Source organism: Eucyclogobius newberryi, unplaced genomic scaffold, assembly GCF_026437365.1.
Source record: "Eucyclogobius newberryi isolate DKJ021-1_F unplaced genomic scaffold, fEucNew1.0.hap1 SCAF_21, whole genome shotgun sequence".
Taxonomy (NCBI): domain Eukaryota; kingdom Metazoa; phylum Chordata; class Actinopteri; order Gobiiformes; family Gobiidae; genus Eucyclogobius; species Eucyclogobius newberryi.
The window spans coordinates 22546239-22682809 of record NW_027315846.1 but is presented as its reverse complement, the minus strand read 5'-3'; the positions used below and the strand labels follow the sequence as shown (position 1 = coordinate 22682809).

Here is a 136571-nt window from a genome sequence, read left to right as displayed (position 1 = left end):
AGTATCTCTTTAATTGATCTAATTTGGTCCAGAGAATATCCATTTAGACGTGCATAAATAACAAATATTAATTAATCAATGTAGTATGTTGTCGTTATGAAGCACTAATAATAGAAATGAGTGTCTACTTTTCTATTTATCTGTGTTATATTGATTGTTTTTCTCTTTTTAGTATGTTGATCCCAGGAAATGTAGCGGGCGTGGCTAAGCAGTTTCTACGCTGCATGTTCCACCAGCTGGCCCCAAATGGCATCTTACCTCAACTTTTCCAAAGCAACATTAAAGGTGGTGTTACAAAAAAAAACAAAAAAACACCACACATATTGTACTTTTCATTCGTTGTCTTTACTTATCATTTCATGCGTTTGTTTTTCCCAGATGGAAGTTTCCTTAGAACCCTTGCCTCCTCACTTATAGATTTCAACGACTTGAGCTCTGTGGCTGCTCTCAACATGCTGCTCGAGGTGGGTTTTCACATCTCTCACCAGCAGGTGGAGCTGTGGTCAAAGCCGGCTCTGCAGCGCTTGCTTCAAGTAGCACCCGCAACAAACCAGTTCCAGGCAAAATGAAAACCTGCCCATCTCCGACTACCACTGAGCCAAATGACTGCTAATGTTAACTCAAATCAAACGACACAGTTAACAACCCACTGATCCGTGAGTCTTAGCGATCGCTAACGCCGCGGCCTACTGCTCTCCTCACGAGCTAAGTGATTGATCCGTGTTGAGCGATCAGTTAAATGGAAATGTCTCGTATAGAATCTCCTTATATAACTTTGTGATGGTGTTGTCTCTGTGCCCTCCAGGGTTTAAACAACAAGAAGAGTCTACCAGCAGGGGGCACCATGCTGCACTGTCTCGAAAACATCGCCACCTTCATGGAGGCGCTCCCCATGGACTCCCCTAGCAACCTGTGGACCACCATCTGCAACCAGTTTCAGACTTTCCTCACCAAACTGCCCTCTGTTCTTCCTCTCAAGGTAGACGCAGACCCAGTGTGACTCGGTCATGCTTCGATTTGCTTTAATGTGATTATTATAGCGCCAGGAAAAGGCGTCCAGCAGTGTCCTTTTTGAGCTGGAGACAAAACCCACTTCATTGATTTGACTCTATTGGGATTGACCTCGGTGGTTATGTTGGCGTTCTCATCAATTCGCGGCTCATATCGTTGCGCTTTTCTGTGTTTTCTGTTTTCCCAGTGCCCCATGGACTCCAGTTTGCGGATTATCATTTGTCTTCTGAAAATTCCAACCACAAATGCGACCAGGGTACGTGGAGAGTTCATTTTCAATATTGATCCATCCGACTCCCAGCTGCTAGCATCTAATGGTTGTTTTCTGTCTGCACACAGAGCCTCCTGGAGCCCTTCTCCAAGCTGGTGAGCTTTGTGATCCAGTATGGCATGTTCAGTCTGTCCTACCTGGTCGAGCTGTGCGGCCTGTGCTACAAAACCTTTAATAAGGTAAATCAAAACCCTGTATTCCGCTAGACTTGACGTTTTAGCTTTTCAATGTGATAAAATGTTGTTTTATATTCAAAAACATATCAGTTGTAGTGTTTTGTTTCACTCTTGAGTACTCTTGTATATTTTGGCCATTTCCCCAAGAGCTAAAAAACCTCAACCCTGCTCCTCTGTGGTTTTAAAGTCCTTTCACCTTCACCAAACTCATACTGATCATTACAATACAATTTTAAATCCTACTTTGACGCTTGAAGCAATTGTTTCAGTCTTTTTTCAACCACATCCCTCCTCAGTGAACCAGCACAGGGACAGTGCTTTTCTATTGGAGTTTTGAATGTATGAAAATCATAGTTGAATTAATTACTTTTATTTGCTCTTCATACATTATATTTTAAAGAAGATATGTCATGCAAAACTGACTTTTAGAGAACATTTAACCATGTTGTTTTAACCATTTTGAACCATCATTAGTGAGCTGTTAGTTGTATTTGTATTGATTCAAACATGTTTGAGTATTCCTGCATCTTTCTGCATTTGAGTGTTCGGAAAATACAAATGTAACGTATCCAAACTGTAAATGAAACTGACAGCAGACAGAAATCTGTTTAGAACAAGAAGTCAATCGATCTGTTCTGGATCAATATTGTGGTTTACACAAAATGTGATCCGGTGAACAAAAATATAAATGTAACACTTTTGTTTTTGTTTTTGCTAAGTATCACACCAGATACTGCCATCCAATAAAGTAAAATTGCTCATTTCAGAGTGGCATTTTATTGTGGCCAGCCTAAGGCACACCTGTGCAATATTCATGCCTCTCATCAACATCTTGAGTTGCCTCACCTGTCAGAATAATTGCTTTGTGAAACAGATTTTACAGATTTGCAAATTTATAGAAAATGTTTCATATCTTTGAGTTCAGCTCATGAAAAGTGGGAGCAAGAAGAAAAGTATTGTGTTTATATTTTGTTCAGTTCATAAGTGAGTGATGGTTCTCCATTAAAGACAAATTATAATACATGAAGGGGCAAAATATACTTCAGTAAGTTTGTTCGACAGTGTTTTCGAGTGCTCAGAAAATTCCTGTTTTCACCTACCCCCTATCCTCACCCACTTCCATGTACTTAGTTTTGATTATTTTATCACATAGTTAAAAAAACTAACTAAAAAAAACAAACACTGCTTGTTATGGTGAAATGAAGAGGTGAGGCAATTTTAATCAATCAGTTTTATAGGTTAGAATGAACAAAATGTAAACTAAAGATCTACATATGTTTAATACTTAGAATAGTAGAAATAGAAATACATCAAAGCTGTACGTCTCCTTTATGTTATAACATAAAATACCAACACAAAAATCTTTAACAATATTTTATGAACCCTTAATTATCCGCAAAACAAGTCTTTTAACAGCTTCATTGTGTCGTTACGTAGCCTTTTAATGTGATAAAGAGAGGGTCAAATGCTCAGGTCCCACTCCAGCCGTTATGTCATCTCTCTAAGTGTCTCACCTGGTGCCACGGCCCGAGCGCAGACCAGATATGTGGCCGTGTGTCGCTGATGATTCAGGAGGCAATCAGGCCCTATTGATTAACATGACTATCTAGTGAGCTCGGGGCCAGAATGTATGGTGTATTTTGGGACAAAGATGGAGCCAGTCCTGTCCCCGCCGCCGGGCCAGATGGATACTAAGTCCTCCACCACTGTCAACGCGCCATGCTTTATGTCTCCTGCAATATTGATTTTCTACACTTAATTTCGCGTAGTTTGATATCTGTTATTTTTTTTTTTTTTTTAAAGCAAGGGACACTTTGAGCAATTGCTTTTGGGGACTGGTTTAGTTGGTTTGTTGTGGGTAGAATAGGTTAGGTTCACGTGACATAACAACATTCTGGACTGTCAATGAATTGCTGTTTTAACTGTCAGATTGAAGATTTTTTACAACTGGTTTATGATTTTATAACTTTGTAATTACTGGGCCTGTCCACACGAAACAAAAACAGACACAACGTTCAGCGCAAGATTAAAATGTTTCAATCAGAATATTAAAGTCGGACCGTCCAACTTTCTAAAGAAGTGGCATTATTTGATAGTTACAAATTTGGTGACCTGTTTATGAGCAATTCACATGAAACGAAAACAGGCACAAAGTTCAGTGCAAGTTTATTATTAGTTCAAAAAGTGGAATTATTCAATCAGATTATTAAAGCCACGCCATCCAACTTTTAGACACAAATAAAAGCATTTATTTCATGTAATTGCCCCAAAAAGTGTGAAAAGTCTGACTGTTTGCGCCTCCACAGACCTGACTCGTAACTTTGCTTGCCAGTGGGTATATTTTCCTGTTGTGCAAAGTAGTTCGTTTTTTTTGTTCTATCCGATAGACCATTTATCACAAACGCTAAACACTAGCCAAGGGCGCCAGTGGCCTTCAGCTTAAGAATAGGTCAGGATTTTCTATTTACTAAAGCTCCATGCTCCATTAAGTTTTCATTATAAAGTGACACACACATGTGCACGTGAAACGCACAGCCAGGAATGTCCGTGTGTTCTGCAGTCCTTTTGTGCAGGACCCCTAAACACAACTGAAGCACAGTGAGTTTTCTAAGAATAGTGAGAAACAATGGAATGGAAAACAAGTTTAGTCTTTTATGTTGGTGTGTGCAAAATGCCAGCAGAGGGCGCATGGACTGGAGTGAAGCGGCTAAAACGTTGTGTTGTGAAGGAAAGTAGAACGATCAGAATGAGTCTAATGAAGGTGTTTGAACAGAGGGGCACTTTAGGTGAGGTACAACATAACGTTAAAAGTGACTAGACAGTTTTGTTAAGTAGTCTCAAGTGTTGTTGTAAACCAAGTGTGTTTATGTATATTGCAGCTAATCACAAAATTGTTAAGTTAACATGAAAAAAATGCATTTTCTCTTTATTTAAATATTTTAAACAATAAGACAAATGTGTAGCAAAATATTCAACATTTTAAATTACTGCTTTTTCTCATATTTGGTATATTTAGTACCATTTTAAGACAAAAAAACATAATGAGCATGGGTTGATGATGCATTGTACAGTGTTAATAGGATTTTAATGTGCACTACGTAACTTTTCTGGTGGAAGGTTGGCATTCTGCTTGTCTCCATGGAGAGGTTATTGCTTTATTTAGAATGTTCCCCAGTTTACAGCTCATTCACTGTAAGAATACATGTTTTTCAAGGTATTTGTCAAGGTACATTGTAATTGAAAATACAAGATGGATATATTTTTGTGTCATACTGTGGAAACTTCCAGGGAAATCAATAATATCTCCATGGAGACAAGTACCTCCCACCCAGAAAGTTACACAGCACACCTTTAACTGAATAATTTGTAATGATTCTACATTACGCTATTCAATACATTACGCTATTCTCTAAAGAGTATCACGTGGATGACTGGTGTAAACAGGCAGCTCGCGTTTATGTGGACGGCATGAACAAAGAGTTCAGCGTGTCCTGAGGGAGGCAGGAGGCAGTCAGACAGCCTGGAACTCGCCCTGGACTCGCCTGAGACGTGGACTGGCCTAAATCTACTCCCCCGTCCGCCTGCCTCTTCTGCCTCTCTCCCGTCTCCCCCCTTCTATTCAGACAATTGACTTTGAGCGTTTGAGCATCAGTAACTTTTGCTCTGTCTCGTCCCGTCCAGGAGAGGGACAAGTTCTACATGTCCCGAATTGTGGTGATGGAGCTTCTGCAGGCACTCAAGTTCAAGTCCCCCCTGCCTGACACTAACCTGCTACTGCTGGTCCAGGTACATGGTCTTTTCATGCTTGGTTAAATCGACCCACATGTATATTCACATACAGCATATAATATTCATATTTGTGTCTAATGATTTGAACAATACAGTTATAGAGATGTTTGACACAAATGTGTATAACCAGACGCCAACAGCTAAATAAAATCTCTAGTTGGCCCATTTCTTTTGGATGGTAATTATAAGAGTTACATATACATGAGTCACATGAGTGGCACATGAGTCTAGGGCTGAAAAAAAAAAAAAAACATGCAGTAGTCCTGACCAAGCGGAGCTCAAGATCTGGAGATGGTCCCTGAGCTGCTCACTGCTCTTGACAGCTTGCCCCAGCGGCACTGAAGGATGGGTCAAATGCAGAGCTTGATGTTCCCTCATGAGGGACTAATAAAGTATATCTAAACTTTACAGTTCAGATAGACTTAGTACTTCCTGTGTATCATGCTGGTGCTTCACAAAGTTGTGGGAAAGCTTTAAACTGGATGCCATTCCTGAACAGATTTCTATGTTCAATATTTTAAGCTGATTGGGTGAAGCGTTGTTGCCATGTTTGTTTCGGTTTGTTTGGGCGCTGCACCTTTGGCTTTTGCCCAAATCACAATGCTGCTCTGTGATTGGTCCAGTCTCCGCACCACTGGGGGCCCGGTCCCAATTGCAACAGCAGGAGCCGGGCCAGATTTGTGAGCTCACAAATATCACAAGAATGTATCTGGCTGGTTCATCTTGCTGGCCAGGCTTCTTAGGGTTACTAAACCTGGTGGATTTACTCATTTAACATGGCAAATAGTATATACATTTGGTATTCTAAAACTACTAAAATATTCAGGATAACACTAAATAACAACTATACTTTTAATAGCCTTAACTATACTTTTGATAGCCTTAAAGGTGGTATGGACGATTTTTTTCAGCAAATGTTGTATCATATTTCCTCGTGGCGTGGATAAATCATTTGTCCTGCCACGTATCAATCATAAAACGCACCTATCGCTCACCTACAGCCGCGTCAGGCTCGTCCCCACGTTTCGGCGTGCCTAAAGCGCATGGATCTATCATAATATAGTTCCCTCAGTGTACGGGGCAAAATGAAGACGGAGAAAGACAGTTCGAGCTGACGCAGAAATGGACAGAAATCTACGGGAGACGAGAGATGCGATGCGCTCCGTTGCGCTAATAAACAAACGCACGTGTGTGTTGTATCAGTCCGCACGGGGGAGTGCGCATGTGCACTTCCGCCTGCGTTCTTAAATCGCCGAAAAATCGTCCATACCGCCTTTAATAAAGCTTGAACAAAGATTAACTCCTAAATGCTAACCCTAAACCCTTAATTAAGTTCATGTTCATGTTTTACTAAGGCTAATTATGTAAAGTAGATAAAATGTAGTTGTAAAATTGTACCATATTGTGTTTTTAAAATATTTGTCTCCTAATGTGGCATCACATTTGTCCCTGTTACGATTTGAGCACGACGCACAGTAACCAGTGTGTCAGCTCTGGTGTCTCGCGTAGACAGTCACCTCACTTACCCTCTGCTCGTGGCTGTTGTCAGTTTGTCTGCGCAGATATCGGTACAAGACTAGCTGAATCCACCATCATCCAGAAGCACATGATCCTCACACTGCCGGGGGTAAGACTTTACTGTTTGCATCTTATTATCATCCGCCTCATAAAACAGCGGGAAACAAAGATGGCCCCCACTGTGTCCTGCCTGAGGAACTGTTTTTGTCTTCTCCAGTGCACCACAGCAGCCATGGAGTGCATGAGGCAGTACATCAGTGAGCTGCTGGACTTCATCGCAGATATGCACACGCTCACCAAGCTCAAGGTGCGGCCGCTTCTTTACACTGCAAAAGAGGACATTCATTTATTTATTTATTTTTACTTATATAGTCTAGAATTACTCAACTTAACTTGAGTTTATTTGACTGATATTTTAAAACATCAGATAAATAATAATAATATGTTTTTTAAATATATTTTTTTTATATTTTATATATTAAGGCTGTCAAAGTTAACGTGATAACTGATGCGATTAATCAAAGCATCAGTAATCACAGATTCATTTGCGTTAAGCAAACCTGTTCTTTTAGATTGTGCAGGGCTTTACCTGCAGGAGGAAGGTACAGGAGCAGCGCTGATATCACACGGTTACATTTACACATAAAATCCATTCATCTTCATACGGACGAGCACAAATCACTCAGCGTCAGTGGCTAACATTTACGAGCGCGAAGCGGTGGAGAGCGGTTCAGCTTTGCTCCGCGCCACAGAACAAACCAAAGATGCTGCGGAGATGTCGAGTTAAACACTGTGACCAAAATAAGGGTTGTGTGTGAGCACGAAAACAAGTAATATGGGCCAAGTATTCCCCCAAACTACTAAAGGACACTTAAAGACGCCCAGCTGCTCATATCTGCCACCAAACGTGGTTACAGAAGCATGTGGAGGACCGAAAATGAAAACGCACTTGCGTTGCGCAATGCGTTATCAGTCCTTTTGGGATGAAATGTAGGTTTACCAGCATGATAAAAATATTCGACACGGCGGATTAGGAAAGACCGGTCGGTGAGTCGGCGAAATAATAGAAAAATAAAAGATTTTGACGTTTTTCTACAAAATGCAGACACATTTTTTTCAGTCGGCTAGTTTCATACCGGGTCAGCCGGGTTACGGCAAACAGACATATTATTTAGCTCAGCCTTATTATTTTATGTATGTTTTAGTGACTTTCTTTCTCCACAAGCAGATAAATCTATATATATATTTTTTTTTCATTAGACTGCTAAATTTTTCATCACATTGCATGGTAATTATTTAAGATGCCAGATCCTCTACCTGTCGTAACCAGCCACATTAATCAACCTGCTATTGCTTGGAATACAGTCTCGAAACCAAAACAAGTAAAGAAATCTGTTTGACAACAATTAGTAAACTAATTGCCGGTCTATTTCTCAAACAAAGATTAATATTAAAATGTGACTTATTTGGACCATTTGAATGAATAAAATGGCTCTAGAGGTAATAATGTAATCATTTCTGTCTAGCCTCCTCATGGTCTCTCTCCTCCATTATTCAGAGCCACATGAAAGCCTGCTGTCAGCCGCTGCACGAGGACACCTTTGGGGGAAACCTGAAGGTGGGATTGGCTCAAGTGGCTGCTATGGAGATCAGCAAGGGCAATCACCGCGACAACAAGGCCGTGCTGCGCTACCTGCCCTGGCTCTACCACCCTCCCTCCACCATGCAGCAGGGGTAAGCTAATGGCACTCTGATGGATGTTTAGAGCATTTAAAGTTCTATTATGGTTACGCTGGGAGTCTGTCTGTCAGTGACTGTGGTGTGGCTGGGATCATAGGTACAGAAAGTCATAGCTATTCTCAGAGTGGATGTGGATTAATTTTAGGCAGAACTAATTCATTTATCTAAAACAGCAGGGTTCTTTTGTGCAATGCAATTTTCATATTGTTGAATTATTAAGTTGTTTTGTAATTGAAGATGAGTGCTGCAGCAGATGTCCTTGCACCCACTGCTGGGAATCATTCTAATGCCCAGAAATTAGAGCTCATTAACCCATTTTGCATATATTTATAGTACAGTTTTTAAATTGAAAGGTGTAATAAAATGCCGTTCAAAACTAGTCCAAAACGCGTGAACATGCGGGAAAACAACACCTTTAACTTTGAGATGGCCCGTTAATATTCATGTCCACATCTTTGTTTGTCCAGGTCTGCACCAGAGGCCAATCACATGGAGCTCGTTTGACTTTGAGATGCAGATCGTCCGAGGATAACTGAAGTGTTTTGTGTTTGCAGGCCGAAAGAATTCATCGAGTGCGTGTCCCACATCCGTCAGCTGTCCTGGCTGCTCCTGGGCGCGCTGACCCACTGTGCCCTGCATCAGGGCTCCACCTCCTGCATGCCCATCCCCCTGGACGCCGGCTCCCACATCGCAGACCATCTTATCGTCATCCTCATCGGCTTTCCAGAACAGTCCAAGGTCCGGCCACTGCCCCGCACATCGCTTTTATGGGCTCTGGAGTAGGGCTACCCCACATGAGAACTAATATATTCAGCAGTAACTATATTGAACGCTAAATGAAACCACGAGAGATTGGGCTTATTGACTTCCTGTTTATTGAAATTAAAGTTGATTTCGCGTGATACATCCCCTTGAACAATATTTTAATACATTTTAAAACACAATTTTGACACAGTACAAATAAAAATGTATACTAATCGTCAATCCTTTCACATACTAGTCAAAGTGTGGACTAACCAACACCGTCAGGTCATTGTTTGAGCCAGACTTTTCGAATATGAAATTAAACAAACCTATGTCTTTCCTGTGTCCGTAGACGTCGGTGCTGCACATGTGCTCGCTCTTCCACGCCTTCATGTTCGCCCAGCTCTGGACCATCTACTGTGAACAGGCGGCCGCTTCCCCGTCGCTGCAGAACCAGAACCAGACCGAGTTCTCGTCCACGGCCATCCTCACCGGCCTGGAGTTCTGGAGCCGCGTCACCCCCAGCATCCTGCAGCTCATGGCCCATAACAAAGTGGTGAGTGCCGCCTGCCTCGTCTCCATTCGGCTGTGGGGCAGGGATAAGGCAAAGGAGTTCAGCATTTCGTTTATTGAATGTGAAATACGAGGAGGAGTCAGATGTATTTCGCGGGGGAGATGATGCAACCTATCGCCTCCGTAATGTTGTCTGTTTTTTATTCAGATGGTGGAGATGGTGTGTCTTCATGTTATTAGTTTGATGGAGGCCTTACAGGAGTGCAACTCAACTATATTTGTCAAGGTATTTTTTGAAACGTGTTTAGTCAATACTTATGCAATACTTTAACTTCCTTACCAATATGTTTTTGACTAACCAGCCTTCATCGTTATGCATTTCTCCTCACAGCTCATCCCGATGTGGTTGCCAATGATTCAGTCCAACCTTAAGGTGAGTTTTGTAAGAACCACTTCAATTGTGATTACCATTATTATTTAAACCAATTACAAATCGTCAAAGATGCACAGATCCAGAGACAGAAAAGCAACATTTATTTACTTTAATGAGCTTTTAACCTTGTAACAACAGTTTTTCCTTCATTTGTTTATTAAAAGTTGTATTTTGATAATTTTCACCTGCCCCCTATCCACCCACACAATATTTTTTAAAAATCAGATCAAGTTATGCAGGTAGAGTTCTAAAATAAAAACATGTAAATGATGTTACGGTGAAATGTTATTATGAAGCCATGTTGGATCAATATTGCAGTTTACAATGAACAAAATGTAAAACTATGGTACACTTATGTTATAGTTCAATACTATTTGTCTAAAAAAAAGCATATGATGTCGCCTTTAACACACTATAACATGAATTATCTCCTGTTTATAAGCTAAAGCAAATACACAATTAAAACATTTAGAGATTTTATGAACATAACCCACATTTGTCTCTGGATTGTGTCAAAAAATAGTGTAAAACAAACAAATAAAAAGTGAATGAAAATCTGTTCTTAAGTATGTTGCACTCGCTCTGCCAAACTAAACCTGGATAATCTACAAAAGGCTTTAATAAGAAAAGAGAAAACATTATTGATAAAGGATCATTTTCGACACTAGATGAATAATAGTTTTGTATACTCAAGGATACAGTTGTGATCCATAAAATTGAAGTGTGATCCTCATTTCTCTGTCTGCAGCATCTGTCTGCGGGGCTGCGTCTGCGACTCCAGGCCATCCAGAACCGGGTGAACCACCAGTGTCTCCAGGGCCAGGCGGCAGGTACTCCCCCGGCCGCGCTCCGCAAATGGCTGCAGTGCACACAGTTCAAAATGGCGCAGATAGAGATCCAGTCCTCGGAGGCGGCCTCGCAGTTCTACCCCATGTGACCTGCTGCTTTGTCCAGGGTGGGTCAGGGCACTTCTCCGCTCTGCCTCAACTCAAACCAAAAAGGACTTCTGCAAATGAATAGACTGCTTTTGGAAGCGATTGCAGCTTTTCAGTATTGTGTTCTTTTTGTACAGTGAGCAACTGCTATTTTCAAATATGGAAGTGGTAATACCATGTTTATAAAGTATGAAATAATAAGAGAGATAAAATACTCATTGATATGACATGACTTTATAAGTTGTTTGTTCGCAGCTGAATAATAAAAGAACGATTTTTGATAAATGTTCAGTCACGCTGTCATTCCATAAAAATAGATTCCTCGTTCAGAATTGTAATGTGACATTTGGGGCACTTTGAAAAGCTGGCTGATAAGGGAAATGGCCAATTTACCATAATGTAGATGGCAGAGTGATACAATTGCCCGCCTTGTTTACTGTTATTGACTAGAACCTGAAGCTCAGGTGTCTCCGGGAAAATGACAGGACATGCATTAGCCCGCTCCCGTCTGTGATCTTTGTCAGGCTGTCAGTTAAGCTGCCTCTCGCCATCACAGCACACATCGATCACAAGCCAATCCCAGTAGCAGCAGCAGCTTTGTAACTCGATAAGGTGGAGCCAGACATTGGAGGTAAACAAGACTATTTCGGCGGATCCCCCTCCCTCCTCGCCCCTCTCTCAAAGTGGCAAAACCCCCGCTCTCTCCGCCGCTCCATCACGCTCCCCATTGGCAGTGAGAGGAACAGATTGGCCCGTGCATATACCACGCAAAAACAATTACCTATGGCCTAATGCGGTTTGTTGTGATTAAGCATTGTTGTAAGGTCTAACCGCATTACCACTGGGCCCTCGTCTCAGAATAACAGATGACATGACAGCAGGACTCCAAAGGCACACTGCACATTAATCTTTGTTCTGATCTGCAAAAATCATATTATCAAACTATAATATACAACGATGCTTAGGGGAGAATTGGCTTAATGCCTGAGAAAATCCAATGAGGACTTTTGCTTGTTTGCGTTTTGTCACTGCATGTAAATGAGGGCACATGTTGCGACTCGGGTGACTCACTAGTTTGGTGATATCGCACAATGTGACTAATAATTCCGCACAGACAAAAGCCACGCACTCCTGACTGACCCCCAGCGCTGATTCATGATGTAGTGGACCTTCTCCTGCCTCTCCATCCCTGTCATCAAAGAGGCCCCCGTCCACCCCTGCTGTGCTCCTCTCCTGCAGGTGTCTACGTGCTTAGGCCAGCGCGCACCTAATCAAGTCCCCCTTGGCCCCGGGGCTGCATCTGTCAGCCTGCGCCCGTCACTGTTGCTGTCGTTTGAACTTGCACTTTTTCTTTTTTCCTCGCCAAAGAAGCCCTCTCTCATTAGCAGCAGCTTATGTAATCAGAGTCCCACAGGTACCCAGGCCTGGCCCCACCCCGCTCGGCTTTGGAGGAGCATCTGCGCGCTGACCTGATGAGGAGGCAGCTGGAGGTATGAGGGTAATTAGCGCTGACCAGAGGGCTCTCAGGCGAGGGGAGAGAGAGTGCCAGAGTTGCTCCTCAAACATGGTGAAGGTCAGCTTTGAAATGGACTGTGGATATATTAACTAGAATCATCCGTGGATTATAGACAAGCCTGCAAACTGAAAGTTTTACAACATGCAAGCTTAAGAAGTGTAGTTAACCAGGTGCCAGCTTTGAGCCTGTACTTGAGTTTAATGTGGTAGTCTGAAATATTTCAGAAACAATACTCATTAGATTGAACATAAATAAAATGATGATTTTACTGACCACAATTCAAATGTTAATTCATTCACAATTACAAATACATAATGGAAACGTTGTTTTGAATTTGCTTTTTGTGCCTTAGTTGAATGAGCAGAATTGAGTCCTTACTGTCAGATAATGGCAACCCGGGTTCAGCCGCCTTGTTATTGCTGTTTTTAGATCAGTTTGAGCAATTATGTATTATTATATAATACATATTAATGCCTTAATAAGCATTGGCAAAGACTTAGGTCATAATGAACAAAAAGTTTATTAAGAATGATTCAGGCTAAGTAACTCCTTAAGGAGTTAAATTGGTGTAATCTCTCATTTGTCCAGGAGTGTCCATTGTAGAAAAACATGAACTTAAAACAGTGCAATTTACGAGATGAACAGGAGATAAACAGGACTGGCTATTTACAGGAGGCTTACTCAGAGTAGGATAAATATCTGAGATCTCAGACTGTATCCACAGATTGAGAACGACTCTTTGATCAAAACGTCTTGTTAAAAAACAAAAAACAAGTGTCCAAAGGGTCCAATTGACTACAACTGAATCGGATTCTACAATAATAGGAGTTTTGGTCTCAATGAAGTTAAAAAGCCTAAATCATTCTTTGTTTATGCTTTATAAAGGCTATAACTGTCGTTATTATGACATGGTCCTGTGGCATCACCTGGTTGTCTCCATAGAAAAATATCACTTTAATGCCAGACTGGAAAACAATCAAATCACTTTGTTTATTTCCAAGTACAATTTTAAGTACATTGAGCAGTCAAAGTCCAAGAAAAAATAGAAAAAACTTCAAAATGTGCGGGTCAACCGGAGGACTGGTCCGGTCAGAAGATCCTGTGTGAGGGCAGTTTGAGGGGAGTCAAAGACGTCAGGACAAAGGTGTGTCCTGCAGCCTGAGCATGACAGTCAGCCACTTAAAGGAGACATATTATGCCTTTTTCAGTTATTTAAATATGAAATATGATATAAGTAGGATATAATTTTGCATTTTGTAAGTAAACTGCAATATAGATTGAACAACTTAATAATAGAAACAGGTCCATTGAATTGAGTCTTCGTTTTTCAAATAATCACAACTAAGTACAAGGATGTGGGCGGGGATAGGGGGTAGGTGAAAACAGGAGTTTTTTGAGCACTCGAGCCTCAGTTGCAGGACAATACAGGATTACTCAAACATGCAGGAATCAAAAAAGTACAACTTTGAGTAAAATAATGATGATGATACTCCCTCAAGAAAGTAACTTAGTTAAAATACTTTGGGAATACTTTATATGGAATATTGTAAACATTTATAAATTACATGCTTTTATGTTTTATTATTGATATTTAAACAGAGGTAGAAAAGTGAGTTGTATAAACTGGCTCAAATAGTAGAAATGGGCAACAACTCTGCTACAAGCTGCTGGTGTTTATCCAAGTAGTGTAAGTCATGTCTGAGAACAGTCACTGTGCTCCTTGTTTAGGCGATGTCCCGCATAGGAAGGTTGCTAACTTTCCAAACTAACAGAATTACAGAATTATTAATTACAGAAACTAAGTATTAGTAACTTAGTTGTAGCCAATACTGGCTGTAATAAAATAAAAGTTGATTGTGCATAATATGTCCCCTTTAAGGTTAAACATTGTGGACCCTTTACCAGAAAAGTGACATAGTGCACCTTTGAGTAGAAGATAGTAACAGTTCTAGCAGTGCAGAAGAACAGTGCAGCAGAGTTTGCTCACCTTGACATGAGACTTGTTTGAGTGTGATTCTGGAGGACAGGAGTCTATACAGTTATAGAGTCTGTATCAGTGTTGGTCGCGCTATGGAAATCCCTTCTAAGAGGCACATAAAGCTTGTTGAAACATTGACAATCCCTGGTCCCCTCGTCTAGTGCTGTCACATTGCTTTTACAACAGCGAGATCCACAGCGCTCTGGCTGGACAATGCATGAATGTTTAAATTGCTCAAAGTGTCCATTGGCATTAACATCAAGTGGCACATCTAAAGCGGGCCAGCCCGAGTGCTGTGTAATTCATTCACATTACTCTTCAGTGCGCCTCAGCTCCACCGGCTATAGAGGCTCGTCTCTGCATTTGTTTCACACCATTAGGTAAATGTACACTGTGGGAATTAAAAAGTGTCTGTGACGTTTAGTAGTAAAAGCTTTGATTTTACTAGCTTATTTGTTTTGATGGGATCGTTTTGACTTTGAAAACTTATCGCATTATGCCACCTCGTATAACTTTTTACTTGAATTACACTTGATAATGATCATGATAATCCCACCAGACAAGAATGGCCTTTGCCTGGTTCAGGCAAATTACGCAGAGCCGTGGTTGAGTTGGCAAAGTTGGACTTTGACCAAGAAATCAGTCCATTTTATGTACAGCTTTATTTACAACTGAAATCTCAGCAACAAAATCAATTTATGCACATTGCTTTCCACAGCTGTTTGGTATAATGCATAAATTGAGTGTGTACTATTGATTGCCATATATACATTAATGGCTTTCTCCAACAACATGACAACATTGACTTATTCTAAACGGTTGCACATTGTTTCAGCTTTAATATGTATAAACATACTGTATGTTGTGTTACACTGTACATGAGCTAACAGTCCAGAAGGCAGATATTTAAATAGCAATATTTACATTCATGCATCCATTATCTCTCATAGGTACATGGCGGGTATACTGTTTGCTAATACCTGTGCAAGTTTAGAGGCAAGCATGAGTTTCCAAATGTTCATTTATTTAGCCAAAATCTATGCTTTTACAGACAGCCATAGTTAGCCCACTCCCACAGCGGACGCTCCTCAGCATGCACCCCACACACGGACAGACACAGACAGAGAGACACAGAGAGACGCAGAGAGACACACAGAGACACAGAGAGACAGTAAGAAAAATAGAGAGAGACACAGAGACAGTGAGAAACAGAGAGACAGAGAGAGAAAGAGAGACAGAGAGAGAGGCAGAGAGAGACACAGAGAGAGACAGGGAGAGAGACAGCGTACACAGCAGACTCGTTTGGCTCTGTGGAACAGGCCTGTCACAGCCTGCTGGGGCCTCGCTCACAGTAACCTGAGCTCTGCCTATTGGCTCAACCTCACAAGGTCAAGCCCTGGCTCGTGCCCTCTGTTTCTATAGCGATGGGCTAAGCCCTTGTGACAGAGAAAAAACTTCTATAAAGATTGCCACATCCAAACAATAGATAGCTGAAGGCATCTAGCTGACTTCAAGACACTGAAGCAACGAGATGGAGCCCATGACAGGAGAGGGCCTCACTTTCACACACAGACAGAGCTAGACCCAGGGACAAGAGACTGGCTCAGCAGCCTTAAAGCATTGGAACATCACAGATGGATTATACGCTCTAGAAATGATTCACTTAAAAAACATACTGTAGCTATCAAGAGATAAAATAACCTCATCAAGTTCTTTTCAAGTGTGGATAATGTACAAGACAGTACAAAAATAAAGGTAGATACATGAATAAAAGCATGACTGACTGAAGTATGTTACAGAGAGTTCTCAGTGGTGTCCCAGGCCATGCACAGAAGCATGTCCCTTGTGCTGCCACGGCTCATCTTCATTAAACTTTAGATTGCATAGTCAGATGAATCCATGTGTGGCAGCAGTTGGAGAGCATGCCTCCCCCAGAGAACTGTCAGATGGAGAACAGAAGGAGGGGGACTATAAAAGGTTGCATTGTGTGTAAAAAGTGCATGCATGTTTTGTTGATGGCTGTCCATGAAGCCCATGGAATAGCAGTGTTGTCTATTGCTCAGCTGCAGATGTCAACAGGCCTGGATCTGCAGCAGACTGGCAGACAGTCCTCTCCAGTCAGCAGCCAACCAGCCTGTCAGCTACACGCGCTGTTACCAGGAGCATAATGTGGAGCCTGCTGCGCCGCTCTCCACGCACACCACCATCGCTCTTTCATTCACTTGATTTCTCCTGCCGTCTGCCGCAGCTTCCCTTAATGCTGAATGCTGTTGTTTTCTGGGCAACATGCCAAGCAGAGAGGATGGGGTCGAGCCCTGGCGAACGGGGCAGAGGCAGGGCTGTTCAGGGGTGAGGTGGGATGGAGTGTCAGCGGGCCCGGGACAGTCTATACCACAGTGTTGTTGGTGCCCATGGCCTTCTTGTTGCGAATGCTCATGGCATACTCCCCACGACTTGTACCATTCTCTTCTTTTCGAAGTGGTTTTCTGCAGACAGACAGTTTGACACAGTGAGAATCAATCCCTTGGTGACAGAGTTTTGACATCATATTTGCCCTCAGCTAAAGGCCAGGCCATTAACTAGACTTTGTGACTGGTAACCTTTAGGCTGATTGGATTTCTCTCCTCGCAGCAATCCTTTCTAATAAGGTCTGTTTGCAAAGGTTGTTTTGCATAGAAAATGTGAAGGGCGATACAGGGAGACGTATGGGACAGGAAAATGAGTTAATGCTAGTGTTCATATAAGAAATGGATGTGTAACTGCTGTGTAGCTGAGACTCTCACCGCCGCTCTGCAGCGTAAAAGCCAGCTGCCACACAATTCTCTTGTGGCTGGATGCCGGTGAAGAGCAGTATAATTGAAAGGAGTTCTTTATGCACTCTTTATATTTGTCCAGTGTACTGTGGCTGTGCAGCGACCCCCTCATTGGCGGACCCTTATGTAACGCACAGACAGACCTGAATACAGTTCATACAGTCATTGTCCACTGGGCCAGTACAGTGCTTCAGTGATGCAGGAGCCTTAAGCAACATCTTAGCTCTGTGTCTCTGAAAGCTCCACTGGCCGGCACTGACCACTCCGTGTCCAGGCTTTTCGAGCTCACGGAAGGAGCGGAGAGAGAAGCACAAAAACTTAAGTAAAGTCGCTCTGGGAAAGGCTCGGGTGATATGACAATCCAAGTCTCTGAGACAATGCTGATTTGGTGATCCACAAGGCAAGCCTGGAAAGCCCCTCCTACTTTCTGCTCAAATACAGGGGAGATGGAGAAAGCACAGAGCAAATCATTTCTTATTTTTTTTTCAAATACAATCATAGAGGTTTAGAGTATGCAGCACATTTCTTTTGTGAAGCACTTTGCATGTTTCTCAGTCCCTGCTTTAACAAGAACAGTTCAAGCTTTTCTCTAATTGGTTTAGATAAGATAATCCTTTATTGTCCACACATGGGGAAATTTCATTGATACAACGCAGTAGATACAGAGGAAAAGGACAGATCACAGATATTAGGAAGTTTAAAAAACACTCTCAATAGAAGAACTCTTATAAACAAAAACTCCTATAGACAAAACCTCCCATTTCCCAACAAGGGATGGAGGGGAAAAAGGTTACCAGTCACATGATGCACTTGAATGTTAACCAAGTGCATCATCGGAACTAGGGGAGAAAATACTATACTATAATATTGTATTAGAAAAGTGTGTGGCCTTGGCCTTGAGATGTGGATAAAGCAATTAACTGCACTCTCAGAGGCAGCAGATGGCTCTTGAGGGCCTACATAAAAATACAGTGCAATTGTGGTCAAAATCCTGAACTTTATTCAATTTCAGTTGGACCGGTCTAACAGATAAATAAAAGTAAAGATTCATCCTTCACATATAGACTCCTTTATGACAGCTCTCAACTCAGAGACTATCTTAGCTGCTTTAGACAAGCTCCTGCTGAGCTTTTCTTCTGCGTTTTCCTTGGTGCAGTTTTATGACAGCTCAAGTGCTCAGATGTGCACTGCTGTTTGCGCCGCCTACAGTGTGTTTGTGCCTCAACACCTGTAAAACAATCGGCGCCCTGCTGTCAGACTTCAAAAAGGCTGCTTTGGAGCTGTCACTGGAACGCCACCACTCCCACTCACCCCCCCACTCCCTGTCTTCAGCTCTCAAATCATGCCCAATGGATCAGCAACTTTTATCTGCCACCTTACTAGTTCTTGCTCATTTTTTTAAGACTTCATAGCTTTCATGGCTCAATAGTTTTACCTATGTTAACTCTATAATTGGAATTATCATGTTTCTCTTTGTCTGCTATAATTTTCATTCAAAATATTATTAACATTTGGGATGTCTTTTTTGTTTCTCATTCTTTGGTAGAGGTCAAAGGGTTTGTGGATTTAGTGACGTGATATCACTCTGACACTGTGCACACTACAGTAACACTACTGAGTTTGATTAACTGAGGTTGCTAAAGGTGATGTGAGCTAATGGCCTGAGTCCATGAGTAAGACGGCCCAGAGGAGCTGAAGCCCATGCCAACTGAGAGCTGCTGGGAGACCTTCAGAGGAGCCCTGCACTGGACCACGGGGTCCATCTGCTGCCTGGCATTTTAGGATATACTGCATATTTCTCTAGGGGCTCAGTAGTAAACGTTTTAAAACTAAGAGGAGTTGATGTGTGGTTGCATAAGTGGATGTGAAAGGGTCAGTACATTGTCATTCTGAGCAGGCGTCTCCCTGACACTTGTCAGCGGCTGCTTGAAGGTGCTGTTTGTTTCCCTGTCTGTGGGTGAGACCGGCTCAGACAGAGCGGCCGCTCTGGGCCAGCACACAGGGCAGTGGCACTGGGCCGCCAGGCCGACCTCTACCCAGGCCCTTCAATAATAGATGGCATGCTGTTGACACATGGCAGGTGGCAACACAACACTTCACAGGTCGGATGAATATTTCATAAGAAAGCTGTGCAATCACAGCACACATTCCTGTTTGAAGTTTGGGAATGGATCACGCTGAAATTGGGACATGTGTTGAGCTGTTTACAATTACTCCAGCCATCTGGAAATCTGTGTAGCATGATATGGTTCAAAGAGGAGGAATTTAAAACACTGACTCTACTCTAAAAACAGCACCAGATTAGAAGGCTGGATTGGCTTTCAAAATAAAATGAGCAAAAATTAACATCACATTTGCAGTAAATGGTAATCATTTATTCAAACAAAGTTCCTTTTATGTGCACTGTTTTGGGTATTGCTGGCAGCTCTTGGACAGCACCAGCTGAGAGACATTCTCTGTCTTTGGACAGTGTACAATGCCCTTGTAAAGAGCATGGAGCTTCATTAGTGACTTGGTTGGAGTTGTGTTTGTTTTGGCTTCTTGGAAGGCTGACAGGCTGGACTGCATCATGTCTTTTGCTTTAGATGGCACAGCAACACAGAAAGGCAGCGTGTGTGCGAATGCTCCGCTCTGTTTACTCACACGTCTGCCTGGTGCTCTGCACTTTGAATACAATTGAATGGAAGTGTTTTTTTCTCCTGACACATGAGTGGCAGACACAGATTATAAAAAATAGCAAAAGGCCAGGAGGGCTGGAGCCTGCAGCGCGAGGTCCTCAGCTGTCTGTGGCTCAGGCTTTGGCACGCTGCCAGCTCATTTTCATTGGGAAAGCCCAGAGCATGAGGGGCTAGAGCCTATATATAACTCACTGACAAAGCTGCTCTTTCATTGTTATTGACGCCGCTGCTCAATTACCGCCTGTGCTTGCTTTACAGGACAATATTTATGTTTTTTTCTGCTGCGCTGTTGATCCTGGTCTTACGCTATGCAGCCATGAATCCATGACAAATTTAAAAGAGTGACATTTCTCCTGGCCCACTCCCATTGGCAGGTGCCTAATGGAGGCCTAATGACCTGGCTGGACCTTCTCATTCACAGAGAAGAGCAGTGTGGCCGAGCAGGCACAGTCTGCTGTCTCCAGCCTCCCAGCTTCAGGACACGACCCACTCGCATGTATAAAAGATGTGGCCTACCACTGAATGACTGTGCAAATTAATTCATAAATAATGACTTGGGTTTGGGGCAAGAGCCCGGATTGCAACAGCACTTCCTTATCACAGCTGCATTAAAAAGGTGCCTCTTGGCTACACAGGAGGCAGGAGAATTGTCATAATGAATTCCTGAGTCAACCAGCCATTACTTCCGCAGCCTGAATTTAAACTACAAATAGGCAAATTCAGGCTGTGGAAGTAATGGCTGGTTGGAGGAATGGAGTCCCTCTGAGGAAAGCCATATCTGGCAGACTCAACAGAGTCATAACTGTAATATGGTATCATACTAAAGCTATTGAATGGCCCATAAATAAAGCATGGAAGTAGCCCGGTTTAACAGTGCCCGGCTCTGCACTGGTTCCACACGGCTGAATGAGTGCTTATGTTTATGCCATATTTCATCAAGTGCGTAAATATGCCAGCGTGATGTATGTATGTGAATGGCTGAGTGCACCACTCTGCCTCAGTGCAGTCCTCCACACAACTGTGTGTTTGCTACATGACACATGTGTCACTGTGCATGTGTGTTAGGACTGGGTCTAGGTTGTGCAGTTGGTAACATTCCTCTGTAAAAGAAGACTCCGACTCGTTTTATTTCAATAAGATGAACACTAAAGTAGATCAGACATCATGATTCAAGCACAGCTCCAAATCAAGTTCATCTGAAGCATATTGTGCCGTTGTGGATCTTCTTGTATGACATTTACTGCCTATTGCATTAGCCAACCTCTGACCTCATGGTGACCTCATTGGGTGAGGACAGGGTCACAGTAGCCTTCCAGACACCAGTCCCCAGTGCAGTGTCCCACAGGCCAAGTTACACATGACATGGTAGACAAGCTGTCCCTCAGGGCTCCTGTTTCAAATCCTGTTCACTTGGTCATATTTCAGGCCCACAGCGGCTCAGTCCAGGGCAGTGCAAACACTATGGACACGTGCAGATGATAAAACCGTTGTGACACCCACCTCTTGATGGCCTTGTAGCAGATGATGATGGCTGACAGCAGGAAGAGCAGGGAGGCACAGCCCACAGTTCCCAGCACTATAAAGTCCATCTCCGACCACCAGGGCCTGACTAAGGGCACCATGGGCTCCACCACTACAACACACAACACACAAGCATCAACACATGTACTTGGGCACAAATATTACATTTATCCACAATATGGAAAGAGAATGGAAAAGAAAGGTTAGTCACATTATTACAGAGAATGAGTGTGAACAATGAAGAGGATACCGTTTGATACAAAAGGAGCGTGACGAATAGAGACAGATTAAACTTCTAATTGGATTGTCAATCCAATTGCACTGAATGCATACAAAGCAGTCTGCGCTGCCCAAACACTGAGAAGCTCCATCATGGACAAAATGGAATGTAGTTATATGTGAAAGGAAAGACAGACATGCTTGACACAGAACAAGTACTTGATGACAGAAAATAATACTGATCCATTATGATTACAAAGAATAATTATAAGAAAATAGTATTATCGACAGTTATTATCCACTTGTGTCTACCATTCTGAAATGCTTTGTCAGCCACAGCCAGTTTTCTATAAAAAATCGAGTGTGGTTGTTATCCTCTCACTTCAATTGATCAATCAATCAATGACTTGGATTGTAAAGGTGTGGTGTGTAAAGGATTTATGCTTTACACTTCAACAGGGAGTGTGTACTTTACTTCTCGTATATCAGCACAAGACCTTGCAAGATCCAAATGCCATAAAAATGATGGTCCCTCTGGAGAATAGATTTTATATTTTATTTTTATTTTGTCACCAACCAAAATAGGACTGTTACATTAAACAGCTGAAGAATGCAATACTACATACAGTGTGTCCTTACAGGTGGACAATCATAATATTACGATATAAAAAGGCAGTAAATAAAGTGAGTGAATTTAATTATGTCTTGTTCCCACGGACTAAATATTGTGTCTTGTATCATGTAAAATAGATATATGTCTCCTCCCACCCCTAATTACTCATCACCCACGCATTTTTGTTAAGCTCAAGGTAGTGTGATGTAGTGCAAGGCAACATGAGAGGGATTTGTGGGCACATTAAAGGAATGAAGTGTGCTGCTCAGGCTACAAAAAAATATTGGTGCCATTTTAGACCTAATTTCAAAGCATAGCCTGCAATTTCTGCCTCCCTATGAGACCTGTGTGTCATGCGCTGGCACTATGGCGCATCAATTTGTCCCTTAAATCAGCAGAGAAAGTGTGGCAGGTAAAAATAAACTGCCTGTGCTCCCTGAAGTGGGAAGTGTCCTTGCCTGTTCAGTAGGTCCTAGGTTCAAAGATATCCAAGCCGACTACATGAATCATTTAAGGTCCTGTCAGCATTCCTTACACCAGCACTTTTGTCCACAACAATTACTCCGGGAGGTGAAAAACCTGCTGCTCTTTCCACATTAGATCTGTAGAGTAAGACCACTCACTGGGAATCTTTTATAACATTAAGTGTATCTGCAACCTCGTGGCTGTAATGCACAACAACCACTTCTCTCCTCCTAGCACCGCTTGACTTATACTGATCCATGTATCTGTCTATTGTGTGCTACATTTGCTGTGCAAGCCTTGCTATGAATGACTCAGGGGGATTACACACTGGCAACAAACCAGTCTCCAAATGCTCATTTTACAACCCAGACAAAATCTTGGCGTGGTTCTTATTGGTACAGAAATACACATCACAAGATAGTAAAGACACTCGTGAAATCTGAAAAAGTTCCATTTAATTCCAACATCCTCCGACTGTTGGAGGGGTTTAATTTAGTTGGTGGTAAGGAAGGACTTGGCAGTGATAAAGCCTGCTCCTTTGAAGGCACTGGGGAGCGTTTTCAGCCGCTTTACTGACAGTATTTCAGACCTTTAGCTCATAGATATGGTCTGTGTCATTGTCCTACTTTCCTTTTCACATTTGCATATTCATTGCATTTAAAAGACTGTTTAAGGAAGTGAAAAAGAAAGTGGTGATTAGAATAAATGGCAATAATGTTCCTTTACGAGGGAATTATGCATGACGTCTGCGCCCTGTACAAACACACTTTGGTGAGTTAAAAGGGCTCAGTACAGTCAGCTTTTATAGCAGTTCAAACTTATATGTTTAAATAAGAACATAAACCTTAATGAAATATAGTCCTCATCAAGAGCACATTTCTATACCTTGGGAGCAGTTGGCTAAAGTCAGTGAAACACTGGGACAGATCAGCTGATCCCTTGCTCTAAACAGCAGCTAACTACAGCACACTTAGCGGGTGCATGCTTGGTTTGATGTGCCAGTGGTCCACAAACAGATCATGTGACAATGTGAAGTACATGGCTCTGCATTACGTGGGAATACACTGCACTGACGCTGTGAGGCTCGGAGGCTGAGCTCCAAGATGCATGCAATGTTGTGTGTACTTTTAGAAGATGGAAGGTTTTTCTACCCTTAAAGCAAATCTATCACTTGAATGTGAGTATAATGATCAGATTTCCTTTTGATTATTTTGATTATAGATTTCTTTACACCTGATGCCCTTCCTGATACACCTGTCTGCCAGTGAGGTTTGATTTTTCTCACAGTAGACGGACAGTGATTCGCCATTATAGTGTGTCCAATCCCTCTCTACAGTGCGGCGCACACAGGTGGCCGCTGACGTGCCCTCATTCATGTGCGAGCCTTAATTAGCCGGTTAAACCCCCACCTCGCCTCAGTCAGATGGCCCTGGCAGCTCCATCCACTGACCTTGACAACAAACACGGGAAGGTAGCTGCACGGTGAGTCAGGGGAAAAAAGGTCCATCAAAATTGACCAGACAGAAAAAAATCATTGGAACTGATTGATTAAAAAACTTTCCACTGCTGTCTGTGAGATGGTGATGATGAAGTGCTGGTCCCTCCTCATGATATTAAGGGCTTGGGGTGAGCCGTCCTTAACAGTAATAGCTCAAAATGGCTGCATCATCAGCAACCCCTGTCCCATATATCAGGCCCAGTTCATTAAGGTGCTTGGGACTACATACAAATCATATCAACTTTCAGCAAGCGCCAAGTGAAATATCTTTGCCTTGGAGGGATGATGCAACAAGCGTTTTATTTGAGAGAATTATATTTAATTTCTTTTACGAGTACTAAACCCCAAAATAGATTGACAGAGATACCCCCAAACATTTTTAATATTAGTTAAAAGCCATAAAAGCCTAAATCAAACAATGTCTCCGGTGGCAGGGGTAATAATATACACACTCAGAGTTCACTCATACAGGTAAGTGAACTATGTAGCCACCACAGCTCTGGTGCAGGCTGATGAAAGAGCACAAGAGCAGGCATCATCACACCGCCAAACTTATGTCGCAACAATGCATGTAAATTGGCCACCTTTAACAATATGGAGATTAGATAAATGTTTGAAACTTAGAGGTATTGGAAGGTAAGAGCAGGTTGATGTAGGTGTAACAGTGGTTAGAGAATGTGATCTATTTTGAACAAGCTTGAAGTGAGAGAAACATTAACCCTAGTACTTTAACAGAATATGCTGTAAGCCGAACAACAACATAGTATTTCTGCCTCCATTTCAACTTCAAAACCAAGTGCTGGGTTTGGTCATTAGCCTCTTATTGTGATCAAATTAAAGCTAATTTAATCAAGTCATCTGTGTTTTAATCAGGGGTCCTCCGGGGGAAACCCTAGCACACTGATCCACCGAGCCTGGCAGCCCAGCAGGCGAGAGTTTCACAGGCAGCTGTGTGCTCCCCAAGGGCAGAGCTGGCATAAATTAGGCCTACGTTGAACTGTCACCATCCTGCTGGCTCTATCAACACACGGCACAAAGACTGCCAAGAGAAGGAAGTGTGGTGGAGGTCTCCCAGGACAGACTTGTGTGTCTCTCTAAGAATAAGAGTGGTGTACATGCACACGCACGGCTCGCTCAGAGCGGGCTAATAGCTCCATTCTGACTCACAGTTGGGTCTCTCACTGTCTGAGTTAACATGGGAAGAAAAAACAGCATCAAAACCCTTTTATTTCTGGTGAAAACTTGAAACTGAAATCATATGCATCCATTAGTGACAGAAATGACATTCCACCACAAGTGCTCCCTGTGAAGATATAATAAGCCATAAGCTATGTGAAACTAGATTGTAGTATTTGTACTTGCAAAGTGTTGATAATGTGACAAGGGCACTTTCTCTGTCCGCAGAGTCAGTGCTACAGGGGCCAGACGGGTCCTGGTGCGGAGCAGACAGGTGTGAGCACTGGGTGTGAGTTACCTGGGGGGGCCAGTAGCCGCGGCGGGGGTGGAGGAGGTGGAGGCGGAGGCAGAGGAGGGTATCTTCTACATTGGCATGCCAGCTGGCACTGGTCACTAACTTTCTCCGCCACAGTCTGTGAGCATGACCTCTGGAGTTCTCCCTGATGAAACACACCACAGGACATGGTAAAGCACAGCAAACAGAGAAGATCTCCCCTGCATCACTTCAGAGCCTCTCTTCAACACCGAGGCGCTGCCAGGACTGCTGCCGATGTTGTTTTTATAATACATGCAGAATAGTAGCACGTCTGTGGCTCCCTGCAAGAAACCACCCACCAACAGAGTGGGCAGCAGGCCGCCCCGAGGAGTGTGCGTGGGCGGACTTGGAAACTCAGGCAGATCACATTACACATGAACCCTGGCAACACAGTGTGCGTGTGAACAACAGCTCACCACTATCTGTAGGCAGGCAGCAGCGCGGGGCAAAGGTTAGAATACTCATCAGTGGCATATGCTGCAAACAGGGTTCCGGATGGGAATGCTGTTCTGATGAAAACACTCCAGGTTCCCACTACAAAAGACACGAGTGCTTGTCTGCCTGGCTCATGCATACATATCAGACTGGCTTTTCTTTCAAACAGGTGCCAGTGCTGCCTCTGACTCAATCTGCACACAAACAAAGCATCTCCCTGCATGACCAATTTAGTTTAAACTTTTTCCATGCTTCAGTTCAAGCCTATGATCAAAATGTCATATTACAGGCACGATTGTAATATGTTTTGCTTCTTTCTTTTTTCTTTTTTTTTAACAACATCAGCAAGCATTCTCTACTGGTTCCTGGGGCAGACGTGAGTGATCAAAGTACTGTGAAGACAGCACTGAAGCTATTACAATGCATTCTACCTACTCCAGCTCTAATTGAAGATGCTGGAGGGGCACGATGCTTACCTGGCATGAGAGTAAAAGCAGTGAGAGGAGGCAATGACCGAAGAAAAAAGGCCAAAAACTTAAAGTAAATGGCATTAGATCTTGGACCAGCATTCCTCTTGCGCTGTTCTTGAAGACACTACTAGGCAGCGTTTCCAGCAAATGAATGCAGTAGACATAGGCTTGAAGTGTTCCTGAAATCACCATCCACCCTGTCCACTCCAGCGGCGGTCTTCTCTGTGACAGGCGTCTCCACAAGCACTTTATGCCACAACCATTTTCCTCTTGCAATCCTCGCATAGGACAGGTAAGAGAGAAAGAGAGAGAGTGTGCCAGCGAATCTCACATCTCGAAAAAGTATAGTTTGGACTTTGGGGGGGGAGTCTTGCTGGCACTCAGAAGAGAAACGGCGGGCGACCCGGAATCACGCCGCTAAACGCGCTCCTCCGACGGGCAAAGTGAGGGCGGTAGATGGCCCGTACCTTCCGTGCTCCCGCGCTGCGAGCATGAGTGCAAACGGGCCGTCCAAGTTGAAGAGAACCCGCGGAGAGAGGGAGATCCGCGGGAGTGCAGCCCCTTCTACAACTTATCTTTGAGGCTGAGAGCACCGTATGGGCGAGTCCGGAGGGTGGAACTGGCGCATCCTCTGAGTGCCAAAATACAGCGCGCTGTTCTGTGCCGGAGCATCACCCTCAGCTCATCCTGACACTCAGCATCCGACCTTCCGCTCAGAGGAAGAAAAGAAAAGTCCCAAAACACACGGGAGTGGTGCTGATGCTGCTGCCGCTGCTGTGGAGCTGCTTGCTCTTATCTTTCTGTCTCACACTGTGTGGGTCCGACGCGGTGTAAAGTGGAGCCCACGATGCGTGGAGGAGAGTGCGTAAGGATGACGCGCACTAGAGCGAATTTAAGTCAAGTGCGGCGGGCGCGGGGAGAAGAGGGAGAAGAGGGGGAGAGAGTCCAGGCAAAAGACGCCCACCGAGTGCAAACGCGGACTGCCACGGCCGTGCACCCGTGCGTCAGGATTGGATGTGTGCGTGATGGAAGAAGAACACTCGCTGCGGTCCAGCGTCCCGGAGAAGACTCCACTGACAACGCTGATGCAGGCTGGCATTTAGCGCTCCTGTTCAACAACAAAGACACTTATAAGATATTTATGAGGCCGTTTATTTTTAACACCAGCCTTATTCAGCAAACTTTGTCACCTTTTAAACGAGACATTTTATGCAAATCAACTTTACAGAGCTTTTAACCTTGATACAACAGTGTTTTCTCATTAGTTTGCTCAAAGTTGTATTTTTGATTCATTCGTGCATGTTTGCATGTAGTGTCCAGCAACTGAGGCTGAGTGTTCAGAAAATACCTGTTTTCCCCTACTTCCCATCTCCGCCCACATTCCTCAACTTAGTCATGATTATTTATAAAAACACATGGGTTCTAAAATGTCACATAGGCAAATTTCAAAATAAAAACATGTCAATGAAAATCCACTGCTTGTAACGAAGAGGCTTATCCGTTATACAGTTTTGAACAAAAAGTAAATTGTCCGGTTTCTATTTATAAGCCATTTTAGATTAATATTGCTGTTTAAAATGAACACAATATAAAATAAGGATCTACTTATGTTATACTGAATACTAAGTACCTGAAAATAATATCATATGTCTCCTTTAAATAATAGAGATAGACCCAATTGACCAATGGCCCAATACAACCATGAGTAGAGCATTGCATAAGACCGTTTTGGAGTTCTTCTTTACACAAGGCTGGGCACAGTTATGAAATTACTTGTATGCCAACGTGACATAGCCAGGGTATTGTAAAACACATCTTAACTGGGGTTAGAGCTTATGCATAAGAGGATCTGAAATATAATCTGAGTGGGATAAACATGTTTAACATCCCCAATCTTGTAGGTGTGTGTCTGCGTGTCCAACAAAGTGACGGCTCCCTATAGAAAAACACTTCAAATCCCACCTAAGCCAGCTCTTAACTCTGGATATAGATCAATGATTAGGATTTGTTCCAGCCTTCTCCATCACATGTCACCACAAAGTGTAATTGGGTGCACAAGCTACGAAATAGTGCAATCACAAACACAATTCAGACTTTCCAAGCTACTTTTTTGGCTTACATTAAGTTTACAATTTCAGCTTATCCATCCACTCCTTACACAGCCCAGTCCCTCTATTGATTATCTGACAAGAGGAGAGGCACTACATCCTTCCTAGTTCCTTCCTGCTGCCTCAACTCATTCCATCAACCAGCAATCTCCCACTACATACATCACGGCCCTTTTAAGGCAGATAAGGCAACCTCTTAATAAGATTGCTGTGGTCTTTCATCAATATTAATCTTTCCAACATACCTAATCAGCGCTGGCGTCGCTAACAACAAACAGAAGCATGCAAGAACAGCTCAAAGCACTGCCAAGTTAATCAGGGAGTATTCAAGAGTCATGAATGTAGCTGTACTATGCATTTCTGGATAGATGGATGGATGTATGGATGTGTGGGAGCAGTGGGGGAAAGACGTGGTGGAGGTTGATTGCCATCTAGTGGAGCAATTAGACAGCACAGAAGTCTCAATTAGGCAAATAACACAAGTGCATGCATCAGCTTATGGATTTGTTCATTAGGTTAAAGGCACACGGAGTAAAATCAGGAGAGCTGGACACAGTGGAACCACTTGGATGGACAGTTTCCAACAGTGTGTTATCATTACACATCATGGTTTAGCTAGTTTGTTTTTTGGTTGGTTGTTTTTTTGGTTGGTTGAATTTTTAGGCTTTATTAGACAGTATGAGGGGAGGTTATATGCAAGACATTGTATTACAAAATCCAATGTTTTGAGCTAAATCATGTAATAGATGAGTCCTGAAAATATCCTTTACATTTGTGTTTTCAGCAGTGTTCTGTTTGTATTCCCTTCTTTATTTGAATATCCAACCTTTCTGTGCCAGATGGCCTGTAAATAAAGCACTATTGGGAACCATCATACCTTGGAAGTCTCAGAGAGAAGAAAATGTGACTAAAAGGTCCCGAGAGATAGGTAGAGAATCCAATGTGTACTGCCTTAATTGACAGTCAAGAGTGGGCTATAAATAGGAACAGGCTTCGAGTTGAGCAAATATTTAGACTCACTCAAATGAAACGTTGCTTCATTTGCTGACACAGCAAACCTGTTTTGTTGAATGACAAATAAACATAACTGAATGGTATAAAGCCAACACACCCACTCGAGAGCCAAAAGCTGTCAATCGCTGTAAAGAATTATCTCACTTCCATTTGTTATGTATTGGCTCCAGAGCTGGAGCATATGGAGAAATGCTTACCAATCTCCCTCGCGCTGCAACATGATTTAAAGAGTGCCCAGAGCAGCACTTTTGATTCTTTTGTTGATATTGACATTCCTGCATAGTAACCGTATGTTGAGCCATCCATCAAGTTCTTTGAATATCATTTGCTTTCATAAATAGATATTTTGATGTCATGCATTTTGAAGTCTATATATATCCTTGATGTAGAGCGCTTTGAGTGCCTTGACGGTAGAAAAGCGCTATATAAATGTAACCATTTCTATATGTTTTTGTGTGTATTACATGTTGTCTCCAGACTGTCCAAAAGTGTGCAGGTCCTTGTCCTAAAGAAAATGAGTATGAGAACAAATGACACACTATGTCACCCAACAATATAACACTTCATATGCTAAATAACCGTCACAAACTACAGAGCAAAGTCAGTGTAAACACCTTTATGCATGCAGCACTGCCTGGTCAAAAAGACACCACTTGGATGTTAGAAGGCAAGTGGACAAGACTCTCCTTTTATTCAGCAATGTTATGTGCCTGAGGAAATGGGTCAACTGGACTTCACATGACTTTTTTCTTCTGTGAAGGCACAAGCCTATTCACTGTTTCACAAATGGATCCAGCTATATCCAGACATCGGAATATACGCATTGAAAAAAGTGGATTGGGTGGATCTTGGGTGAAAATAACAATAAAGAATAATAATAACTTTAAGATGAGGCGACTGTGATAATGTTGCTCAGATGGTGCCCGGTTCTGCTGCTGTGTCTGCAAATAACAAAAAATGCAAATGTATTGAAATGTATTTTATTATAATGTGTGTGCTTGTTCTGTGATGTACTGTTTGTGACTGAGCAAGCCAAAGATACATATCTGCCACCACAATAAATGCTATTCTCTATTCATGGGCTTCAGGCATAAGGATTCCTTCCTGATTTGAAAAACTGGACATGGCAACGGTCCAATGTTGTTACAGCAACAGCCCAATTCAAATTCAAATATTGTTTTTTTAACATATACTTTTGAATGGGGGAAAGTCTTCACAAAATTATTAAATCCAGAAGCAATAATTTTCCTGAAACTCATGAATGTTCTTCTTTTCTATTCTTACTTTTTTATAAATTACACACGGGGTCATACATAGGGCTAAAAAATGTCAAATAGTAAAAACTTATCTAAATTTTACTGTTTTTAACCCTTTTAAGCCATTTTAGATCAATTTTGCTGCTTACACAATACATAATCAGTATATGTTATTTAGTATGTTGTACTTTCACACAAAAAACGCTTAATATGACTCCTTTAAATCGGACCTGTAATCACAAAATAAGATGAACAGTGTGTTTGATGCATCAGAACGTTATCCATGAGTTTCAGCGTGATAAAAAATGAGCACTGTTGCCATAGCTATTAACAATATTCAAAACAACACATTCCAACTTTTGAATGGCGAAAAGTCCTCAAAATTGTCTCTTTAAACTCAAATATAGGGATGTGATTTGCTTCTGCCTTGATCCTGTTTCCAGATATATAAACCCAAAAATGCTAACATATATTTTGTGAATAACTGGCCTCATCTGCTCTCAAGAGAAGCAGTGCTGTGTCCCAAAAGGCCAGCAGAATCCCATCCCACCTGTCTAGGCTCAAGAGTTGGACCTTATTGTTGCGAGTTGAATGAAGTGTTCCTTCTCATTCCCGCTCACTTCAAAGGAGTGGGCTGACAGACCAGGGGATGGGACCCTTTGTTAATTGATCCTTTGAGCCGAACACAGAGAGGTTAAGAGAAAAAGAGAGCAGGACAATGGTATCTGGCTGGCTACGCGCACCGAAAAGGATGCACTGCGCATATAGACTTGCGGGGGCCTATCCTCACACAACCTCAAAATGACTGAACGAGGCCATCAATCACGGAGCCCGCAGTTCCATCTTGATAAATGGTCTTGTGCCTTAGTCTGCAATTTTTGGGAGGAATCCATACAGCCTTTTTTTTTTATTTATTCTGTTTGTGGGAAGGTGCCCTGACAGCAGCTTGAAGTGCAAGTGAGGTGTTTTACGCACAAGACAAATGGTACCTCACGTCTCAGTCCACCGCCTCAATGAAACGATAGGTGCTCCTCTTTCTCTGCCCCCACTTCAATGAGGGGATGAAGCACAATTAGCATTTCACAAGACCCTCTTTTCCTGCTCTATTGCAACCTTCCCGCAGAGCCCGTGCTTTCTCTCCGGGGATTGTCCTGTTTTGGGCCCTTGTTGCCGTTGGCAGGGTGACAGTATTCAAGTGTGCAAACTTGTGCTATTGTCCCCGGGCCAGAGGGAGCCATGGAGACCCTATAATATGACACAGGAAAATGTTTGCTGATGGCAATTCTATGGGCTTTGTGCGACTCTTTCTCCTTCATGACGACTCGATTTAAGTCTCTAAATGTTTGACAACAAATGCAGGAGTGCTATCCAGCTTCTTTGCTTTTGTCCCGCGAGGTTTGAATGAGTAATTCAGCCTTTGTGTCGCTCGATTGAGGGGGCAAACAGAAAGACAAGATTCTTGAGCGTTCAAGCCCCTTTCCATGGTTATGCACTCTTAAGAGCCCCCTCTCTCGCACCGGACTCTCGCTGACATCACTCATTGAGAGAATCTCGCTGTGTACTAATGAACTTCAACTACACCATTCCAAAGAAGGAAAGGGAAAAAAAGAATTCCCGATTATTAATCTTGGATGTTTGAGTACACAACATTTCGGCCCGAATAGACATATGGCATCTATGGTGTCCTTTTTACGCATCTCCATGACAACAATATGCGGTGGTGAAGAATTCGATAGCAGGGGGCGTAGAGGCTGATCGGGGGCATTGTGAGGGACCTGGGGTCGCTGATTGGCTCAAGGGAAGCACCATCACTACAAGGACTTTATATTCATTCAACTTGTTGAGATGCTCCATTGCTGTGTAAAGTTTGGATGCGGTGGCAGCGGTGAGTTATTTTGTGCATTTTTATCTCAGTCAAGCGAGAATTTGGTAACTGCTTTGTTCATTAATATCTCGTGTTTTCTTCAGATTTGAATGGCGTGTTATGGACTGAATTGATCAAGTTAAAGATGGCAGACAGTGAAGTGAAAACGTTGCTGAATTTCGTGAACTTGGCGTCTAGTGACATCAAAGCGGCCTTGGATAAGTCGGCCCCGTGCAGGCGCTCCGTGGATCACAGGAAGTATCTTCAGAAACAGCTCAAGCGTTTCTCCCAGAAGTACTCCCGAGTGCCCAAGTGTCACGCGCACAGGCCCTCTGAGCAGGGTAAAGCTGGGGGCCCTGCTCAGGACAGTGTGAAGGGCAGCGCTCAGGGCGCGGGGGCCGCGGGGAGTGCGGTGGAGCAGGTGCCAATGAGAAAACGACAACTACCGGCGTCTTTTTGGGAGGAACCCAAGTTATCCCAGGAGAGGAAGGATACTTCCATCACAGGATTCAAAAAGTCAGATTGGGCAGAGAAGAGGACAAGGGCTTGTGAAGATATGGCCAAGGCCAGTGCGTCTTCATCCACGCGTCGCGATAAAGACACGCTTCTTTTGGACCTGACCTCTCATCACTGCGTGAGCGTTTGCGGCTGCTGTCCGCTCCAGTACCACGGCCAACAGGTCCTACACAGTCACATCGTGGTCCCCCATCCTCCCCTGGGACTGTGGGGCAAAGCCGCGCGCACGGACGCAGAGATGTCCGAGCATCCATATGGACACAAGATCCACACGCACGTTGTGGTCAAACCTATTCCCACCAAGCCCACGATCCAGTCTCCAATATTCAGCGTGTTTGGCTTCATTTGACAGACCCATGGGTGGATTGTAAATAAGACTTATCGGACGGTTTCAGTTGACTATAAAAGCACTTATTTGTAACACTCATGTTTGTTCTTCATGTGACAAGGATTAAGTTGCACTTGCAGAGTCCTTCCATCAGTTTAATGTTCCTAGGGACGATGCCACTGAATATTTGATCACTGACAGTAAGTTTAAGAGTTTATACTTCATTTTTCAATTTTTTACTGTTCCCTTTTAAGTCGTGCAAATGACAGTGTCCTTTTTAAATGTCCTCTTTGAACTGCAAAAATAGAATATGTGACAGACTTTCTTTTGTTAAAGGTTTGATAGATCATTTTATTTTTAAATAAATGACATAAATTCCCATAAGAGGTGATTTTAGCTCAACATTATTTTGTCAGGTTCCTCTGTAATATATTCTTACATATCCTTTCATAAACCTTACAATTGCACCACTAATAAATAACATATAGATTAAAAAGTAACACTTTTTTTGGAGAAGTATTACATTTAGTCCTGCTGCTTTATGAGAAACAAAAATGGGTGCACAAAGTTCAGTCAGTTCCACTGAGATATGAGAGCATCCTGTTTGGCAGGGGGAGGCTTGCTACTGAACGCATGTTCTGTCTTCCTGTGTGAGTCCGGATCTTCACTCTACAAAGGTGCATCAGTGGCCGAGGTGACACTGTAAAGACACAAGCTGCACATTACTTGAATGTTCATTTCATTTATGAGAAACGTAAACTTGGCCTTACATGACTTCCTCTTGACAGCTCTCCATTCCACTGTGCTGTCCAGGATCTCTGTGAGCTTGCTGCACAGCTGAATCTGACCCACATGCTCAAGCAGCAGGTCTACTATGGGTCCTGCCGATTTACACATAACAGATAAAGACAGCCACTCACAGAACTGAGAAGAAGCACAAAAACACTCTTCACTCACAGAGAACTTTCTTAATATCAATCATTTTCCACACTTTCTTTTTACCTGCAGTGGCCTTCCATGTGGTTCATTGCAGGAGACACTGAGTTCGCTGCAATTCTGAAAGATGCATCTAGACATATTTGTACTGCTCGGGTGTGTTTTAGCACCATATATACAAGTAAAACACGAAAGGGCATCGCAACCATTGTCCAGAAGGCACTTGAGTAGAGGCAGATTATTCACACAGAGGGCTATAGCAGTGGGGAACGTTGTAGCGTAACAGGGGATTTTGGCATTAACATCTGCCCCTTGATGCAGCAGTAAGTTCACAGTGCGCATACAGCCCCGCTTCACAGCCACCAGAAGGGGACTAACAGGGTCCAGGTTCACACTCGCACCCGCTTTCAGCAGCACTTCTGCCGTCTCTGCGCTTCCATGGGCCACAGCGAAGTAAAGAGCTGTGACTCGGTGGTCCACAAACCGAGCCGAGTACGCGTGGGGGAGCGGCGCGTTGACTTCTGCACCTGTCTGTAGCAGGACAGCTGCCACTGAGGGTCTGTCGTGTTGAGCCGCCAGGTGCAGGGGGCTGACCCAACTGTGCCGCAGCCTGGCTCTACTCGTCACCGGCACGAGCAGGGACACAACCCTAAATGCATAACAAAGGCAAAGAGGCCGGTGAGATACTGCTCCACCAACTGCCAACCCAGACAGTATCTCACATCTAAAAATGTATGAATGGATCTTTTCTGTTGTTCAAAACTGATACATGAGAATTTCTTCACATTTTACTTACTCGTGGTGTCCATTTTGAGCAGCAACGTGTAGAGGAAGCAGACCTGAGTTACAACACTTATTTGCGTCTGCATTTTTACTCAACAGTGTCACCGCAATTTCCCTAAAGCCATGTTTACTGGCCTCATGCAACGCAGTAAGCCCGTCACAAGTCTGCATGTTGACGTCAGCACCTACACACAAACAAAACAGCATTTACCCTTTTTGTGAATCGTTTTTTATATGTCATCAACATCACAAGTGATTTATACCTTTTGTAATGAGGAAGCACAGTGCCCTCAGGTGTCCCTTCTGGGCCGCTACATTGAGTGGGGATATGCTGTAAGTGTTAGGAGGATTGATGAAGGCACCAGCGGTCAGCAACATGTCACAGATTTCTATGTGGTTCCTGGCCACAGCCTCCAGGAGAGCGGTCCATGCCTGGCTACAGCGCTGGTTCACCGTGGCCCCGTAGGACAGAAGGAGACTCACCATGTCCACATTCTGCAGCTCACATGCTTTAGTACACAACACAGTCAAGTTATTTAAGTTCATATATCTCATGTACCCGCCCACAAATGTTCAGAGTGATTTAACAGTTGTACCTTTGAACAATGGGGTCTCTTTGTATTTGTTGCCAATGTCGGGGTCAGCTCCAGACTGCAGAAGGCACTGTGCACATGACAAATGTTCACGGGACACAGCGAGGAGCAGGGCTGTCTGTTCCTGCAATGTCCGTTTGTCCACGGAATCTGGGTGGACTGAAACAAAGTGAAATACAAGAAGTTACACACCTACACAGATTTATAATTTGGCAAAGTGAAGCTGACAGAACGGCCATATTGTCATACCCTTTAATAGTGTGTTCAAACATTCTGTCTCTCCACAAAATGCAGCATAGTGCAAAGGTATCCATCCATCTTTGTTCTCATTCAGCAGACTGAGAGGACAGGAAGTGGCCAATTCATTAAACATGTGCACATCTCCTCTGTTTATGGTGGCCACCAATGGGTCCACATCCCTTAAGAAAAAAACAAAACCCCAGACAAACATTATAATAAAATATGTATAATATAGTAGAGTTAGTCTAGCCTATTGTACTAGAAGTGGAATACAGTTATCATCAAATAACTATACAACTATTAGGCCTATATATATGGTATACACAGTTTTGTTTCCATAGCAGATGCCAGCAATATTTCACGAGCATGCAGCATATTACAGCCTATTATTAATATTTGCTCACGCACCCCAACAATAGCCTCCACCCCCACCACAACAAAACCCTTACGTCTCCTGCTCTGACGTCGCGGCGCTGTCACTGCCCGGTCCGCTCTTCTCCTTTTGCGCCGCGCGAGCCCTACAGCCGCCGCTCGCGTTACGGAATTGCGACAAATATTCATGATAGCGGAATCTGGTCATCATCACTGGCGTCGTTTCTGTCGCGTTTGTTTGCCCCACGCAGACAAAACCCAAACACCCGGCTGTGGAGGAGGCGGCGCGGCGCGGGCCGGGGCTCAGCTGTGCACGCTCATTATTCTGAGACTGTAATTGTCAGTCATTGGGTCCGAGCGGAGTGACGGCCGCATCCATATATGTCAGGAGGCCCGCGCAGTGAGGGAGATAAGGGGAAGTGCAGCGAGATAATGCAACGGTCTGCTCACGTGGAGGCAGATTAGGAAGAGGACAGAGATAAACACTCCAGGAAAGAGCATTCGGACTAATATTAGCGCAGACTCACAGCCAGAGGGGACTAATAGTTAATTGGTCACGTGACAGGACAGGGCACGCATGCATAGTCTAGGAAAATGTAAACAGAAAACTAATATTGACAATAAAGAGCAGATAAATAAATAATCTATGAGACACATGAGTGAAACATAGATATGTTATGTATATGGTCCATGTGGGTAAGATCTTTATTGCCTCTATTGATCTTGGACATCAGGATGAATAATTGAGCACACCTTTTTGTTTCCCACTTCCAATACAAACTGATTACCCTGACCATTTTACCAACAGAGGATTCTCAGATCTATGTAACCTGGAGCCAAGAGTAAGTGATTGTAAAGGTCCTTATGAAAACATTTACTATTATTAAGGCAGGTATAGTCTTCCCTGTGCATCTTGTTCATAAATGACAAAGGTAAAGCTGCGGTTTATATAGTAATCCTAAATAGTAAACTAACTATGCACTACAGTCAACAGTCTTATCTTACCTTAGCAGTTCTGATGTAGGCCTAATGGCTGCAGTCCTTGATAGGCAGCTAGCCGAATTGTCTTTGAAATCACTCTTTAGTCTCTGGTAGAGTGGAGCCTACTGGATCTGAAGACTGCCACCTCCGATGCAGTATCCGAGTCTTTAGAAAGGGAAGGCAATTACAACCAACCTAAAATCACACTCAAAGTCAGTGAAATCTGTTCTAACTCAGACAATAGCTTATGTGATGTATAGAACATCCTCATAAAGTAGGGAGTTTGTAGGAGCTGAAACATGCTCTGGCAGACATCAGACATCAGCTCAGACCCCATAAAGCTGCCTTTTAAGGGCATGTTCACGGTGGTGAGTTCCACTTGTTTCTGCTTCTCCTGATCTGAGGTGATGGCTAATGTTACAGTGAGGTACACAATAGCAGTCAAAAACACACTCAGTGGTAACTATGGATAATATTTATTTCAAAGATACAACTACAAATAGTATAAACAGAATACACACAGTTCTGCAGTAATACATTTGGTATGATAATTCTTATAATATTCTAACTTAACTATGAAAGAAAACATGAATGTGAAACTTACCAGTTGTGTTAGAATCCATCCCTCTCTTCAGAGCAGAATAATGTGCTTTATAACCAAGACTGTCAAGTGTTGCACTGTCAGTTGTGAAAAAAGAAGACGTATCACAGTTTCTTCTTTTTCTCAAGCGTTTCTCTCATGCACTTCCAGCCTCTAAATAGAAGCCCTTTAAAAACAAGTTTGGCACAAACACGTCTTTCAACATATCAGGGCAAAGATGCTGTTTAACTTTAAAATTTAGAAGAACAAACACTCAACAAGCCTAATTTAGGTCTGACTTGGAAAATGTAGGCATAGGTTTTAAAAATAAAAATAAAATAAGTAAAGAAATTCTATATTCAAAGTAATGTGTTTATAACAATAATAATGATGATAATAATAATAATAATAATCATAAATATAGCTGCAAGCGGCAATGATCGGCCCTCGCCACGCCGCCGCCACGCCGCAAGAGGAGGGGGCGCTAACGCGCCCCAATTGTCCTTTTATTACGCCTACTGCTGAATCTGTGACGCTGTCACATCTTCTCCCCTTTGTTTTACCATCAAAAAGCTATTTTATTTTGAATTCTTGGCAAAATGTGCGGCTTTGCCGCACAGACACGTGACTCTTTGAATAAAAATGTGAATAACTTTTGACGGTTCACCCCTGAAGATGAGTCTCACCAAATTTCAGGTTAATAGGGCTAACGCCCTGGGAGGAGTTTGTGAAAGTCTAAAGTGTAAACATGTTCTGGCAATTTCCCCATTGGAATAACATGGAAGGTTTCGGTCATCGTTACGGCAAAACCATAACAATTATGACATGGGTCTCATTGACTTTTTTGATGGGGATTCTAAAATTGAGTTGTGTGTCAAATTTCATATAATTTCGCAAAACTAAGCATTTAACCTCCATATAAAATCTGTAGGGGGCGCTGTGGCGCCAACTTAATTTATTTCACTTCAAGTACGTTTAGGTCAAAGAGTTTAACAACTGATTGTAATTTGACGCAATTCAGACTTTATCTGCGCAAACGGCAGAAATTTTAAATATGGGAGATTTCTGAAATTCTAGCTACAGTTTGCGGCTTCGCCGCACAGAGACCGTGAGAGGTATCAATGTAATTTGGATAACTTTTGATGTCCCACTCCTCAGTAGCATTTTCACCAAATTTCAGCTTTTTAGGGCCAACGCCCTGGGAGGAGTTTGTAAAAGTACGACGTTTGGAAAAACTCCGAAGTCATGTTTAGCCATTTTTGAAGCAATATGGCCGACATTTGGTTGGGCGGACGGCGTTGCCGTAATAATATTTTTTACTTCTCTTGTCACCATCTACCTCTGCGCCAAATTTCATGATTCTACGATCTGATTTTTTTTGGGTCATTTCCCATCTCTCAATGCATTTTTGGTACATTTGGGGGCGCTGACGCGCCAATTTTTTTTATTTTAGAAAAGAGAAATAGCCAGAATGTAGAGAGGCACGATTTTTAGAGGTGTGCAAATTTTTGTGACTTTTCGTCAATGTTCACTGGGTGAAAAATAGGGGGGTTGGTCCCGAGAAGAAGAAGAAGAATATTCCGATGCGAAAACAATGTTTTCCATTTATCAAATATCATAAACTATGCATTTTCGGAAAGCGCTCGCGCTTTCCTACCTCATGGTGTGGGTCCCTGGTCACTGACGGGTACTTTCGTTAATTTTGAGTGGGCTCCGCCCACTTTGTGTTTTTGGCCCTCTTTACAGTAATAATGTTCAATTTTTGCATTACATGCTTATATGCACGGAACATGCAAGAGATGGGGAACGTATTCGTGAGGTACTTAGCGCAAATGAGTGCTTTATATGGGGATGACGACCGCTTCGCGGTCTTCATCTCAATGTAAAGTGCTCGTTTAGTGCGCACTTTTGCACGGGCTTCGCCCGTTTACAACGGTAATGTTCCATTTTCCTACTACTAATTAGTATGCACGGGGCGTGCATGAGTGAAGGAGTGCGTTAGTGAGTGTTTGGAAGTGGGCGAGCGCTTCGCGCTCGATTTCGTGCGCACTGCGTGCGCACTTTCGCAGCCGTGCTTTGCACGGCCTTACGAGATTAATAGGCCTCTCGCCAGCTTGTGGCGCTCGGGCCTAATAATAATAATGATGATGATGATGATGATGATGAAAAAAGATTTTAAAAAAGATAGATATGTTCAAACTTTAGTGCTAAGACTGTATATATTATAATACTGTGGAACATCCCAGACAAGGCCATACCATATCCATGGAGACAAGCAGGTGGCAAACCAACCACCATAAAAGTTACACAGTGCTCTTTAAAAAACGTAGCCGTGGACTCGGCAATGACTTCCTCCAGAGTGAGCGCTCCAGAGATTGTGATAGTTCTACAAACCATGACAGAGTGGGCGCTCTGTGCTCTTCTCCATCTCTGGCTTTCTTTAAGCAGCTCATTTGCATGCCTCATTCAGTCGATTACACAGAACCGCCCCCAGGCTGGTTGCCGTGACAACGACGAAGCGATCCCGTCGCATTCCCTGAGGTTGCGCTTGTTGTTTCCCCGGCAACAGCCACACAACTTCGGGACAACATCCGGAAAGACCTTGTTGTTCTTGTCCTAAGGTGGATTGAAATACGGGCTGCAAGTGTTGGGATATTTAGGAAACTCGCAGCATTGCACTATGACGACCAGCCAGCCTTTCCTGGACAGAAGTGACCCACGTCTGAAACTCACCGTGGAAAACAGAACCAAAAACGTGTTTGTGACACAGCCGGAGGACAGGTAAGAGAGCGCCCCCTGCTGTTGGCCTGTGACTGTGTGTTTCATGTGCTCAAGACTGACACTGTTATTCCAGGCCCAAAGAAGAACATGTCAACCTCATCCCTGTAGTGACAGAGGTAAAGTTACCACATCATTGGATTTGTTCCGACTTTGTATTTGAACAGCTTACAAAAAAGGGAATGTGAAAATGAACCCAGTATTTAAAGGTGCACTATGCCACTTTTCTGCCTGCCCCATGGGGACATTAAAGAGCTCGGGATGGAATTTTACTATGGAAATCTCCCATTTTTGTTGCTGGTGTGCAAAATGTCTTAGCGATACCTTAGCTAAAACAACATAAAAACTCTACAAAAGAGTCGTGGAACAATGCAAAACACTGCAGGGTCATTACTGGTAAACTTATTTAGTTATTAAAATCTTTAAAATCTTTTTTTTTTAAGGTTTATTAAGTGAAAATTCTATGATGTGAGATAAAGGAGTTGAGGGCCCTTCACCAGAAAAATGACACAGTGTACATTTAACATAAATATTTCAACACAAGGAAATGGAACAAGTTTTGCTCATCATTATAACACAACCTGTATTTTGATTAATTGATAACTATGTCACAATATCAAATTTCAGTGTTACAATTATTGTGGAGGAAAAAACACCAAGATTTAATCATTCAGGATTATTTAGACTGTGCCCAAACAAAATTTAAATCTTTAAATTTCTTTCATTCCCGTGGTCTAAAACGTTACTGTTCTTCAAGTATGTGACCAGCTTTACAAAGATTCACTTTCTGAAAGACAAAATAAAATTTAAACAACATTTTGCAGAAAAAAAAAACAGCCATATAAAATAAAGTTCTTTACATCTAGGTCTATATTTTGGGCTGTATATTGAACAAATGAATTAAGTAATTTCAATGTAACAAATTTAGCTTTTAAAATTGTCACAATTATACATCTTTTGGTTCTTATGATTATATTGTGACCTTATCGATAAACCTAATAATGTTGACATCTCTATTGATCACAAATACACCTGTGTGGTTTCCCCTTCAGCACAGACATAGTTCCATCTTCTTTCCCGTAGACACCTTGCCGTCTCCTTGAAGCCGGGCTGAACACGTTGCAGAAGACGTTGGTTCTGCAGAAAGAAGCGGAGCTGGAAGAAGTGAGCCGACAACTGTCTCTGAAGCAGCAGGAGTTCCAGAGCCGCGTGGAGGGTTTAGCTCAGCGCCGCTCAGAACTGGAGCTCAAACAACAGCAGGTACGGAACAAAAGCAGCCGCTCGCCACTCAAACAGGCATGAATGATTTACACCTGACAAATGAGTCAAATTCTACCTAACACGGGCGTTTTGTTTTGCTTTTGTTCATTTATTTATTCCCCCAGAATGCAGAAAGAGTGAGCAAGTTTGAGAAGTTTGTGGCTGAAAGTGAATTGAAGCAGCACCAAGCCCTAAAGAAGTATAAGGACGCACGGGAGCAGAATAATATCAAGCAGAAAGATATAGAGAGGTTGACGAACAAGCTCATACAGCGTCGAGACAGGTGAGTTTATGTTAAATACACCTGGCCAGCCATGTTTGATTTATGTTTTAATATGTGTCTTAATATTAAAGGAGATGTGGTCAGTTACTTTTCAGGGATTTAGTATTGAACTGTAGCATAAGTAGATTATCATTATACATTTTGTTAATTGTAAGCAGCACTCTTGCTCTAAAACGGCTTATTAATACAAACAGGTTCATTGACTTCCTGTTCACAACTGATAAGCCCCGCCTCTTCACAGTGACGTTTCACCGTAGCAAGCGGCGGATTGTTATTTTCTTTTATCATATTAACTTATTTTTAGCTTGCTTACTTTCACAGTGTACGTTTTCTCACGGTACTTTTGTTATGTCCATTGTTTTTTATGTTTTTTGTGCATTTTTTGTGTCTTTCCAATGTGATTTTTAACTGCAAATAGCAAATAAATAAACTAAACTAACTTTAATTAAACTAATGCTGAGGAAATACTGTTGTATCAAGGTTAAAAGCTCATTAAAGTGTATGTGTTGTTGTGGTGTTACTTTTAACGGCAGTGAAAAGGTGCATTTACTGCCACCTACTGTAGTTGTACGTCTTCAAAGTATGTGTTTTATGCTATACTGTAAAAAAAAACAAAAAGAAAGCGAGATACGTCCATAATATGTCCCCTTTAAGGTTGATGTGTGTCATAAAAGAACATGATCTAATACTGATAATAATACCTTTATCTACAGACAGCATGTTTTAAAAGACAGAATGACCAAATACAAAATCTATGAAGACTATTTGGTGAAAACAATCAACTTCCTACCAAGCAGTAAGTCTCACATTTCCATAAAAGTCTGAGTTTTAACCACGTTGATCTCATTGATGCATTAAATGACTGCTTTTATAGGTTATCTTGAGAATGACTCCGAATCCTTAGTTTTGCCCATCATTCGGCGGCACGAGACGCTCTCCATCACTCACCAGGAACTTCTGCAGCGTCTGGAAAAGATGGAGGACGAAGTGGAGCAGAAACAGCAACAACTACAGACCATGAAGCAGGAACACAGCATTAAAACGCTGGTGAGATGAAGAAGTGTTTATTTCAAAAGGCACAGATGATTCTAACCGCGCTGCATGGTGATTACAGATGGGGAATAAGGAGTTATCAGAACTGCAGAATGAGTTAGAGGGTCTCAAAGATATGAACAAACAGGCAGAGGTTTCACTGCAGATGGAACAGGGCCAGTCTAGAGAAAAGGTATGAATGTCAGGTGGAGGGTGGTGTTTAAAATGAAATCTAATCATATTTAATACATTTTAAAGGTGGAAGAAGTGGGAAGTATCCTCATGGCGATTAACAACTTGGCCGAGCACTGTTATCTTCCGTCATATGGAGCGCTTGAAGACATAAATGTTTTAACGATGATGGACATGGTGAAGGTGAAATCTATGAGGCTTTTCGTATAAATGTTTGACTTACATATTAACTGAATACTTGTGTATTTCCAGGAGTACTTTCTGGACAAGGCAGACACAGAGCGGAGAGCCAGGAGCCTGATGGAGTCTGGCTCAGCAGTAGCCCCTCTGACAGACAAGAAAGGCAGAGGCTCGATGAGAAATATGGGTTCCAAAGCACAAATTAAAAGTCCAAGTAAAGTTAGTAAAAAGAGTGACTCACTTAGTTAAATTAAATGGATTGTTTGTGCCTGAACCGTTTCCCATCAGGGTCTTTTGAACAGTGTTCTTGAGTGGAATGTGTGTATATTTTGAATTACATGATTACAGTATTATTCATAAGAGGCTGTGTGATCTGTTTGAACTGGGACCTTCAGATGGGAGGGTATGTAGCTTATAAACTCTAATAAATGAATGAAGAAAAATGAAATGACCAGAATAACAGAATATGCTTGTATAACACCGTACAAGTGTATACAAACTACAAGAGTTCTTAGCTTATGAGTTAGCTGGGTGATCCTGCCTCTGTGCCCCTCACTCGTGTTTGCCTCTTTCTCTCCTCTGTCTCTCCTTTATTTTGATAACTTCCTGTGTGACCGGAAGTAACATTGGAACAAAAGCTTGAGAGTCAAAGAAAAGACGCAAAGTAAAGTAAGCTACAGTGAACGGTGAAAACATGGTGAAAGTTATAAAAACCCAGAGATCAAGTTACAGTGGACAGGGGAACAAGGATGTAATATTAATTAATGTATGTATGTTTACTTTGACTACATAAGAAATAAGTGCAACACTGACTGATGTGACACCAATCAACCAATCACATTGCAGAAGGTCAGAGTCCAGTGTGTGATGTTCTGATCAGAACATAAAGAATACTGCACCACATCTCAGGTCAGCTTAAAATTCAAATCAACTTTAATAGAGCACCATATAGCACCGTTAGACTATTTGTTATAAAATGTTTAAAAAATGAAAAATAACAAGGCCTATTATAATGACGTATGTTACAGTACAATAATATTTATACATATTAAAATATAAAAAGGGTCAAAGTGGCAGAAACTGTCTTCATGATAGCTAAGTGTGGATCTTCATTTCTAGTTCCGTTCATTCTCTGTGGGAATTAACATTTTTGCACCGTGTAGTTTTATCAGTGTTAATTGTTAATGTTTATGCCATTTGTTTTATCTATTTAACTTGTTTTGATACTTTGGCCAGAAGGAACAGTCGGGAGCAGTAAAAGATACATTTGTAAAGATATCTATAACTTTTACATTTTCAGTTAAAGAGAGAATGTACATTTTAAATTATTTGCTTACAATTATAGCAATGTCTTATTTGTAGTATTACCTACTGACTCTTCTCTGGTCAGTTTGTACTTTACCTTCGTTCTGTTATGATGTGTGCATCCATCCATGTTAAGATAAGATAAGCCTTTATTTGTCCACACAATGGGGAAATTTCGGTGTTTGTTGTAGAGTCTTAAGTGGTTGCTTTAATTATCTCATAACAAGACTTAGTTATTAGTATTAACAAATACACTGTTACCCTCAAGTGGTACATAGTTCATTATGGTATATAACTGGTATTCAACAAATAGCACGATGTTTTAGGTACATTTATTTTATTATGAACACAATTTGACCCTAACCATTTTTAGGCCAATATTGTATTGAGTAGTATATTAATGTATTAATAACTGGCTGGCTTTAGTCACTTTCTCCTGGCGCACTTTAATCATGTGATCATTTTATAGCATTATAACCTCAACATTCTGTCTCACTTTAGCCGGCTGGACCACATTATAATGCACCAGAAGGGTCTGAACATGTCTGGGGGAGTGGCTGTAGATCCTTAACGCCCACAAATACATATGTAACAACATCTATGTGTAGTATTTATACAGATAGTAGAGATGACGTCAGTAGGTGCGTTATTGGATTTAGGTCGTCAATATTTGAGCTTGTGCCTTGGCATTATGGTGTGCTTTGTTTGTGTCGAAGCAAGTTCCAAGTTTGTGAATTGTCCGCTGAAAATGGCAATAAAACTGATTCTGATGATGTGGTGAGGGCCTCCAAGGAAAATTTAGCTCTGGGCCCCCTGAAGGCTTGGGCCGGCCCTGCTGTCCCAGAAGCTGTGGGGGCCCATCTCCCAAGGAGGGGCAGAAAAAGTAAGAGAAGCTCTGAGTTACATTATGCTAATTTTGTTAGATAAATTAAGTAGAAATATTAACATTACCATGAGCATATGAGGGTGAATTAACAATATTTGAGTTGAAAGCTATAATAGACACGATATAAGTGAAATATAAGATCCATTTAGGATCAGAGTAAACGAGGCACTGTCTCTTTAAGAGAAGCACGTGGTGCATGCAAACATCCGGGAGATTCTAGTACAAACAAAATACCTTTATGTCGAATTGCCGCTTTGACGTCTTTATGTCTTGCTGGTGTTAATTCCCACATTGGACCGGCCTGAGTCCCCGTGATGTCCGTGACGTGTGGAGCCCGTGAGTCCGCGGCCGCGCGCTCACGCTGAGCTCGTCTCCGCAGATGGAGGGCGTATGGCTGGTCTCCGAGCGACAGGACATTTCTTCGTACTTCGCTGACCAAACGACTAATTTCAAAATAACTGTAGGCCAATTAGTACTTTTGTGTGTTGCCCCCGGACGCCATGAATAACGCTGTAATAACTGTTGTGTTGTCAGGACGTGTGCCGAGAGTTTTCTACCGTGAGAAAAGTGCGTGGCGATGGCAACTGTTTCTACAGAGCCTTTTCCTTCGCATACTTAGAATCTGCCATACTCGACTCCAGAGGATTACACGGGTCAGTCTGCTGTACAAGCTTAACTCTGTGCTCTGGGCTTTTCCCACATCTAACTAAACCATTTCAAATATCTAACTATACCATTTCAAATATCTAACTATACCATTTCAAATACCTCAGTTCACCCACTGCACGACACTATAATGTGGTTGTGTTTCCAGGTTCATTGAGATGATCAAGGAGAGCAGCATTGCCTTGTCTTGTGCTGGTTTTGATGAAAGAAGCTACAAAAAGCACCTTTCAAAAGTAATGTACCGCCAGTGCATAATGACTGTACGATGTAGTGAAATAAACTCCCATCTCTCTCTCAGGTCATTGCAGTGTTGGAGCAGTGCCAGTCTGATGGAAGTGTGGGGACCCTGTACAGACTGTTTAACCAGCCGTGCACCTCAGACAGTGTGGTCCAGTACCTGCGCCTCATCACCTCCGCCTACCTGCAGAGCCATGCAGATTTCTTCAGCAACTTTGTGGAGACGTCCAATTTCCAAGCCTATTGCCATCAGGTGAGTGTCACGATGCTGCCCCCTGGTGAGCGCCGGACAGGCCCGGGTCAAATGTCCTGGCTGATCCGAACACTTTGTGTTCAGGAGGTAGAAGTCATGGCAATGGAGTGCGACCATGTGGACATCCAGGCTTTGTCGCAAGCTCTGAACGTGGCCATTCACATCGTGTCAATGGAGGGCGATGAACAAAAGCTGGTGGACCACATCATTCCAGAAGGTGCTGAGCCATCTGTGCACCTCCTTTATCAAACATCACATTATAATATCATCTACCCACGAACTCAAGCCTGACCGGCCAGTGCCTTTGTTCAACTCAGGAATAGAGACTACGAAAAAACATATATTTATGCATCGAAAGTAGTTACAAACATAATTTGGGTTTTATAGTTAACGGTATTAAAATAAGGACATCATTTTAACAAACTTTGTATTTATTAACAAATCAAAAACTGTTATTTTTGCTTTGCTTTTTTTGATTTCCGGATTCTCTTTTGAGAAAGACCTTTCTTAACATTCTGTTTGCTCTTTTGTGTTAAAACACTGCTCAGTGCACTTTGGGTCCCGGCCAGAGCGCTCTGTTTCAGAGTGAGCTTCCCCATCTGAGTGGGATACTTGGTCTTCCTCACAGTCTTAAATACAGACTGAGAGACCAACTGCTTCATGTGCTTCTTCATGCCCTTCACCATTCTCTGCTGCTGGACATCGGCATGCTCGTCATTTGATTTACCTGTAATGCATACATACATTTATATTTGAATTATGAAGTGAGTGTTAATAATCAAATCCTGCTCGCCTTACCAAGTAAAAGGTCTTCGTCCAGATCTACCTCCAGAGCTTCTGCAGCTTGTCTGAACCAGGAGTCGTGCTTCTTTTCCTTGCAGTTGTGATATTCAATATTTTCAATTCTTCGGGCCAAATCGATCCGCTCCTACATACAAAACGCACTGTTGCATTACATATACATAACTTATGCATATTGGACCCATTGTTCACATCTTACCTTGATAGCTTCCATACACTGTGTCTCTATGGGGAACATCGGGAGGTCTTCGTCTTTGCCAAGAGTTTTGAAAATCTTTTTGAAGTTCAACATGTCATCAGGGCCCGTCAGCAACAAACACAAGCCTTCTTTGGAAGCTCTTGCTGTTCTGCCACTGCGATGGACATAGGTTTCAGATGTTCTAGGCACCTGAAAGGAGAGTGGCATTGTATATTGTACTTTTTAATTTATGTATTTGACAAGCAGTATTTGTATCTTAATCCATCAATCTGTAAATAGTGTGTATTTATGTAATAATACAATAAATTACTACCAAAATATTACCTGGTAGTGGATAACATGCTGTACATCGGGAATGTCTAGTCCTCTAGCTGCCACATCAGTCGTCAGGAGTACACAACTGGGGGATATCATAAATTGGATATCAATGAACAAAATATAGACAACTAGTGTGTCTGTAATGCAAGTTGAAATATACAAAATATAGTACAATGCTATGACACTTAGTTCTTTAAATTGTATAATGTCCTTCCACAATGTAGGAGGTTTTTCTGTTTGCTAAATAGATGGTAATAATGGTAAATGGATGGGTTTAACTGCACTCCTGCCTTCTGTACAAATTGCTTACCTCTCCCTGTCAGCAAATCTCTCCAGGTTTTTCAGACGCTGTTTCTGCTGCATGTTGGCGTGCAGGGAGAACGATGTACAGTCCAAGATGGTCAGAATGGATTTAAGCCTTTTGATGGTGTCTATACTGTTTGCAAACACCATGGTACGCCCTGGGTGCTGCAGCAGAAAGTAATACAGGTAGTAGTCCTTGTCCTCTTTCTGACAGTTGATCTGAGTCTCGGTCAGCGTCTCCACGGTCGCCTCTTTTCTGGACAGATCGATGACTTTTGGTTTGGTTTTCATGCCTACTTTGTCCATGAGGATTTCCAGTTTGCTGCGCTTATCCACCCTCTTTTTCTTTTGCAAGATGCGCGTGGGCAGAGTGTAAGCCAGTGTGAGCGTGGCAGAGAATATGAACATTTGTCTTTTGGGGTTGAAGTGTGTGGTTTGCAACATCTCCAGGAGGCTCTCCAGCTCAGCAAAGTGACCCCGTTCTACCATGCGGTCAGCTTCATCAATCACCAGACATCTGCAAGAAATACACAAATAAAAACCTTGTTTAGGTCAGGCAAAGGAAATGTGACTTTTCTGTCACATATGTAGGTCTTGCATTATTTAGCAAATGGTGTTTTTCCTTGAAAATTTTGGTCTCTTCTCCAAAGCTCTGACCTGTAATCTGGCCTAGTGGCATCACCCGCTTGTCTCAATGCCATACAGTGGAACATTCTGGACACTTAACATCTCCAAGGAGATAAGGCCAGGAAGAAAAAATGGTGTGTTTCCGGTAACCCGACCGAGCTGGATTTCAAAATAATGAAAACCCGACCTTATACATTTTATCGCATATTTACTGGCCATACGTTTCGAGAATGTCAAATTCTGAGAGCAAATCCAAAACCTGCGAGAAAAAAAATCATCTGTGGGGATCGTAAGATATGAAAATCGCAGCACTTTTGATAGGTTTCGTTTTACCTATGGGCGCATCTTTTTGACGGCAGTCATGCCATGATAATATAATAGATCCATGAGCGATATGTACGCCCGGTGTTTCAGCTGTGAAGTTATTTGGCGTGACGGTCAAAGTGGTCACATCATCAAGTGACAATAAGAAAGATAGTGAGAGCTCAGCGAACACACGCACAGGGCAACAGCGCCGCGGATCACGGCGCGGACGCACCGACTACCGCGCGCGGACCACAACCGAGCGGTAATTACTAAAAAGTTGTCTGCTAATGGCTCTTTTCCTGTGGTTGGACTAGTATAGATGTAGAGAACTATTTTATTCTATATCTGCATAACAATACAGCCACACCAATGCGAAGCGCTCACTTCTGAAAAAAAAAAAAAAAAAAAAAATTTAAAGAAAAAATCCGACCGACCTGGATTTATTTTTCAATGTTACCGGAAACACAATTTTTTTGTTGTTGGCCTAAGTAGGTCCTCCACAAAAGTTACATAACACACCTTTAAGAGTACACAGTGTAAAAATACAACTTGACTGAATGTGTTGTATATTAAGGATTGCTATTTTTCATCATAATTGGTTAATTCTGTTTCCTCCCCAGAAAGTGTATTAAATTATGTTAAAGCAGACCTCTATAAGCTGTTTCCATCTAATTATTATACATCATCTTTTCTAACTTGTAGGAAAGAGCCATGTGAGTCACTATGACACATGGAATGAGAGCTGATTGGTTGTTTAGGGGCATCACTAAGTCACCACATCACCATTTCACTTTTGTGTCTGAAAGGGCTTGTGTTAAGATGCGCTGGTGAAAAGACAGCAGCTGTACCTGAGCTGCCTGAGGTTTTGCAGGTGTGGTTCCCTCTCTTTGATCAGGTCCCACAGTCGCCCTGGAGTTCCCACGACGATCTCCGGCCTGCGCTTCAGCAGCCTCCTCTGCTTGTGCTGGGACATCCCGCCCACGACTATGGCCGTTTGGATATCTGCGCAAAGAGGAGAAATGCAACACGGTATTTAAACCCGACTGAGGCGGCGAGCGGCTTCACATTTCTGAAACGACCGCGTGGAAAGACAAATCCCGTGGTCATGGAAAGATGTCAGTGTGTTTGAGAAGGGTCAAATCATAAGGAGAAGCAGAATCTACTACAGATCTGGACCTCAGTGAGAGTCTTTGAGATTAAGCAGTCCAACATTGTCATTCCATAAGGCCAGGTATTCATAACTTACTTGTAAACTTGGCCACAGCATCTATATGGTGTTTGACTTGAACCGCTAACTCTCTGGTGGGGGTGAGGACTAGCCCGAGCAGAGGCTGATTTTGACCCGCATCGTCCCGGCTTTCTTCTCGTGGGACAGGGTCAAACGCGGCCGTCTCACCCACTTGAACGCATCCGAGCTTGATATCCTTTGCTCCGTCCTCATCACTACCGCCATCGTTCAAATCTCCACCAACTTCGTCCACATCGCTGTCCTCCACGTCTGCACCCTCCTCCTCTTCCATCTCCTCCTCCTCCTCTTCCATCTCCTCCACCTCTTCCTCTTCCACCTCCTCCTCTTCCATCTCCTCCTCCTCTTCCATCTCCTCCACCTCTTCCTCTTCCACCTCCTCCTCTACCTCTTCCTCATCATGTCCTTCTTCTGCATCTTCGGGCTCGTCTGGTAGATATAAGCTCTCCACCTTTTTAACCGTGTCCTCTTTAGTGTTTGGACTGTCGCGGTTTTCTCTCCACTCCAGAATGGCGTGGATCATGGGGATAGCAAAGGCCAGGGTCTTGCCACTACCTGAAACAACAGTGTTTAAGTGATTTAGAAAACGACACTAAATAAATAAATAAAATTGAAGGGCATTTATCGATTTACAGTTAAAGATATTTTAGATAATTTAAAGCAACAACACATACAACAGAAAGTCAAAATAGAATGGGAAGTACTTGACCTACTTATACATTCATGCAATTTGTATTGGGAAGTATTCAATGAGTGTGTGCAAATGAAAAGAAAGTACTGTAAGAACTGGGACTCCAGAGACAGGCTGACGCAGTACGGTGCAGATGCTGATGTGTGAGGGGCTGCTACCCTTTCCACCCCCTTTTCCCATTGTATCAAAACAATAAGTTCCATGAATTTGTATTTCTTTGGTGAAAGTCATTTTCTTTCTTTTTTAACAATAATTGTTATATCCACTTAACATTCAATAAATGATGTTTAGAACTTTATTAACTATTGTGTGTAGTTTCTTTTCAGTAGTGAAGAAAAAAAAAAAATTGTAATAAGATTTGAGTGTTGAATAAGGAACTTCCACAGCTCATCATAGAGACTACCAACTAATTCAGTTTTCATGTTTTAGAAAAGGTTTTACTTGGCTGATCCTCCTTTAGACATTGTGTCAGTGGCATAACAAAGGTTCAATTTTATTCCAAATTAATTAGTGGTACTATAGCTCACCCAATTTTGAGTTCCAGTCTTTTTCAGAGTTGTTTCTAAAAGGTTTTTTATTCTGTGCTGTACCCAGTGCTAAATGAGATCTCAATTTGAGTAAATAAAAAGGTTTTCTTTCTCGAATGCAGAACCAAATATTTTAAAATACCACTATTTCCTTGGAAAGTTGCTGAGTAAATGTCTTAAAATCTTTTTAAGGCTTTGTAAAGCAAATATATTTCAACAACTGGCCTGGTGATGTGCTAAAAACAATCCTGCGTAAATATACTGTGTGTTCACCTGTCTCTGCAGCTCCCAGCACATCCATGCGGTCTCTGATCGCTGAGGGCAATGCCAGGGCTTGGATGGGTGTGGGTGAAGAGAAGCCCAGGCTGCTCAGGGCCTTCAGGACGGGAGCGGGCACGAACAGATCTTTCCACGCACCCACGTCCGAGCCGGTGTCCTCACAACCAGACAGGGCAGCACTGGTCCAATTCTTGAATTGCTCTTTGGCAGGTTTCGTGGGTTTGCGTTTCGGAGTTTTATCTTCTACGGTCGCCCCCGGCGCTGGTTGTTCTTCTGTTGTCAATGCAGTAAGAGATTCTTGCTTGGTTTTCTTCAGCTGCTTCTTCTTTTGCTTCTTCTTCTTCTTTTTCTTTGTTGGTTTTGATTCCGAATCCTGTTGAGAACTTGCAACCGAATCTTCTACAGGTTCTGATTTCTTGTTTTTCTTGTTCTTATTTTTGGCCTTTTTCTTGGGAGTTTCAGCAGTCTCTCCAGATCCTTCTCCAGGGGCTCCTACAGATGCTTCTCCAGGGGCTCCTACAGATCCTTCTCCAGGGGCTCCTACAGATCCTTCTCCAGGGGCTCCTACAGATCCTTCTCCAGATGCTTCCCCATCCACAGCTTTTCTCTTTAGGGCCCGTTTCTTCTGTTCCTTCTTCAGTTCTTTGGCCGCGCTGGCTGCTGCTTTTTCAGAGTCAACCAGACGGTAATTTGTCAGTTCTTCAAAACACACCAGCCCCTCCAATCCCTCTTCTGAAAACAGACTCGGGTCCAGCTCAATAGATTTCCATTTGCCCTTCATCTGAATGCACCGTTTTGCTGGGTTTATGCGCCTGCTTTGAGGCTTCATCTTCTTGGACTTCATTTTTTTTTTAACTACTGAGACATAAAATAAATAAATTGCATTACAACAAACTACATTAATGTGTGAAATAGCTCTATGTCTTTACAGAATGACATTAGAGTGGAGAAAACTTACCGTAAGTGGTTTCTTGATGTTAAAACTATTGGAGATTACAAGTGTTGACAAGCACGCACGACACACGAGGAGGCCGCCATGACAGTGTGGTCACGTGGTTGGGGGAAATGGGGAGATACGTCACTGCCATCTACTGGACAAGACGTGTATAACCTTTTGTAATAGCTTGATAGGAACCTACACCTTTAGGCAAAACATGTCCTTTTTTGTGTCTCACTTATTTGTGTCTCACTTAATCTAAATCCTGTCAAAATACCATTGCTCTAATTTTTCCAACTGGAAGCCTACATTTGTAATATTCCAATAATTTTTTTCCTCTTTTTATTTAATGCACTGGGGGAACTCAAAATCTGTAAATACCAAAACACTATGCTATGAATTTGAAATGTAAACTGAACAAATTTAATTTTTATACACATGTACGCAGTGAAGTGTTTCCCCCAGCACAGTTATTGTTAATACCATTGAATATCCGAACCAAAGGAAAAATATAACTTGTCATATTTTAACTTATCTTTTTCACATCATATTATACTGTTATTATAAAACTTTGGCCCTTTGTCAGGCTTTATTAGACAGGACAGTGTAGGTGAAATTGGGGTGAAGAGTGTGGTAAGTGCTGACTCTTAGACCACTCGACCCCCGGGCAACACTAATAACTTATTGTTATTGTCATTAAAGTTTTGAATTTACAGATTATAAACCCAAGAAAATACCACATCATTTATAAAAAAAACTATAGCCAATTCCCAAAAAGCATGAATAATAATGGCATGTAGCATTTTATTGACATTTTAGGAATTCCACTGGAGCTTCACAACACAAGTGAGAAATATGCATGTTAACAATAAAAGTTAAGGCATACTAGTTTGTTGTAGGGTCAATGAGTCTTCCCATGAACAATAGAGCGTTTGTATCTTCATGGTATATGAAGAAGAAGAACGGTCGGTTGACAATGAATGTGGGAGGTAAAGAATAGGGAATGATGCCGACTGTTGTGGCAGCTGCAGCAGTGGTTCCCGTTTCATCCACGTCAATCACAGCCTTGTGCCGAACCTATGGAGAAACACGCAATGCCATGTTTAAATATGTGCACGATACTAGGGACATGTAGCAAAAGGAGACAGGATACTGACCTCAGACACCTTCAGATCCTCGTCCTTATGGAGCTTTGTCAGATTGGCTGTGTTAGTGAACAAACTGGAAACGCCCATTTCAGGTAAGAGCTTATGCAATTCGTATGACTCCTCCATCTTAAATTTTGGCAGATGAACTTCCACTTTGCTGAAAACACAATACAACATGATAACTAAATATATTCACCAAATGCAAAGTCATAAATCCCTTTAAACATACATTTCTGTCATAGATGCAAACCACCCTTGAAATCTGTGAGCGTTGATCTCATCATCTATAACGGTGTGGTCGACGTCTTTATTTGGCAACAGGATAAGCATTGAGACGCCATGGTCGTAAGGAAGCTTCAGTATTTTGGCGCCGAGAAATACGTCATGACCCATGAAAAACCTGGCCTCCTTATACATCATCTGCACGTTCACCACGTTGTAATTGTCAATGTAGAAGGCTTCTGTTTTGGTGTGGTTGGGGTTGAAGGGGCTCTTCCAATCTCCTGTGAGAGGAAAACACAACTGTCAGAACAAAGTACTGATTGGCATCAGTGGAAAGTAACTTAAAGTAACTTAAGTAAGTAAATTGTTGTGGTTATTTGTTTCTTTAGTGGGTACAGTGCATGTTAAAGAACATACATGATACACATGCTGTAAACACGCTGGATTGTAGCCATGAGCTCATTTGCATCCTCATAAACCTCACTCATACAGCATACAGGGACACTTGAGGCAAGGTGGGTGAAGTGTCTTGCCCAAGGACACAATGACAGTGTGTACTACCACCCCCCTGTGGCACCTGGCACTCCAATGGTCTCCCATCCAAGTATCAACAGGCCCATCTCTGATTAGCTTCTGAGACTTGATGAGATCAGCATAGACAGGTTAGTACGGCCAAACTCATGCTACTCTGAGTCAAATCTATGTGTAATTGTACAAGTCCAAATGATCCAAGTTCACAGTTGCTGTATCTACTTTTTCCTAAAGTGACAAACACATAACTGCATCTCCTGCTTTGATTGGCCAGAGCCCAGAGAATATGTAGGTTGTGGTTTAAAATAATTTAATTCAGTTTAAACTATTTTACATTTCAACATTGAGCCAGAATTAATTTACTAGTAGTTTTGTATGTGTACTTTTTTACTTTAGGCAGCAGTACTTTGTAATTGAGTGCATTATTATATTTTTTTTTACAAAACTGCAGTACTTCTTTCACCACTGTGTTAATTGAGTTAGTATTTTTAGATATTACTTTAAGTATGTCACAAACGTCAAAATGTCCCCATTTGAAGAAACATTGAATAACCCTAACCCCAGAAATAGCGATATGTGCATGTAGTAGTAAAAGTTCACTAGTATTACTATGGGGTAGTGTGGCAGTTGCTGCACACTGCGGGAGTGTCACTGGCAGCACCCACTTTGGCCACATGACTGAACCTGAACGATTCAAGGTGCGAATGGGAAAACTCTTTGAATGCCCAAGTAGAGAAGTTCTACAAAAATGATCATTTAGCAGAAATGATAAGGGTGTGTTCAACTTACCTCGAAAGAATATGGTGTTTATAAGCATGAGCTTGGTCTCTGCATCAAGAGTGGAAATCATGTTCTTTATTCTATCCTTAGTCTTGCCCTTAATATAGTCATTGATGTACACCACGCTCTGCCCGTTATCAGAGAAGTTCACCGCTTTGATCTCAGCCTCAAAATACTTCCCCATCTGCTCTTCAAAGGTCTTCTCCAGGTCCAACTTGTCACTCACAAACATCGCCATGTCCTGTTCCAGCTTGAGGGACCCATTTTGCGTGATGTTTTCGTGGAGAAGCTGAAATAATTGCGGAATGCCCTCTGGCTGGTTTGCTCTATCAAGCTGCTGCAAGTTAAATCCCTTTAAAATTTCCTCGTGAGTGACACCATCAGTGGCCAAAAGCAGAGCGGCGAAAGTCGTGGAGATGCTCAACGGTGAGAAGAAGATGTTTTTGTCGTGATAGTTGGATATTCTTCTGTACAGGTTCACCGCAAAGTCCATATTCCTGTAGGAAAGATCTGTGATGGTTGCATTTTGTGTTTCTTGGCAAGCTGGAGCAAAGAAGCACAGAAAGGTGAGGGGAAACAGCCAGGTCGTCCTAACGAGGTGGTCCGTCATGGTTCCTGGCAAGACACTGGCACCTGAAATGAGAGGTCATTGAGATCAACTTCCAAAATGACTCAAATTCAATTACAAATCACATACATACCTTTTTGGCCAGGATGATGTCCAGAGCTTCTTGCACTATTTGGTGAAGCAAAGTGCAAGTGTGTTCAAAGCGTTACATATTAACCCAGCGCTTTTGTCAATCCAAAACATGACGATTTTGAAAACTTAGCAAGTTTCTGTGCCAACTCAACTTCTTATCAAATGAAGGCTATATTTGAGGTAGGAAAGATGGAATAAATCCCACAATTCAAATGATGTGAGACTATTTGAAGCAGCGATGCCCCACAATAAAATATAGTATCTAGAAATAACAAATGACAAGGAGCAGACAAGAGTGGGTGAACATCAATTTAATTTTGGAACTAATAATCAAACTAAACCATGTTGAGCTTCAACATACAACCAAAAATGAGGTATTAGTGCTGAATGTAGTGAGTAAAAATGGCTAAAACCCAAATACCAACATAATTATTAATAAAAATGCCTAAAGCTGAAGATTACATAAGATGCTTTGTTCTGTTACTAAAGCACTAATTGTAGAGATATGTTAAACAGAAAAGAGTGTAAAGTTCACGGCAAACAATATTGTTTGGGAAAAACATTGAAAATATCAAATGATTCTTTGGAGTTAAATATAACAGTCATTTTAACTGTTCTCCCGACATTGTACAGCACAGATTATTCTCTTACTCCATTTCTTTTGCCGTCAGATGGACAAAAATTAATGACTTTTTAACGCAATAATTTATCTTATGACAACCTTTGCTTGTATGAAAACACAGCAGGACTCCAATTAGTGCAATGAAGCATTTAGATAGTAAACACAAACGCACTGTTAACAGAGTTAACAGAGCTTTGTTTTCATTTATTCTTGTTTTGCTGCATACCATGTTTTAAAAACGGCATCCTAAATACTGGAGGTAGAATACCGCTCAAAAAGTCAAATGATATTGTGTTACCACCTCATTGTGGTTATGAGATGCATTTTATATACACTAACATTAAAGCTGTTGGCCAAATACAGCGTCAGCACAGATAACTATTGGATGGAATCGATTGTAAGTGCTAGGTAAAAGACAAAGCCATATAATGATGAAGATTTAAAGAGCCAGTGTATGTTCATCTAAATCTGGGCAGAAGTGTACAGTACATTTCTTTAAAACTATGCGATGGATTAAATGCATTAAAAGGCCTACAAATTCAGGTCCATTACATTTAAATGTTTATCTATGGCTTAACTTTTGGTCTCCAGTGCCACCAACAGTGTGCATTTATGTAAACACAGCAGCTGCATGTTCTAGATTCTGTCTATACCTTCCAAAGAAAGGAATTACAAACATTGTACTATAGAAATTGAAGGCGCCATGGTAAAAAGGCATTTGCAATCTTGGATAAAATGCATCATGAATTTCCATGGCCACACCTTTTCCAGCAATGCTGAGTTAGTTTGAGACTAATCATGTCCTTTTGCATGTCCATCTCCTCTGTATGACCTGTACACAAACTAACCAGCCGACCATAAATCAGCCCTCTGACTGTCCTTGTGTCCTTGTGTGCAAAAGGTTAAAGGAAGGAGCGAAGCTTCCCCTTATGGGGACACCAATCCAAGGCAGCTGGGAAACAGAGCCAGTCTTCAGGGCTGCTCTTGCTGCTCGTCCTGCTTGGTCCCCAATGTCTCTGATGCTAGAATGATAGAAGCCAACAAATATTTGATTGTGATTTTGAGTTGTTTTTTTGGTTAAAACTTAATCAATGTAAAAACCCACCAGAGCTCTCTGATAACCTTGTCTCTTGTGGAGGAATGTTGGATTGGACTTGTTGCTGTTGTCTAGGAGGGCATATGGGTGTATGAATGTCAACTTGCACAGAAACAAAGGCACATAATAACTGTGACATAAAGTCAGAATTACCTGTCAAAGTAGGCTTGCCTCTTCTTCCTCAGCTCTTCAGCTGTGAGGGTTTCACTTTGGCCTTCCCTTTTTGATGCTGCAGCGCTACCTGCTGTCTGGCTGTTAGACAGGACTTTTCCTGTTGGATGTTCTGAAGAGGTGTTGCTCATTACTGCCCCTATAAAATATGGATGCAAGATGCCCATTTGTATACTTACGTTACAATATAAATGATAGAAGCCCCTCCATTACCTTGCATGCTCATCTGTATTGCCCTGCGCAGATCAGCCTCCTCATCCTCCACATCTATGTCCTGTCTGCTGAGTGCCAAGGCCCTCTTCAGCTCCTCATCTTCATCGACAACGTCCTCCTCAACGCCAATGGCCATCTCATTCTGGCCCAAAGCTACTGACCTGCTACTGTAAAAAAAAAAAATATATATATATATATATGTACATACTCTTAAATGTTGCTTCAACCGAATGGAATAAAAAAAAAGAGCTACTAAGGTTGGCTACACACTAGAGGATATTTAGCACATTTCTCAGCCTCTCCAGTTTGATGAGCGCTTCTCGTAAGTCTGTGGGGTGAGTGAGATCTAGTTTAAACTATTTGTCAGATTGTGGCGGAAGTGTAAGGTTCAAACATGTTATTACATTTATATATATATATATATATATATATATATATATATATATATATATATATATATATATATATATATATATATATATATATATATATATATATATATATATATATATATATATATATATATATATATCCTTCAACTGCATAAATACAACACCAACACAGAGTTTGTACAAACTTTATCATCACCACTACATTGACTCTAACAGACTCCAGCTTACACTGCAGAGAAACCCCCCCATTTTATACACGTGTTCCTTCTGTTTGTTTCATTCCCATGTGCAGCTGGCCTTACCCTGAGCTTGTTTGTCCCTCCTCTTCTCCAATGAGCCGGGGCCGCTGCTGTTGTTGTACTCTCATGAACGCCAGAATCTGTTCTGCTTCACACTCGGGCAGGTTTCCTCTGATCACAAAAATGGAATAACCTGTGCGCATGGATAATGAATATTTCAATTACAGCCAAACATATTCTCGTACAGTATATATTATGTAAATCAAGTACCCTCTTGTTGTAGTTGTGCTAGAAAAAGGGCAAGATATGTGTCTGATATCAATTCAGGTCCAGTCAGCAATGAATTAAGGTTAAACCACTGCAATAAAAAAATAAAAAAAATGTTACGAAGGTTATAAAGATTACACAATAAAACTTGCACAATATCAGCTGTACCTGCTGTCCTAGTTTGCGAATAGTGAACCAGTGTTCTTTGTAGTTGCAGATAAAAGCTTTCTCATTTCTGAAATTATAAAATCAATCGATAACTTTTTCAGCTTCAATAAACGGATGAAGCAGTGAAAACCTTACATGGGATTTATCATCAGACTCTGGTATTCCCGGCTGTTGAAAAGAATTAATTCTAGCCCCCACACGCTGAGAGCATTGCTAATGACCTGCAACAACAGGACATTCAGGAAGCACATTTCAGGCATAACTGAAGTACATACATTGCTTTAATGATACAAATTGGTACTAACTTGTATAGAGAAGAATCCACTGTCATCCATATTACCAGACGGTTGCTGAAAGCACAAACAAACCTTAATAAAAGGAAAATGCACATGTTGTGGTTATTGGGCCATTTCCTCACCTGAAGGAAGGTTCTGTACTCTTCACTGCCCACTCCTCCTTCAGCCATCCGCATCCTCTCCTCCTCATCCAGCTGGTGAGCGATGGAGGACAGGTCCACTGGAGTGAAGTATTCCCCCTGGAGAAGATTGTTCAGGCAGTGTTGGGCACATAGAGAGCCCTCCTGCTACAAATACAACATTGGAAGTTTAGTTCTTTAGTTCTTTGTAAATGACTCCAATGAAACCATGCTCAGAAATTGTTCAGGAATGCAATTTTCTTTTTCTTTTTTGGATCAGCTACAAGGAAACTGGGGACCATATGCAAACTACAGTTTCCTTGAGATGGCATCTGAATGAATTCTTGGGGAACGTTGTAAAAACCCGTCTTGAATGTGATCAATACCCTAAAGCCCCCAAAGCCTTGTTTTTAATTGAGACTATTCATCCTGTCCAGCCTAAACACAGGAGCGGCTACATGCTAGCTGACGTAAACACAGTATAAATACATTCTATACAAATATTCAGATTAAGTTAGCCATAGAAAAAAATGAATTAACAAGATAGGCAACTGCTATACAAATATGTCCACGGCAAAAGCCTTTATGTTTATAGCAAAAGTAAAAAGAAAACTTTGGTAAGCAGTTGTTAGCTTGGAGCTATGTGAACAACAATACACACAGCACAGCGTCAGCGTCATGTTCAGGCACGTGACAGAACAGAGGAGAAAGCGCACGTTTAGCACACAAAACACTGTCATTTTTAACAATCCATTACACTTACTTTCTCATGAAATATAGAATCCATCTCTAGTTTGAGTCAGACATTCAACTCTGACCCCAGTGTTTTCATCAGCACAGACACGGCAGCAGCTCTGACCAGCGCCGCCCAGTGGACGTTTGCAGATTACACTGAGGCTCATTACGTCAGTGTGTCATAGTGTGGGGCGTTTGGGAGCTCAATCCTGTAAATATTAATTTATTTATTTTTTTGGATAACTTCCCGTGTCACTGGAAATTATAGTGAAACGAAAATCTACCTGAGAGTAAAAGAACAAACGGTGAAAACATAGAAAAAACATGGTGAAAGTTATAAAATCCGAAAGATCAAGCTAAAGTTGACAGGGGAAGAAGGGTTGTAAATATCTTTATAAGAGTTTTTTTTTTTTTAAATAACAGTTTTTTAAAGTTATCTGTTTTGCCTAATCTGTTTCTGTACCTAATCTGTGTTGCAACATTTGCATTTCCCCAAATGTGGGACACATGAAAGTTATCTTGTCTGATCTTATATGAATAAATGTATTATTGAACTATTTTAAATGTTTATTTTACAAATGTATGGAAAACAGTTATGCTAGTGTAATGAACTAGTAATTGTGACAAAATTGTAATTATTCTTTATTTGGTCATGGTTGAAAGACACGGAATGGAAACAAGGAGATCTAACCATGCCTTGTGGCCTTCTCAATCCTCTACACTCTTCTTTTACAATCTAATGTTTGACCTTCTGCTAGTTGTTGTTGTTGTTGTTGTGACCGTCATGTGAAGCATATGCAAACAGAATGTGTGTGCATTTGATTCTTTTCTGCCTTTATCCCATGGGCTTTGAAGACAATGAAATACAAGCGCAGAGGTACGAGTCAGCTCCGTACATGAAAAAAAAAAACGATGAACATTTATGAATGTCGCAAAAAATATTGAACCGTCTCCTAGCAACACCCCCTCCTTTACGGCAAATGGAACATGGCGGAGAAATCGCCAGACGGTTTGGATCTGAGCAAGGTATGCTTTTACCACACTTTCTCTCACTGACAGTGACACAGACGCGCGGTGTCAGTCAAACACGTCACTTCGAGTTTAAAGTTGGATTTTATGTTGTGGTAAAAGCTGTGACTTTGCTCCTGGAGCCTGGAGAAGCTTCACTGTAGCGTTAGCTCTCTGTTAGCTCCTCAATGTTTAGGGTTTCGCTTTGGAGAAGACCCGTGTTGAGCTGATGTCACGTGAATGTTAAAGTCTGTAGCTGCTGGTTTAAAACACTGTTGTGATGTGAAGCTTTGTGAGTTTGGATGCTTCTATCGCAGATCGTTTCTGCTTTTGATGGTTGTGCTTCACCATTAGAGCTCCAATGGCACTGCGTATGTTTGACAGGATTTCTCTTTTGTCACTTTAGATTGGACTGGAAAGAGCTAACTTTCTTTTACTGTTTCACTCTGCACATGTCTTTGGACTGATTGTGAATAGATGCATGTAGATGACAACACTGTGACATTATCTATACTGTCTTTGTTTTGGTTGGTTGTTTTTTCACAACAAATGTAATCTGTGGAAATGTTCATAGGAGTATTTTTTTAGATTATGGTTACTTAGATTTGTATACAATCATTAGCATGGTGTTGAAAGGCCACAATAACAAACACAATTGTAATTTTACTTTTCTATTTTACATGGGCACCTAGAGGCTTAATTAGCATTTTGATCAAGTAGCAGAAAGATTAAAAACAAAAATAGTGGCCGATAAGTGACCTCCTCGCTGTAGATGTTACTGTGGATTGTCTGTAGTGACTGTCACAAGGAATGTGGTTTATAAAATATGTGTTACAACTAGTAATTGCCAAGAAGCATTAAACAAGTGCAATAGCTATGGTGTTGTTTAAGGCTAAGACAGTTTGGGGTCATTTGTATATTGGTTTGTTCGCGGCAGGAGTGGCATGAGGCTGCAGACACCAGGGCCGAGCTGCTCCGGCACCTGAAGGAGCAGGTGCCACGGATCTTCGCCCTGAAGAAGGAGCTCAGTCCTCAGGATGAAGAGGAGCTGGTGCAGAGCCGCCTCATCCTCCCTCTGGAGTGCTTCCTGTTTGGAGAACATCCCCAAGAGGGCCTCCAGAAGCTCCAGCAGGGAAGCTCCTCCTCCCAGCTCTGTGGGCGGGTCTTTAAAGAGGGAGAGACCGTCTACTCCTGCAGGTTTGGCACACGCCCTTTTCCAAGAAGAAGTTAGAAGTTAGGAGAACACTCGTGGTACAGTTTAATGTTTAGTTGAGTGCAGAAGCCTGACATAATTCATATTCCATTACAATCGATGGCTCATGTGCTTTTACTCACTAAAGTACTAGTACTACTTACTACTCTGCCCTCACTGAGTTGGCCTGCCACAATCATTACTGTACTAACGTATCGTTCAGTAAATGATTGAAAGATTTGTGGATATTTTTACTTTGTACTAATGGGAAGCTTTTTCTGTATTACGATAAGATTTTAGCAATAGAAATATCTTGTATGACTCATTATAATTACAAACTAAAGTGTTTCATTCTGCAATTTATTTACTTTATTTACTGCAGCTCACTTTTATTTTTACTGCATTGTACATTTAGAATCGTTTTTTGGGGGGATAACCCTGCTTTAAGATTATTGAATTACTTTCTATAATATCGTTTATTATCTTTATCTTCTTCAGTAATGTATTACACAAAAATGTGTTCTCGTCACTGAGTCTTGGTTCACATTACAAGTAGTAATAAGGCCAAGAGTTAAAAATGAATACTTCATGAGTAGCAGCTCCAATTTCAATATGACACTTTCAGTAAGTTATTATGTTTGTCCCAAAATTAGGCAGTGTGGCTTTTTTATGCACAGCACACACAAAACTGAATCACATTTTACATTTAGTTTATCAGTTTGTCATAAAATGCTTCAAAATAAATGTAACAAGTGGTGTTTCATTTCAATTTTTTCCTTGTGTGCATTTGGAAGATAATATTGATACTAACAACATGTAATGAATCCTGGTGCCTTCATTGCAGGGATTGTGCAATAGATCCCACATGTGTGCTGTGCATGGACTGCTTCCAGGACAGTGTTCACAAAACCCATCGTTATAAGGTGTGTATTCATGATAAACTGCATTCCCTGAGCCATAACATTATATATTTCATAAAATAGTCCCCATCAGCGACACACTATTCTGTTCTGATGATGTTTCACAGATGCATGCTTCGTCCGGCGGGGGCTTCTGCGACTGCGGCGACGTGGAAGCCTGGAAGATCGGCCCTTACTGCGCTAAACATGACCCTGGAACCGCCACTGCCATGGTAACGGTGAGTTGCATAATGGAGTGGAAACCGGGATGTGGGAGGGATTTAACACGTGACGACTCTGCGTCAGTGAACCCCAGAATGTTTATTTTCCCATCTCGGCCTGCTGATGTCGAGCTCGTTTCCGACTGGTCACAATCAGGAATGAGAACGGGAACAGTTCACTGACTAGAAGATCTAAAGCTGTGAACGAGCCCCGGAGAAGGGAAGTCACACTATCACATTTTTGTGTCGAGAATTCATGATTATTGATACATAATAACAACAGAAATCATTCATTTTCTTTCATTCACCTTGTTTGTAGATCATCCCCATTCCTCTAGTATGTGACCAGCTTTAAGAAACAAAACTTTCTGAATGATAAAGTCTAATATAAAAAGACACCAGACATTTTTAGACCATAGATTGTCTTAAAATGGCTTATATTTACTTCTAAAATGGTCCTGATTATTATTTTTTTTCCTTCTTACGATTCTGTTGTGGCTTGATTAATCACAAGTATCGATTAACTGAATAATCTTGACATTCCTCCCCCAGATTAAAGTATTTGTTTGCTCAGAGTAGAGGTGGGCAATTGGAGTAAATTGTATTTTAAAAGCATAAAAAAGAGAAGTGAATTGTGCAGTGTAATGTCTCAAAGAAAGATGGTATCAGATCACGTATTAGTTTTTTTTTTTTTTAATAGTATTGCCCAACATCATCACTGTGGCCTCACAGGGTTTACAGAAATGTCGGGCCCTCCAGAAAAGTTAATTTGTCTTATGTATAAAACGTCCTAGCTCTGTAATTTAGACTTCTACCAACATGTTCTGAAATGCCTGTTCTTGTCATGTTTAGCAGTTCATATTTCAGCTTTCTCTCAAATGTGAATGCCCCTGGACGTGTTTAAAACTAAATCCTACTATTAAAACATGAATGGTTTGTCAGAAAAATCACAATTACCGTTTGATATTTTTCCAAATGTTTAGCAAATTTCTGATTGTTTAAAAGAGTATGATATTATAGTCTTATTGTTCCTAAAAAAGAGTGTGATTGCCTGTCACTACCACCTCTACTCGAGAGTCCAGGAGTTGTTTGGTCAGGGTCAGTTGTTTGTCGAGTGGCTCGCTCAGTCTGCAGCTCAGCACACTTGATGATGAATGGCTCTCTTTAGGCGCTGTTGTGAGACCCTCCTCTGTGGACCGCTGCGTCGGGCTTTTCCCTGATAAGATCACGTCAGGGGCTTTAAGCAGACGTCCAGCAGGCAGCACCCGGCCGCTTTCCGTAAACAACAGGTGCCTCTCTTAGCAGACACATCACTGACCCTGTCCAGACGATCTGCTTTGTGTTCTATGACCACATCTGAAGCTTTACCTGACCGGCTGCCACGTGGACACTCATAATGCAGTCTGAGCATTAGAGCTGGGCTTCTTCTTTTGTTTTATTATTGAGAATAGCATTTAGTGGTGGGCAATATTGACAAAGATTCATATTTTGATCAATTCTGGGAGTAACCTGATAACAATATTTAGACCATGTCAATGTCTTAAAACGTATTTGTTGAGGTTTAATTATCAGACAAATGTGAAATGTCTAAATGAATCGCATTTTTTATTTTTATTATTTTAACCAGCTCTTTTTGTAGTTTTTTTTTGCTCAAAACAATATATCCAATGTTCAAATTTGGCATGTTTTTTAGTACACTATTTTTTCAGTACCAGTACAATGAGCTGTTTAACATTATGGATGCACATTAAGCAAAATTAAATGTTTGTTTGATGAATCCCGTTTAGTTGGTCCTCTCCTCCTGAGCCTCAGAAAACACTCAGACTAGACTGCCTTGTAACTTTATGAGGCCTTATCATGCCACTTTTTTGTTTGATGCCACAGATGTGTCTATAAATAGTGTTCAGGCCTCTTTGTTCTTAGTGTTGAATTCAGCCCTTGTGTCTGAAATACTGAGCTGCCGTGTGGACTCCCTCCACTCTTCTGATTTGCTTTGTTTGTTTGAATCTCGCAGAATGATTCAACAGATGTTCCACTGCCAACATGTAAACAGGAAATTACATAAATATGGCTTAATTGGATCAGTAATGTGTGTTAGAACATAATGTGCTGCTGTGAGATCCAGATTTATGAAAAAGCTGACTGTCCCCTACAGACATTATCCTTATACTGTATTTAAATCTATAATCGAATTGGAAGTGTTTTTTAAAACTTGCATACATACCTATTTTTGATGTATATTTTTGGATGTTAAAGAATGCTATTTTCTCATCTTCAAAAATAGATGTTTCTACAGTTTTTGTTTCCCTTGTTCATTGTTCTGTTTATGGTTTATGTTGGAGCCAAAGGTCTTGAATAAAACGCCTGTTCTTGATGTTGCTCCTCCACAGGACGATTGTGGGTTGGAGCCCGAGCTTTATGAACGCGCAGAGAGGCTGTTCCGGGTGCTGCTGCAATACGTCACAGATTTCCTGGTGTGGGAGGAAAACTTTGAACTCCCGTCTGAACTCCAGCCTCGGTACGGCGAAACCAAACTCGCACAACATCAGATGCCCGTTCTATCTCTGTTTGTCTCTGTATCCAGGACAAAGGAGGATGCGTATTACTGTGTCTTGTACAACGACGAGCACCACTCATATGATCATGTGATCTACACCCTGCAGCGCTCGGTCAACTGTGATCACAATGAGGCGCACACACACACTGCACTTATTGACAAAGAGGTACTTTCTGAATACGCCTTAGCCTAAATACTTGAATAACTATTGCCAAAATGTTCTATGTTCTAATGGATGTTATTTCCTGTGATCAGGGTCGGCGAGCTGTTAAAAGAGGTACTCTACACTCCTGCCAGGAAGCAAAAGACATGATCAGGGTAAATGCTCAGCTGTACTGTACTAAATACATAAGTAAGGGCACAAAACTGTGTTTTATGATCCCACTGTGTCGCTGTTTGTGTCCAGTCCAACTCGGAGCACATCTCCTTGCAGCCTCTCCGTGTGGAGATCCTTCACGCTGCCATCATGGCTCATCAGACCTTTGCGCTGCGACTCGGAGCCTGGTTCCAAAAGATCATTGGTTACTCAGGTGCTGACAAAATACTCACATATTTAAACTTCTGCAAACGTGCCTTTATTGCTCTTTTGTTTTACCGTGACTTAATGTGCGCTGTGCAAATGTCTTAAACCTAGAGAGAGTTGTATCTGTTCTTTTTGCAGTGGGCTTCAGACAGGCCTTTTGCCAAGTGTCCCTGGAGGCCAGTGCAGACGGGGACACGCCTTGTCTCATCAGCCGCCTCATGTTACATGATGCCAGGATGTACAAAGGTAACACTTCTCCTTCCAGTGTCTATTGTTCATATTCACTTTCAACACTAGCTTTATCTTATTTTACACTCTTCCAGGAGCCCGCAAAATAGTCCACGAGCTCATTTTCTGTAGTCTGCTGATGGAAACTGAGTTTAAGAGGCTGTTTGCTATTGAGTTTACAAAGGTAAGACAATGTGCTGGAAACTATGCAAATGGTGTTACAAATTCTTTGATGTATTCACTAGTGATTGCTCTCCTCTTCAGCACTACAAACAACTGCAGAAGGACTTCATTAATGATGACCATGAAAGGAGTATATCAATCACTGCTCTGTCTGTGCAGATATTTACTGTGCCAACACTGGTATGGGTTATACCATTATATATCATAATGTATGTGTCTCATAAAGATGCTGTTTGATACAGACTGTATTTGGGTTGTAGGCGCGACACCTGATTGAGGAAGGTAATGTCATAAAGGTCATAGTTGGTACTGTCATGGCGCTGCTTCGTGAACATTTGGACGACAACAATCGCTTCTTCTTCCTCGGCTACAACTCAGACAAGTTTTCACGCATTCAGGTCATCTTCCATGACCTCAGGTAACATCTTTTACCGATCACACTGCCTTGGACTTGTCTCAGTATCTCTTTTACATGTAATGATTACTGTCACAGGTACATTCTGATCAGTAAGCCTTCCATGTGGACTGAGGAGCTGCGGAAACAGTTCCTGGAGGGCTTCATGGTCTTCCTGGGCCTTCTCAAATGCATGCAGGTGCTCAATGATATGTTCTTTCTCTAATATTTACTTTATTCTTCACCGTTATGAAAAAAAAAATCTTCTAAGCGTCCGTTTATTTTGTCCCCAGGGAATGGAGGAGGTGAAGCGTCAGTTCGGGCAGCACATCGCCGTCGAGCCTGAATGGGAGGCTGGCTTCTCTCTCCAGATCCAGCTACGCCACATTCTGGCCATGTTTCAGGACTGGTGCTCCTCTGATGTCCGTTGGATTTACTGTGACTGTCCATTTAAAACAGTCTTGCTTGCTTTCTTTGTCTTTACATTTGCTTATTCCCGCTTTCCCAGGATGAGATCTTGCTGCTTACATTTAAAGAGTGCCACAAAGCCCTGATGCGGTGCACTAATCAGCCCTTCCACCGCGAGGCCTCTGATTACTACATGTGCAAACACATCCTTCACGTTCGCCCGTACAAAGTGTCTCAGGAGCCAGTCAGCATACACCTCCCCATATCCAGGCTTTTAGCTGGTAGGGAAAAGCACAGCTCAGATGGGAATTATCTAATGCTCTTAATGTAATGCAATGTTTATGATTGCAGGTCTTTATGTGCTTCTGTGTAGAAGTGGTGCAGTTGAGCGACTGCAAGACCCTGTAAGTCACTATTGTAATGCTTTACAAGAAGCCTTGTTACAATAATAACTACATTCTCTCACTGTTTACTATATAAAAGATACAATCATATTTTGTGGCCTTAATGTTTGTTGTATACTATAATTTGCGCTCGCGTCACAGGCAAACTCCAAACGTTTGTGCAACATGTGAGAAAGCTGAACAATTAACACGTTTGACTCGGTATAGATGCTATTATTAGAGCTATTTCTCCTGTTATTTGTGTGTTGTGTTATAGTAATACATTTATATATGATAATACGGGCTAGCTGAGGAGATTTAAAAGTATTACATTTGATAGTGCCAGATTTAAGGCCTTTAAAGCATGAACTTCTACAAAAAAGTATTACATTTGAAATAGTAATAGTCTTAAACGAACAAACTAAAGTGAATATGGCTGTGTTTGTGCCCGCTGTAGGAGAGCTGTGACTTTGCCCTGCTGGTGGAGCTGCCTCTGCGCTGCGTGGTGCTGGCGGCTCAGGTCTCTGCTGAAATGTGGAGGAGAAACGGACTGTCTTTGGTCAGCCAGGTACAAGGTTTTACTGCAATTCAACGCTCAAAAAGCAGTTTCAAATAGTCTCTTAAATAAAAGACCATACCTTTTTGTTATGTGACCTACTACAACCATTTAAATATTTAGTGTTTTGTTTTTAATGAAAACTACACAGTAAATCTGATAATTGTTGCCACCATGATCAGGTCTACTACTATCAGGACGTGAAGTGCAGAGATGAGATGTACGACAAGGACATCCTCATGTTGCAAGTAAGTGGCAATTTAAAATAAAACATGCTGGAATTCTACTCCACAATCAACTCAAACACATTTGTCTGTTACTTTATTATTATTATTATTGCAGATTGCTGCTTCCAAAATGGAGCCCAACCACTTCCTCATGCTCATCCTGTTGAGATTTGAACTGTTTGATTTCTTTAACGGGAGTCATTCAGGCAAAGATCAGGTACGTGTTTCCCCTTCTTCCTCGTGACGCTGCAGTTTATGGTGTACAGTACAATAATCATGCTTTTTTATGCGTGTTTGCAGGATGAATTGGTTCACCTCAATCGTTTGACTGAGGAAATGCTCTACCTCCTGATTGTCGTAGTTGGTAATGTCTTCTTACAGCTTTATTTGTGTAAAATCTATCCATCTTCTTAAGCTTACTCGTAACTGCATGTTTGAGTAATCCTGTTCAGCTTTTTGGGCTTTCATGCTATAAAAAAAATATGTTTTCACCTACCCCCCCATCTCCTCTGTACATGTGACTATCCCAAAATGTTCTGACTCATCAACAAAACACAAATAATGAAGAGGCGGCTTCGCCGTTCTCAGTCAATGGACCTGTATCTATTATTAAGACGTTTTAGTAATGATGATGTACACCAAATACACCAAAAAGCCTGTTATTTAAAAGGATATACTGTGTATCTCCAGGTGAACGCTATGTTCCCGGGATCAGCCAGGTCAGCAAAGAGGACGTGACCATGAGGGAGGTCATCCACTTGCTCTGCATTGAGCCCATGGCCCACAGCAGCCTGGTCAAAGGCCTGCCAGAGAACGTAAGACAATAAATCGCTCTCACTGCAGTATACTGAGGACAGAGTGATAGAATGAACTCTTCTTATCTTTTAGGAGAGCCATGAAACTGGTCTGGAAAGTGTGATTACCAAAGTTGCTACATTCAAGTATGTAAACAGTATTTGTGAATGTTTATAGAATTGTAGTTTATGTATCTTTATGCTCTTTTAGAAAACCGGGGGTGTCAGGGCACGGCTTGTACGAAGTGAAAAAGGAGCTTCTAGAAGAGTTCAATCCGTTCTTCTATCATTATTCACGTTCACAGCACAGCAAGGTAATGTGTGTGGGTAAATACAAATCTGTTTGTTAACTAAACACTCGATTCCGTTCATAATGTGTCTTTTGTTTCACTGACAGGCAGAAGAGTCTCAGAAGAAAAGAAGAGCTCAGGAGGGTAATGATAAAGGTCAGTTTCTTTCATTTCCAAATGGGGATTTGTTGAATTTATAACCTCCTATTGATACAACCACACCACAAAATCTCCAGATAAATAAATGAAACTCAGCCAAAATGAAATATTATAATTTTAAGTTGTCCATGATCTATGATGTTTTGTTCTTCACACGCTTAAATTGGCAATTTTTTTTTCTATGATTAATCTTATTTTGGCATGCATTGAATCTGTTAATCTATTCAATTAAATTTTCTCGAGGGAGTGTTTTTTTTTTTTTAAGTGTCAACATGAGTTGATGAAATGATTATGTCTGTGTGGCCAGCTCTGCGCCCCCCAGTGCCCCCCGCCTTCTACCAGGACTTTGCCAGTGTTGTGCGCCTGCTCTGCTGCGACATCATCATCCACATCCTGAGACGAGTTCTGCAAAGGGCTGCGGAGGAGAAGACCACCCACTGGACCGAGGCCATGATCCAGAGGGCACTTCATCTCATGGGCCAGGCTTTGCTGGAAGAGAAAGCCCAGCTTGAAGATAGCAGAGTGGAGGAAGTGACCTTTGATTTCAGTCTAAAAGCACGCAGTAAGTTACCGCAAAATGCAGATTTATAGAACCTGTTTTGAGCCTAAACATTTTGTTCTGTTTTAGTCATAGGTTCTGAACATGGCAAATCAGTGTTTCTATTGTTGTCAAAGATTAAAGCAGTGCCCTCTCTCGAGGCACAAAAGGACATGATTAAATGGTTATTACAGGTAGGAAACTCACACATTTAAAATAAAGTTAGCTTTGCAGTTTTTAAAATTCAGAATTAGTTCTTTTTGTAAATTATGCTTACTATTTTAGATGTTTGAAATTATAAAATGCCTACGAGAAAAGTCCAGTCCAGCAGCTTCTATGAGTATGGAGATAGCCAAGCCTGAAGAGGTAAACAAGTGTGTTGTTAAAGAAAACACAGCTACAATTTCATTTTATTTACATTTTACATGTTTGTATTTTTGCTTCAGAGCATTCAGGACAAAGAGAAAGCTGAAAGGAAGAGGAAGGCTGAGGCGGCTAAACTCCACAGACAGAAGATAATGGCCCAAATGTCAGCCATGCAGAAAAACTTTATAGAATCCAACAAAATGCTCTATGACAATATGCCAGAGAGTGGCCACCAAGGGGAGCCTGTCACGTCAAGTGAAAGGTAAGCTCCCATTTCTGTACATGAAGTATTGATGGTGGAGGCTGGTGGTTTCAATTCTATCTACAACTTGTAAATGTTGATGCTTCGTTTGGCTAAATCTAATATTTAATCTAATGTGGTTGACCCTTGATTATTTGGTGTATTATAATGGGGAGAACAGGACATAGTTCACAATTTAATAAAGGTTGTTCAACTCATACAGTATGTTATAATCTAATGTTTTTATTTCAATCAGCTCTGCAAACCATCAGAGGGAGCTTTGTGTAGCTGTCGGGCCCAATCGAGGGTCCACTCCAGCAGAGAGGGAGGTGCTGACGTGCATCCTGTGTCAGGAGGAGCAGGAGGTGACCACCAGGGCTGCAGCCATGGTCCTGACCGCCTGTGTGCAGAGGTCCACTGTGCTCACGCAGTGCAGGGGCAAGATCCCCACAGCCCACACAGATGCCGTAGATGGGACGTCCTATCCGCTCTTCATGCCTCCTGAACTGGCTGTGGGCACTCACACTGGAAGCTGTGGACATGTCATGCACGCCACATGCTGGCAGAAGTAAGTAACTGCAGCAAATATATTATTACAAGTTATTAGTGGCTCTGTCAGTAACTTGATAAATCTTGGTAAACTTGATAAAATGATGTACTTTGATACAATGCAACATCATACTTCAGATATTTTGAGGCCGTGCAGAACACGACGAGGAACAGGCTACATGCAGAGCTCATTTTTGACCTGGAGAACGGAGAGTACCTATGTCCACTCTGCAAGTCTCTGTGCAACACAGTAGTCCCCCTCATCCCATTGGAACAGCTATCATTCAACTAGTATGTCCGCACAGCAAATGCTTCTATCATTTGTTTTATCTGACTCTTATAGTGCTTTAAATGTTTGTGTTTTGTGTAGTGAAAATGCAGAATTAATTGGACAACATTTAACAATGCCCCGCTGGATCCAGGTCCTAGGAGCCAGGATTAATGGACTAAAGTCTGTCACTCAGGATAATGGTTAGAGGGGTCTTATCATCACAAAAAGTTTTTTTTTTCCTTATACAACAAATCTCTTTACCCTATATGCTCTTGTTCTGCCCAGGTAATAATAGTTCTGATGACGCTAAAGGTTTCTATGGAGAGAGCCAACCTGATTTCAGGTCTATACTGAGTTATGGAGTCCAGGAGCCGTAAGTCATCTCGTCTGTTTCATCTTTCTCAGACGTTCACTATGGTATTACATGCATTTGTTTGTATTTACTTTTCAGGCGGAAGTTTTCAGACAGCATCGTTGATATGATTGTAGTGTGTGCCACCACAGTCTACAGAGTGGGACTTCAGACCGCTCCCAACGAGCTGTGTGCGCGAGTGCCCCTGATGACCTGGAACACCTGTGCCTTCACCATCCAAGCCATAGGTGCGTTACAGCTCTATAAAGCACAGATATGACCACTCTGAGTAAACCTGAACACTTACAATGTTTCTACAGAGAATATCCTGCAAGAAGAGGTCAAGACACTTTTTGGATCATTACAAAACCGACAGGTAAGAGGCCGGAGTGCTTGGAACTGTTACTATAATGAATTGTACGTGGGGCTTTTTTTTTCATTGTACAAAAATAGTTGGCAGGTCTAAAGGCCATTGTGCAGTTCTCCGCTACTCAGAGGATAAAGAGCTCTCAGGCTGTGATCCAGAGGCACTTTGCGGACATGTTTGGAGGTAAACATCATCACCTCTGTGTTTGTACAGGAGGTTAACCCCATTTTAAAACGCTTTCCTATCCGTGATGTCTTACAGTGTTGCTTCCAGCTTCGAGCAGAAAGAACACGCCTTCAATTGTGGAGGTGGACTTCTTCCATCTTTTAGTAAGTTTCTGGTTTGGGATGACGAGCGAAAGTTGCAGACGCCGGTCAGATATGATAGTCCCGCGTGTCTCGTTGTCAGGTGGGGCTGGTGTTGTCTGTGCCGTCCTTGTATCAGGAGGAGACGGTGGATTTACACCCGTCTGCTGTCAGCTCAGCCTATAACCACTTGTACATCTTACGCCTGGTGACGATGGCGCACATGCTGCAGGTGCTCTTCACGTCTGCAGGTGCGTGCGCGGTGCTGCGGTCTGTTCTGCGCCGGGACCTCACCAGGCTCACACCAGTTTTAACATGTTTGTAGATTTTCCCGCTGTGGCCGGTGAAGACGACACGGAAGAGGCTAAGGCAGCAGCCGAGTGGTGCTCTGCGATGTCACAATACAGCAAAAGGTCAGTGTTTTCTTCTTGGTACTATCAATAATTAAAAAGTCAAAGGTTTAGCTACAATTTGAAGGGAAATATTATGCAAAATCAGCTTTAATGAGCTTACAATGTTTCCTCAACATTGTATTTTGATTGATTCATGCATGTGTGAGTGATCCTGTAGTGTCCTGTAACTGAGGCTTGAGCTCGTTTTATCCTAACCCCTGTCCCCGCCCACTTTCCAGTACTTACTTGCATTTCTTTAAAAAATGGAGCGAAACACAAAAGGTTTAGGAATGTTGTGTAGCCATTTCTCAACAGTCATGTCAATGAAAATCCACTGCTTGCTATCGTGAAAGTCATGAAAATGCAAGGCTTCTCAATCCTGCATTTTTGAACAGGAAACCAATACTTCCATTTCTATTACAAAGCCGTTTTAGATACATTTTGTTGTTTACAACCCTAACCCAAGCTGTAAATTATTATCTAAGCATGTTATAGTGATTAAAAAAAACAGATATTATGTCCTTTTTAATGAATATCCTTCACTTTCATTCTTTACTTTGTAGATTCTCACTGAAGGCATCAAAACTATGACACATAAAAGAGTTTTAGATCTTCAAGATATCCAAAGGCCATTGTGCAGTTCGCTTTGCTGTGATCGCTGTTTCTTATGCTCTTACGTCATTCCACTTCAATGCCTTGTCTATGCTCAGAAGTGAAAACCATCATCCTGAAGCTCATTGAAAGAAAGCCAAATGTTTAATGTTCTGTCAATAAAACAAATGCTGGCTGCTTGAGGAATCTGAGTTAAAGTAGAGTTATTTTACATATTTTCTTTGCCACATAATTCTATACATTTTGGTTCATGTAGTTGATGTCTTCACTATGTATCTACAACACAGGAAGTAGTAAACGATAAGAAAAAAGTGTCCAAACGGTTGACTTTTGGTGTACGTCTGTGTTTGTCTGTGGTTTGTCAGACCGATGCCAGAGCTGTCCGGCAGGGCTGTGGCCGAGCGGGTCAAAAGAGGGATCGAGCCTTTCCTGCGATGCGCCGCTCTCTTCTTTAACTGCCTCACAGGAGTGCGCCCCCCAGAGGAGCTCCTGACAGCTGCAGGTATTCGTGGACGATTGGCCTGACAACTGTGCAGTTTATGTACTTTTTTAACTTGATTATTTTAACAGTTACAGCTCAAGTACAAATGGAACCACTTTGCAGTTACTTGGCACTGCCCTCTAACGTGTTCCAGCTGTTTCAGGAGCACCGAGACACTGTTGCACCTCTGCTACAGAGGTCGGTCGCACCCATGACTCAAACATACACCTGCTCAATCTATTTCTTTTCAGTGCAATAACACATCCGGAAAAAAAATATAATATATATTGCTGACCAGGACTAGTCTGAGAGTCACCACAAATGCAATTGAATAGCTTTAAGATAATAGGAATGTAGAGGATGCTTCAAAAACATTGTGCACATTAATGTGTTTGTTCGACATGTACAATTTTCATCTGTAGTCCATTGGCAGGTTGATGGAGACAGAAAACAGGACATGTAACAGGCACAAATGATGATCTATTTATATCAACAAATAAAAAGGGTGCAGCATAAAATATAAAAATGAATAATACAAACTAATTCAAAATGTTATTATGAATTTAACCGATTCATGTAAATTATATCAAAACCTCGTGCCATGAGAACTGTGTCTGATGTGTCCCTTACAGACATCAGTTACTAAAGTTTGGTGTGTTTAAAGTGTATTATTATTTATCATTTCTAGGTGGAGTGAGAGCCCTGTTGTCTCCAAAGTTCTTAATGGCAAACTGCAAACAGTGAGGTAATCGTTTTTTCTGTCTAAACTCATCTTTGTATTTGTTTCATTTGTAAAGTGACAACGCATGAATGAACATTTTGCATGTAAATATGTAACGATTATAGCCAACGTGGCTATTTTCCATCTTCAGTCCCTTTTTAAACAATCTATTATACAAACTCTTCTCAATTATCTGCAGATACCCACGGAGGAGAAATCGCTTGATCGACTTGCCTGACGATTACAGCGCTCTCCTCAACCAAGCCAGCCATTTTCAGTGAGCCAATGTTTAACTTTTCCCATCCTGGTCATGCGTATTAAGTATTTCTTTGGTGTCAGATGTCCCAAGTCCACGGATGACGAGAGGAAGCACCCGACCCTGTGCCTGTGCTGTGGGGCCATGCTGTGTTCCCTCAGCTCCTGTTGCTTGAGTCAGGTGGATGGAGAGGATGTCGGAGCCTGCACTGCCCACGCTGCCACCTGTGGGGCTGGGGTGGGCATGTTTCTCAGGTCGGTTGAATACTAAATACTAATGTTTGGGTTGTCCTGACGTCAAAAGATTTTAAAGGGCAGGTCAACCAGCACACAATTACAAACATGATTCAACTGTAAAAGTGTTGAATATTTGATTATTTATTGTGTGATGAAAGCTGCCCCGTCATCATGTGGACTTGTATACAGATGACAGGCGGTTAAGCCTCCAGAGTGTCTTTTTATTGCATACTTCTCACTGTATTTTGGCCTCAGTCTCCACTTAAATTTTGATTCAAATGAATGAACCTAATGCTGTTTTGAGTCACTTACTGCAATAGACTATTTAGTGAATTGTTAATGTTATTGTGGCAGAATCAGAGAATGTGAAATTGTCCTGAGGGCCAGTAAGACAAGAGGAAGCACATACCCTGCTCCATATCTGGACGACTATGGGGAGACTGATCCTCACCTTGTGTAAGTATTTTATTACATACTGTATTGATTTGCTAAACCTTCCTTAAATCACAGTTGCCTTTGAATAAACAAATACATGTATTTGTAGGAGAGGTAACCCGTTGCACCTGTGCCCGGAGCGCTACAGGAAGCTGAACCAGCTGTGGCAGCAGCACTGTATCCTGGAGGAGATCGCCCGCAGCCTGGAGGTGGTCAATGTCATGTTTGCTTTTGAGTGGCAGATGTTGTGATGATGAGTCCATTTGAGATGTGGAATCACACAGAGCCGCAGAGCAGAGCTGCTCCAGAGCTGCAGAGCACACACATGCACACACACACACACACCGCCAATCAACAGCCAGGGCCCGGCACCTGCCTTCCATCAGCCCCTGAGGAGGCGGAGTCATCAGGCTGAACAGAGGAGCAGGTCGACCAGTACTGGAGGGGAAACTCAAGTCCCAAAACGCTTCTCTGCTGTGAGGATGAGTCTCTCCAGAGGCTCCTTCACATAGACTCACATTATAGACACACCCACCCTTCTGTCATCTGGTCTTTTGTGATGCTGTGAATCTCCTGCATTCTCCTCCATTGGTTCAAAATATGAGTTGTCATAATAAGTTATAATTGTTGTTATGTTTTGAAAGATTTATTGCTGCTTTTGCCTGTTACTATTGATCCAAATATCAGCGATAGCATATATTAATACTAATATACAAACACATAATAGCAAACCAGGTAAAGGCATTCAAATATTTTTCAAGAGCTTCAGAATTCCGTGCCATTTTGGCTGAAATCTTTACTATAACCACACAGTTATTGTTGGTCCTTGGAGACCGTGCAAATGTATTCTGTCTATCACAAGTAAGATGTGCTTTACCATTCTGTACCATGAGCATGTATTATTCCTAAACACTTAATGTATGATTTGAACGAATATGAGGTTCAATTTTAGCCTTTATAGACATATTATCTCAGTTATTAACTTCATTTCTGGTCAGTTAATTTATTTAATAAAAATCTGACGGTAGCACACAAACGCCTTTGGTTTTCCATGCATTGAAGTTTGTTTTTTCCTTAATGGCAAATATGTCATGGCTTCCAGGCAATTTAAAATAATAAAGACCTAAAACTATACACACCTCCTCATGTCTCTTTTGTGAAACTATTCTGAAAACAATGTTTTCAAACTCTACATCGGCACATTTGAAAAATGACTAATCACATTATAAAGATTTTAAAATGAAAAGATAAAAGGCGGAGAAAAAAAAAGTCACATCCCACTTGTCTGTTCTCACAGCCCACAGTATGTTTAGTACACAACAGTTATGACAGTATTCATTTGAGGATGTAAGGTAAACTATCATCGTGTAGCAGTTTCATAAAAGGCATTGCTTTGTATTAAAGGGCACATTGCCTTTAAGGGCTTTCCGCTGTTGATATAGTTTTTTTTTTTCTCATAAATGTTGATTGATTGAATTAAATTGAAGATTTAAGAGTCCTATGGTCAAGGGTCAGCTGGTCACGGGCTGTTGTGGTGGAACATTGTCAGGGCCGTAGGTCGCTTTGGAGGAACAGGGCACATTGATGTTTGGGTCTCCGTTGTTGGCTGTGTCCACCTGGTTGCACTTGCCCAGGTTCTTGATGATGTTGAGGTTAGTGCGAGCTGTCTCCATGAAGCTGTTCTCCAGAAGCCAGCCATCTGACTCTGAGTACGGGTCCCCCTGCCTGAGCACGTTCTCCAGAGCCGTTTGGAGGTACCGCACTCCTGTCAGCACGGAAAGCTACAAGACAAACAAGTCACATACTTATTATATTAGTGAATACTAAGGGCGTCAGAGAACATTTTTGTTACGTTATTTATGCGATGGGACTGTCACTGAGGCAAATATCTTTACAGTGTACCAAATTATAACACAAAAAAGGACTTAAAAATATATAGTCTTTAGTCTTATTATTATTATCATTAAAATTACTTATTCACAAAAAAGATAGTTTAGAGTTAAATTCTAAACCAGACTTCCCCTGGAGCCACCCTTGGGCCACCCTCAGTGAAACCCTCTGGCCGCGCCCCTGCTGTAAAGGCCAAACGGGGCCAAACGGGGCCAAACGGGGCCAAACTAAAGCATTAGACCTCTTCTGTTGCAGTAGTGGACTTGCTCACCTCAAAGACCCAGATGACGAGCACGGTGAGGCCGATGGACTGCATGATGTGCGTGTAGTGGTCGAGCAGGGCCTGTCTGCAGCCCCCCGGCCACAGGTTGAGCTGCTCGGTCACGTGGTCGTAGTTGTAGTGCGCGGAGTTGTTGCTGATGCGGCTCTGGATGCAGGGCCGTGGAGAGTTCAGGTTACAGCAGCTGAAGGGGACGCCGTCCTGCAGGTATTTCCCCTCCACGTTGCTCCGGAGCCGGCTACACAACAAGAAGTTTCATTGGTAAAAGGCTAAATGCACCTTATGATGGCTTAGGGTTAGGGTTAGGGTCAGGGTCCGGGTCAGGGTTAGGGTCAGGGTCAGGGTCAGGGTCAGGGTCAGGGTTAGGGTCAGGGTCAGGGTTAGGGTTAGGGTTAGGGTTATGAATGCAGCTTAACCCTAAGCCACTAACTTTACAGTGTTTGTTACAGTTCCTTCACTTAGAGCTTCTGAAGAACTAAGCACAATTATAAGGTCGACTATTGTTCATGTTAGAGGAGACATAGATACAGTCTCTGAGGGAGAGATATGTTTGCCACTGGGAAAGGTTAGAAAATGTGACATTATTAATTCAAATCCTATATTTAATCTGTAAATGTGAGATGAAAAAACGCATAGGTTTGGGGAGAAACAATAATTAGCCCATTAAAAAAAAACAAAAATACAATAAAATTATGATTATTTTTCACATTGATATTATTATCATTATTTGTGAAAGGAAAAATAAAGTAAAATCTTTTAATGTATGCATGTTCAAGCAATCAGTAATGTTTTTGGTTTCATCCCTGTAATTTCCATAAATATTTTCTGTGTCCTTGGGCAAGACACTACCACACTACACTCTATGTTACCTCCAGTGTCGGTGTAAATTGCCCTAATATGATTTACTTCACATGAACTCTCCCCATTGACATAAAATGATTCTCATCTACTATGTTGCTATATTTACCCATTATTAATACATTTTTGTGCCCACAGCTCCCACAATGTCCGAAGACTTACTCCGTCACCTCCTTGTGGGACATGTCCAGGTAGCGGTTGCTGATCCACTGTATTTGAAACCAGTCTTTGTACCCGTTATTCCCACAACAGCGAAACTCAATCTGCAGCATGTCCACGGTCCTCTTCAGAAAGCATCGTCCGGGCGTGTCCGTGTCCTTGTAGAACTTCAACGCCGCTGCCAAACCCTGGTCCAAGGACTCCTCCAACTCCCCCCGCATACTGTAGCACATCAGCGCCCCTACCAGGATGCACGAGGTGAAGAAGAACGTGCACACGACGTACGGGAGCATGATCAGCTTCCAGCGCAAGAACTTGGCCGTGTCCACGCAATCGTAGCAAATTTTCCCGCCCAAGAAGTTGATGGCGCAGGCGATCAGTCCGACAGCTATGAGCATGTTTGGGACGTACTGGATGTCTCGCTCCGCCATCAGCTCTTTCCTCTTGTTGATCTCCACCTTGAGGAATAGTCCCAGGCTGAACAGTATCGCCCCCGTTATAACCGATATCCAGTTCAGAATCCACAGCACTTGGGCGAGCTTGTCTCGTTTGGTCTTGGTGAATTTCACGGGCAAAACCGCCATTTCCTTCAGGTTGCCGTGTAAATCCGTGGAGATTATAAATGGGGCATAGGTGAAGTTAGTAGGACCTGTACACGACAGGGGGGCGAGGAAGAGGGGGGTCAGTAGTACGATTCTCTATCCAGGTGTAAGAAGCTTAAGCCCATTGTCGACATCGTCTTGGATTATGAATATGACAGGTACGGTCCAAGTCAGTGGATGATCATATTTCAGCCACACAACTGGATGTTATTGGGCCTTGAAAGACATGAAATGGAAAAAAAATCACACATTTTAGCCTCATTTAATCTGGTTGTATTTACCATGTAAAACTGTTGGAGTGCTCAAGTAATAATGCTTTAAAATAGTGTTACTCAAGTAGAAGTACAGAGTGGGGGTCCAAACGAGTCAAGTAGGAGTAAAAGAGTATTTGGATAAACTACTACTAGTAAACAACTTGAAGTAAAATGTATTTATGAGTTTGTAATCAGACATACAAGGCATTCAATAAATCTGGAATTTCCTATGAATAGACACAACTTTTACAAAAATATAAAAATCATATCTGAAGGTAAGGTGTAAGTAAGAAGTGCAAATGTTTGAAGTTTAATTATGACATGAAGCTTTTGTCACTGTAAAATGACTCACGGTGGTCGTAGTAACACGTTGGATTAGAGTAAATTGATTGCATAAGAGTATTTACTATACATTAGCTGCTATAATAGTGTCTTTACGTACCTTTAATGGGCCCTCGTGCGAATAAGGTCATGTCCATTCACTTTCCTTGTTTTCTGGCTTAAAGTCAGTTACAAACCCATGTGGAGGAGAGTGTCGGCCGACGCTCTGGAGCAGTGGAGTAAGACACTAGTAGCCCAATCCTGACCCCTCCTCCTAATCCGCCTTAATCATTAATCTGACCAGGCCCATGCAGGGATTTAGGCCCACCTTCTGCTGGTCAGGGAAGCCTCTGCATTGTCCCTGCCGTGCCTGTCAGTGTGGAGCTGGAGTCAGAGGTGTGAATGGCATGTCTGGGGCTATATAGAATTATAAATGTTACACTGTTTTATCACTTTTTATGTAAGAGTGACGGGACGAGTAGCATTTACAGTTAGTTGTGGGCCGGTTACACTTGTTTTAAACCTCCAGTCCTTAGATAATATTGGAAGAAAACACAATAACTAATCAGTGAAGAACAAAATCATGGAGGAAAAATAAATAAATATAAATGACTAATAAATAAATTACTTCAATGTATGCTTTTTTTTTTTAAATGAAGATAACTCATTTTTTTTAATCAATTATAACTTTATTATTATAACCACAATGTAATAATCACTTGTTGTTTTGGTTTCTTAAAAATGGCAATCTGAATTATGTATAGGTGTTGTGGTTTGAACTGTACTCAAGCATGTACAAGTTACTATTAATGACCATAGAATCTGTTACATGTACTTATGTACTCGCTTTCTGCTTTAAGTGGCTCTTGTTAAACCTCTTCATCTTATGCCGTTGCACTGCGGTTAGTCCCTTCTGCTTATTTCTGTATGAATCTATAGAAAGCCGCTGCACAGCCAATCAACCAATGAAATGTTAACTGAGAGTCAGATTAGTGGATTAACGCGTTCCAAAGTAGCTTGTGAAAGAAGAGAAGGCGGCGTGTGGTTACCGGGGCAGGTTCAACTCGACGACCGCGTGGGCACATTGCAACTCTACAGGTAAGAACTGATTTAATTATTTAGATTTGTGCTATGGCTTCTTAAAGGGCGTATTATTAGTTCAAATGTACAAATCTGTTGTGTAAGTCAGTGATCTAATAATACAGAAGAAAGTCCAAGTGCACGTGGCGCGTTACAGTCCGTTATATGACAAATGGAAATGTACTGCTACATTTTGTGCATACATTTATACTGTGTACTATGTGGAAGGAATTCTGTTCTGGGTTTAGTATTGTTAATTTGCCATTTTTAGTATAAAGCCACATTTGAAAGAAAACAAATAGCTCAGAGTGCACAGTAAATAATAATACAAAATAATTTAATTTATTTCTTTTAAAATCTGTAATTTACTACTTTTTTCCCAAACTGCCGCTATTATCTCACAATTACACAAACATAAAAAGCTTTCATATGCACTTTAAGTCATCTGAATTTATTACACAATTTTATGGTTAAATATACCTCTTTGTAGTAACAATGTCATATCTATTATTATATATATATATATTTCTCAATATTCTTGCATATTATTCTCCAGCAATTAAATAAAAAAGACCAAATGAAAATGGCAAAAGAAAATGTCAGACTTGTTGCAGGCCGAGTGGAGCCGTGCAGTGAAAAATGCTGTTGGATCTGGAGGGCGAGTGGACCGACCTGCTGGCCTCTAACAACGTCATGAGAATCATCCGTGGCCTGAGGAAGATCACAGAGAGTGGTAAATGTGGACTTCTTATACAAAAGATAGTCCAGTCTAATCAAAGGTTGTTTTTTTGAATCCCAGACAAAGCTGAGGTGAATGAAACCCTGTCATCCTTTTGCTGCTGGCTCCAGAGGACCTCAGAGTTCACCAAGAAGGAGTTACTGAGCCTCTGTATGTGGGCACAACACACACCATGATGTTCACGTTTACAGTGTGTAAAACGGCTTGTGTTTCTCAGGTTTTAGTCGCTGCCAGGGCCTGTGGATGTTCTTGAACCACTTCTTCGCTCGCAGAGTCCACCACCTGCTGCAGAAGCTGAGGAACCTGCTCACACTGGTCCAATGGGCAAGAAGGAAGCTCCATTCAGGACATGGTCATGGTACAGAGCTCAAAATAAGAACTGCGATTATCTTTTTGTATGAAGAGTATGAGAATCTATGACTTTGTGTGATTATAAAGCATTCACACTTACACACACCTCATCAAAACCAGCGCTAAACCCAAATCTAAACCAGAACTGGACCAAACCAAGTCTACATCAAGTACTAAACTGTGATCAAACCAAGACAGAACTGAGTGTGAACGCAGCCTTAGTCTATGCAATCAATATTTCAGATGTTTTGTATTTTTTATTTATAGATTCCAAAGAAACGTCCTCAAATTCGAGGCGTGGCTGCTGGAACCGAGAACACTGCGATCTGAAAAAGCACCTCTGGCTGGGACGCCTGGTGGAGTGGTGGAGCCTCATGGGACTCCTGCCCAAGCGCCCGGGTAAAAACAGTACAAACTGCAAGAAAAATACAATTCTATGCCATTTATTGATTGCAAAAAATGATTGAATCTTCTTTTTCAGAATCACAAGGGGGAAAGCAAATCAGTCACATGTGGAAGGAAATGAGCCGGAGTCCGCACGGATCTGAGTAACAGGCATTTTAGTTTGATCTGGATTGGTGTTGATGACGGAGAGGAGATCTTTGTTGAATCTAGGCTTTAAAATGTCTTCTTTTTAAAATGTTTATGTCCATTGTCATTCCAAAACCACTGATTGCTTTCATTTTAACAGTTTAAGTCCCATCCGCTTTAAAATGTCAATACTTCTTAGCGTTTTAGGAAGACGTTTTATGTTTTGCCCATTGTTTTTTCTTCTTAACCTTCATCAGATCGACAAAAGGTGAAACGGAGAGGTGCAGCTCGCTCATCCAAGCCTTGGTGACCCATCTGGCCCAGCAACACGGCGGCCTGTGGTCACCTGAAAGCGGTGGACAGCAGCTCTACCCTCCCCCCAGTCTGAAGGCCTTACTGAAGCTCGTGCTGGTCCCTCACGTGGATCCTCAGTCGGTCCAGGCCCTCGCATCCTTCCAACCTTTGCTTTCTTTATACATCTTTCCCTTTTTGACTGCATAGAACTTAACTCAACGTGTTCCCCAGCTCACGTACTTCATCTTGGACATTGCCAAGATTTTACAGTGCAGCAATGACCTCTTCAAATCCTTCTGCGACGCCTTCACAATTCCGCCCAGTTTCTCGCTGCAAATTCGCGCTTTTTGGATGTTTGATCATGACCAAATCAAGGTATTAAAATGAGCCTTCCGATATGGTAATGTAGCGCCTCTTCTCTCATCAGTGCCATACTTATAGTGCTTATAATTGCCTCGAGCTGACACAAGTTCAAAGCACTCAGATTTGCCTATTAGATGAGTCAAGTCTAATCAAAAAATACATTCTCCTCAACTGACATCTGACTCACCCACCGCTCGAAACGCTTTATCTTTGCAGACGGCGATGGGGCTGTTGCTGAGCCCGCGGACGGCTCTGCCCCGATCGTCATGGCAGCATCGTTGCATCATGAGGTCTTTGCTGTTGAGGCAGGAGCATGGAATGGCGTTACGGTACATGCATTTGACGAGCCCCGTCGCGGAGAGCGTGGAGGATGTGAAGCTCGGTGCTGATGTCTGGCTTAAAAACAGGTGCATTTGTCAAAGGGTTTCACATCTGTTTTGTGCTGTCTATTGAAGGTTATTGTCATGTTTTTCTGCAGTTGTGTGTCAGAAGCATGGGCCCTGGTCAAAAGAAACTACACAGAGGGAGAAGATACAGTGCTGCACTTTCTAAAGGCCTGTGATGAAGTTGGTCTAAGTGCAGAGGCTTCAAAGTACATCCCGTCAGGTCATAAAGTAAAAGTACGTACATTACACACATGATCTACTATGTTTTATATTATTTGTAGGGATGGGACAAGAGCTAATGCTAATGTGCAATGATCTCATGAGATTTTATTCCCATTGAAGCTGTACATCCAAAAAGCAGGGCTACAATGACAGCAAAAGTAAAAAAACAAATACCGGTAAATAAAAAAATGCGATTGCACAATTAATTCATGTCAAAATCTCGCCCAAACTCATGTCCCTCGCTTGTGAATATTGTGTTTTGTTCCATCCCTCATGTGCATCCAGACCCCCCCATCATCTTTCAATGGAACTTTTACTTTCAAAATCTTTTCCAGGTTCAAAGTGACAGTAATATTGGAGTAGCTGCAGCACATTTAACAGGTATGAACTGTGGAGAAAAGTAAAATATTCAACAATAGTTACAATAGACTTGAGTAGTGTTAGGGTCTTCATAATAAAACACAAAAATAATGTCTTTTTTGTATCATTATGTCATATTAGAATTCTTTGTTTACCATGAAAGATTAGAATATTTCAAAGTGAATAATGAGTATAATGAGTATAGATGATTAAACGTGATGGTTTGGTCTGTAATGAGGCATGTACAGGTTCATATCTGCTGCTCCACAGATCCGGCTCCTCTGTCGGCCGCTGTGTATCAGGCTCAGAGCAGGAGAGTGCTGACCTCTGAGGAGCTGCTCCGGCTTCTGACCCGGGCTGTGACACACCTGAGACCGCCCCCTACCTGCACACTCAGGTACTGCATTATACACATAACTATAAATGAAGGCTCACTTCTCACTCTGTTTTCACTCCAGAGAGTTCACTTGGCCTCAGCGTGAACAGAAGAAGGCCAAGGATGAGAGAACTGAGGTGTCCACAGAGGTTCAGTATCTGCGCTCACCCAGCCCGTCCATAGTGGAACCACCAACTGATGACTATAGTGTATGAACTATTCTTTGCTATGTAGACTCTTAATTTTTTGAAATATTAGACACAATAATAATGCTTCATCCTTTTAAATTATGTTATTATCATATGATGTAACTATTCTTATGGTTGCTGTGTAATCCATCGTCCAGGCAGCAAAAGAAAATTTAATTCTATCAACTGGACAAAGGTTTCTTCCATTCCTCTGACATATGTCCTGTAGACAGATTTAATTTTCTTTTGTAATTCATATGGTAACACATTCTCTCATCTCAATAGACTTAAACTCACTCATATAATTTGGCTGTGTCAAAGGAGCATCTGCCATACAAACGATTTCGATGTCCTGTCCAGTTGTTGTTGACCTGATGTGTTGACTGAAGGCCGTGAGCACAGTTATAATGATGACAAGTGTTACAATATTCACTTTTCCCTCTTCTTCCATGCAGCAGGCTGATCATCCTCACCACCAGTCTTCCTGCACCTCTCCAGTTGCACTTGTTCCCAGCAGACGGCACGTGTCCTTCTCCTCCGTCTCCTCTCTGTCCCCCATAAGAAGAGACCAGGCTTTTTCATACGAGTCCACCGTGACCCTACAACAGATTTCTGCTCTTCTAATCGACGACCAGGGAGAGGATGAAGAGCTGAGTCAAGTCTCTGCAACGGCGGACGTTTTCCCAGAGTACCACGAGCGGACACTAGAGGGCGTTGCTGCCCCCGTGATAGAGCATTCACACACTCCAAACAGGTCAGAACATCATTTAAATTGATTCATGTGCAAAAGGGAATTCATTTATTTCCTTTTTACATTTTAGTTTCCGGAACAGGTTCTTCAGCGCGGATTGTGTTTTAGATCTTCCATCACTTCCCGAAGAGCTGGTTCAGACTCCAGCCAAGTCAGAGGAACCCGAAGTGATCCGTTCTGAAATATTTCAAGAAGATGACCCTGGCAAGAGTGTGTTGCGAGTTAAACTGAAAAAGGTACACACTATATGTATTCTACAGTTTAAAGTGACAGTATGTAACTTACTGGATGTGGTAAATCTGCATAATTCAATGGAAATGGAAAGTTAAAATCATACATTCTCCAAGTTTTATGCCACACTGTGAAATGTTGTAGCCAAACAAACCACATTTCCATGGAAACAAGCAGGAGCAGGCCCTTTTAAGCAGTAAAAACATACAAAAGTACATATTTAGCTGCATTCTGTCTAGTTTTTTCAACCGTTTTGACATCTGTTTTTGACATTCCAAATGATGTAACTTCAAGTTTGAATGGACGATTTTTTTGGCATAAATCTGAGTCTTATTTCCTCGTGGCGTGGACTGCCGATTAGTCCTGCCACGTATCAATCCTAAAACACACCTACCGCTCACCTGCAGCCTCGTCAGGTTCGTCCCCACGTTTCCGCGTGCCTAAGCGCATGGATCTATCATAATATAGTTCCCTCAGTGTACGGGGCAAAATGAAGACGGAGAAAGACAGTTCGAGCTGACGCAGAAGTGGATAGAAATCTACGGGAGACAAGAGATGCGATGTGATCCGTTGCGCTAATAAACAAACGCACGTGTGTGTTGTATCGGTCCACACGGGGGAGTGGCATGTGCACTTCCGCCTGAGTTCTCAAATCGACGAAAAATCGTCCATTGCGCCTTTAAGTATTGCATATGGATGAAAAATATATTATTTTTCCTCATTTCTTTTTCACATTCAAAAAGAGCGCTTCTGTTAGGTGTAGGTCGCCCTCTGCTGGCGGCATGGGGAGCATCATGCATTTTGGAGTCAATAATTAGCAGCGTGAGGATTGTCAACATTACCATAACACATGCAGTGAAGGGAATCTAAACTGAAATGATCAGTGTGATGAAGGTTCCTGGTTTCAGTTGTTTACCAGCTTAAAACACAAAGTTAATTTTGTGTAATATGTTCCGTTTCATTTCCAGGACTTAACCTCTTGTTTGTTTGAAATCCACAGGGCGAGTGTGAGCTGAGACCCCCGTCAGTGATCGTGTCCTGTGAAACCCCCCGTGACCTGCAGCTGAATGTTGAGGGCCGCAGTGATCTGGCTGTAAATGGTAAGCAGCATTTGTCCTATTTGTATTCTCTGTATTTGGGCAATGACAGATGCTAATTAAGCTACATAAACTATTCAAGACCGTTAACATTCAACTATATATGAAATATTTATAATCCATCTGTTTATGATCATTCATAAATAAGCTTCATTACACTGTTGTGTTAATAATCCAAAGATTGATTCATTTATGTTTGGACCTGTAGATCATTTGTAATGTCAGCAAAACAAAACACCAGCCGAGGTCATTTATCAAGAGATATTATCACGTAGAATAAGCAAACAAGTGAGATATTTTACGCCATTTTAGACATGTACACGAGGAATTTATATCTTAAACTATAAATCTCTACATTTGTTTTACATAATTAGTTTTTAAGTGTGTTTTTTAACAATTACTCTCTAGAATACACATACAAACTAGAGACATTAATGTACTTTCATCTGCCATGATCATTATATCTATAACACGCATTGTTACTAAATCAAACTTTCTCATAAAACATTTGTCTTTTAATAGATGCTTTTATTGTATAGATTAAAGGTCAGTAGAGGTCTGCCACAGCATTCCTCTACTGTATATAGTCATAATTGATTGTAAAATGTATGAAAGTTGACATCCCTGAACCACTCGCTTCCTTCAGACCTTGTGCTCTTTCACTGTGTAGTTACAGTTTCCTGCTGTGGGCAAAACAAAGGCTCCGGCACCAGCTGCGAGGAGTTCTTTAGGGATTTACCGTTCCGTCTGAAATGTAGTGCGGAAGTGAGAAAGTCGGATTGCTTCCTTTAACCTTGGTGTAGTCAGTCACCCAGAAAACAGCCCTCTTCTCCCCCGTCGTCCCCCCCTGTCTGCTCTGAGGGGGGACGACACCTACTGCCACTGCCAGAGCCGCTCCATCTGCCCATCCTCTGGCTCTGTGAGGCGGGAGTAAAGATGTGAGGGCAGCGTGGCAGAACACCGGCTCTGCTCTCTCAATGCTCATTGGATACAGACCAAAAGAATGCAAAATGTTACAGGAATGCATTGATGTCATTTGTAAGTGCTGCTAAAACCCTTTTATCATTCCGGTGGATTTTCATGAAAACACCTGACTAAAATGACCCTGATATAAATGTACAAATGTCTGGCTCTTTGTGACGCTGAGACTCTGTCGTTGTGGCCTCTGGTGTCTGATTTACTCTCATTATAAGTGGAAACAAACAATACACAGAGGAACAGTAGACTGAGCATTTGTTGGATTTTCGCAATTACTTATGCAAAGCTGAAGCTAATTTCACTGGAATTTAAAATGTAGCGACTTGTAATAAAGTAAAATAGATCAGGCGGAATGGCTATAAAAGGCTTGTAATTTTCATTTTTATTTTTTTAATTTGACCGAAAATAACTGTGTTGATGATTTCTTTTCATATTTTACATGCCGAGAGCTGGGTAGTCCTGAAAAAATTCAAATGTGCCACTGACAGAGCGTTAAAATAAAACAAATGATAAGATTCCAGCGCACCGCGTACTTGAATGCAAGAACTATGTGCACTGATGCGTGTTACTAGCCTCTTTTGTCACGCATTAGGACAATTCTTTACCAATTCGATACAGTTGGTGAACACATTTCTCACTTATTATCATTTGTGTTGAGTTTATTTCATATATTTTTCACAGATTCCCCGGCATGTTTACTTGGAGCGGGCCAGCTTCATTCATTCACCCTGCTGCCCTACATCCCTCCTACAAAGCACACAGAAGGCACCCAATATGGAAGACAGGTACTTCTGAAACCATTCAATCACTACCAGCACGTGTCAGTAGGGGTCAGTATTGTTCCAGCGCATTCCTGCCTCAGATGATCTCATTTCTTTTGGCCCCAGAGGAGAGGGGCCCATCCCGCCCAGCAGGTGCCCTCTTTAGCCCCCTTTATCTTGTCATCCAGTGTCAGTGTCACGCCTTTCACCCCTTCCTTCTGCCATGAGGTCATTGTGCAAACATGAAGGTGGTGCAGTCGATACATGACGTCACAGTATTCACTAAACCTGTTCACTCTCTCTTATTGTCACTAATGGAAAACAAAATATACAAGGATATTTTAGTATTCTTATTTTTTTTATTCAACATTTTCACTATTTATGCAAGCAAACTACAACAGGCCACAATGAATGCCTGTAATTACAATAATACAAGATAAATAAAATAGATTAATAACGCAGAAAGTGTTTTGCCGTCCATGTTACACCACAGCTCTTTTTGTTTCAGACAGTTTAGAACATTCCCATTCAAAAACTTGAATTTACTAGTATTTTAGAGTTGAATTTCATCACACAAGTCTTTAACGTAGAACTTCAATGGGTTGCGAGGCATAAACCAGCATTTTTATTTTCCGAAGTATATAAACAAATCGACAATAGCATGTTTTTGAAGGTATGTTTTTGCTTAATGTAATGGAATAAAGGCTATAGAAATATGTGCTCTGGACTCGGTGCAGGAGGTGGGGGACAGGAGGGTCCTGGCTAGATTCACATTTATGCTGGACCATGAGTGTCGCCCCCTGCAGGACACTCTGTCCGCTCTGGAGAGCAGCTTCAGTGAGAGACTGATCCACCCTCGCTGTGTGAAGGAAAGGTTCCGTAGGTCTTTCCTTCCTGCTGCTGTCAGACTTTATAACAAAAACTGTTAGTACTGAATACTCGCAATACTGACCTAACCTAATACTGATGTGCAATTCTGTCATATGTGCAATTGCTGTTGGAATTCATGTGCAATTACTGTGAAATTCATGTGCAATCTATGTGCTGTCGTGACACATATTCATGTGCGGTTACTGTCTGGATCACATGCAATGGTATTTATGTATTTATTTATTTGTCTATGGGAGTTTTTATTTATTTATAGGAGATCTTCTACTGAAAGTGTTTTTCAGTATTCTTCTGTATCTACCTCTGTATCTTCCTGCGTTGCACCAATGAAATTTCCCCATGTGGTACAATAAAGGAATATCTTATCTTATCTCAAAAGCTCCATAGTGCACCTTTAAACACCTCAGGCCTGTGATAGGACGTCGTGATGTCATGTGACACCCAGCACTAAATATCTAAACATCAATGTTGTCATAAGAGTTAATCACATTTTCTTCCTTCCAGCGTGCGTCCAAATAACATCGCTTTATTGGATAATTGTTTGAATTAGCGACATGACCTAATTATTCTGCAGAATTGGGGGCCATATGGAGCCTGGCAGGTGAAACATAATCAGGCCATGTTAATAGATGAGTGTCTCTACTGTACAACACTGCTGCTGTGTGTGTGTGTGTGTGTGTGTGTATGTGTGTGTGTCTGTGTCTGTGTGTGTGTGTGTCTGTGTCTGTGTGTGTGTGTGTCTGTGTCTGTGTGTGTGTGTGTGTGTGTGTGTGTCTGTGTGGTGTGTGTGTGTGTGTGTGTGTGTGTGTGTGTGTGTGTGGTGTGTGTGTGTGTGTGTGTGGTGTCTGTGTGTGGTGTGTGTGTGTGTGTGTGTGTGTGTGGTGTCTGTGTGTGTGTGTGTGTGTCGCTGTGTGTGTGTGTGTGTGTGTCTGTGTGTGTGTGTCGCTGTGTGTGTGTGTGTCTGTGTGTGTGTGTGTCTGTGTGTGTGTGTGTGTCTGTGTGTGCGTGTGTCTGTGTCTGTGTGTGTGTGTGTCTGTGTGTGTGTGTGTGTGTGTCTGTGTGTGTGTGTGTGTCTGTCTGTGTGTGTGTGTGTGTCTGTGTGTGTGTGTGTGTCTGTCTGTGTGTGTGTGTGTGTGTCTGTGTCTGTGTCTGTGTGTGTGTGTGTGTCTGTGTGTGTGTGTCTGTGTGTCTGTGTGTGTGTGTGTGTGTGCGTGTGTGTCGCTGTGTGTGTGTGTGTGTGTCTGTGTGTGTGTGTGTGTCTGTGTGTGTGTGTGTGTCTGTGTGTGCGTGTGTCTGTGTCTGTGTGTGTGTCTGTGTGTGTCTGTGTCTGTGTGTGTGTCTGTGTGTGTGTGTGTCTGTGTGTGTGTGTGTGTGTGTGTGTGTGTCTGTGTGTGTGTGTGTCTGTGTGTGCGTGTCTGTGTCTGTGTGTGTGTGTGTGTGTCTGTCTGTGTGTGTGTGTGTCTGTGTGTGTGTGTGTGTCTGTGTCTGTGTCTGTGTGTGTGTGTGTGTGTGCGTGTGTGTCTGTGTCTGTGTGTGTGTGCGTGTGTGTCTGTGTCTGTGTCTGTGTCTGTGTGTGTGTGTGTGCGTGTGTCTGTGTCTGTGTGTGTGTGTGTGCGTGTGCGCATGTGTGTGGTTTTGTCACACATTCATCCATTTGCGAGCTGCTAATTGAGACATGTTAAGACTACACGAGGTGGGAGTGACATCAAGCGTACTTAAATGACGTGACGTGTTGAATACTTATTTATCATTATCTGACAGAAATTCCCCTGGTCCAAATTGTGCTTTTTGAATACTGGCTTCCCCCCTATTGATTGATTAAATATATATATATATATATATATATATATATATATATATATATATATATATATATATATATACAAAGAAATAGTAGTTTTGACCTCTGACTCTTTTTAGTATTGAATTATTTCCCTAAAGATTAAGCTAAAATATTAGGCAATAATTGATACAGAAATGATGTGAAAATAGATATTTTTCTCCTCTTTTATGTGGCAATTTTTTTCTATTTTCAAATTCAATGGACATTTATTTCAGTCCAGTCTTTGATAGTCTGCTCAGTCCCTGTGGTCCATCTACTTTTTCTGCTGCACCAAAAGTACATTCCTCATTAATCTCAGTCCAGTATTTATGAATAATAGGGCAGTAAGAACATTCCATTCAATCTATAATAATCCACCTGCAACTCTAAAATTCAATATTTCAATTACCTGTTGTTTCTACTCTATCTATTTCTCGAAACTATGGAAATGAATTCAATATACTATCAAATCCATTGCAGTGTTGACGTAGCTGCGGGTTATACATTTTCTCACATTCTTGGTGAAAATTAAGTCATCTTGTTACTTGAAAAACATCTGATTATCGACCTCCCATTAAGGCACCAGTGTGAGAGAGGAGAGGGAGAATGAGAGAGGGAGAATGAGAGAGGGAGAGGGAGAATGAGAGAGGGAGAATGAGAGAGGGAGAGGGAGAATGAGAGAGGGAGAATGAGAGAGGGAGAATGAGAGAGGGAGAATGAGAGAGGGAGAATGAGAGAGGGAGAGTTAGAGGGGGAACAGTGGGTGTGGGTGTGTGGTGTGTGGTAACATTTGGGACGGCGCCTGGAGATGAATGGCCTCGATTAGGAGCATTTAATCAGCGGCTGGTCCACTGCTCCCGGCCTCCTCCGCCCCCCTGGGGAAAGATGAATGGATCACAAGAGATTTCATCATGTCTGCGATATGAGCCGTTAATAATTGTGTTTTTGGTTGCTGCTGTTGCTGCTGTTGCTGTTGTTGTTGTTGTTGTTGTTGTTGTTGTTGTTGTTGTTGTTTTTCAGGCCGACAGGGACTACGCGGCAGGTCGGCCCGGCGCAGGGAAGGTGTCTGTGAGGAGCAGTCGCAAAAACAAAAGAGTCAAGTGACGGAGGTGAATCATTTGACACACTTCTTCTTGTTGTGCAGTGTGTATCAGCACCACTTGTTGACAGATGCAAAGTGATTGTATTTTGATGGTCATATTTTTTTTTCTGGACCATACATCTGAAAAGAGCTTTTAAAACAAAGGCAGTGGTATTATTAAAAGTATAAACCTAACACCTAATCATGGAAGGGCATCCGGTCTAATAACCTCACCTAACTTCTTTATAAGTGCTTGACTATTCTCAACTACTGCGAGCAACAAGTCTGTATTTGCCAAATAGCTTATATTTTATAGTTTTTGTGACATTGGCAAAACCAAAAAACTGCTAATAACTATGTTCAACTGAGAGCTATTCCTCAAAAAGATTTGACTTGATCTTTGGATTCAATGTTTACATTCTGAATGTCTTCAAATTGGTCTACAACATATAATACAAATTTCATATATCATTTATCACAATTTTCAAACTAATACTTTGAATATGTTGAATATTTTTACAGCATTTCAAATATACATTGATAGAACAGACGTTAAAAAAATAACTGTCTAAACTCACAAATAACCTGTTCAAACAACTGCCTTTTAAATAGTTTAGTTTGTGGTGACGTTTGTCTTGAATGTGGTAAAATCAAATAAATGAATCTAATTTGATCATTTTCCTTTGAAGGGGCCAAATCATGCAACATTTTAAATCATTCATTTACTCAAAGTTGTATTTTGAATGATTCCTGCATACTTGAGTAATACTGTATTGTCCTGAAACTGAAGCTTCAATGCTCAGAAAATGCCTGTTTTCCCCTACCCCCTGTCCCCGCCCACTTCCCTGTACTTAGCTGTGATTAATTGACATTTTTGATACATATGGAGTTCTAAAATGTTGCGTAGCCACTTTTCACAAATAAATATACATAAAAGACAATCTGCTGCTTGTCACGATGAAGAGGCGGGGCTTATCCGCTCTGCCTTTTTGAACAGGAAGTCAACGAACCTCTTTCTGTTACCAAGCCATTTTAGATAAATACTGTTTCACAACGAACAAAATGCAAAATGACGACCTACTTGTGTTACAGTTCAATATTAAGTACCTGAAAAAAGCACGACTTTACTTCTCCTTTAATTCAACATCTCGAGAACAGATTGAATATAAACGTGTAATGATCCCATATTTCAAACCCTCTCTGTTGGACATTTGTGAGTCACGTGACATATTTACTACATTACAAGGCTGCTGGGGGCATTAACACATATACATATTAAACGCTCAGGCCGTGTCCTTGAGATGGTGCACTTTACATTCATCGCTGGTTTCCTTCTCTACAGGAAAAAAAAAAAAAAAGGATGTTTACTTTTGGAGCCTTCGCCTCTCATGAAAAATGGATGACCTCCCAGCGTTTGTCTTGCTGCCCCGCGTTCCCCTGCTTTTTGGCACCGAGCCCTGGGACTACGTTGGCTTTAGCATCTTCCATTTCTCCTCCTCCTTCCACCTCCAGCAGCAGCAGCTCTTCCTCCCAGCGCTGCGTGGTTTGTTCAGCGAGAGAATAACTTAGCGCGTGTTGCAGGTTGACACTGGCTGTCCCGTGGGGCACAGTCCAGAAGCCCACACATGTTGTATTATTTATTTAAGAGCAGGTTCAGAGGTTCAGGCCACTCCACTGGCACATGTGCATGTAATGTGCTGTTTGTTTAAAGGGAGCCTTATGGGGCTTTGCTTTTGTAGCAGAATATTGTACGATTTTGTCTGTTTTTCTTTTGGGGTATGTGGGTCATCACAGAAACAACAACTGGGATCTATTCTTTGGATTTGTTGTCATTGTTTATGCCAGATGTTGTTTTTAAAGATTCCCATTGTTCATTTAGACTTAAAGAGTATTCATAGTGCGATTAAATGTATTGTAATGACAACACTATTCTTGTCTTGTGTATTGAACATTAGAACACAATATGGGGAATGAAAGATTAAACAATATATATATATATATATATATATATATATATATATATATATATATATATATATTATATATATATATATATATATATAAAAAGTATAGATAAGTTTACGACTCGTCAAAGACCCACATACTTCAAAAAGAGATTAAAAATGTAATTGTCAGCCCTAAACTTATTTGTGTTGCAACACAGATTAGGTACAGAAGTAAATAATAAAAAAAACAGATACAGACTCTTATAAAAAACCTCTTATACTCTTAATACAAATAAAAATAACTCTGTTATTTACAGCTGTTATATGGACATAAAATATTGCACCAGGATGATAGACATAATGTCACATTGCTTATGATTATGACAGTATTGCACATGATTATGAAGCTGAATGACAATTTGTGATTAATATCACTGTGATTACTGCATCTACTGAAATATTATTAAAGGAGACATATAGTGTGTTTTTTCTCCTCAGGTACTTAGTATCACTTTTACATTTTGTTCATTGAACCATTGTTCATTGAATATTTCTTTCAAAAACAGTAAATCTCCCACATTTACAAAGGCCCCGCCCACCATCTGAGATCATGACATCATCAAAATCTCGAATGTGAACTATGAACTTTGAATTCTCTGATTGAAATTGTTCTTCACCCAGCATCAAACACTAGAACAGAAGCTTTATTTAAACCTTGCTGTGGTCCACATTAGCAGAGCTTCCAGACATACAGTTGTAATAAGTATAATCTGTGAATATGATAAGATCACGGAAGCCTCAGTGCAGCGCCTCAGTGAAATGACCCATAAATCACATGCGATGATGCAAAACCTCTCTTTGTGTGGCGGAGATACAAATCACTGCCCAATATCTGCAAATCACTCTTATAAATACTTGTCTGGGTGCAGCGCGGGGTATTTTCAGAAAAATGCCAAGTAATTAATAATATCTGATGTGCAATAACTCAACGTAAGCGTTTGATGAACTGCCCATGAGGCGTGTGGGCAAAAGTACGTGATTGTGTTATGCAGGTGTTGCCTCGACCACTTGAGGGCGCGAGTGAGCAGAGCAGGAGCAGTGCTGGGTGCTGGGTGCTGGTGGTGAAGGGGAGTGCCACCTTGTCCTGTGGAGCAGATGGGTGACACCAGTGAAGCGCGGCAGATGCTTGTGACAGCTACACCTGCTTTTATTTCAAGCCGTGTTGTGCTGTTTAAAGCGCGGAGGGAGCGCAGACATTAGCCAGTCACTTCACAATGGTCTTATTCTGATGGGTTTTAGTTTGTAGTTGACTTCATGCTGGTAAATGTGAGTTGGAGCTTTCTGTCATTGCAGCCGTTTTGAAGAATATCATGATTTTGTGAAATAAACTGAGTGAACCTGACTTAGATTTTGTGGGTAAATATATTGAAGTTAGTTTAAATCGATGCTGAAAGGTTTGAGAGTAGGAGCTATGGTTTGTAACTGTTCTAGGGAACACATTCTTCTCATTGGGACTTTCCTGGTTAAATAAAGTTAAAATAAAAATAGTCTTTCTGTAGCCATAGGTGATAATCAGAAAGTATTTAAAGCAGCACTTAACTAGTCGGTGTCATCCCTCATTTATTCAGGAGTGTTCCATCTTAGAGAATGATTCAGTTGAGTCATCTGGACTTTCACTCAAAAGTCATTCTCAATCTGTGGATCTAGTCTGAGAATCCCCCCTTAAACAGAACTGGTGGTTTAAAGTTCTTTCTTTTTTGTGTCTACATCAGTGTTTGAAGCTCTGGTTAGGAGACACTTCAGACCATTCTAATACTAACAAAGGCTCAGGGTAACAAAGAATCTACAACAGAACTTACAGTAACTTAAACATTATGTACATACTGTACGTGCCCTTCACTACATCCTGAGAGCAGATACCTGTGCTTTAGTTAGGTCTAGCACTAATGCAGTCATCTTCCCTTCCAGTGTTTGCCACATATGTAACAACCCAAGCAATTTTGTTACGACTGTGTTAGAGAAATGTGTCACTTTATGGAGTATAAAATATGTATAGACTACATCCATTTATAGATAAATGCACTTTGTCAAAATGTCTTTGTCTTCAGTAAACCTCTCTCCAATCATGTTTTTATAAGTCTATGTCGACAATAAATCACATCACCTCAGCCCTGTTTTTATGTTTATAAGAGTCAAAGAGCCACCATGGTCTCTATAAAGAGTGGGACAGTCTGCTGTACAGAGACAGTGTGCAGTGTGACCCCGGGTCATGCCCCAGTGAAGTGTGCATGAGCTCTGCACTGGTGTGTGCTGGGACACTTGTAAATGCAGCCAAGGCTGTGAATAATTCATCACATTTGCACATCTTGTATAACTAACCGTGAGAACCATAAGTGTGAATGCTGCTGTGCGTCATCATTAAACTCCTCTTAACCTTAAGGCTCCAGACAAAACGCATCTGTGTCATTTTGTTCTCAGTATATAAGTATATAAGTATATAAGCTTCCATGCTCTGAAACTTAATTGTTACCTGAGTTCAAAGGCCGATTTCTGAAAATGCTCTTTTCTCCCACAGACAGAACGATCGGCCCTTTTCGGTCATTTTTATGCTAATATTTAGTAAGTAAGTAAGCTGATTTAGTATCTAGTTCACTCAAAAACTAAATAAGATGTACAAAATCCCCTCTATCCTGTTTTGCATCTCATGTGTCGAAAATGAAACAGGACATTTAAACCTGGCTTTATCTGTTTTCAGATTTATTCATGTTTTCCTTTTCACCTGCCTTAATGTGACAGATGACTCATCACCCAAACTATTAATCACAGACTAATGAGCCTAATTAGTTTGAATTATATTTTCACTGTAGAATAAATTGCATACTTTTTAGTATATGATTAGATACATGCCACGCCTATGGGGTGGCATGTATATAATGTGGACAAGTTCCACATTAGAACAGTATTATTATGTACATAGTGTATCCCTTCTGTCCGCTCCAGTAACTCAGACTGAGCTCAGACTGTCCCGGGGCAGTCTCAGGTCTGAGGCTCTGGTTCATCCACAGAACAACACGCGCGCTCACGCACTCTGGACGCGCACTGGACGCGCACTGGACGCGCACTGGACGCGCACTGGACGCGCACTGGACGCGCACTGGACGCGCACTGGACGCGCACTGGACGCGCACTGGACGCGCACTCTGGATACTGCGCCTCCGCTCTCCTTCTCCTCTACTGCGCAGGCGCAGCTAGTCCAGGACGCAGAGCAGAAGAGGAGACCGAAAATGGCCCTCAATAATTTAATTTTCGTGCAATGCATCCTTTATTTTGTAGCCTTTATGTTCGGCTTCATCGCGGTGGTGCCTCTGTCGGAGAACACGGAGGATTTTGGGGGTAAATGTCTTCTGTTCACGCGGGGAATGTGGCAGAACGAGAACATCACAGTGTCCAAGCAGCGCTTCATCGTGGAGGAGTGGGGCCCCGAGTCCGCCTGCAGCTTCATCACTTTTGTCGGGATCGCGTCCCTCGTGCTGTCCGCCGTGCAGGCCTGGAGACTGCTCTTCTTCCTCTGCAAGGGACACGACGAGTGAGTCTGTGTTTCTGTGTTTGTGTGAGACCAGGGCATCCACTGTGTCCTTCACCCACGCCCATGACACTCTCCTCTGTCCGGCAGACGCACTCACATAGATGCGACATTTATCATCATCTTTCCTGCATTAATTCCTCACTGTCATAACGATGGTGATCCCCAAAGCAGATACCACGGGCTAATAAGGACAGGAAACTACGTCACTGCCATTTACAGCGATGTCAGCCAATCAAGTGACTAACTGAGGCACAAGGACTATGGCAGGGGCTCTGACATTTCACTCTAATTAGGCCAATCATCTCATACTGTCTTTCAATGACCACCCAGACTGGACCAAGACTGGACCCAGACTGGACCAAGACTGGACCAAGACTGGACCCAGACTGGACCAAGACTGGACCCAGTCTGGACCAAGACTGGACCCAGACTGGACCAAGACTGGACCAAGACTGGACCAAGACTGGACCAAGACTGGACCCAGACTGGACCAAGACTGGACCAAGACTGGACCAAGACTGGACCCAGACTTGACCAAGACTGGACCCAGACTTGACCCAGACCAAATCCAGGTCTATAAAAGGATCAAAATAGCCCTGCACCTGGACTAAACTGAGTGACTTACAGAAACTCAGAAAATCATTATAATGAACTGGTCTGACGTGTAATGACAGGGATTGAGTTCTTTGTGTGGTTGTTTTTTGCGCTCGCAGTTCCATCTTTAACGCCTTCCTGAACCTGCTGATCAGCTCCCTGGTGGTGTTCACAGTCTTCCTCTCCAGCACCATCGTGAGCGTGGGCTTTAACCTGTGGTGCGACTCCATCACTGAGAGTGGCAGCATGCCCAGCAGGTAGGACCACGCCCACAGCCCGCCCGCCCGGCACCACTGAAAGAACATTTGAATCGTTTACACATCAAGGTCTTTCAGGAATAATTGGCAGTTTGGTTTACTTTGGTTTACTTTGGTTTACTTTGGTTTACTTTGGTTTAGTCGCTTGTTAAATGTAATGTTTTTGTAGCGTGTTCTGGTTTGTCGCGATTGGTCCGTTATGTTTTTATTCTTTAAATCTTTACGGCTTTATGAGCTTGTCTCTCTTGTAAAGTGATTCAAAATGTCAATGGTTTTTGGTTGAACTCAGGGATATAAAACTAAACACAAAATGACAAAAAGCTGTAATTTCATTTTAATTCAATTTGATTATATTTATATTGTTTAACTGAAAGTAAAAAAAATAAAATGTTAAAAATAAAATTACCCAAAAGGGCGGGGCCAGAGAAAACAGATTGGGTCATTTTTTGAATACTTTTATAACAAGAAAAGAGAATGATAATTGTTCTGTTGCTGTAGCTTAATTATCTGATGTATCTTAATTAATTGAAATAAAGTTGAGCCCTTAAAGTCGCACCAAATGTTCCAGTTTTGTGCTTAACAGGATTTTACTGAAGGATTTGTTGATATCTATTTCTAAGCCAGATTCATGACAGTTTTAACCAAAAAAATTAGGTGAAATTTGAATTTTGAACAAATATGATGTAGCTTAATGATCTTTTATTCATTGAAATGTCATAGTAATAAAACAAAAAAAAAAGGTTTATAAAATAGCATGCACAGTCCTAGATTCATTTTGGGATTAGAAAGTTTAATAAAGTACAATCTTTATGATTTAAAAGATTAGAATCTTATTTTTTTTTGACACGGACAATGTACATTTAAGATAGACAGTGGACTTATTATAGAGCTACTCACACTTTCATTTTCCTGATAATTGTTTGAGAACTGGTTCACAGAAAGTTGCAAAAGCTTAACCTTTTATTAACGTTTATTATTTTTGAATTCCAGTTGCGAGGATCTGCAAGACACCGATCTAGAACTGGGCCTGGACAATTCTGCTTTCTACGACCAGTTTGCGATAGCTCAGGTAAATCCAGTCCTGGTCCAGTCCTAGTCCTAGTCCTAGTCCCAGTCCTAGTCCTAGTCCTAGTCCCAGTCCTAGTCCTAGTCCTAGTCCTAGTCCAGTCCTTGTCCCTGTCCCAGTCCTGTCCACTCCACTCCAGTCCTAGTCCTAGTCCAGTCCTAGTCCTAGTCCTAGTCCTAGTCCAGTCCTAGTCCAATCCTAGTCCTGTCCTAGTCCAGTCCTTGTCCCAGTCCTGCCCACTCCAGTCCTAGTCCTAGTCCAGTCCTAGTCCAATCCTAGTCCAGTCCTATTCCTGGTCCAGTCCTAGTCCCTGTCCCAGTCCAGTCCTAGTCCAATCCTAGTCCAGTCCTAGTCCTAGTCCAGTCCCAGTCCTGGTCCAGTCCTAGTCCAGTCCTTGTCCCTGTCCCAGTCCTGTCCACTCCAGTCCTAGTCCTAGTCCTAGTCCTAGTCCAGTTCTAGTCCAATCCTAGTCCAGTCCTAGTCCAGTCCAGTCCTATTCCTGGTCCAGTCCTAGTCCAGTCCTAGTCCTAGTCCTAGTCCTAGTCCTAGTCCTAGTCCAGTCCTAGTCCAGTCCTAGTCCCTGTCCCAGTCCTGTCCAGTCCAGTCTAAGTCCTAGTTCAGTCCTAGTCCAGTCCTAGTCCAATCCTAGTCCAGTCCTAGTCCAGTCCAGTCCTTGTCCAGTCCTAGTCCAGTCCTAGTCCTAGTCCAGTCCTAGTCCAGTCCTAGTCCTAGTCCAGTCCTTGTCCCTGTCCCAGTCCTGTCCACTCCAGTCCTAGTCCTAGTCCAGTCCTAGTCCAGTCCTAGTCCAGTCCAGTCCTAGTCCAGTCCTAGTCCAGTCCTTGTCCTAGTCCTTGTCCTTGTCCAGTCCTAACCCAAGTATCTAAACGTGGGCATGTTTTGTGTGCAGTTTGGTCTGTGGGCCGCCTGGCTGGCCTGGCTGGGCATCGCCGTCATAGCCTTCCTAAAGGTCTACCACAACTACAGACAAGAAGACCTCCTGGACAGCCTGATCCACGAGAAGGACCTGCTGCTCGGACGCTCCCGCCGCAACTCCGACCTCAAGACTGGCCTCCTCTAGACCCCGAGGATCAGATCTAGACCCTGTGAAGACCACCATCCCGACGCACAAATACCAAGTCCGACCTCAATGATGTCCCCAAAGATCGCGTTCTTCTATCCCTTCTTCCAAGCCCTTTGTGGACCACACGACGACCACGTCCGAACCCCAAAACGGACTCCACCTCGACCGCATCTTGAGCCCTCGACCTTCCGTCCCGCCGTGAGACGCACAATCACAGCCAATCGAGGTTTTTGCTTTGTTCTTCAAGAGATGGATTTTCCCCCCAAGCATCTACCGCAGATTGATCATCTCCAGTGGGAGCAAAAGGAGACGTAGTTCAGCTTCGGCAGTATTATGATTATTTAAAGGAATTGTATAACCTGTTGTTGTCAGATTATATTTCAAAGTATTAATTTGTGCCGTTTTCCTCATTTGCTTTGGTTCATTTCAAACACTGGTGAGGTCGTCCAGGGCTAAAGACAGAGATGCTCCACTTTTGAGGCGGTGCTGGGACAGAGGGGACTTGTGCTCCCAGGGGCATGACAGGCACAGTTTATGTAAGATTAGACGGAAAGATGAAGATTGAATATAACGTTAAATCAAATAATTCGATTTTTGACTGTGCCATATCTGCTTTAAATTCTTTTGGCTCATTTAGTGAAACAAAAACTCAATCCTATCTCATCCTATCCATGACCACACTTTTACAACACATGTTTAAACAGAATACAAGTACCTTTTTAAGCAAATAGTTGTAATTGAGTATAATTCTAGCCATGTTATTGTTACATTTAACATGACAGGACTTATTTGCAGCACTGAGTCTGGATCGTCCCCGTGCTCGGCCCTCACTGAGTCTGAATCGTCCCCGTGCTCGGCCCTCACCGAGTCTGGATCGTCCCCGTGCTCGGCCCTCACCGAGTCTGGATCGTCCCCGTGCTCGGCCCTCACCGAGTCTGGATCGTCCCCGTGCTCGGCCCTCACCGAGTCTGGATCGTCCCCGTGCTCGGCCCTCACTGAGTCTGGATCGTCCCCGTGCTCGGCCCTCACTGAGTCTAGATCGTCCCCGTGCTCGGCCCTCACTGAGTCTGGATCGTCCCCGTGCTCGGCCCTCACCGAGTCTGGATCGTCCCCGTGCTCGGCCCTCACCGAGTCTGGATCGTCCCCGTGCTCGGCCCTCACTGAGTCTGGATCGTCCCCGTGCTCGGCCCTCACTGAGTCTAGATCGTCCCCGTGCTCGGCCCTCACTGAGTCTGGATCGTCCCCGTGCTCGGCCCTCACTGAGTCTGGATCGTCCCCGTGCTCGGCCCTCACCTCTGTCTCTGCTCCTCTCTGCACAAACACAGCACTCGCTTGTGGTGCTGCCGTTTGATTTACCACCAGTTGCCGAATGTCTATTCCTCCTCTCTATATTTCACGCTGTGGCTGTCCTGTCTAGTAGAGCCTTTGGGACAGAAAATCTATTGAAAAAAATACAAAATATACGGCCACTAAAAAGCCTTTAATTTTCTCCAGTGCACTCTAAATATGTACGTACGTTAATGACGTCGAAGCCATTTTGTGTGGTACACGTTTTGTTTTGCTTAATGCGCCTTATAGTCCCGTGCGCCTTATATATAAAAAATGATCAAAAATAGACCCTTCATTGACAGTGCTCCTTATAATCCAGTGCGCCATATAGTGCGGAAAATACGGTAATTGTAATTGAGTACATTTGCAGCCATATACATAGATAGATTTTCAGTACAAGCTCATTTGTGGACCCAATCACAAAAATTACAACGTTAGATATTATTTGTGGATTATCTGTCCTTATATCACTTTTAAAACTGTGAATCCCCCATACAATTATACAGACCTCTATTTAAAATAATATATGATCATATTTAGTATCTAGAATTTATGGAATCTGTGGATTTCACTGAGAAATTAAGAGCATTGAATGAGAAAAAAGTCCTGAAAATGTTGAATATTTAACACTCGCAGAACTAGACAAATGTTGTTTTTTGTGTGTAAATGAACCAAAGTGACTGAGGAACGCTGTGATCATGTGACTGGCTGATGGATCACACCGGAACATTCATGGCTGATGGATCACGTCGTCTTTGTGAAATATGCATGGATCTACTGCATGACAAACTCTAGGCTTTTAAAGCGTGTATACATTTGTTTTCTCTGACGCCTTTAGCTTTATCCGGCTCTTTCAGGTACGACTGCGCTGCTCCTGGTCAAGTGACACTTCTCCTGCTGATAAGTGCCAGCGCTTTCAGTGTGTTCGCACCTTAATCCACAAGTACAGGAGGTGTTTATCACATTTATGAGTCAGATCCGCTCCGTGTATTAGCGGCGCGACTGAAATGCTTTTAGCTACCCGCTGATCAGTCTATAACGTGCCATGTTTTGACTTTATAGGCGTGTAAGGAGTTTCACAGTGTACTCGCATGCGTTTTCTTTTCCCCCGTCGAGTGTTTCACGAGAAGAAATCAAGCACCGGGATTTGATAGGCAATGACACTTTTATTCAAAACAATAGAAATCATAAAACTGTAGGAACTGAGGAAAGCGTCCATAAAGGCACTGCTTCAGAGTGACCGGAGGTGATTGGACAGATGTAAAGTGGAGACTACTCGAAGTGTGCTTGTGTGAGCGATGTGGGTTCGGGTTTATTATTGCTGATGACGAATTACAAAGCCGGGTCTAAATACGCCGGGACACAGTCAAATAAAAACACACAAAAACATATCAAGTATTGGAATGGAGGGAGTCGCAGTTGTAGTAGTGATCAATTTCTGTTTGTTGTGATGTTTTTTGTGTTTGATTTTCTACTTTGCTTTGTAATTTTGTGTGAAAATACCTTTGTAACATGTTTTTTTATTATATCATTATTGTGGCTTACATAGAAAGACTACAAGCATGCCATATCTGCACTTTATCAATGTTCTTTTTTTTACCTGATGTGACCTGTATTTTGGCACCTTCCGTATTACATTAAATATTTGCATTTGACTGTGTCCCATGTATATTCAGAACAGGTTTAGTACTGTGGAATAAACAGTATTACTTTGCCTCACGCTGCTTTGACATTCACATATGAGACATTCAGTATCCAAAACTCCGTCGATTTTTCCTGAAAATGGGTTTATATAAAGGACGTGTTTTACTGACTCTACTGTGTCTGCGTGTTATTGCTTAAAATGAGAGGTGGTTTCATTGCTGTGCCCTTTGACCCCAACCCATTAGTACAATGGTTTGGCTGTTAGAAAATGCATCTGTTTGTTTGATAAAGGGAATCGTCTGTTGTTTTTTTGGCCTCGTAGCAGTAGCGGTAATGTCGACAAACACCTAAAGTTAGTCCACAACAGTCTGACGAAAGCGCCCGACATCACGAAACCTGATTATTATTGTGTTTCTCGTTACAAATTTTCAAATACAAGGTAACAAAAAGTTTAAAAAATTAATATTCAGTTAAAGGTTTTGTGTGAATGCAGAAAGTGTCTCTAATATTAAAAGATAAAAGCAGGCGCATATCAACTAAATCTCACAATCAGTCTGGTCTAAAAAGTGAAATTCTGTACAACATTTTCCAGTCTTTATTTTAATCACCACAATATTGTGATTTGTTGATATGAGCCTGCTTTTCGGGAGGTTATTCCGTGGTATACAAGCGGTTATAAAGACAAACACCATTGAAAGCAGTAGCATTCATTCACTTGATTATATCCTCTTGGACAATAGATAAATCTCAATGGACATGACACAGAGCAATGTTACTTTCCCATCCACATTTTGTGCACTAAATCTCTAAAGATGTAAGTGCCATTCACCGCCCTACATTCATTTATGTGCAATATCAAGGCTGAGTAGTGCGTTAGTCCTTAGTATATTGAACCGTAGATACAAGGGAAAAAAAAACACACAAAATATCTGCATTCCATGGAGACACAGACGGACAGAAAGTGTATGTGAGCGTGTGCAAAAGGATCGGGACGGCCCTCTCCCCGTTATATACATACAAGACACGTAAGCTACATATTTCTGGGATTCCACCGTCGTCCCGTGTCCACTCGACGCCGCGCTCGCGCTTTGTCAATCGTATGGCTGAAGTGTTAAAGATGCTCAAGCACCTTCAAAGGAGAGGATTGAAAATAACCCAAGAGGATGCTGGGTAAAATCCTCCTGCGAGTGGTCCGAGTCACTGCATGGTCAGCCATATCCAGCAGCCCCACAGCAGCTGCTTCATGTGGACTATGTAGACAGCCAGCGCGGCCTCCAGTTCCTCGCACACCCTCTGGGGGCGCCGGCGGTCCGTGCAGTACATGGCTACGCCCAGCAGCGACATCAGCAGGAAGAGGCAGGTGAAGAGGGCCAGGTGAGGGCGGGAGGGAGACGCGTCGTAGGCTGAGGGCACCAGACAACACACCGAATACTGGTTAGGAACGATTTGATTTGCAAATGAGGAAGTGCACAGTTCTGAAGGAGGAACGGGAAGTGGCTTTAGTTAGACACGTGTGGCTTGCAATAAACTGTGTTGTGAAAGTATCCTCGGCCACTCAGACAGGTTAATTGAGCATTTTTAAAGGGCCGGTATTACACAATTACACAAATCTCTGTTATAATGTCGTTTCTTCATCAAAAACATACCTGGAGTTGTGTTTTGTTTCATTCACACACGTGTAACACACATATCCTGCATTTTTCGGCTGCGTTCTTTTCCTGCACTGAAAACACACTGTTCCACCTTGTGATGTCATTCGAGTGGTAAAGCAGGAAATGCTCCACTGTGTTTTTAAACTCCATACACTTTCATTTGGATAATTTCCGCCCTGGAATTGCTTTGAAGCGTGTTGTTGAGTTATTGTACAGCCAAAAAGGTGCATTTACCGCCAACTACTGGATTGACGTTCGACAGAAGATCTTTAAAATGACCACTTAATGACATCACAACGTGGAACAGAGCATTTTGAGCTTTGAGTAATTGTTGCATAATATAGAACCTGTAACATTCTTATATGCAGTGTGGGTTATTGAAACAAAAGCCTCTTTGTGGTTGGAGGAAGAAGCTGTGACCTTCATCTAACAGTGAAGGTAAAAACATGTCTGTGATTGGTCGGGATGGACAAATCAGTTTGGAGAAGATAACTGTAACGTGAGAACCCTTACACTTTAAAAAGGCAACGCTAAAGTGATATGTTATTTCAATCAACGCGTGTAAAAGCCGTTCCGTCTCTGCTCAGTGCTGCCAGTTCATGCACACAGCCTGAACATGACTCACCAGCGCCCCCAGTGTCAGAGTATGGAATCTCTGTGGAGTGGACAGTAAAAGTCAACAGGAGCCGAGTGCGCCGTGATGTACAACAGCTGCTAACTCTTCTACACGCCGCTATCTCGCAGAACAGACTCCTCTCTCCTCATTTGCATGCATAATTAATTTCAATAGTAAATCACTTGCTAATGTCTGTGCTTCTTTGGGCATTACATTATTTTTTAATACTCCACCATCCCAGAAGGACAATTGTTGACAAAGCAGCCTGTTTGAATGCGGACTGACGGGACAATAATAAACACAGTTTGATGGTCCCCCGGAGAGCCTGCCATATGCATGTAGGACAACACGGGCGCCCAGTTTGCACAGTTACTCATGTCACGGTGAACACGGAGTACGCATAAAAGTCTCTCCATTTTGACTTGATAGTAAAACAACAAAGGGCGTGTGGACTTTGTGCCCAAACAGGAGGAAGGACATTCTTTGACATGTTTCTGCGTTTGAGGAAAACTATTAAAAACACACAAGCCACAATGAAACGCATGTTCAATGTCAAGTATTAATTTCACGTTGACAGTTTTGATGGCTGTAATGAGTAAATCTGTGGTTATTTAGGTGCTATAATGTCCTCTGCAGAGACGTGCCTTTGAATCTACTGCTACTTCCCTCTCTCTTCCTTATTTCATGCTACACTGTCCTGTCCAATGAAGCCTACGGGCCAAAAGAAAATACTTTGAAAAAAACTTATAGGCAACATGAAACATTAAAGCTCTACAGTGTAACATTTCAGCCAAGCCTGTTCACAGTGAGCGTGATTTTTGACTTATAATGAAAAAATAGCTTTTACTTTAGTCCATTTATTGTCTGAAAAGTTACGCAGATAATCTTTAAATAATAAAAAAATTTCAATAAATGTTTTGAAATGTTCAGTAAATTTTTTTTAAATCTTGATATTCCAAATGTGCTATATTTAGATTCTGGAAATTGCTGTAAATACAACATTCTCACCATGTACTGTCGTCTCCGGCTCCCGAAACCTCACCCGCCGCTCTCCTTTCCGTCGGTGGCCCGGCTCCGAGTCGAAACCGTAGCTTGGACTTGGCCTTTTGAGAATCGAAGTAGGGACCTTGCTGTATGTTACCTGGGCAACGCGCACAAGCAGCATGCTGTTAACAAGCTCCCAGGAGGGAACAGAGCCCATGCTAACGGCTAACCCTCTGCTCTACCCTCTGCTGTACCTTGGCCTTGTCTGCGTCCTCTGGCTCGGCTTGGTGCTCCTTCCTGTGCCGGACCTCTGAGTGCTTCTCGCTGTGGTGGTGGTGGGGAAGACAGCTGTTGACGGCGGCGTCCTTGATGGATTCGGCCGCGGCGAAGCGTTTGGACAGCGCCGAGACACACTGGCCCAGGGAGTCTGAGGAGAGGACCATGATAAGAGTGAGAGAGCGAGGAGGAGAAGAAGAGAGGAGAGGAGACGGAGGCGAAGTGTAGACGGCTCAGACAAACAAAAGCTGCAAATGCAAACATGCAAATGAGAAAGAAATGAGGAGGAGCTGGTTACTTCAGCTTACAAAAGAATGAGTGGCACTGGGAATGGAAGGAAGAATGAAGTTGGTAAGATTTTTGTATGCCTTACTGGCTATTTTTTTTTACAAAACCAAACTAAAACTCATTCAACATAGGGATTTAACATGAGTTCTTAGGTTCTTAGAGATTTAACATGAGTTCTTAGAGATTTAACATGAGTTCTTAGAGATTTAACATGAGTTCTTAGGATTTAACATGAGTTCTTGGAGATCTAACATGAGTTCTTAGGATTTAACATAAGTTCTTAAAGATTTATCCTGTGTGTTAGCCTGTTCATTTGTCTCACAGTCTAGTTTAAAGGTGCCTAATGTAACCTTTCTGATGGGAGGTCACTGTATGGAGATGTTATTCACAGTGCGTTATTTAACTTAAATGTTTGACTTGGTGTATTTATGCCTGTTGTAAATATAAATTATAGTTTTACACCAATCAAGTAGCTATTTGTGGAGAAAAGTTCCACTGCTGCATGCGGCACATAGTACAAAACAAGCACAAGTAAAATATGTTAAGAAATAAATCGGTATAAACCAAATAAAAACCTAATTGCAAAGAAAAGATGACTAATTATTTCTTCACAGTATCACAGCAGGTTTATGACGGTCACAAATGTAGTAATCACGATTTTGTATGAGGTTGAATTGAAATGAAATCAAGATCTGGATATTAATTGACATTATTTCATTTGCTCTAACAAACTACATCTTGACCTGAACTTTTATGCTTCTCAACATGAACTACTGTAAATAAAACAGAGGTTAGCCCAAAGGTAAATGCTGCATGTCCTTTTAAACATGCAGGTAAGTGGCTGTTTGGTGACCTATTTGCGTTAAGACATGTACACGGGAGCTAAAGCTGTAACTACATGCAGGAGTCACAATGGGCCGCCTCTGTGTACAATACAGCAAACATGTGAGCGGGTCACTCGTGTTGTGGGCTCAGGATATGTACAGTACAGCCAACACGGGATGTCATCATAGCCACTTGAGTGACAGCATTATATTAATTATTACAAATCTAAGCATTTTTTTATTATACAATTTGAATACAGTATGTTGAATTAAAATTATGCTTATTTTAGTGGGAGTAAAAGAAACTAAACCAGGTCCAAAACTGCAACTTGTACATATAAAAAGGAAAAATAGCCAAAGTGTCTCACATATCTGTACTGTAATGTGCTTGAGTCACGTTATAACGGCATCTACTGTTCCTTCATAGTCAGAAATAACTCAACATTATGTATGTTTTGTCCATGCTTGGCCATAGTTGGTGTCATATCACAAATACTTATGTTCTATTCATATTTGTATTAGAAATATCCAGTAACAAAGGTTATTGAGGAAGTTTGTTTATTGTGTTTCAGCCTGATGTGAAGATAGGTAGAGGAAGCGTTCATTTAAAAAACGATAAAAGAAGACATGAACACAGTCTGTAGTTTGTCCCTCTTGCCTCGCCGTACTCACCTGAATACTCCGTTTTGCCGATCTCTGCGTACACGGTGGCCATGAGCTCTAGACTCCGGGCTGTGATGGGGTGGTCATTGCCAAAAGCCCTCTGGTGGATTTTCGTGGCCTTTAAAAGTAAACAAACCCATATCACATGAACTAGAATTAAAGTGTAGCCAATAACATGATGACAAAGTCTCCCGTGTACTCACCTTACCACTGTATTCCAGAGCAAGATGAGGCCTGAAAGAAAAGAACGAGGAATTCTTTAAAGTTCTCATTGTGTGGCAAAAGAAGGATTAGTGGATTCATCTGAAGGCCTGTACTTTCCCCTGATGTGTAATCCCCTCTGCTTTAAGCACATAAAGGCCGTATCCATTACAACGCCCTGTGCAGCGTCCGAGTGTTGTCAGATGATAGGATCTGTTTCACCGTGTGGACAATAGCAGCATGACAAATCCAAAGTGACAAGGGCCACCGCTGCTGCTGTGATTAGAGGTGTGGGCCAGGGTTTGGAGAGGGGAGCCAATCCCAGGGCCGGACAGGGACTAAGCACTGCTACGAAGGGGACTTTCTACCAAGGGAAAACAGAGATTTAGCTAAAACTACTTTTTACAATTCCCAGATACTAATTTTGACTAAATCTTAGGTACTCTTGTATCAAAACTAGGTACTAGATATTCAGAACTCATGTTAAATCTCCAAAAACTCATGTTGAATCTCTAAGAACTCATGTTGAATCTCTAAGAACTCATGTTGAATCTCTAAGAACTCATGTTGAATCCCTAAGAACTCATGTTGAATCTCTAAGAACTCATGTTGAATCTCTAAGAACTCATGTTAAATCTCTAAGAACTCATGTTGAATCTCAAAGAACTCATGTTGAATCCCTAAGAACTCATGTTGAATCTCTAAGAACTCATGTTAAATCTCTAAGAACTCATGTTGAATCCCTAAGAACTCATGTTGAATCCCTAAGAACTCATGTTGAATCTCTAAGAACTCATGTTAAATCTCTAAGAACTCATGTTGAATCTCAAAGAACTCATGTTGAATCTCTAAGAACTCATGTTCAATCTCTAAGAACTCATGTTGAATCCCTAAGAACTCATGTTAAATCTCTAAGAACTCATGTTGAATCCCTAAGAACTCATGTTGAATCCCTAAGAACTCATGTTGAATCTCTAAGAACTCATGTTAAATCTCTAAGAACTCATGTTGAATCTCTAAGAACTCATGTTGAATCTCCAAAAACTCATGTTGAATCTCTAAGAACTCATGTTGAATCTCTAAGAACTCATGTTAAATCTCTAAGAACTCATGTTGAATCTCAAAGAACTCATGTTGAATCTCTAAGAACTCATGTTCAATCTCTAAGAACTCATGTTAAATCTCTAAGAACTCATGTTAAATCCCTAAGAACTCATCTTAAATCTCAAAGAACTCATGTTAAATATCTAAGCACTCATGTTAAATCCCTAGGAACTCATGTTAAATCTCAAAGAACTCATGTTAAATCTCAAAGAACTCATGTTAAATCACTAAAACTCATGTTAAATCCCTAGGAACTCATGTTAAATCTCAAAGAACTCATGTTAAATCCCTAGGAACTCATGTTAAATCTCAAAGAACTCATGTTAAATCCCTAGGAACTCATGTTAAATCTCAAAGAACTCATGTTAAATCACTAAAACTCATAATAAGCAGCATACCAGCATTACAGGTCATTGTAGGTGCAGTAGTAGCAATAGTTGTAATATAGTATTCATAACACCTTTTTGACCCATAACAACCAATCAGACACATTCATACAGGAAAATGAGGTCAAGTGGTTTGCCCAAGGACACAACAATAAGGATATTGAACAAATATCTCAACCATCTCCAAACGACAATAACAGGCAGTAGTATTTTATTCTTTAATAGTAGTAGTAGAGGATATAGTAGTAAACGTTAGAAGTTGTATGAAGCTGTAGTACTACGGTAATAAAGGTAAAACATGTGCCCAGTGGAAATGTCCCGTTCCTGCCAGCCCCTGACGCTCCCTCTACCCCCAGTCCAGTCCAGTCCAGTCCAGTCCAGGCTGCATTACCCAAACCGTGGACCTCTCCGGTTACTTCATCCACTGGGCTTCACCTCCTCCTGCCTCTTGTGCGCTGAAGCCTGCTCATGTATGGCACGTCCAGGATGTGCCTTCTGCTAATATACAGTATCCAGGCTGGGAATAGCACCCTGGGACAGTCAAGGCGACCTCACGTGTGTTTGTGGATGTAGAGCAAGCCCGGCTAAGTGCTGCTCCAAAACCGCACTTCCCTTCAATTAGTAATGGCAGGTGTCGCCTTGCAGTGCTTAAAGGGTGCTCCTGCAGGACATGATCTGATCGCTGGAGATAGGAGGAGGTCAAGGTGCAGCCTCAAAAGGATTTCCGAGGACATTTTGCTTTTGTAATTCCACTGAGCTCAAGGGCACATATTTTTTACCCAATTACATCCATTAGTATTGGGACTTTGATGTTGAGGATAGATAGTATTGTAGGCAACTTTAGTTTAAAGTCGTCTCCTCCTTCCTGTAGTGTGATTAGTTTAAGAATGTTGCAGTATGCTACAATATTACCCCCAAATCAACATCATGATAGAGTTTATGATATTTTGAGGAGGCTGACAGTATTGTAGAAAAACACACAACACTTTTTGCCTAGTGATATTATTAAGTCATATTTCTAAGGCTTAAGACTAAATATAGTGTTCAATAATATATATTTTTTTCATGTGGTCCACAGAAAAAGTGCATAAGTGAAGTTTAATCTGTTTTCAGAGCGTTTAGGTAATTGCATTTGGGAGACATTGCAACATCATCCATAGTACATGAGTATGTGCTCAGAGACTTTAAAGCCGCTCTGCTCGTCTCTCGCTGGCTTCACACTAAAGTATATGTCTGATATATTAGTGCCATGTGAACTCTGAGTTCCTCAGGGACCGGCCTCCTGCTGGGACAAGTCAGGACTAAACATAGGGAATCTACATTTCATTTTATGGGTTTAGAATCTAGGCCACGAGAGGGAGGAACCTACACAGGCTCAAAACAGTTCTGTTCAGTTGAGGGAATCTTAACTGCATTTTACCATGTTAAATATACTTAAATATGATTATTTAATTAATGCTTTTCTTTTTTGTATTGTGGTTTGTATTGTAATGTGATTTTGCACTTTTAATTGCTTTTGTTTGAATTGTGCTCTACAAATGCAATACATTTAGATTGACTGATTGATAATGATTGGTGGAGTGAAATTCAATAGTTTGAAGGTGGACAATCTAACGTGTCTCCATGGTAATGTTATTGCTTAGCCTGGAATGTTCCACAGTATGATATTAAGCTAGTGTATCCACCTTTTTGCTGCGAGGGCAAAGTTGTGGACCAAATGTGTTCATTAACTTTAAATGGCGTGTTCAAATGTGTTTTGTTCTGTATATAGTATAAGCTTATAGTGAAGAACTTTACATTACATCCCCCCCCAGAATTTCATTAATTCTAAATAAATGACACCTTTAACCCTTCCTCTAACTTAAAGGTACACTTTTCAGATGGGGATCAGCTACCTAAGCAACATAGTTCCCCAGAATGTGATCTACACTGATGCTACTCCACGTTTTCTTCTTTGTCCAGTTGCATAACCTAATTCAAAGATTAGATCACTCTCTCTGAGGCCGGTGCATGTACAATCAGCTGTGTCTCATCCAACATTAATAGTACAGTACATTTGGAGCTAAAGGCCTTTCAACTGTGTCACCCTGTCACCCTCTCCCACAATCAGGTTAAAAGGGCCAGTCCCAACAATGACAACAGATCTGCCTTTCAACCCGGTAACACACACGTACGCAGCGGTGTCGACTTTTTCACAGGGGAAATACAACTCTCACACAAAGCATTAGGAGCTAGACTTTATCTGCAACTGAAAATTTCCACTCGACGACTGTGTGTATGCGCAAGACAAAGAATTATTTGTTGAGCAGATTTTTAGCTTCAGAAGCATGTTATTGTAGGAACAACACATGATAGAAAGCTCAAAGTACAGACATAGAGGCCAGTGGACCAGCAGTTGGACCTGGAGTCAGAGTTTTGAATGCTATCTGCAGGGATTTTAGAACCAAGCCAAGGTTTGTGTTTATCAGGCTGGAGCTGCTTGCGTCACAGATAACAGAAGCAAATATACTGTTTGTTTAAGTGTGAGCAGTTTTCACTTACATATTTTCATTATTTTGGTGGTAAGAATCTTTCACCATTTAAATCATCAGCACACAGTCCATGTGCCATGATGATCAGGTCATGTTGTAAAATGATGTCATCTGTCATCAACATAATATATTGATAATAATACTGATAAGTATCTTGAAAATCATTTTCATGAGGTGCATTTTCTTCTGTATATAGTTGTGGAGATATTGCAACTATGACATTTGTAAAACTGTATATTGTACTGTGTCATTCTGGCCTGAAGATTGTTTTAAAATATAAAAGCTCCTTGACTGCATATAGTCTTTATTTATCTAATTTACTGCTTCACTACTTATCTTTGAACATGTAGTAGGCTATTTATGTTCCAGTTAAAAATTACAAAACATCTCAATCATTTCTTGCATCTTGATAACAACATTCAGACGTTATTCTCACAGCGCTAGAGGAATCTGCTCAAATGTGAGTCTGTGGACCATAAACTAACCACAAAAGAGCCTTTGTTTGAGAGATTACACGTGACACTTCAGTCACTTTTGTAGGTCATTTCTGATATAATATATACTGTACAGTATATAATATGAATATACTCAATAGTCTAATTATGCATTTATGATATATCCATAACAACAATTGCGCTTATATACATTTTTCAATCTATATCTCACCCCTGTAATAGAAAAGGTAGTACATGCCGATTATTAAAGTTTAAACGCCAAATGGGTCAATAAAGAAACATTAAAATACTACCAGATATAGTCAATTAAAAATCAAGACAAAACAACAACAACAACAACAATAATACTATATGATACATTGAATATGCAAAATTACCACCCACTCTTTCACATACTCTCAAACATAAATACACTAATATGCACAGACCCTGGAGGCAGGGTGGGAAAGATAACTTGCTCAAGGACACAACGGTAAGGAATGCCAACCTTCAGGTCAGTGGCTGAACTCCTCCACCAATTAAAACCCTATAAAGCTCACAACCTGCGACCACAGCCACACGTTACTGCAGGTTAGCCCACATGTAGAGTTAGCATGATCTCCACAGGTGACTTACTGTTTACTCATGATGCAGAGCTGAGCCAGTCTCTCCAGGTGCTGTGCCTGGGACGCCTGCTCCGATAGCTCCTCTGGACTGCTCCATGCTGCCCCCGCCGAGCCCAGGGTGGCCTCCTCCTGTGGCCCTGCGATACAAACACACGGCATGGGAACAGATCTGCTCCTGGCTCCCTGTGTGGGGCTAGTGCACCGAGACACAAGCCAACTGAGGACAGCAGACAGGAGGGACTGATAAGAGTGGAAAGGAGAGAGAGAGAGGGGAAAAGGAGAGCGAGGGGGCGGGGTCAGGCACCTACACCATACACACACACACACACACACACACAGACCAGGGCCAGCCATACCTGGAGATAATGATAGTAGTGTTTTTGTTTTGTCCGTTTAATTTGTATGAGATTGACAAGTACCAATTGTTCTATTGCATTTAACATGAAATTACACTTAATTGATTTTCTATTTTGTCATATTATAACCATTCCAGAGCATTCTTAACCATGGGGAGAACAAGCAAACTCTACATAGGAAGGCGTATTACATCTGTGTCTGTATGTACTAAGTGTGTCGTGCTAAGTAATAATAATAATAATATTTTTTTTATATAGCGCTTTTCAGTGACCCAAAGACGCTGAACATATATAAAAAAGGGGGGGGGTATTTACAGACGGGGGGGACAACACGTACAATACACATTAATATACAGATAAAATGAACAAGACAGAAGAAGTAGAGAGAAAAAGATGGGGATGTAACAGGGGGTAGAATAGTAGGCAATGGGGTAGAGGAGGCTAGGGGTAGGGGAGGTCATAGGCTTGGGTGAAGAGGTATGTTTTTAGGCGGGATTTGAATGTTGTGAGTGAGGGAGAGTGGCGGACAGGTTGGGGGAGGGAGTTCCAGAGTCGGGGTGCTGTTCGGGAGAATGCTCTGTCGCCAAAAGTTTTGAGTCGGGATGTTGGTGCAGTCAGGGTGAGAGAGGAGGAGGATCGGAGAGCTTGGGAGGGGCGGTGGGGGATGAGGAGGTCAGACAGGTAGGGGGGGGCAAGGTGGTGAAGAGCTTTGAAGGTGAGGAGGAGTATTTTAAAGTTTATGCGCTGCTTGATGGGGAGCCAATGGAGAGAGCGGAGAACGGGAGTGATGTGATCACGGGACCGGGTGTGGGTGAGGAGGCGGGCAGCGGAGTTTTGGACCATTTGGAGTCTATGGAGGGAATGGGAGGAGATAACAGTGAGGAGGGAGTTGCAGTAGTCAAGGCGGGAGGAGATGAAGGCATGGATGAGGGATTCAGCAGCGGGGAGGGTGAGGCAGTGTCGGATTTTGGCGATGCGGCGGAGGTGGAAGTATGAGGTCTTGACGATGTGGCTGACATGGGGAGTGAAGGAGAGGGTGGGGTCCATGATGACACCGAGATTGCGTACCAGGGTAGAGGGGGTGATGGTCGAGGTGTCGATGCTGAGTGAAAAGGGACCAGTTTTATTGAGAGTGGATTTGGTGCCAATGAGGAGGAGCTCTGTTTTGTCACTGTTCAGTTTGAGGAAGTTGAGAGTGAGCCATGATTTTATTGTAGAGATGCAGGTTTGGATGTGGCTGAGGGGAGGGTTTTGGGTGGATTTGGTGGTGAGGTATATCTGGGTGTCGTCAGCGTAGCAGTGAAAGTCCAGGTTGAGTTGGCGGAGGATGTGACCAAGGGGGAAGATGTAGCAGATGAAGAGGAGGGGGCCGAGGACTGAGCCCTGGGGGACCCCCTGCGTTACTGGGGAGAGGGTGGATGAGTGACCGGAGAGGGAAATGAACTCTTGCCTGTTGGTGAGGTAGGATGTGAGCCAGTCAAGTGCAGAGCCCTCAACACCCAGTTGGCGCAGCCTTTGTAGGAGGATGGAATGGTTTATAGTGTCAAAGGCTGCGCTGAGGTCTAGTAGTAACAGGATGTTGAGGGCCCCGGAGTCTGCAGAGGTGAGGAGATCGTTGAGTACTTTGACCAGGGCTGTTTCAGTGCTGTGAAGTGGGCGGAAGCCAGATTGGAGGGGTTCATAGAGGTTGTTTGACTGGAGGTGGGTGTGAAGTTGGGCGGCGACGATGCGTTCCAGCGTTTTTGAGAGGAACGGCAGGTTGGAGATGGGGCGGTAGTTGGAGAGGTTGGCGGAGTCTAGGGTGGGTTTTTTGAGGATGGGGGTGATGGAGGCCAGTTTGTAGATGGAAGGAACATGGCCGAGGGATAAAGACTGGTTGAAGAGGGTGGTGAGATGGGGGATGAGAGCATGGAGGCAGACCTTGGTTAGAGTCGTTGGGAGGGGGTCGAGAGAGCAGGTGGTGGTTTTGGAAGCGGTGATGAGGTCTATGATATGAGAGGAGTTAACAGAGGAGAAGGTGGTGAGGGGAGGGAAGGGTGGGTGGTCAGGGAGAGGGGGGGGGTGGGGGTGGTGATGGAGTTAATGGAGACGGCAGTCATGGAGCTGTTGATTTTGGAAATTTTGTCATTGAAGGCAAGGAGGAAAGAGTTGCAGAGGTCAGGGGAGGAGGGTGGAGTGATGTCCGGTGGCTGGAGCAGCTTGTTGACGGTGGAGAACAGGGTGCGAGGGCTCCGGTGGGAGCTGTTGATGAGGGTGGAGAGGTGGGCAGATTTGGCGGCTTGGAGAGCGTCACGGTAGGAGGAGATGTGTAATTTGAAAGCTTCGGCGTGGACGGTGAGGCGGGTTCTTTTGAGGAGTCGTTCGAGTTGGCGGCCAGTCTGCTTCATGGTGCGGAGTTCAGGGGTGTACCAGGGGGCGGGGTTGATGTATGAGACGGAGGAGGTTTTCCAGGGGGCTAGGGAGTCAAGGGAGTCGGAGAGGGTGGTGTTGAGCATGACAGCATAGTCGTCGGGGGAAGAGGGGGGGAGTCAGGGGGGAAAGCAGAGGATATGAGCTGGGAGAGCGTGAGGGGGTTGACTGACTTGATATTGCGGTAGGTGATGGTGCGTTTTTTGGGGTTGTGGGGCGAGGGTAGGGGGGCGGAGAAAAGGATGCAGAGATGATCAGAGAGTGGGAAGGGGAGGGGGTGGGGCTTAGATATGGGTAGGAGAGAGGAACAGACTAAGTCCAGAGTGTGGCCTTTGGTATGGGTGGGGAAGTCAATGTGTTGGGTGAGATGGAAGCAGTCCAGGAGAGAGAGGAAGTCGGATGTCAGTGGGGCGTTGGGGCAGTCAATGTGGATGTTGAAGTCACCAGTGAGTAGGAGGCGGGCAGAGAGAGAGGATGCTATGGTGAGGAGTTCAGACAATTCAGTGAGGAAAGAGGGGTGGGGCTTTGGGGGACGATAGATCAGGATAGCGGTGATAGAGTTGGGGAGGGAGAAGGCGAGGTATTCAAATGATGAGATGGATGGAAGGTTGAGGTTCAGTTCAGTGATGGATGTAGATTTTTTATGAATAAGAGCAAGACCTCCCCCACGCCCGGAGAGGCGGGGTTTGGCAGTGTAAGTGTAGTTGGAGGGAGTGTCTGTAAGTGCTAAGTGTGTCTGTACGTGCTAAGTGTGTCTGTACGTGCTAAGTGTGTCTGTACGTGCTAAGTGTGTCTGTACGGGCTAAATGTGTCTGTACGTGCTGTAAGTGTGTCTGTACGTGCTGTAAGTGTGTCTGTACGTGCTAAGTGTGTCTGTACGTGCTAAGTGAGTCTGTACGTGCTGTAAGTGTGTCTGTACGTGCTAAGTGTGTCTGTACGTGCTGTAAGTGTGTCTGTACGTGCTAAGTGTGTCTGTATGTGCTAAGTGTGTCTGTACGTGCTAAGTGTGTCTGTACGTGCTGTAAGTGTGTCTGTACGTGCTGTAAGTGTGTCTGTACGTGCTAAGTGTGTCTGTACGTGCTGTAAGTGTGTCTGTACGTGCTAAGTGTGTCTGTATGTGCTAAGTGTGTCTGTACGTGCTGTAAGTGTGTCTGTACGTGCTAAGTGTGTCTGTACGTGCTAAGTGTGTCTGTACGTGCTAAGTGTGTCTGTACGTGCTAAGTGTGTCTGTACGTGCTAAGTGTGTCTGTACGTGCTTAGTGTGTCTGTACGTGCTAAGTGTGTCTGTACGTGCTGTAAGTGTGTCTGTACGTGCTAAGTGTGTCTGTACGTGCTAAGTGTGTCTGTACGTGCTAAGTGTGTCTGTACGTGCTAAGTGTGTCTGTAAGTGCTAAGTGTGTCTGTATGTGCTGTAAGTGTGTCTGTACGTGCTAAGTGTGTCTGTACGTGCTAAGTGTGTCTGTACGTGCTAAGCGTGTCTGTACGTGCTAAGTGTGTCTGTACGTGCTGTAAGTGTGTCTGTACGTGCTAAGTGTGTCTGTACGTGCTAAGTGTGTCTGTACGTGCTGTAAGTGTGTCTGTACGTGCTAAGTGTGTCTGTACGTGCTAAGTGTGTCTGTACGTGCTAAGTGTGTCTGTAAGTGCTAAGTGTGTCTGTACGTGCTGTAAGTGTGTCTGTACGTGCTAAGTGTGTCTGTATGTGCTAAGTGTGTCTGTACGTGCTAAGTGTGTCTGTACGTGCTGTAAGTGTGTCTGTATGTGCTAAGTGTGTCTGTACGTGCTAAGTGTGTCTGTACGTGCTAAGTGTGTCTGTACGTGCTGTAAGTGTGTCTGTACGTGCTGTAAGTGTGTCTGTACGTGCTGTAAGTGTGTCTGTACATGCTGTAAGTGTGTCTGTACGTGCTAAGTGTGTCTGTACGTGCTAAGTGTGTCTGTATGTGCTAAGTGTGTCTGTACGTGCTAAGTGTGTCTGTACGTGCTGTAAGTGTGTCTGTACGTGCTAAGTGTGTCTGTACGTGCTAAGTGTGTCTGTATGTGCTAAGTGTGTCTGTACGTGCTAAGTGTGTCTGTACGTGCTGTAAGTGTGTCTGTATGTGCTAAGTGTGTCTGTACGTGCTAAGTGTGTCTGTACGTGCTAAGTGTGTCTGTACGTGCTAAGTGTGTCTGTACGTGCTAAGTGTGTCTGTACGTGCTGTAAGTGTGTCTGTATGTGCTAAGTGTGTCTGTACGTGCTAAGTGTGTCTGTACGTGCTAAGTGTGTCTGTACGTGCTGTAAGTGTGTCTGTACGTGCTGTAAGTGTGTCTGTACGTGCTGTAAGTGTGTCTGTACGTGCTAAGTGTGTCTGTATGTGCTGTAAGTGTGTCTGTACGTGCTAAGTGTGTCTGTATGTGCTAAGTGTGTCTGTACGTGCTGTAAGTGTGTCTGTACGTGCTAAGTGTGTCTGTACGTGCTAAGTGTGTCTGTACGTGCTAAGTGTGTCTGTACGTGCTGTAAGTGTGTCTGTACGTGCTAAGTGTGTCTGTACGTGCTGTAAGTGTGTCTGTACGTGCTGTAAGTGTGTCTGTACGTGCTAAGTGTGTCTGTACGTGCTGTAAGTGTGTCTGTACGTGCTAAGTGTGTCTGTACGTGCTAAGTGTGTCTGTACGTGCTAAGTGTGTCTGTACGTGCTAAGTGTGTCTGTACGTGCTGTAAGTGTGTCTGTACGTGCTGTAAGTGTGTATGTACGTGCTGTAAGTGTGTCTGTACGTGCTAAGTGTGTCTGTACGTGCTGTAAGTGTGTCTGTATGTGCTAAGTGTGTCTGTACGTGCTAAGTGTGTCTGTACGTGCTAAGTGTGTCTGTACGTGCTGTAAGTGTGTCTGTACGTGCTGTAAGTGTGTCTGTACGTGCTGTAAGTGTGTCTGTACGTGCTGTAAGTGTGTCTGTACGTGCTGTAAGTGTGTCTGTACGTGCTAAGTGTGTCTGTACGTGCTGTAAGTGTGTCTGTACGTGCTAAGTGTGTCTGTACGTGCTGTAAGTGTGTCTGTACGTGCTGTAAGTGTGTCTGTACGTGCTAAGTGTGTCTGTACGTGCTGTAAGTGTGTCTGTACGTGCTAAGTGTGTCTGTACGTGCTGTAAGTGTGTCTGTACGTGCTAAGTGTGTCTGTACGTGCTGTAAGTGTGTCTGTATGTGCTAAGTGTGTCTGTACGTGCTGTAAGTGTGTCTGTACGTGCTAAGTGTGTCTGTACGTGCTGTAAGTGTGTCTGTACGTGCTGTAAGTGTGTCTGTACGTGCTGTAAGTGTGTCTGTACGTGCTGTAAGTGTGTCTGTATGTGCTAAGTGTGTCTGTACGTGCTGTAAGTGTGTCTGTACGTGCTAAGTGTGTCTGTACGTGCTGTAAGTGTGTCTGTACGTGCTGTAAGTGTGTCTGTACGTGCTGTAAGTGTGTCTGTACGTGCTAAGTGTGTCTGTACGTGCTGTAAGTGTGTCTGTACGTGCTGTAAGTGTGTCTGTACGTGCTAAGTGTGTCTGTACGTGCTGTAAGTGTGTCTGTACGTGCTAAGTGTGTCTGTACGTGCTGTAAGTGTGTCTGTACGTGCTAAGTGTGTCTGTACGTGCTGTAAGTGTGTCTGTACATGCTGTAAGTGTGTCTGTACGTGCTGTAAGTGTGTATGTATGTGCTAAGTGTGTCTGTACGTGCTGTAAGTGTGTCTGTACGTGCTGTAAGTGTGTCTGTACGTGCTAAGTGTGTCTGTACGTGCTGTAAGTGTGTCTGTACATGCTGTAAGTGTGTCTGTACGTGCTGTAAGTGTGTCTGTACGTGCTAAGTGTGTCTGTACGTGCTGTAAGTGTGTCTGTACGTGCTGTAAGTGTGTCTGTACGTGCTAAGTGTGTCTGTACGTGCTGTAAGTGTGTCTGTATGTGCTAAGTGTGTCTGTACGTGCTGTAAGTGTGTCTGTACGTGCTAAGTGTGTCTGTACGTGCTGTAAGTGTGTCTGTACGTGCTGTAAGTGTGTCTGTACGTGCTGTAAGTGTGTCAGGTTTCCAGGTAAAAAGGTTACGCACTGACATCATTTTCATTAAAAAAGTGTTTAGCTCTGCGACAAGTTGGCCAATGTCCAGGGTGTACCCCGCCTAAGGCCCGAAGTCACTGGGATAGGCTCCAGTCACCTGTGACCCCGAAAGGGAACAAGCAGTAGAAAATGAATGGAAAAGTGTTTAGCTCAAATGAACGTTAGTTCAAGTAGATTCTCTGTTGTTGTTCTGACTGTGCAGAGTTTAGCTAGCTTTTTAAGCTAACCATAGGGGGAGATAAAGGACACTTCAACTACCCCCGCAACAATTTGTTTCCTCAACAAACGGACTCAAAAACATCTTATATACTAGTTTCTTATGAACAGACTTCTGTTTTTATACCTTGAGAGTTTCGGCTTCCTCCTGTAGTCTTCCTCAGAAGTGTCACTAGTGTTACTGTGACGTGTTTGCTGATTTAAACAGATTTTTGCGCTGTCTTCCTACTTGTTTGGAGTTTTTGTTTGTTTCACATTGTAGTTGTGTTTTGAGCTCTTACAGGGCAAACTTTCATTACTCACCACTGACACATTTTTCCCACAGCTAAAATTCCCTCAAAAATGTGTTTTGTCTACGCATGACATTATTCTGGATTTTAATTATACTACTGCTCAAATATCCGTCATACATTCTATCACACAGCACATACAGTACAAGGTGTGAATTGCAGGATGGTAGTAGCTCGCTCCGTGCCAAGTCTAGCCTCCAGAGAAGTCCACCATTCAATTTGCTGAGTGCTGAATCAGGCCGGCACTACTCTACGGTGACACAGTCTTCCTAAATGACATACTGCAGCCCGCGGCCATTTGTCTTCTCACTGTACACTCTCTAGCTCCAGGGCCAGTGTGCAACCTCAGCAGCCCCCACACACACACACAGACACACACAGACACACACAGACACACACAGACACACACACACACACACAGACACACACACACACACACACACACACAGACACACACACACACACACACACAGACACACACACACACACACACACACACACACACACAGACACACACACACACACACAGACACACACACACAGACACAGACACACACACACACACACACGACAGGACCTCCGACGTGATGAATGGAGGACCAGCACTTAACAACCAACGGTAGCAATGTGCTAATCTGAGGTCTGCGCCAGGCGGGGATGGGACGTCCGGTGACATTAGGGTAACATTAGCAGAATGAGCTAATGGCCGGATTCACAAAGACACCTTGTGCTCTGTCATGCCAGTTGACAAAAGGGCTACACTTGGAATTGTTGGAAAGTAGGGCACAGGAACAAGATGCCAAGAGGGGGAAGGATTTGTGACATGCCTTGTCGCCCCGTGATTAAAAAAACACTTTATAAAATTACAATTTTAATAGTCTTAAAAAGACATGACCAAATCGTTTATTCATTATTATTCAGCCTAAGCAACTACTTAATACCCTCAACTCCTCAAATTCCATTAACTAAGTAGATACTAAGCTTGAATCATTCTTAAAATTCATTAATTAAGTCTTTGTTCATGCTTTATTAAGGCTAATAATAGGCTGTAGTTTATAAGGTTTTACCAAATGATTGAAACACAAATAAACACACTATTTTGACCACTGGACCTGAACTGGAAGTTTACACTTAAAACTAATGATCATACTTCCTCTAATTATGACCCATTGATTGGAATATTTTCTTTCTTTCTGGAATGTACAATAAAACGAAACGTTTCTTTCTTCTCTCATTCAATCATTTTGTATGCATTTTCAGATTCCAATTTATTTTAAATGAAGGTTTGTCAAGATTGGCAAAATGGCGGTCATCATAACTCACACATCTCAGTGGTTAAAATGTAGGTTTAGTTTAGGCAAGTAGTAATAGGTTAAGATTAATCTCCTCAAAATGAATAACTCAAGAGTAATCCTACTACACCCACAAAAGCATGAAGTACCACAAACACTACTTACCAGGATCCCTCTGCAGAGCGGTCAGTTCAATCAAAGCCACCTCGTAGAACATCTTCTCAGCTTGAATGAACTGCAGCGCCTTCTCATCTGTTTATATGGGTTAAAGTCCAGCAACATGTGGTGTCGACCTTCAAAACAACCCCCGCGTCCCATACAAAACATCGTCCCTCTACGTCACAAAACAAGCAATAATCCCTGTTGCAAATATAGACAGATCGGGTGAGATTTCGCAAAACAGGATTAGCAGCTTTCCGGCTTCCGTATGCCATTGTTTTTTGTGTGTTTTGTGCATTCCAACAGTACAGCATCTTGAATTGCTCTTGCTCTAAATACCGGCCTTGTTGCCATGAAAAGGGGGGGTCTATTAAAAGCAGCCTAAAAATAACAGATCCAAATGCATTGTGCGGTGAAAGTGGCCGTAAAGTGACACCGCTGAAACCTTTCAGGTGAATTCAAAAGAGGACTGCTTAAAATACATGCACGCCTGGCCACATGTCCTACTTAGCACCGTCTCATGTGCTAAACGCTTCGAATGTATCCACTCTTCATCCCTATGGACAAATACTGACTAATAATACACTAAACTACAATGGTACATGCAGGACTAAAGTTAGAAGAGCAGACAATAGGCCTTTGGTGTTTCAGAGCCGCTAATCTGTTCAAGAGTGGAAAGAGAGGCAGCTGTTATGTTTTACTTTGAAGTCGACAGAATATTGTTCAAGGAAATTCCAGCTATATACCAAGAACTGGGACAACACCACAGGCAGGATGACTACATTGGGAGATGGAGAGGTGAGGACCGAGACAGTGTGACAATAGTGTGAGCGATAAAAGCTCTATGTGAATAATGTAGATACAGAGGAGATGGTTCAAATACTCAGTGACACGTTTCACATGGTGGTATGAGAACTAGGGCAAGATTAGAAGCCTGTGAAGAGAGGGTGTGAAGAGAGATTTAAATAATGAGCTATTGAAAAATAAAATTGCCTAACAGTGGGTAATATATGTGGAGATATTAAATTCCTTTTTTTAATAGCAGAGGTTTTACTTAAAAGTTTTACTTAAGAGCAATGTTACTTCAAAATATAACTCAAGCTACTGGAAAACTCCTCTGAGGTCAAGGTGACAAATACATCCGCCTCAACACTGACACCATGACTGTGGGTCAAATCACACTTATAAAGACAAAACAGATCTATGTTTCACTGTCGGCAGGTGAATATGGACCAACAGATCCATCCAACAGATCAGTGTGTGGATGTGAAACAACCTGCTCCAGCTGAACTCAGACCAGACTGAAATCATCGTCTTTGGTCCACAGGAACAAAGAGCAAGTGTTAGCGGTCACTAAAGCACATCTCAGGCATGTTAGTGCCATATGAAGCATCTCGGACTCTGAGGACCTCAGGGACCGGCCTCCTGCTGGTGCCAGAGTCAGGACTAAACATGGACCGGCCTCCTGCTGGTGCCAGAGTCAGGACTAAACATGGACCGGCCTCCTGCTGGTGCCAGAGTCAGGACTAAACATGGACCGGCCTCCTGCTGGTGCCAGAGTCAGGACTAAACATGGACCGGCCTCCTGCTGGTGCCAGAGTCAGGACTAAACATGGACCGGCCTCCTGCTGGTGCCAGAGTCAGGACTAAACATGGACTGGCCTCCTGCTGGTGCCAGAGTCAGGACTAAACATGGACCGGCCTCCTGCTGGTGCCAGAGTCAGGACTAAACATGGACCGGCCTCCTGCTGGTGCCCAGAGTCAGGACTAAACATGGACCGGCCTCCTGCTGGTGCCAGAGTCAGGACTAAACATGGACCGGCCTCCTGCTGGTGCCCAGAGTCAGGACTAAACATGGACCGGCCTCCTGCTGGTGCCAGAGTCAGGACTAAACATGGACCGGCCTCCTGCTGGTGCCAGAGTCAGGACTAAACATGGACCGGCCTCCTGCTGGTGCCAGAGTCAGGACTAAACATGGACCGGCCTCCTGCTGGTGCCAGAGTCAGGACTAAACATGGACCGGCCTCCTGCTGGTGCCAGAGTCAGGACTAAACATGGACCGGCCTCCTGCTGGTGCCAGAGTCAGGACTAAACATGGACCGGCCTCCTGCTGGTGCCAGAGTCAGGACTAAACATGGACCGGCCTCCTGCTGGTGCCAGAGTCAGGACTAAACATGGACCGGCCTCCTGCTGGTGCCAGAGTCAGGACTAAACATGGACCGGCCTCCTGCTGGTGCCAGAGTCAGGACTAAACATGGACTGGCCTCCTGCTGGTGCCAGAGTCAGGACTAAACATGGACCGGCCTCCTGCTGGTGCCAGAGTCAGGACTAAACATGGACCGGCCTCCTGCTGGTGCCCAGAGTCAGAACTAAACATGGACCGGCCTCCTGCTGGTGCCAGAGTCAGGACTAAACATGGACCGGCCTCCTGCTGGTGCCCAGAGTCAGGACTAAACATGGACCGGCCTCCTGCTGGTGCCAGAGTCAGGACTAAACATGGACCGGCCTCCTGCTGGTGCCAGAGTCAGGACTAAACATGGACCGGCCTCCTGCTGGTGCCAGAGTCAGGACTAAACATGGACCGGCCTCCTGCTGGTGCCAGAGTCAGGACTAAACATGGACCGGCCTCCTGCTGGTGCCAGAGTCAGGACTAAACATGGACTGGCCTCCTGCTGGTGCCAGAGTCAGGACTAAACATGGACCGGCCTCCTGCTGGTGCCAGAGTCAGGACTAAACATGGACCGGCCTCCTGCTGGTGCCCAGAGTCAGGACTAAACATGGACCGGCCTCCTGCTGGTGCCAGAGTCAGGACTAAACATGGACCGGCCTCCTGCTGGTGCCCAGAGTCAGGACTAAACATGGACCGGCCTCCTGCTGGTGCCAGAGTCAGGACTAAACATGGACCGGCCTCCTGCTGGTGCCAGAGTCAGGACTAAACATGGACCGGCCTCCTGCTGGTGCCAGAGTCAGGACTAAACATGGACTGGCCTCCTGCTGGTGCCAGAGTCAGGACTAAACATGGACCGGCCTCCTGCTGGTGCCCAGAGTCAGGACTAAACATGGACTGGCCTCCTGCTGGTGCTAGAGTCAGGACTAAACATGGACCGGCCTCCTGCTGGTGCCAGAGTCAGGACTAAACATGGACCGGCCTCCTGCTGGTGCCCAGAGTCAGGACTAAACATGGACTGGCCTCCTGCTGGTGCTAGAGTCAGGACTAAACATGGACCGGCCTCCTGCTGGTGCCAGAGCCAGGACTACCATGGGGAATCTGCGTTTCAGTTTTATGCAGCTAAAATCTGGTCTTTCTGAAGATGTGAGACAGGTTCTACTCTGACAATGTTTAAATATAAGATAAAAACAGTTTTGTTTAGCTGTGCATGTGACTGAAAGGATTTTATCTGCTCTCTTCTCTTTTATGTCTTAATCTGTTTAGTGATTTCTGTCATGTTTGTGTGATTTTAATGCAGTTTTTCCTGTTGTGTGAAGCACTTTGAATCGCCTCGAGTACAAATTGTGCTCTACAAATAAACTTGCCTTGCCTTGGCTAGTGGTCCAGGAAATTACTCAAGAAAGATTTAAAACATTTTTGGGTGTAAAATGACTACAAGAGTAACTGTCTGGATGTAATGTCTGATTTATAATTTGAAGTTAATGTAATTCAAAGGAAAAAACATTAAATAATGCACAAAATCTGTACAAAAAAGGACACAACCCAAAATAAAAAAACAATATCACATCTTAAAGGTTGAATGGACGATTTTTTGGCCCAAATTTGAGTCTCATTTCCTCGTGGCGTGGACTGCCGATTAGTCCTGCCACGTATCAGTCATAAAAAAGCACCTATCGCTCACCTGCAGCCGCGTGCGGCTCGTCCCCATGAGCAGCACGTTTCCCTGTGTCTAAGCGCATGGATCTATCATAATATAGATCCCTCAGTGTACGGGACAAAATTAGGACGGAGAAAGACTATTCGAGCTCAAAAGAGATGAAAATCTACAGGAGACGAGAGATGTGATGCGATCCAACGCGCAATCAATAAACAAACGCACGTGTTTTTTGTGCGTCCGCACAGGGGAGTGTGCATGTGCACTTCTGCCCGAGTTCTCAAATCGGCAAAAAATGGTCCATTACGCCTTTAAGAAAAACAAACGTTCAAATAATTTAATATTGTCACATAAAGCTTTTGTTACTTACTCAAAGTGGCAACAGGAACTGCGGTAAAATGTTTACTCGAGTATGATTAACATTACCCTATATATAATATATGACTAAAGCAGGAGTTAATTAGTAAATGTAACTAAGTACTCTGTGGTACAGATACAAAGTCTAATGTTATTGAATATGCCTGTGTGAAGGGCCCACAGGATCCAGTGTGAACATATGGAGGGTGCAAAGGGTCAGAGGGCTCGGAGGGGGATTAGGGCCACAGCTCAGCCACAGGTCAGGCCTATTTTTACAGCCCCAGCGAGTCCACCACAACAACACAAGAGCATGCACACCTCAGGATGCTCTCAGGGCGGGGCTCTGGTCCTAAACATCCCATAACCTCCTGCGCTGGAACTGGAGACATGAGCACACAAGAGGCATTTGTGATGAAGTAAACCCAAGAGAACGCATTACCTCTAAAAGACTAATTCAGCATTATATACAACGTTTTGAGTATTTATTGTGAGCAAAATAACATCTATTCAACTCTATTATAGTATTTGCATAAACAGATTTCTTTATAAAGCTGGTGCTCGAACGTCCAAAATCGTTGGAAAAATCTTTTTAAAAATCTATTTTTCTACAAACAATGCAAATTATTAAGATGAAGGCAAAAACAATGATAAAAGTATACAAAAGAGCTGTGGAAACCTCCACAGGTTTAACATTAGGTTAACTGAAAAGTCAATGAGATGTGACGACACAATCGCAGTCTCTGTTCTCATTTCAACACAATGTTGTAAAAAAGATAAAAACGTTGGACAACCGTTTCTATTTATATCATGTGCTCTGCATGATTACCAGATGAATACCTGTTTTCCACTGTAGATGAACTTTCATTAGCACAGTTGGAGTTATACTTATAATGACACGTTCCTTGATGATTTATGTCTCGTATCTTTCCCTGATGCACTATAGACTTCAAGTGCCCCAAAGATAGAAATCAAGAGGGGAGCGATCCAGGGCTCTGGGAGACCACTCCACAGGACCACGCTGACCAATCCTATGAATGGAAATGGCCCATCCTGTAGAATTGATTTGAATGATATTGATACTGGGATTGGCCTGTTATTGCTCATGTTCAGCCAGCATGTTATCATCTTTATCACAATAATTCTCAGAGCATTTATGACTCACAATAGTCTCCTTACATACAGTACCTTTGAGCCTGGACGTCTCTCAGGAAAAGCAGAACAAATCAATGTAAATCACTCAGTAAAGCTCATCCTGTGCGAACATACAGTGTGTATTTTATCCACGGTCACAGTGAAAAGTTCCAATGTTCCTAGAAGCCTATCACTGAGCTCTCGGACTCAGAAGAGCACCAGGCTTTGAGCAAAGGTCAGTATAAAGCTGCCAGCTCTGATAACACTACATCAGACCTTAAACACTCAGAGCCGTCACTATCAGCTGCGCCGCATACGTTTCCCTGGACCTGAGCCAGAACACGTGTACGATGGGAAAATGCAGACAAATATACAGTTGAAGGACAGAGGCGGTGTTTACCATGTGATCCCTGACCCACTTTAACTGTGACCTCTGACCTCCATCCCCCTGAGGGCTGCTGTGACTGGTGCACATGATGAATACATGCCTGGGAGAGCTGTTGTTTTTGGAAGAGGATGTGGAATATTGAAGAACTCACCAAAATATCTATGTTTAAAAGACGTTTAAAGCATAACTTCTGTGTCAGGTTGTGTTCACGGTCTAGCATTTTATAATAAGTGTTGATGATTGGGTCCAAAAACTCTCCATCTTATCCATCTTATGGTTAAATGCACTGTCTTACAACAAATGTTTAATATCCAGTCTCTCTTGAAATGACTTGAATTCAGAATATTATCATCTGGATTTGAATAGTGTTGACCAGATCTAACTGTTTAAGTGACATCTTCAACTGGTTACATTATACTTTAGCTTGAAATAAATAAAAACAATTTTACATAGGTGTAGATACAATTTCCACAATAATTCAAATAGATATAATTGAAACAAATCAGGAACATCTTCAAAAATAACAGAATAAGCCCATCAAGGAAATCCATCTTAGTCAAAATTATATACATAGCAAAGTAATTTTGTATAAATTCATATTTGCAGTGTAATATAAACAGCTACTTTTTCAAAATAAGGTGACAAAACATATTCACTTCGTCAATAAATCATTATTTTTTGTACTGCCATAAAGGACATTGAACTGTGTCAGTTTTTGCTTCATGTGGATGGGTTTTGTGCATAAATATAACAGATATCTGATCCCATCCTTTATAGACTGTACATTTAAACATTTAAAGTCTATCTGTGAGAAATGAGCTTTACCAAGTTGCACTTAAGTTTGTTGTATGCAAATGTGATAGAAAACAGGTCCAAAGTGTTGTTTAGTCAGGGGCGGGAGGTGGAGACATATCAGACAGGTGATGGCAGAGCTAACAGACGTTACATAAGACATACTCTGTACTCATGCCACAGTCCTGTTGACACAACCCCACAGAAGACAGGACGAGGACATGAAGACTAGATGATAGATCAGAACGCCACGCTGTGAAAATATACCCGCGTTTATTTATGCACATGGAAATTATGAAGTTGTTTTACGTTGCAACTATCTATTCTTTATTCTGTAATGACAGTGGTACAGGGGTGTGCTACGATATCAAAATACATATATATCACGTCACTGCATTTTGTGACACAGTGTTGATATTGTGGGCTGCTAATCAATACATTACCGTAGTATTTTTTAGATATTTTACAAAATTACTACTTAGTGACAGTGCTACAATACTGTTGTTTGTTTAAAGACAGGAAACTTGTTGTTGTAATATAGTTGATATAGTCACAGTTTAGGTGATTGAAAGGTGTATTTCCTATCCACTTTAAGCTGGTAGTGGTTTAACAAAGAAATACTGCTGTTAAAATGTATTTTGTTCTCAAATCATAGTGATAAAATGCAATATAACATTTATTATAGTGCATTATTATTATGTGATTCCCAGTCCTAGTACGATATGCCACATAAGTCATCTATTATAAACATGCATTGTCTCTGTAGATGTCCTTATCAAACTAAATTAACCACCATGTTTTGGCCCGTAGGCTTTATAAAACAGGATAATAGTGTGAAATGCGGATGAGACTGGGGAAGGACATGCAGCACATTGTTGAGAGCTGGATTTGAACTCACAACGCTGCTGATCACATGGTAACCATGTTTTTTATAGTGTTTTTGATGACACCACAGCATTTTAACAGGCATGGTGAAAGGAAAGATACTGATATTGTGGTATTGTAGTATAATGGACCATGCAATAATACAAGTTTGTGGATATCATGCGCATTTCTTATACAACATTCTTTTGCTGTTTTGTCATAATTGCTGCAAATAAGTTTATATTCAAACCACTTGCTTCTATCCAAGCACATTACATGTATTGACACCTGCAGGCACCATTACTATTGATGCCATTATGTAACCACTCATCACTTTATCATTTGTCAGGACAGATGGCCCTCTTATGTAGCATCCTTTTCATTTCATGTCAGTGCGATCTCGGGGATGGTTATCGAACAAAGCTGTTGTGGAAAATGACTAGCTGGTTGAACCTGAGCTGCGCGCTGAAGTGTTGGGACGGTCTCGATAACAGGCGGGTAACATATCCCGGAACCTAACTCCATGTCCCAGAGTGTCATAGTTTAGTTTATATGCGTTGGTGCGTGGACAGGTTAATTAGCGGGTCTGCTGTCCTGAGATAAGAGCCTACAAATCCTCTTAACAGACATACACCAAGCTCAAGCCAAGTGACACAAGACCGCACGGCATTCTGGGACAATGAGTTTTTATGAAGCTGTCCCCACCCCAAAGACATCAACTCGTCGCTCTCATTTACGCTGGCTTCTATACAAGAGCTGAATAAGGCTTTGTGTTGGAATTAACCATCCAAAGCCTCCGAATACAAGCGTTTACAACCAGAGGGTTAGCGGCTATGCTATCGGCAACGCGGGAACGTTCAGGCTGTTTTATATTTGCGGCAGTAAAGGATACAGTTCTTTTCAGTGATGAAGAGCTCCGCAATCTGCAAAGAACAAAAAAGAAGAAAAGGAAAGTCGTTACCAGTTTGTAGGTCTGAAGTCAGGACAAAAGTGAGTCATCAATGAAAAGGTTAAAGGTTAAAGGTTAAGTTTAGAGTTGGGACTAAACTCAAATTCTGTCGTGGTGATTTAATCTGGGTTATGTTGGAAGTTATCACACAAGATATTCATTCATACATCACATTCAAACTGGGCTAGGTAAGGTGTGTGAAGTGTCTTGCCCAAGGACACATCAACAGCATACACACACTGGGAATGAACCGTAGTGATGCAACTAACAAATATTTCAGTAGTTGAAAAAATTTGTAAGAGTATTAATTGTTCAAATATGTCAGAATGATTAAGATCTTATTCTTATAATATTGTAATTTATTAATACCACTTTGTTATAAATGGGGTTTTCCATGTGTTTTAGAGTCTATACAGTCCATTTAACAATTACGATAGTCAAACATGATTAAAGTCTAGTCACTATTACGCAATTACTCCAATTAATTGTGGCAGCCCTACTGAACCGGCCGCCTTCCTGTTTTAAGACAAAAACTCGACCAAATGAGCCACTGTCACTCTAATCAATTGACAAATATTGTAATAAGCAACATACTCTTCTTTCTGTCATAATTTTAAACATCTCTGATAACATCATACTTTGGAACATAAAGTGATTGCAATGAGACTAATCTTTTGTTTACTAGCTCCAGCTCCAGTTCACTCCCAGTGTATTTCCAAAGCAAACAGTGGCCCCTCCTTGCGTTTCTACTGCTCTGGCTAACGTCACTCCACTTTGTTTTGACTTTGGTGATGTTCCATGATGACAAGACCCCAGTGTCCAGCTGATCCAAGGATCTTTAAACATGAAGAACATCTGCATAAACCAGATCATCCAGTGGCGAGACGTACACACACACAAGTGACCTAGATAAGAGCCAACCGTACTGTGGCTCCACACAAAGACACTTTGAAACAATCATCTGACTTGTTTCAATGGATTTCTTTATTATTTTTAGCTGTGGTAAAAGCAAATTGCACAAGAACGATACACAAATCTGTCTGTAGTAGTGAGTGAACATGTTGTGCTTCGTTTACTATGCCCCACTGGGAGAGGAACACAGTCAACATGTGATGAAGTGGCCTACTTCCCATGACATTGGGACAAGTCGCATGTGTCAGTGGCTGCTGCTGCTGCTCGTGTGGCCGCGGCTCACCTGGTGGAGGCAGTTGGGCAGCGAGTTGAAGCTCTGCACATGGGTCAGTCCGAGCAGGCAGCTGAGGAAGCAGTGGAGGGCAGCCTGGTACTCCCCCTGCTGCTGGAGCCTCTGTCCCAGCTCAAACAGCCCCTCCCGCCCCCCGCTCAGCATCCCCCTCTGTCCCCCGCCAAAGCACTGGCTCCCATCGGCACCCGCCTCTCACCTCGTCGGGTTACGGGGCAGCAGCTCGGAAACGGCGGCGGAGTGACAGATCTCTGCGCGGCTCTGTGGAAGGCGAGAAGGACAGGTGGTGTGAGAGGGAGACGCGTTCGGCTGCTGAGCGCGCGGCTGAGATCCATTCCCTCCCGCCTTCTTCCTCCTCCTCCTCCTCCTCTTCCTCCTCCTCCTCCCGGCTGCACCAGGAAAGGAGGACAGAGGAAGTCAGGAGAGCGTGGGCAGCGAGAGTGGCGGCGCCGGCGGCCAATCGGAGAGCGGAGCCGTCCCAAACGCACCGCCCACATGTATGTAGCACACAGTGTCTTTAAAAGGGAAATTGCCATGCTGTGGTAATGAGGAAAAAGCCAGGCCCAGAATAAACATAGCATCAAAGAATAGACCATCACGGCTCTGGACAAGGCAGGGTTTGATTGTGATTTGACTGTTCTAGATTTGCATTCAGAAAGGTAAGGCGTATGTGCAGTGAGTTTGTGGTCGAGTGATCATTTATAAATGAGCAGTGCATAGGGAATGTGCACCAATAAGCAAAGCAGGAAATGCTGTGTGAGCATGTTTCATATTATGGTACATTCTTTGAGCTTTGACACGATGCAAAAACTCATTTTCAAAACAAAACAAATAGAAAAAACCAATGGGATGCACTGGATAAAGCAGTTCAACCAGTTCGGTGCTCATCGGAAGTGATGAGTGACACTAAATAAATACAAAACGTGTAGATGAATGAGGGAGGATGGAAAAAGATGGTAATAATTAAACAGCTTTTGTTTGTAGATGTCGTAAGTTTGTTAGCTTTATAATACATCAACCAGTCTCTCGCTTTTAGACAGTTAATGGTTGATGAATTGTTTTTTAGGTGGAGTAAAACCGGTTATGATAGTTTTATTTTAGGATCAGAACAAAGCAAAGCAAAACATTGTTATTCATTCAAATGCAACCGTTGTTAGATTCTTGGCACGATGACTTTTCAATTGCAAAAATAAGTCAAGTTAGTGCAAAAGTTTAGAGTTATACATTATACATAAACCAAAAGAAAGACTTGAAAGCTTTATAAAAAACGAAATGTATTAAAAGTGTGGAAAAAGTAGTTCCGTCCTGACTCACACATGGAATAAAACAAAGCACATCTCCAGGTCTGTTAGTCATTTCGAAACATTAGAACCCTTAAATACTTTCAAATATTGAATCTAATCCATAGCAAATCAACGTCACAACACTAATATTACCTTAACCATAGTGTAAAAACTACATCCCAACTCACCCGCGCATATCTTTAGGAACATCCTCTCTGTACCAATATTTATTCAGAAGGAGGAGTATCCCGTGGATGTTTGTACTCTTCACGTCTCTAATCAGCATTAATGTGGCCTATGTGAGCCGCCGAGAAGAAGATAGAAGAGCAGATAGCCACTCAACACCAGCGATGATTCAGAGAGGTCAGGAGTGAGAGCCCGGTCCTCCTCCTCCTCCTCCTCTTCCTCCACAGCAGCAAATAAACCCGCTAATACAAAGCAAATGGCCACCGTCAGTCTCCATCAGTGTACAACGCAGCCAGCAAAGCACTGTGGGGTTTCAATGCAG

At 42.4% G+C, this 136571-nt stretch overlaps 14 protein-coding genes across 25 annotated transcripts in view; 7 read left to right on the top strand and 7 right to left on the bottom strand.

The window, feature by feature from the left end:
• Positions 1–11415, top strand: part of LOC140370139 (protein unc-79 homolog) — a 56064-nt gene extending 44649 nt beyond the window's left edge. For all 3 annotated transcript variants that reach the window (XM_072457124.1, XM_072457125.1, XM_072457126.1), the window contains 14 exons: positions 173–285; positions 379–464; positions 806–979; positions 1199–1267; positions 1351–1461; positions 5140–5244; positions 6797–6874; positions 6983–7072; positions 8324–8499; positions 9060–9243; positions 9602–9805; positions 9971–10048; positions 10154–10195; positions 10944–11415. In XM_072457124.1, coding sequence (XP_072313225.1) covers positions 173–285; positions 379–464; positions 806–979; positions 1199–1267; positions 1351–1461; positions 5140–5244; positions 6797–6874; positions 6983–7072; positions 8324–8499; positions 9060–9243; positions 9602–9805; positions 9971–10048; positions 10154–10195; positions 10944–11132 — 1699 coding nt within the window. In that variant the 3' untranslated portion in view covers positions 11133–11415. The remainder of the gene's footprint in view (positions 1–172; positions 286–378; positions 465–805; positions 980–1198; positions 1268–1350; positions 1462–5139; positions 5245–6796; positions 6875–6982; positions 7073–8323; positions 8500–9059; positions 9244–9601; positions 9806–9970; positions 10049–10153; positions 10196–10943) is intronic.
• Positions 11416–15267: 3852 nt separating this feature from the next.
• prima1 (proline rich membrane anchor 1) lies at positions 15268–27724 on the bottom strand. Its single transcript, XM_072457696.1, has 4 exons — positions 26835–27724; positions 25906–26047; positions 21616–21748; positions 15268–17110 (listed from the first exon to the last, which is right to left on the bottom strand). The coding sequence occupies exons 1-4, from the start codon at positions 27111–27113 to the stop codon at positions 17011–17013; spliced, it is 654 nt and encodes a 217-aa protein (XP_072313797.1). The 5' UTR covers positions 27114–27724; the 3' UTR covers positions 15268–17010.
• A 5201-nt stretch (positions 27725–32925) lies between these two features.
• Positions 32926–34298, top strand: LOC140370543 (protein FAM181A-like). Its single transcript, XM_072457717.1, has 2 exons — positions 32926–33091; positions 33175–34298. Exons 1-2 carry the CDS (start codon positions 33052–33054, stop codon positions 33933–33935), a joined length of 801 nt encoding a protein of 266 aa, XP_072313818.1. The 5' UTR covers positions 32926–33051; the 3' UTR covers positions 33936–34298.
• LOC140370541 (ankyrin repeat and SOCS box protein 2-like) lies at positions 34236–38476 on the bottom strand. Of its 3 annotated transcripts, none has more exons than XM_072457714.1 (9): positions 38424–38476; positions 37844–38014; positions 36476–36645; positions 36230–36385; positions 35897–36142; positions 35647–35818; positions 34917–35499; positions 34685–34838; positions 34236–34614 (listed from the first exon to the last, which is right to left on the bottom strand). In XM_072457714.1, the coding sequence occupies exons 3-9, from the start codon at positions 36597–36599 to the stop codon at positions 34484–34486; spliced, it is 1566 nt and encodes a 521-aa protein (XP_072313815.1). In that variant the 5' UTR covers positions 36600–36645; positions 37844–38014; positions 38424–38476; the 3' UTR covers positions 34236–34483. The 3 variants fall into 3 exon arrangements, with proteins under 3 accessions (XP_072313815.1, XP_072313816.1, XP_072313814.1); XM_072457715.1 differs by lacking the exon at positions 38424–38476 and adding an exon at positions 38083–38202; XM_072457713.1 differs by lacking the exons at positions 37844–38014; positions 38424–38476 and adding an exon at positions 36916–37091.
• Positions 38477–40803: 2327 nt separating this feature from the next.
• ccdc197 (coiled-coil domain containing 197) lies at positions 40804–44389 on the top strand. The gene is made up of 9 exons (XM_072457716.1): positions 40804–41180; positions 41254–41296; positions 42261–42437; positions 42563–42720; positions 43434–43516; positions 43595–43767; positions 43835–43945; positions 44011–44127; positions 44197–44389. The coding sequence occupies exons 1-9, from the start codon at positions 41080–41082 to the stop codon at positions 44371–44373; spliced, it is 1140 nt and encodes a 379-aa protein (XP_072313817.1). The 5' UTR covers positions 40804–41079; the 3' UTR covers positions 44374–44389.
• A 2136-nt stretch (positions 44390–46525) lies between these two features.
• On the top strand, positions 46526–48204 carry LOC140370151 (ubiquitin thioesterase OTUB2-like). Of its 2 annotated transcripts, XM_072457164.1 has the most exons (6): positions 46526–46591; positions 46695–46775; positions 46850–46968; positions 47130–47214; positions 47280–47471; positions 47556–48204. In XM_072457164.1, exons 2-6 carry the CDS (start codon positions 46695–46697, stop codon positions 47760–47762), a joined length of 684 nt encoding a protein of 227 aa, XP_072313265.1. In that variant the 5' UTR covers positions 46526–46591; the 3' UTR covers positions 47763–48204. The 2 variants fall into 2 exon arrangements, with proteins under 2 accessions (XP_072313265.1, XP_072313264.1); XM_072457163.1 differs by lacking the exon at positions 46526–46591 and having other exon boundaries at positions 46633–46775.
• On the bottom strand, positions 47885–53830 carry ddx24 (DEAD (Asp-Glu-Ala-Asp) box helicase 24). Of its 3 annotated transcripts, none has more exons than XM_072457160.1 (9): positions 53727–53830; positions 52763–53623; positions 51272–51826; positions 50874–51027; positions 49100–49609; positions 48796–48871; positions 48472–48660; positions 48270–48399; positions 47885–48198 (listed from the first exon to the last, which is right to left on the bottom strand). In XM_072457160.1, the coding sequence occupies exons 2-9, from the start codon at positions 53610–53612 to the stop codon at positions 47924–47926; spliced, it is 2739 nt and encodes a 912-aa protein (XP_072313261.1). In that variant the 5' UTR covers positions 53613–53623; positions 53727–53830; the 3' UTR covers positions 47885–47923. The 3 variants fall into 3 exon arrangements, with proteins under 3 accessions (XP_072313261.1, XP_072313262.1, XP_072313263.1); XM_072457161.1 differs by having other exon boundaries at positions 52763–53626; positions 53727–53822; XM_072457162.1 differs by having other exon boundaries at positions 53723–53813.
• A 659-nt stretch (positions 53831–54489) lies between these two features.
• LOC140370634 (protein Z-dependent protease inhibitor-like) lies at positions 54490–57035 on the bottom strand. Its single transcript, XM_072457830.1, has 4 exons — positions 56396–57035; positions 55083–55356; positions 54863–55010; positions 54490–54782 (listed from the first exon to the last, which is right to left on the bottom strand). Exons 1-4 carry the CDS (start codon positions 56994–56996, stop codon positions 54591–54593), a joined length of 1215 nt encoding a protein of 404 aa, XP_072313931.1. The 5' UTR covers positions 56997–57035; the 3' UTR covers positions 54490–54590.
• A 347-nt stretch (positions 57036–57382) lies between these two features.
• atxn3 (ataxin 3) lies at positions 57383–61555 on the bottom strand. 2 transcript variants are annotated; one of them, XM_072457726.1, is made up of 11 exons: positions 61433–61555; positions 60673–60837; positions 60560–60604; positions 60390–60475; positions 60255–60321; positions 60090–60177; positions 59883–60012; positions 59189–59355; positions 58958–59114; positions 58814–58875; positions 57383–58730 (listed from the first exon to the last, which is right to left on the bottom strand). In XM_072457726.1, the coding sequence occupies exons 1-11, from the start codon at positions 61454–61456 to the stop codon at positions 58681–58683; spliced, it is 1041 nt and encodes a 346-aa protein (XP_072313827.1). In that variant the 5' UTR covers positions 61457–61555; the 3' UTR covers positions 57383–58680. The 2 variants fall into 2 exon arrangements, with proteins under 2 accessions (XP_072313827.1, XP_072313828.1); XM_072457727.1 differs by having other exon boundaries at positions 59189–59352.
• Positions 61556–62352: 797 nt separating this feature from the next.
• ubr1 (ubiquitin protein ligase E3 component n-recognin 1) lies at positions 62353–78687 on the top strand. Of its 3 annotated transcripts, none has more exons than XM_072457893.1 (45): positions 62353–62430; positions 63350–63609; positions 64449–64527; positions 64632–64742; positions 67115–67242; positions 67309–67447; positions 67537–67599; positions 67688–67811; positions 67943–68050; positions 68128–68216; positions 68297–68395; positions 68476–68633; positions 68709–68808; positions 68903–69031; positions 69118–69298; positions 69369–69421; positions 69858–69968; positions 70139–70204; positions 70299–70400; positions 70484–70547; positions 70874–70998; positions 71072–71124; positions 71189–71291; positions 71375–71423; positions 71734–71988; positions 72061–72158; positions 72250–72330; positions 72411–72592; positions 72828–73139; positions 73259–73411; positions 73491–73591; positions 73677–73764; positions 73843–73991; positions 74064–74119; positions 74197–74293; positions 74372–74439; positions 74519–74666; positions 74741–74828; positions 75785–75908; positions 75974–76098; positions 76589–76645; positions 76821–76898; positions 76961–77131; positions 77468–77569; positions 77658–78687. In XM_072457893.1, the coding sequence occupies exons 1-45, from the start codon at positions 62392–62394 to the stop codon at positions 77797–77799; spliced, it is 5208 nt and encodes a 1735-aa protein (XP_072313994.1). In that variant the 5' UTR covers positions 62353–62391; the 3' UTR covers positions 77800–78687. The 3 variants fall into 3 exon arrangements, with proteins under 3 accessions (XP_072313994.1, XP_072313991.1, XP_072313992.1); XM_072457890.1 differs by having other exon boundaries at positions 72055–72158; XM_072457891.1 differs by having other exon boundaries at positions 72055–72158; positions 75785–75921; positions 75990–76098.
• Positions 78688–79048: 361 nt separating this feature from the next.
• On the bottom strand, positions 79049–82093 carry prph2lb (peripherin 2-like b). The gene is made up of 4 exons (XM_072458147.1): positions 82034–82093; positions 80739–81553; positions 79710–79956; positions 79049–79329 (listed from the first exon to the last, which is right to left on the bottom strand). Exons 2-4 carry the CDS (start codon positions 81317–81319, stop codon positions 79060–79062), a joined length of 1098 nt encoding a protein of 365 aa, XP_072314248.1. The 5' UTR covers positions 81320–81553; positions 82034–82093; the 3' UTR covers positions 79049–79059.
• An 814-nt stretch (positions 82094–82907) lies between these two features.
• LOC140370334 (uncharacterized) lies at positions 82908–89815 on the top strand. The gene is made up of 17 exons (XM_072457446.1): positions 82908–83010; positions 83607–83725; positions 83792–83881; positions 83949–84089; positions 84350–84481; positions 84564–84630; positions 84871–85060; positions 85139–85282; positions 85487–85677; positions 85749–85884; positions 86214–86259; positions 86509–86635; positions 86697–86823; positions 87258–87556; positions 87624–87789; positions 88785–88884; positions 89685–89815. Exons 2-17 carry the CDS (start codon positions 83632–83634, stop codon positions 89813–89815), a joined length of 2181 nt encoding a protein of 726 aa, XP_072313547.1. The 5' UTR covers positions 82908–83010; positions 83607–83631.
• Positions 89816–99584: 9769 nt separating this feature from the next.
• Positions 99585–103125, top strand: tmem179ab (transmembrane protein 179a, genome duplicate B). Its single transcript, XM_072458105.1, has 4 exons — positions 99585–99943; positions 100657–100794; positions 101785–101863; positions 102768–103125. The coding sequence occupies exons 1-4, from the start codon at positions 99642–99644 to the stop codon at positions 102936–102938; spliced, it is 690 nt and encodes a 229-aa protein (XP_072314206.1). The 5' UTR covers positions 99585–99641; the 3' UTR covers positions 102939–103125.
• Positions 103126–105380: 2255 nt separating this feature from the next.
• cunh14orf180 (chromosome unknown C14orf180 homolog) lies at positions 105381–134942 on the bottom strand. 2 transcript variants are annotated; one of them, XM_072457342.1, is made up of 10 exons: positions 134775–134942; positions 133523–133553; positions 125281–125367; positions 116510–116636; positions 111421–111451; positions 111227–111335; positions 109421–109593; positions 109191–109323; positions 108192–108221; positions 105381–107317 (listed from the first exon to the last, which is right to left on the bottom strand). In XM_072457342.1, the coding sequence occupies exons 1-10, from the start codon at positions 134925–134927 to the stop codon at positions 107112–107114; spliced, it is 1080 nt and encodes a 359-aa protein (XP_072313443.1). In that variant the 5' UTR covers positions 134928–134942; the 3' UTR covers positions 105381–107111. The 2 variants fall into 2 exon arrangements, with proteins under 2 accessions (XP_072313443.1, XP_072313444.1); XM_072457343.1 differs by lacking the exon at positions 108192–108221.
• Between the last annotated feature and the right edge of the window lie 1629 nt (positions 134943–136571).

What these genes read in the sequence shown, in the direction of transcription:
- ubr1 (XM_072457890.1), top strand. Translation starts at nt 62,392, where the DNA reads ATGGCGGAGAAATCGCCAGACGGTTTGGATCTGAGCAAG. An exon ending in ACGGTTTGGATCTGAGCAAG is followed by an intron (nt 62,431 to 63,349) that starts GTATGCTTTTAC and finishes TGTTCGCGGCAG; the next exon opens with GAGTGGCATGAGGCTGCAGA. An exon ending in ACCAAAGTTGCTACATTCAA is followed by an intron (nt 71,125 to 71,188) that starts GTATGTAAACAG and finishes ATGCTCTTTTAG; the next exon opens with AAAACCGGGGGTGTCAGGGC.
- prph2lb (XM_072458147.1), bottom strand. Translation starts at nt 81,319, where the DNA reads ATGGCGGTTTTGCCCGTGAAATTCACCAAGACCAAACGAGACAAGCTC. An exon ending in TCCCACAAGGAGGTGACGGA is followed by an intron (nt 79,957 to 80,738) that starts GTAAGTCTTCGG and finishes CTTGTTGTGTAG; the next exon opens with CCGGCTCCGGAGCAACGTGG. An exon ending in TCGTCATCTGGGTCTTTGAG is followed by an intron (nt 79,330 to 79,709) that starts GTGAGCAAGTCC and finishes TTTGTCTTGTAG; the next exon opens with CTTTCCGTGCTGACAGGAGT.
- LOC140370334 (XM_072457446.1), top strand. Translation starts at nt 83,632, where the DNA reads ATGCTGTTGGATCTGGAGGGCGAGTGGACCGACCTGCTGGCCTCTAAC. An exon ending in GATGTCTGGCTTAAAAACAG is followed by an intron (nt 85,678 to 85,748) that starts GTGCATTTGTCA and finishes GTTTTTCTGCAG; the next exon opens with TTGTGTGTCAGAAGCATGGG. An exon ending in CATTCACACACTCCAAACAG is followed by an intron (nt 87,557 to 87,623) that starts GTCAGAACATCA and finishes TTTACATTTTAG; the next exon opens with TTTCCGGAACAGGTTCTTCA.
- ccdc197 (XM_072457716.1), top strand. Translation starts at nt 41,080, where the DNA reads ATGACGACCAGCCAGCCTTTCCTGGACAGAAGTGACCCACGTCTGAAA. An exon ending in AGGGCCAGTCTAGAGAAAAG is followed by an intron (nt 43,946 to 44,010) that starts GTATGAATGTCA and finishes TACATTTTAAAG; the next exon opens with GTGGAAGAAGTGGGAAGTAT. An exon ending in CGATGATGGACATGGTGAAG is followed by an intron (nt 44,128 to 44,196) that starts GTGAAATCTATG and finishes GTGTATTTCCAG; the next exon opens with GAGTACTTTCTGGACAAGGC.
- LOC140370634 (XM_072457830.1), bottom strand. Translation starts at nt 56,996, where the DNA reads ATGACGGACCACCTCGTTAGGACGACCTGGCTGTTTCCCCTCACCTTT. An exon ending in TTTGCATCTATGACAGAAAT is followed by an intron (nt 55,011 to 55,082) that starts GTATGTTTAAAG and finishes TTGTGTTTTCAG; the next exon opens with CAAAGTGGAAGTTCATCTGC. An exon ending in AGGATCTGAAGGTGTCTGAG is followed by an intron (nt 54,783 to 54,862) that starts GTCAGTATCCTG and finishes GTTTCTCCATAG; the next exon opens with GTTCGGCACAAGGCTGTGAT.
- prima1 (XM_072457696.1), bottom strand. Translation starts at nt 27,113, where the DNA reads ATGCGAGGATTGCAAGAGGAAAATGGTTGTGGCATAAAGTGCTTGTGG. An exon ending in GCGGCTACTGGCCCCCCCAG is followed by an intron (nt 21,749 to 25,905) that starts GTAACTCACACC and finishes TGTGTGTTGTAG; the next exon opens with TGGTGGAGCCCATGGTGCCC. An exon ending in TGCTACAAGGCCATCAAGAG is followed by an intron (nt 17,111 to 21,615) that starts GTGGGTGTCACA and finishes GTCTGTCTGCAG; the next exon opens with AAAACCACTTCGAAAAGAAG.
- LOC140370151 (XM_072457164.1), top strand. Translation starts at nt 46,695, where the DNA reads ATGGAGGGCGTATGGCTGGTCTCCGAGCGACAGGACATTTCTTCGTAC. An exon ending in GACTCCAGAGGATTACACGG is followed by an intron (nt 46,969 to 47,129) that starts GTCAGTCTGCTG and finishes TTGTGTTTCCAG; the next exon opens with GTTCATTGAGATGATCAAGG. An exon ending in ACAAAAAGCACCTTTCAAAA is followed by an intron (nt 47,215 to 47,279) that starts GTAATGTACCGC and finishes TCTCTCTCTCAG; the next exon opens with GTCATTGCAGTGTTGGAGCA.
- atxn3 (XM_072457726.1), bottom strand. Translation starts at nt 61,456, where the DNA reads ATGGATTCTATATTTCATGAGAAA. An exon ending in GAGGGACAAACAAGCTCAGG is followed by an intron (nt 59,356 to 59,882) that starts GTAAGGCCAGCT and finishes TTTTTTTTACAG; the next exon opens with TAGCAGGTCAGTAGCTTTGG. An exon ending in AGGCAAGCCTACTTTGACAG is followed by an intron (nt 58,876 to 58,957) that starts GTAATTCTGACT and finishes ATGCCCTCCTAG; the next exon opens with ACAACAGCAACAAGTCCAAT.
- cunh14orf180 (XM_072457342.1), bottom strand. Translation starts at nt 134,927, where the DNA reads ATGCTGAGCGGGGGGCGGGAGGGGCTGTTTGAGCTGGGACAGAGGCTC. An exon ending in TGCCCAACTGCCTCCACCAG is followed by an intron (nt 133,554 to 134,774) that starts GTGAGCCGCGGC and finishes TGTTCTTTGCAG; the next exon opens with ATTGCGGAGCTCTTCATCAC. An exon ending in CTCTGCATCATGAGTAAACA is followed by an intron (nt 111,452 to 116,509) that starts GTAAGTCACCTG and finishes CTTTTCTTTCAG; the next exon opens with GCCTCATCTTGCTCTGGAAT.
- LOC140370541 (XM_072457713.1), bottom strand. Translation starts at nt 37,049, where the DNA reads ATGATGACCAGATTCCGCTATCATGAATATTTGTCGCAATTCCGTAAC. An exon ending in AGAGACCCCATTGTTCAAAG is followed by an intron (nt 36,143 to 36,229) that starts GTACAACTGTTA and finishes TGTGTACTAAAG; the next exon opens with CATGTGAGCTGCAGAATGTG. An exon ending in GTGCTTCCTCATTACAAAAG is followed by an intron (nt 35,819 to 35,896) that starts GTATAAATCACT and finishes GTTTGTGTGTAG; the next exon opens with GTGCTGACGTCAACATGCAG.
- tmem179ab (XM_072458105.1), top strand. Translation starts at nt 99,642, where the DNA reads ATGGCCCTCAATAATTTAATTTTCGTGCAATGCATCCTTTATTTTGTA. An exon ending in AGTGGCAGCATGCCCAGCAG is followed by an intron (nt 100,795 to 101,784) that starts GTAGGACCACGC and finishes TTTGAATTCCAG; the next exon opens with TTGCGAGGATCTGCAAGACA. An exon ending in ACCAGTTTGCGATAGCTCAG is followed by an intron (nt 101,864 to 102,767) that starts GTAAATCCAGTC and finishes TTTTGTGTGCAG; the next exon opens with TTTGGTCTGTGGGCCGCCTG.
- ddx24 (XM_072457160.1), bottom strand. Translation starts at nt 53,612, where the DNA reads ATGAAGTCCAAGAAGATGAAGCCTCAAAGCAGGCGCATAAACCCAGCA. An exon ending in TGCTGTGGCCAAGTTTACAA is followed by an intron (nt 51,028 to 51,271) that starts GTAAGTTATGAA and finishes CTCTTTGCGCAG; the next exon opens with ATATCCAAACGGCCATAGTC. An exon ending in CAAAACCTCAGGCAGCTCAG is followed by an intron (nt 49,610 to 50,873) that starts GTACAGCTGCTG and finishes TATTTCTTGCAG; the next exon opens with ATGTCTGGTGATTGATGAAG.
- LOC140370543 (XM_072457717.1), top strand. Translation starts at nt 33,052, where the DNA reads ATGCTCCATTGCTGTGTAAAGTTTGGATGCGGTGGCAGCG. An exon ending in GTTTGGATGCGGTGGCAGCG is followed by an intron (nt 33,092 to 33,174) that starts GTGAGTTATTTT and finishes TGTTTTCTTCAG; the next exon opens with ATTTGAATGGCGTGTTATGG.